The sequence below is a fragment of the Carettochelys insculpta genome, chromosome 10 (genome assembly GCF_033958435.1).
Source record: "Carettochelys insculpta isolate YL-2023 chromosome 10, ASM3395843v1, whole genome shotgun sequence".
NCBI classification, from domain to species: domain Eukaryota; kingdom Metazoa; phylum Chordata; order Testudines; family Carettochelyidae; genus Carettochelys; species Carettochelys insculpta.
Window position 1 is genome coordinate 17,068,779 of NC_134146.1, and position 144,179 is coordinate 17,212,957.

Here is a 144,179-nt window from a genome sequence, read left to right on the forward strand (position 1 = left end):
GCAGAAGTTAAAAATAAAAGCTTTCACTTTGTATTCTTCCGATTGCAACTTAGTTCTACTGATACTTATTTCCAGATTGCTCAGCATCTCTAAAGACAAAAGGACGCGCCCTCGTTTAAACACGTCACTCCTTCCTTAAGCGACACAGTTTAACTACTTGCAAAGCTTTTGAGGTTTACAACGGTTACCATAGAGGTTTACAGAGTGATCTGGAAATCGTACTATTATGTACTAAATCATGCTGCAGCAAACGAGAGAGAAATCACTGCATATTAATTATTTACGCAACGTGTATTAACATATTTGCACGAAGACAAAATTAACATTGCATAATAAACTGCTCCGTGGACACGAACGCATGAGAGCGTCGGCTGTCACCCGTAGCGCTCGGTCAGTGAAGTTGCATTTCTCGCGCTCGCAGCCCCCTCCTCGACACTGGAACTGCTCCAACGTCTCCCCCGCCCGTTGCGGAGCCTTGCGCGCGCCAGCGAATACCCGCTAGTAACCCCGTGCAGCTCGCGCGCTCCCGTTCTCTGCGTGGCAGCCGTTTATAACGTACGTAAGAGCCAGCCCCGCCCCTCGCGCGCGCCACGCCGCCGCGGCCAATCGCCGAGCGCCGCTCGTGCATCTGGAATAAGGCTGCCCAGCCGCTACGTTGGTTTGCGCGAGCTGAGAGCAGAGCGGGCTCGGCCGGGCCCGGTTTGGCTCCGTGGGGCTGGGGCTGCGGCTGCGGCTGCGGCTGCGTGGCTCGTGGGGGACGCCGGCTGGTGCCGAGGGCACAAGCCCTAGGCTGGACCCCTGCATCGCGGCCTGGACAGCGGATCCGGCAAGGCGGGGTGAGCGGCCAGCGGAGCCGGCAGCTGCTGCGGGGGGCGGACGGGACGACTGGGCGCCTGGTGGGCGGCAGGGGCCTTGTGGAGGGGGCTGAAGGGGGCGGGGGTGGAAAGTGGGCGTGGCACGTTTGGGGGGGCGGAGCCGTGTGGGGTGCCGGAGGTGAGGCTGATGGAGGGGGCGGGGGTGTCTATGGGCCCATCCCTGGGCTGGGCATGCTGGGGTTAAGGGCAGGAAGGGGAAATGGCTGGATGGGGGTGTTGTACTAGTTGAACGTGGGTAGCTGGTAAAATTGGGCTGCAGCTTTCCTGGAGGGCGAGTAAACAGGAGTTTGCTGTTGAGTTGGGAAACGGGGGTCATGAATGGCACCCTTTTGCCTTAGGAGCTGCTGGCTGGTACGAGCTCCAAATTGTCCCTTGGGGTTCCTTCGCTGATCCTGCAGTGCAAAATAATATCCCCAGGAAGTGGGGCTTCAGATGCTGCATCCTATGTGCATTTGGTCTAACGTCCCATGCAGCCAGACTGGGTCTGCACCTAAAGTTGCAAAAAGCTTTGTGCCCTATGCAACACAGTTATGTTGCTCTAACCCCCTGAAGTAAATGCAGTTATGTTAATGGACAGTGTCTTCTGTTCGCCTAGTTACTGCGTCTTAGAGAGGTGGATTATATACTTGGCCAGAAATACCCCCTGGGTCAAGTAGGAAGTATTTGCACTACTGTGGCATAGGTTCAATTATAGTGAAGAAATACCCAGTCCTAGCTATGACAGGTCTCCCATTGTTGCCTGCACCAGCGGTGCTGAAACATCGTTGCAACAGTGCAACTTGGTTTACGCTATCAGAGAGGTAACCGTGTTAGTCTGTATCTTTGAGAACAACAAGAAGTCCTGTGGCACCTTATAGACTAACAGATATTTTGGAGCATAAGCTTTTCTGGGCAAAGACCCCCTTCATCAGATGCATGAGTGACTCCTCTATCTGATGAAGCAGGTCTCTGCCCACAAAAGCTTATGTTCCAAAATATGTTAGTCTGTAAGGTGCCACAGGACTTCTTGTTGGTCTGTGCTAGTGGCTCTCAATGTTTCCCAGTCCCATCAGTTGTGTACCCACAACTTTCACCACTTAGAAGATACTTGCTTGTGAAAAATCAGACAAAAAATACAAAAGTGTCACAGTACACCATATAATTATTAACTGCATCACTTGGCGTATAAATAGTGTACTCGCATTTCAGGATATAGGGCAATATAAATAAGTCTTTGTCGGTATGACATTTTAGTTTGTACCGACTTCCTTAGTGCTTTTTATGTAACCTGTTGTGAACTAAGAAAATACCTATATAATTTGGTGTACTTTCTGAAAGACATTTGTGTACCCCCAGGGGTACATGTACCCCTGACTGAGAACCACTGATCTACAGTAGAGATGTTAATGTTTAATTGATAAGCCTCATCTATTTAGGAGCAGAGAGGAAGCTGTGCTAGTCTATACACTATCAAAACAAAAATCAGTCAAGTAGCACTTTAAAGACTAGCAAAATAGTTTATTAGGTGAGCTTTCGTGGGACAGACCCACTTCTTCAGACCATAGCCAGACCAGAACAGACTCAATATTTAAGACACAGAGAACCAAAAACAGTAAGCAAGGAGGACAAATCAGAAAAAGATAACCAAGGTGAGCAAATCAGAGAGTGGAGGGGTGGGGGGGGGGGAAGGTCAAGAATTAGATTGAGTCAAGTATGCAGACAAGCCCCTATGGTGACTCAGAAAGTTCCCATCACGACTTAAACCATGTGTTAATGTGCCGAATTTGAATATAAAAGCCAGCTAGGCTGCTTCTCTTTCCAGAACGGTGCGATAATTCCTCCTCAGTAACACACTTACCTTTAGGTCATTGGCAGAATGCCCCATTCCATTAAAATGTTGACTAACTGGTTTGTGGATCTGGAGTGTTTTGATGTCTGTTTTGGGCCCACATATCTTCTCTGGAAATACCATCACTGGACCTAACCAGGTTACTCACAGAATCATGGGCACTTTCTCATGCTCCTCTACTAACATCATATATGCCATCATGTGCCAACAATGCCCAGATGCTTTGTATATTGGACAGACTTCTAACTCTCTTAGACAAAGGGTCAATGGGCACAAAACAGACATCAAAACACTCCAGATCCACAAACCAGTTAGTCAACATTTTAATGGAATGGGGCATTCTGTCAATGACCTAAAGGTAAGTGTGTTACTGAGGAGGAATTATCGCACCGTTGTGGAAAGAGAAGCAGCCTAGCTGGCTTTTATATTCAAATTCGGCACATTAACACATGGTTTAAATCGTGATGGGAACTTTCTGAGTCGCTATAGGGGCTCGTCTGCATACTTGACTCAATCTAATTCTTGACCTTCCCCCCCCACCCCTCCACTCTCTGATTTGCTCACCTTGATTATCTTTTTCTGATTTGTCCTCCTTGCTTACTGTTTTTGGTTCTCTGTGCTTTAAATATTAAGTCTGTTCTGGTCTGGCTATGGTCTGAAGAAGTGGGTCTGTCCCACAAAAGCTCACCTAATAAACTATTTTGCTAGTCTTTAAAGCGCTACTTGACTGCTTTCTGTTTTGATCATCTATTTAGTGTGAGACTTATCTGTAACATTTAACAGATGGGGCTGGAGTTGTCCCCCCACCCCACAGGTAGGGGGTAGTTCCAGCCCCACATGGAACCCAACTGCAACACACCCAAGCTCTTAGGAAGGATAACTCCCCACCCTGGCTACTTCCTTCAGTTTCCTCTGAACAGGGGTCTTCTCCCACCATTCCTCACTGGCTAGTCTCTGCAGATCAGACCATCTGCAGCTCTTCTTCAGGAGCTCCTCCAGCGCTCCCTTCCCCAGCAGTCAGCCCAGATTGAGCTGCTACGTGGGCCTTAATAGCAGGCCTCCAGCTGGACAGGGCCTCCTCTGCCAGGTAACTAGAGTTATCCCCTGCTGACTCACACGTGGTGTTGGTACACCCCATCCCATGCAGTCGGAGAGGGAGGGCAAATGAATGGAGAAGAGAAATTCAGTGCCTTGAAAGAGACAGGATAAAATTAGTCCAGAATTTGGACTGTGTATTTAAAACAATGCTAAAAACAAACAAAGAAACAAAAATAAATTCCAAACCCCAAAGGCATGATCTCATATTCTAGTATAACTTTTTAACAAATAAATATCCCAACCAGTGGTTAATATAAACATTGCAGTGTTGTACTAATGAATTGGAAACAGGAAGTGAAACTCACTTGATGGTGTCCAAAAAGAGAAATCAGATAGTCTGTTTACATTGCATTGGAAAAAGCACAGAAAAGTAAAATCAGACGTGTAAAAATTTCAGTTTTGCTAGCTGTTTTTAATTTAGATATGGGAAAGGAATTTTGTTCAGATTTTGCTGTCTTCTTATGCCTTTCTCTGTACAACTACGTGACACCCATAAAGAGTTCTAAAAATGATCTTTAATTAGCTCTTTACGATTACAAATTACTGTAATCCTAGTGGTCATCTGTCACTTAGTTTAACACTAATTAATTAAATTCTGTGATGTTGCTCTTTCCAAAGTGAAATGAAACATTCTTGTTTCTGTTGAAACCTCTGTAAGTGATGAGGCACATGCTAGATGTAATTTCAGATAATTCCTTAAAAGTAGCAGTACATTTTCAGATTTAGAAAACAGGGAGCTTTTGTTTTGCTTTTAACTCTTTTATTGATTGGTCTGACCTTTTTGCGCTTTTTGATCATGCACTGTGTCTTTGTTGAGAGTCAAAAGTGTCTTTGTATGAATACAGGGATCCACTCACATGGTTGCTAGGATAGGACTGGGATCTTAAGATCAGTCTCTGAAGTTGCCGGGATCACTACAAAAATCTGTTGATAGTTTTGACAAACTTTTTAAGTTTCTGACATTTTCTTTAGCTCAATGGGCATGTTAGCTGAGGAAATTATAGATCTATTTTTGTTAGAACTGCCAGTTAACATGTGTTTAATGCCTGAGATTAACACAGGGCAGAATAAACGTATTAAAATATTAACATGTGAATCTCAGGCGTGAATTGACAGCCTTATACATGCTAGCCTGCAAGAGTGCAACCAGCCCCCAAACCCCGTAACCCTGCAAAGCAGTGAATGCACCCTCCAAGGCGCTGCCGGTATTAGCAGGCACAGTGCAATGCACCTCCACAGTTCCAGGTCCTGCAAAACACGTGTAACCACCTTTTGCTCCTTGGCACCCAGAAGAGGGGGCTGCCTGCTGCAGCAGGGCTTGTTGTGCCACCATTCCTCCGCTCAGAGCGTGTGTGTGTGTGTGTGTGTGTGTGTGCTGGCTGTGCTTGAGCATGCAATGCCAGTGCAAAATGGGTGCGTGCATTGCCACAGCTGGCTCATGTCCCTTCTTCCCCCACACAACTGGGACCTATGGTTTCCTCTGCACCTCCTTCAACAACTTGACCCCTCCCATACTTAGAGACTCTCTCCCCTCCCCCGGCCTATGTTCTCCCCTAGGAACCTGACCACCCCCCACCTCTGCAAGAAAGCCCAACCTTCCAGAATCTAGGGGTCTCCAGTTGCCCACCCCCATACCTGCCTAAACTCCCCCTAAGCAGTATTCTTCCTTGTGGAATTATTTTTCAAAATGCTCATGGCACATCTGCGAGTTGTTCAGGTTATGTCTACATCAGAGCATAAAGTCGATTTTAAGGCGCTTAGCTTGATTTTACAATGTGACTGTCTTCATTGCAAGTACCATTAGGTCGATTTTTAAGGGGCACAAAGGTTGACTTTCTTGCTCTGCTCTTCCCAGGTAGAGTAATGCCAAGTTCGATTTTAAAAGCTCGAATTAATGCTAGCGTGGAAACAGCGTTACTTTAAATTGATTTTATTAACCACCAGACACATCCCACAATGCCCCGAATGTGTCTGTTCTGGCCGCTTTCACCTTTGCTGCTTTCCATGTGTGCAGAAATTAGGTAACAGGAAGCCTGGCATTTTTCATTAATTTTCTTTCTGGCCAGCCTGGCGATTGCATCTAGCCATGATTTCTCAGGGTTGCAAAAGTGCCAGGCAGCCATCAGAAGAGCCAGAGTCTCACTTCTGCATGGGTGGATGAATCTGTGTTGAGTAAACACCAGGGATTCTCCATAGTGCTGAGTGAAAATCAAGCTCCCGCACACACCCACATGGCTGACAGCCTGTATGGACCATGCCTGCAAACAGCAGCATGTGGAGGATTTCAGTGCTTGAGAGGGCTTCTTCCCTGCACAGGATTTAGCAGGAGAGGCCAAGAAAGTTGTTTTCTCCACTTCACGTTTTATAGGGCTGCCCTCTTCCCCCACAAGCCACCATGCAGTGGTTACATTTTTAAGCCATCACTGCTGGGACCATGCTTCATTCTGTCACTTTTTAAAAAACAGTGACTTTTAAAAATAACCTTGTTACCAAACGTATTTCACCTCCCTAGGGCAATTCTGGAGGTACACCGCTGGTGCCATGCAGCCAGCTATATTGCCTGGCTCAAGAATCGTTGGGAAGTTAGCAGAATGTGACTGGGGGGACATATGGAGTAGGTGTGGCTCTGGGGAGGATTTCATAGGAAGGAGTGAAGCTTGCTTTTTAAAGAAGAACAATAACCTTGTTACTAAATGAGTTCTGGGAGCACCTGTGACTGAACCATTTAAATAGGTTGCTTTAACTTGTTTTCTGTGCTTCACGTTTGTAAGGGGCAGGTCCCTCCCCAGGCACCGTGTGGCTGGTGGGCGGCTAGCCTCTGCTGCATCACACCATGTGGCTAGCCTCTGTTGCACCATACCAACTGGCACCTGGGCTGTGCATACCATGCTTCCGGACAGTGGCAAGTCCTGCCCTGTGTGGGGCAGAGGATTCTTCCCTGTGCACAGTTTAGCAGGAGAGGCTGAGAAACTTTTCTCTTTTTCACAGTTTATGGGGCTGCCCCTCTCCAGGGTGCCATGAGGATGGAGGGCTAGCCCCCCGCCGCACCACACTATGTAGCAGAAGCAGCAGTGCAGATCACGCTTGAAGACAGCACCATGTCTTGTCCTGTGTGGTGCTTCACTGCTTGTGAAGGCTTACTGACATTGGAACGGAAGCAGAATGTGTCTGGGAGACATACGGGGTGCTCTCCCTTCCCAATTCGTGTGCCTCAGTGGAGGATTTCCCATGATGGAATGGAGGTTGTGGGCTCTCTCTTCCTTCCCTTTCATACACAGGCAGTTGCTAGGGCTTATTTAGCAGAAGAAGCAAGGGAAATCCCTTCATTCTTCAAGTAATGTCCCCAGGGGTGCTCCACTCTGGGTGCCAGTGCGTCCTTTCACCAGCGCTCAGAGATTCTTCTATAGCTGTGGTTTCCGATGCCACACATGTGCAGTAATGTCTCCTCATTCGGTGTAGGCTCCTCAGTTCCCTTCTCTGCCATCCTTATCTGTAGGCAGAGCTTCGCTCCCTCTCTGAAAGACAAAGAAGAGTTTAGTTAGATAGTTTAGCATATATTTGACCCTTTTCCAAGTTTTCTCCTGTTCAAAGTTCAAACAACAACAACAACAAAAAGAAGTTAGAATTAGTTGCTTCATCATCACCATGCTGGATTGCCCGGGCTTCAAGTGATGTGTGATGTGCAATGTGCGGGGAAGCCTTTGATGGCCAGGCCTCCTGCATTGAGTGTCTCAGTGAGGACCACGAACCCAATCCTATACCTATTGTTTCAAACTCCTGGCGAAGGCCAGGAGGGACCAAGCCAACAGGTTCAAGTCTCATCTGTGTGAAAAGTCCGTCCAACCACCAGTCCTGCAAGAGCCCTCCACTGAGAAACCAGGAAGAGAGACACTCCTCCACTGAGAAACCGGCAAGAGCAGGGGTACAGACTGAGTGTTCCTCTACCTTGGATGGCACCCCATCCATGAAGGCAGGCGCTTCTCTGGCATGTTCCTGGCCTCTGGTGCTGTCTTCTTGGGCTGCACTAGTTGAGAAGACTGCTGTGACATCCTTGGCACTGTAAAAGCTGGCACTGCTAAAATTGGCATACTCATAGCTGAGCCATCAGCATTCAGTGCCTCTGACACTCTTGGGACCATTGGCACCACTGGCTTCAGGTTCCTCTACCCCTGGGCATAAGAGGTCCTCAGAAACTCAGACCACGCCCTTAGTGCTGGACCGGGAGTGCAAGTGGCACCAGTCCAAGTTTCCATTCCGCTCGCATGAGGCATTGGACTTAGCACCATACAAGTCCAAGGACAAAGCACCACCCCATTCTCATGTGGTACCAGAGAAGGCACCAAAGTGGCACTGAGACACCTCTTCAACTAAACCCCTGGCACCAGAGCATGGCACGTGTCTAAATTGGTGCCGTTAAGGTTCCTCCCTTGGAGTGCATGCGACACCAGGCTTGGCATTGCCCAGCTCACCACACTGCGTACTTTTCCCTTTCCTGTGTTTGTCCGAATGCTCAAGGTTCTCACAGGGCTCGGGAGCTATACTGCCTACACCTGGCGGTTCCAGTTGGAGGAGTATCTTTTTGTTGCAGCACTCCAGTCCCGCACACTCCACCTGGGCAGCCTACCCTGGCAACTGCCCCCGTTGTGGTTAGAACCAGCTCCTCAATGGTCACCTTGGCAGGTGCAGTCACCCTGCTCCCATACTCCACAGGCACCATCCACAGTGACTAGGGTCTTCCCTGGTCACCACAGCCTACCACATCAGTGACATCTCTGCTGTCACAGCATTCTGGGATCGAGGATTCCCTTTTGGAGGGTGACAGTCGATTTTTGAAGCATCAATCCTAGCCTTCACCAGATGATGCAGTGCTCTTGGTTTCACCTCCACCCTATGGATGATTTCTGGGCTTTCTAGGAGCTATTTCAGCAAGTGGCTCAGGAGAAGGACCTGCTGGAGGTGCCAGCTGAACAGTATAAACTTCTGTGCACCCTACAGCTTCCCTCCTACTCTAGAAATGTGATGCCCATGGATGAAGCCCTAATGAACCCTACAGATGTCATCTGGCAGATGGCAGCATCCATTCCTCCTGCGAATAAGAGGGCCAGCAAATGATACTTTGTGGCATCTAAGGACAAGACAAGTAAGAAATAGGACAGCATGAGGTGCAAAGTTTATTCTTCTGGCACGTTACTCCTGCGGGTCACAAACTATGCGGACGTGCTGGCCAGCTAAGACCACCTGAATTACTCCAAGCTGTAGGAGTTGGTTCCCTGCTTATGTGAGCAGCAGCGCCCAGCCTTCATGAGTATAATGCATGAAGGACACATCCTTGCCTGTACAGCACTCCAGTCTGCGATGGATGTAGTGGACACAGCAGCTAGGATCCTGGCTTTTGCCATGATCATGAGTACACATTGTGGCTCCAGCACTCGGGGGTCCCCAGGGACCTTCAGCAGAAAGTGAAGGACCTTCTCTTCAACAAACATCAGCTAGTTGCAGAGGAAATGAATGAGGTCCTTTGCTCTATGAAGGATTTTTGCACTATACTGGGTACACTGGGGATATACAACCACCACAACCATTCAAGTGGGTCTGGTATTCTCCCTGTCTCCCTGTGGTTCCAGAAGAAACCACAATGCTTTAAAACTTGCCAGCAGCACAAATCCCAGCGGCGAAGACCTCACTGGCAGTCACACCAACAGCCTGCGGTGTCCCACCCTCCACAGCCTAAGCAGCAGTTTTGTGGGTGTGGTTGGGAGCCTGAGAGATCCTTCTGTCTCAGCTGTTGCACAGTATGGTCACCATCTATTCCACCACTGCCTCTCTTCTTTTTTTTTCCCCACTATTGGGCTGCCATTACCTTGGATAAGTGGGTCCTGGAGCTAATGGCCCAGGGGTATTCTATCCCATTTACCTCTACTCCCCTACCCGTCCCCCCACCCTGTCCCTCTTTAGGGACTCCTCTCGTGAGCATCTCCTTAAGCAAGAGGTACAGCACCTCCTCCATCTGGGTGCCATTGAGCCAGTCCCCATGGAGTTTTGGGACAGGGGGTTCTAATCCACATACTTCCTAACCCAGAAGAAAAATGGGGGAGGAGGCCCATCCTTGACCTCTATAGGCTCAACAAATCATTCTATATTGATTGGTTCAAGACGGTGACTCCCAGGACCATTATTCCAGCACTGGGCAGAAACCCCTGTCCTCAGCTCTTGACCTACAAGATGCTTATTTCCACATCACAATCCACCCGGCACACAGGTGCTTCCTTCGTTATGTGTTTTGGTCCCACCACTATCAGGACTTGGTCATCCCCTGAGGGCTTTCCACTGCACCCAGGGTGTTGTCCAAGACTCTGGCAGTTGTGGCCATCCACCTTCGTCATCATGGGGTAATGATCTTTGCCTGTCTGGATGATTGCCTTATAAAAGGGCCATTGTTCAAGGAGGCCCTTCTCATGGTGACGGTCACCACAGACTTCCTGCTCAGCGTGGGCTTCTGCATAAAGTACAAGAAGTTCACATTTCAACCCATGCAGTCCCTAGAGTTCACTGGGGCTCTGTAGTGGGGCAGAGTGGCCACCCCACTACCTGGAAGGGGAAGAACCCTCATGGGATCCATTTTGTATTGAGCCTGGCCCTTCCCAGTCACCTGACCAGAAGTCAGAAGGTGGGGCCAGGACTCTCAGTGGGGGCTGAGCCTCCAGAGGAGCAAAAGGGCAGCTCTGGGCTCCCCATCTGGGAGATTCAGGACTGGCTGAGCGGGACTGAGGCCTGGATTGGACCACCTGGGTACCTGCTGGTCCTGGTAACCTATAGACCCCCTGTTGGTTTTGTTGCTCCATCTTGCACCAGGGCTTAGGCCTTTTTTGTGGCTGTTTGCTGCCCTACCCTGAGCTAGGGCCTGAGCTTCTAAGACCATGGGCTTCTTGTCGCCTTGACCTAGAGCCAGGCCCTGGTGTGAGCTAATTTTCCCCAGGGCCCATCTGAAGCAAGGCCAGGCATTTGAACTGCCGCCCTTGCCCACCTGAGGCAAAGTGGGCAAAGAACTAGTGACTTGGGGTTTGTTGTGGTACACTGACCTGGGAGGGGGGAGACTCTTTCGGGAGCCCGAACTGGCTACAGGCTCACATAAATGCTAACACTGCCGTGGCCACTCTCCCGCTTCAAAGATTCCAGTCCCTGCGCAATCTCATCCTGGTGGTGCGACTGTCTCCTACGATCATGGTGTGCATGTGCTTCAAGCAACTGGGTCACATGGCTGCCATCATGTACATGGTCAAGCTGGCCAGATTTCTCATGCGGTGTCTTCAATCCTGGCTGGCTGTACGCCCCAGCCAGGGACCTGCTGTCCGAATGTGTGGCCATAGCGCCGCATGTTCTTGCCACCCTGCAGTGGTGGACATGTCCAGACAACATTCTCACTGGGGTGTCATTCCACCAATTACCCTTGTCTATTACCCTTATTACAGATGCCTCCCTTGTGGGATGGAGGGGCCCATTTGGGTTCTCGTACAGTCCAGAACAAATGGTCCTTCACCGAGCAAGGATTCCACATAGACCTTCTGGAACTCGGGTCAGTCTGCTACGCTTGCCAGCATTTCCAGTGACACCTCGCATGCAAATTGATGAACGTCCTCCTGGACAACACCACCTGCATGTATTGTATCAACAGTCAGGGTGGGGTTTGCTCCTCTTCCCTGTGTGCAGAAGCCATAAAACTGTGGACTTGGTGCCTTCAGTACACATTACTTCAGTGGCTGCATATCTCCCTGGAGTACGGAAGGTACTCAGCCATCACAACGAGTGGGAAATCAACATGGTGGTCTTCAACCATGTGTTCCAGCGTTGGGGCCAGAAGTGCATAGAACTGTTCACAACCTGAGTCAACAGAAAGTGTCATCTGTATTGCTCCAGAGCAGGTTTGGGGAGACACTCCCTCGGGCATGCCTTCTCCCTGAAATGGGACACACCCCTTCTTTGCATGTTACCTCCCCTTCTCTTGATTCACAGGCTTGTGGTCAGGGTCAGACTGGATCAGGTTCATCTCATCCTGATAGTCCTGGTGTGGCCGAGACAAACTTGGTATCCTTATCAGTACCAGCCGTCAGTGACAGCTCTGTATCCCTTTCCTCCTTCTGTGTCAGGACTTTGGGTGCACTTTTCACCCCAATCCACCCACGCTGCACCTCTATGCATGGCTCCTTCATGGTTCTAAAATGCCAAAATTGCATGATCTGAAGAGGTAAAGAGAGTTCTCATTAGCAGCAGATGGGAGTCCACTCACAAATCCTATCTCTACAAGTGGACACTGTTCTCTCAGTGATTGGGTGCTAAGTATTCGATGCCTCCTCAGACCATGCCCCTTCCTGTTCTCCTGGACAGCCTGCTGTACCTACGTGAGTCAGGCTTTGCTCTCAGTACCATCTGGGTGCATGCTGCGGCACTCCACTGAGCGGAAGATGGAACTTTCCTTCCTCACCCATCCCATCACCTAATGTTTTCTAACAGGTCTGCAAAACATCTTGCCATCAGTACGTCCTCCGGTCCCTATTTGGAACCTTAACCATGTTCTCAAGTGCCTCCTGAAACTGCCCTTTGAATCTGTGGCAAAGTGTTCCTGTCTCCATCTGTCGATGAAGGTCTTGTTTCAAGTCACTATCACATCAGCCAGAAGGGTTGGGGAGCTTGCTGCTCGTATGGGTGAACCTCCTTGTACAGTGTTTAGCAAGGATAGAGTCACTCTTTGCCTTCATTCTAAGTTTCTCTCTACAGTTCCTTCTCCATTTCACATCAATGAACATATTCACTTACCTGCATTCTTCCCTAAGCCTCACTCTGACCCTGCGCATGTGGCATGGTACACTCTGAAGTTCATCAGGAGTAGGTATTCTACACTGCTCACGTGAAGCCTTGGTACAGGTCTCCTAGGCTCGTCCTATTTTTCGCAGAGTTATCCTAGGTCGTTTCATCTCAATGACTGTCCAAGTGGATCTCCACCTGTATTCAGACATGCTACGTGCCTCACCAAAAAGAGGGTCTGGGTGCTGTCATCACACAGTCTACCAGAGCTGTGACTTCGATTACCACCTTTCTGAAGAACGTACCTCTTATGGACATATGGAAGGTGATGACATGGTCTTCCAGTAACACATTTGCACAGCATTGTGCCCTTTCATCTTCTGTTGCTTCCTCCATTCAAGTGGGTCAAGCAGTTCTGTCAACTCTAATTGTTACTGGCCTCCAAACCCACCTCCAAAGTGCGACTAGTGCTTTATAGTCACCCAGAGTGAAGCACCCCTGGGGACACTACTTTAAGAAGTTAAAGTTACTCACCTTGTGCAGTAATGATGGTTCTTCGAGATGTGTATTCCCATGGGTGCTGCACTTCCTTCTTTCCTTCTGCTTTGCAGCATTCTGCTCTATTTGCTAGGGTAGAGAGGAATGGAAGGGCCTATGCTGTGTGCGCCAGATAGCACAAGGAGGCGCTACTGCACATATGTGGCACAGGAAACCACAGTTACAGAAGAATCTTTGAGTACTGGTGCAAGGATGTACTGATACCCAGAGTGGAGCACCCATGGGGACACACATCACCCATAGGGGGACACATTTGATTTACCCTTCCACTTGAAGAGCGAGTGAGCACTGTTTAAATACACTGTGTGCATGCCCAGAGTCTGCACAGAGGAATTGCCATAGTAGGATGGGGATACTTTGTGGTTATTTTTTTCAGCCATCCAGGTGAAGTAACCTCTGCCACTTTTGCTCTGTGTGTGTGTTTGTGTGTGAGAGAGCAAGAGAGCGAAATAGGACTTGTTTATCTAGGGACGCTTTTGTAAAATCAAATAGAGTGAATTTAAAATGCAATCGTTATTCCACATCAACAAAGGCCATATTTATACTATGAAATTAACTTATGCTGTGATAAATTAATGCTGCTTATACCTATCTACGTTTTGTTGTTCATTTTGGCAGTGTATATCCTCATCAGCAGTGTCTGCATTGATTGTACTGTTAGTGTGGGACATTGTGGGATGGCTCCTGAAAGCTAGTAACAGTAGATGTAAGCAGAACAGTGTTTATGCCGACTACACTATGTCAATTTGACTATGTTAACCTTACCTTTATGCTGTTTGAGGACATGGTAGTATTAAGTTGGCATAGTGGTGTAGTTTCATAAGTGGAAGAAAAAATTGAGTATGGACACTATTATAGTTAGGTTGATATAAATTTCCAGGCTTCACTACTGAGTTAGGTTGTAGACCAGACCTTAAAGTACTAAGAGTGCTGTTGTATGGCTTAGTTTAATACATTTCCCAACAGGGTAGACTGATATGAATCACCATGATTTAAATCACCAAGCAGGAAACTTTACTTTGCCATCAAATTGAATTATGTTTTGAATTTGTACTACTTAGCTATTTTCCTGAAGAAAGATAGATTGATTCTTGTTGGTTGGTAACCATTAAAACATGTTGATTTGCAATAAATCAACAAATGTACCTGTAATTTGATGGGGTTTCTGGGCACAGCAAAGGAAACCAATCCATGGTATATCTGCTTAAAACAGGACCACTTACAGCCTAGGCTTGATTTCCTTCTCACTAAGGCAAATCAAACCAGCCACAAGAGTACCTCTGCCAGCCCCACTGGCCAGCCAGAATCCGGACAAGCAAACCCACAGAACTCCCAGCTATCTCAAAATGCCCAGTACAACAGCTCCCCTACTCAGGTGAGAGGTTCTTAAAACCTATTTCACCAACTCCACACAGAGTCTTCTGGGCCCCAAAGAGTCCAGCCACAGTCCCAGTTCAATATATATTTGAATCTTACCCAAATCACCAGTGTGCCAATCCTTCAGACTCTAAAGGTTTAATAACAAAGAAAAAAAGATTAGGTAAGGGAAAAATTGTTGAAGTGATACATTATGTACATTAATTACAGTTATTGATGCAGGCCACTGATGTTACATGCTAATTTCTCTCTGAAAGCATCCTTTTGAGGGATGGTACTCCCCAGTCCAAGCCGGTTTAGTTCATGAGGACTGAAAGAACAAAGATGGACCCTCCCAGGGCCCCCTTACTGTTTTCCATGTGGAAGGAAAATTCCTTTCTTCTTCTCATAAGCACTGGAGGGTCAGGGTCACCTGACCCAGGTAGGGTGCTGTGGCATTCTGCCATTGGATGCATTCCAGGTGACAGTCCCAAATTCCTGAGATGAACAGATTCGCAGACATCCAATGCACCTTTGTTCAGCCCATTACGTGGGCTGGGGAGGAGATCACACCTCCCATTGTGTACTCTTGGCTCTAAAACATTTCTGATACAGCTAGAGAGCCAATATCCATAACTTCACGTACAAACACGACACTGACATACAAATAACACAAACAGATTCAGGGCATTGTGAGCTTTCATTAGACACCTCACTTGGGCCATTTAGCACAAGAATTGGTGACACTATGTACAATGGTGACAGAAATGGCTTCCATATTCAATTTAAAAATCCAGTAGTGTGACAGTAGCCTTGACATTAAATTTGGTGTTTCCTTTTGGTAACCAGGAGGGTGCATTATTATCTTTCTGTATTTATTTAAAGCAGTCATGTAGCTTAACTTGTATATATTTAGATTTTTAACTTCCTTACATTTTCTTATTATGTTAGACAGTGGTGAATAATGCAGTTTATGCTTACTAGATTCAATATTTTTTTTTAACTTCTTTTCATGAAACAGCCTGGATGGAATTAGAAATTCAGTTAAGAATGCACAAAACCAAGCCCTTAACAACCTAAATGTATGTATGCTTAAGAAAAAGAACTTATAAAAGGTTTACCAAAACAAGTTTTGCAGTTAAACTGAACTGATAAATAAAATAAAACAAGTATGATTTGTGGTTTGTAAATTGAGGTGTTTGCTTCTAGTCACTGTATCCTTCGAAATAGTACATCATGTTGTCTCATACTATTGGAAGAAGAAAACAAATGCTCCTGCTTTTTTCAGATCACAGTTGGTTTCTTGACTGAATCAGTTATTTAAATAAACCTGTTTTATTTAAAAAAATCCTTTTAAAATAATCTGCTTTTATCCATGTGACTTCCAAAGTAGAGTAAACTAAACACGGATTTATTCTTGGTACAGAATAAGAGTAGGTGGTCCCTGACTTACGAACACATCGACGTATGACTAACCTCCTGCTTATCTCCCCCAGTGGGGGGCTCCAGCCGCATACCTGGAGCTCCTCTCCAATCCCTGCAAGACCCGGCTCCAACCCCCATGCCCCAATGCCCCTGCACACCTGGGCCTCAACCCCCCCCCCCCCCAACCTGCACGGACCCTGACCCAGCCCCCCCAACCCCCACGTGGCCGCAGATCACCTCCCCCAGCATGCACTGGCCTGTCAGCTTCCAGTGCACGCAGGGCTCCAGCTGTCAGCTGCTGCGGGCGCATGAAGCTCTACCCCTCAGCTAGCCACTTCACCTTGGTTCACCCTGTTCAACTCCTTAAATCCCACACGGCCCCAGCTCTCACTCCCCAGCATGTGGGGCTCTGGCTTCAACCTACATCTGGGGCTCCCAACCCCTGGCACTTGGGTCTCCAGCTCCAACCCCTTGGCTGGGCTCAGCCCCCGCCCCAACCCCCTGCTGCCTGGGTCCAACCCCCTGCAAGCCCCAGCTCAGCTGCACGCTCGTACCACCCCTGCCACCCTAATTCCACCCCAGGCTTAACACCCCCTGCCCTCTTGCAGGGCCCCAACCCAAGCCCTCCCCAACTTATGCGAAATTCAAGGTACACGAGGGCTGCATGTCAACAGAGTCTGCGCCCCCCCATCCCCTGAGTGTCCACACAGCTTTTTCGTTGACAGATTCTGTTGGGAAAGGCATTCTGCTTCGTGGGGGAGAAGTAGAAGGCTGCTGCCAAAGGTGCAACGTTCTGTTGATCTACTGTTGACAGAACACATTTTTAGTGTGGATGCTCTGCGAGTTTTGTTCACAAAACCGGCATCTTGTTGACAAAACTCTCTAGTGTAGATGTAGCTCTAGACCTTGCAATGCTGAGTTTAGTGACTCCTAAATACCTTTTAAAAATCCTGGACCTTATGAATTTCACGGGATTGCACATACAGAATATGCCATAACTGGGAATAGAATCCCGAGTTTGAGTCCTAATCAAGTACCATAACCAAAGGATCATCTTTCTTGTTGAATGTTCCACGATCTTGTTGTTGATTAGATGTATCACTGTTTCAGTAGGTTGGTGGTGGTGGTGTTTTTTGTTTTAGTTTAGTCAGCAGTCTGTTTCATGAAATTTGAGCTAATCATGGATTTGTGTTTTGTCTACACTTGGAAGTCAATGCTGCTCATTCAGCTGAACAAATTGATCAAATAGTGTTGTTTCTACATAAAATATATATCTTTCTCAATTATGGTATAAGCTCAGGGAAATCAACTGACGTGGAACATTATAAAGTGTATAAAATAATAATATAGGGAAAATAGATCAGGGTCTTCTGTTCCTCCTGTCTCATACCACAACGCCAATGGACCATTTAATGAAATTAAAAGGAGGCAAATTTAGAACTGGTGAAAGGAAATATTTTTTCACAAGTCATTCTGGCTGCATAAAACCACTTCAGTTTGTTATAATCAGAAAATGAAACCTTGAAGCTTAAAAATGCTGATTGAATGTTGCTGAAAACATTGTTCTATTTCCTTGGTTAGAGGATTTGCACTTTACTTTCATGTAAAAAGATATAAAAACCATCCTAAGCACTTAATGACACTGGTATTTATATTTGTTTTCTTGACAGTAAAGTTGCTATAGAAGTTGATTATGCTTTTGTTGAATTTCTTCCCCCTGGTGTAGCACATAATTAGGTTTGGCTGCATCTACTCCCAAGATCTCTGTGGTGGTGCTAGATTTTGGTATTTCCATACTGATTCCAACAATCCTACTCTTTCATGGCTTCTCTCTGTATGAGGTCTGCAGGAAAGGCTGAGTTACAAATGGCTTCATTAGCACCAGCAGCAGATTGTAAGGAGTCATGAAAGTAGAGATCATGAGATACTGGTGCTGTTTTACTGATTTCTAAACATTTAATATTAAACATATCATAGGTGAGCGATGAAATACAGATGCAGGCATAGACATTAATCTTGCACCAAAATGAGTAATTATATTTGTTCTTTAAATGTTCTTAATTACCAGAGTTTCTGTGCAAGAGTAGTTTTAATGTCTTTAGAAAAAACAAGTGTGGAGTAACTGTTGTCCTTTCCCAATGACATGAATAATTTTGCGCAGGTTGCTGGAGATGGGTGGTCGTTCTCCTTACAAAGAGAAAGCAGGGGTTAGAGCTGGCGCAGAGAAGTAGCTCCACTGTGAGGACTGCCCAGTTATTAAATTGGCAGAGATTGTGAAGACCAGGTAGCTTCCTGATAGCAACAAGAGACTCTCTCCCCTTTCTTTTGGTAAATGCTGACAACCCGTGTTGGGTTCGATGGAATTGTTTGAACATTATTGTGGATTGGAAGTGACTCGGGCTGTCTTTCTACTCCCGAAGCTTGATGGTACCTGAGGGGAGAGGACGGAGGGAGGCGATGGGGCTGAAGAGGGCTGGCTGGACTTCAGCACCAGCACAGTTTGCTGCGCCGCCTAAGAAAGACCAACTGCCTTTGGCGGGGTCACAGGTGGGGCGGGGGAGAGCGGGCGCGCTGAACGCGTCACAAAGCAGATTGCCCGTTGCTACGGAGACGCTGTCCGGCTTAGAGCCGCTTTTCACCCCGATCCCCATTAGATGAATGGCAGTCGGAGCTGCCGCCAGACGGCTTGGGGCAGTGCGGGGGAACGCCAGTGCGCTTCCCGGGAGAGGGCCGCAGGTAAGGTCAGGCGCCGGGGAAGGGTGGGCAGAAGAGAGGCCGGGGCGCAGTGCTCTCTAGCGGGGAACGACGGCGAGTTCTACTTCCGAGCTCTGAGCTGCTCCTACTTTCAACTTCCTTTCGCTTCCCGTTCACGCTTGCAGCAGAATTCCGGCCCCGGGCCCTACCCCGGTTGTTCTTTAAGGGCAGTGACGAAATACCTTCTCATTTCCTGGGTAGGGGGATGTGCCCTGTGTCTCCGGGAAATGCTTTGACCCTGTGCAGCTTCTTCCAATAGGAAAACCTTCGAAACCCGTTCGAGAAATTGAGATTTTTCTTTTTAATTACACATTTTAGTTGCGTTTCAAGGCTGGGCATCAGCCCTGAGCTGAGTATTTTCAGAAAAGTTTTTCTTTCCATAAGAGATCCATCAGCCTAGAGCTCCTTCCTGCCTCTTTTTTTGCCATGGAAACTGTTCTAAATAAAAAGTAGCTCGATAGTCACTTTTTGTATGTTTTCTACGTGTATATACTTAGAAAATATGGACCACGTGAAAAATTTACCATCAAGAAAATAAACTGGGAGCTAAGTGAGAATATATTTTAAATCCAAAACGAGGAATTTAAAACTAGGAATTTCACTAAAGCATTTTACGTTTTACTGAACTTTTTTAAGGTTAATGTATGTTGACAGAATTTGTTTGGCTTAAGAATTTCATTAGCAAATACAGTGGTGGTTACATCTTAAAACACTGGAAAAGTACAGTCAGTGCAGTTTTTTTCTGCCCCACCGCCAACAAAAAACTTAAGCAGCTTACAGTCCTTTCTCAAACTATGTTCCCATCTCAAAATGTCAAACTCAATTTTTCATCTGCCTGTCCACCTGGAAATTCTAAGTGTTAAAACATTGTGATGACACTTCTTAATGGGTTATTCATAATGTATGAATTTAATAATTAGGCTTAAGCAAAACATGTTTGAGTGAAGTACCAAAGCTATTAAATATGGCACTGCTAATATATAGTATTACTTATATAAAACAAAACAGCAATCATGTAGCACTTTAAAGACCAAAAAAATGATTTATTAGCTTTCATGGGACAGACCCACTTCTTCAGATATAAATAGATACCTTGTCTATCACTGCATCTCCTCCCTCCAATAAATTTTACTGGAAATTTGCTAAAAATGTTTTGTCTAACAATTAGAATAGAGAATTTCAACTGCAATATAGTAGAATAAAATGCTGCAATATGTCACTGCTTAAAAAACAGGGCAGTGAATGTGCAGGTGGTAGAAACTATTATAGACACTTTTTTTTACATTTAAATTTGTTTATTGCAAGCACTTATATCAATTTTATTACCTTGGTTAACTATTTAAATATAGGTCTAGGCAAATAAATTTTAAAAAGTATTCATAGTCTCTTTCAAATGAAACTGATACTCTCAACCCCTTTGCTTTGCTTTCTGTGGAAATTAATAAAAAAGCAAATTAATTTTTGTTCACAAGGTTCATTGAATTTAACATTGTTATGAAAATTAATGCAAATGTATATCAATACCAAAGTTGTGCTTATATGGCCATCTTGAAATCTTTCTTTGAGTTTGTGTTAGGTCATCTAGTAAAGCGGTGCAGAAACAAAACTCTGTGAATTAGGTAACCAGTGATTTATCTGGAACATAGAGTACTTTCACTGAACAGTAAGCCATCCATAAGCTTGAATTCTTTTGGACAAAACAGTTATTTCTATAGATATGGATAATTAGTTAATGAATAACAACAGTATTGACAGATGATTTGCAAACAAGCAAGATGTCTGAATTTGTTGACTAAATTAATTGCAAATTGTTGCCCCAGGTTTAAAGTTAAAGCAGGATCAGTATTTACCTTGAGGAATAATAAATAAATAACTTCATGTTTACTGAAACAGTGAGCAGTGACGCATATATTCTATTACAAACGATAGCTGGAAATATTTTTTAGTGGCCAGGAACTGAAATGCAAGGATACAGGTAATTCTAAAAGATGGGGTGGAATGAAAGACTTGAGGGAACAATATTAAAAAAAACAAACAAACAAATTTTGATTATCAAGTAGTCAGTGAGGCAGTGATCTGCATATGGATAACATTGTTCCAAACCATTTCAATATCATGACTTTGTAGGGGTGACCACTGACTGAGTATTTTTCTTATGTTACAACTGGTTTTGTAAAGACAGATATTGTGAGGCAGATCTATTTAATTGTGAAGTTATGTAATATGAACAAACTAAATATTTTACATTTGTGTTCAAATCATGTTAGATGCATACCCCCCCTTTTTTTTTCCCCAGGCATATCTGTGAAATAGATCTGATGTCCTGATTTTGAAAACTTGTTCTGTCAAATAATTGAATTTTAAAACGCTTATCCTGCTTAAAAGGAAGAGGGGAGAAACCCTTTTGCTTTTAATCAGTCATTCTGAAGTTGCATGATTTCTAATTGCCTATACAGAGATTACATCAACAATATTTTTGGTAATTCCAACTTTACAGTAATTACAATGTTGTCAGCCTGAGAGAATCCTTCCAGAATAGCTTATTTCAAACTAGGGCTGTTGTGTAGACATACCCCAAATGTCTAAGACCTCTGCAACGGCATGGAATTCTTAGTAAGAGAGACCTGGATTGTCCTTTCCAGCAACCTGCATGCTGTGTAACAGATGAAGGTTAAAACCCTAACATCCTTGCAACTCTGATCTTCTCATGCAAAATCCTTCCAGATGCCAGATATGGCAGTCAGTTAGTCCCTGAACAGTGGAGCAAGAACCACCAGCTTAGCACCTGAGAATGCAAGGATACTGAGAATTCTCTGAGTACTGTTCCATTTTGTCCACTGCCCTATTTCCAGCCATGGCTATCCCTGATGCTACAGATGAACGAGGAAAAACAAGGCAGAATCCATTGTGGGAGAAATCCTTTCTGATCCCTACAAGTGACCAGCTTGAGATTTTTATGAATATAACATGTAGCACCGGCAAGGTTGCCAAGCCCCTCATCATACAGTCCCATTAATAAATTTCTTAATATATCTTAAAACTAGTTAGATTGTTTTATTCCACTGATGGTTCTAAATCTTTTAATTTCCAGCCTAAATGTAATCATGGCCAGTTTACCCTATTTGTTTTTGTGTCATCCTTTTCCTTTACCTTAAATACCCTTTTTTCTTCTCTGACATATTTATAGAAAGCATTCATAGCCTTTCTCAGTTTTGTTTTTCTGTGCTAAACGAGTCAAGTTCTTTTAGTCTCCTCTGATAAGGTAGGCTCTCCATTCCTCTAACCATCCTAGAAATCTTTTTCTGGACTTTTTCCGGTTCCAGTGGGAATTCATCTTTCTTGAACAAAGGGCGCTGCACCTGTACACTATTCCAAAGGTCTTAACAGTGACTTGTAAAATGGTATTAATACTTCTGAAATGTCTAAAAAAATCACTTCCCTTCAGAAAGAAACCTCAGTTTCAAGTTTTGCCTTGGAAGGGTAATTCCACAGTTTAACTTAGGAAAAAAAATAACATTTTGTTTAAACTTCTCAAAACAAAATTGCCAAGCCTTCCCAGAGACATGGTAAATATACTTCTAGGCAGCCTGCTGCAGACCTGGAAGCTCAGAGATCCCTGGCTCCTACCAGGTTGCCCAGTTCTGCGGGACTGTGTAGCGTCTCTCTCTGTGGCAGGGAATCTAGAAGCCCTGATGGCCCTGGCTTGAGCAAGAGCTTCCAAGCTCTTGGCTTTCTGGCAGCCTGCTACCTTTATAAACTGGAGGGAAGTTAGACAGATTTTCTTGGGAAGCGAATCTGGTTTACATCTGAAGATCTGATGAGGGAATATGTTACACACACAGTATTCAAATTTTGTTGAATTGGCATTTTCTGATGGAAGAAGTTTGTTAGAAAATTTGTGACCAGCTCTACTTTAAACAAGTGGCCTGGTATCCCACTTCAGTTTGAATGATAGGAAATATGATAACTCAGTGACTCAGATTGTTGACTAATACAGTTGGTATAGCTTTATTACATCTTAGAATCAATCCCAGTGTTTGAAGAATGAGATTCAACAGACTGCTACAGCATATTCTTAAAAATGTTCAGGATGAAATACTGAAGTGGAGGCAGTACAAATTTTACTTTACTAGTTTTTGATGGGGGAAAAAAATTCCAATAACAGTCATTGGGATTTCATAGTTCTAGTTGTTTTAAACAGTAGAATGAAAGTTTATTCCATCGAAGTCTAACATTCACTCAAAATTAATTCAGAGTTGCCTCACAATTTTCTTAGTCAGTGCTCAGGTCTTTTGTTGTTATTTCTCCCAGATTTTTTCCTCCAAAAGTTATGTTTATAAAGAACCTTCTTCAGTATTTCTATGGTGATGAACCTAAGGACCTTTCTAAAGAATCAGGACCCTACTATAGTAGGCATGCTAGAAAAGTAACTTGGGGAATCCTTGAGAGTTCTCTGCCTATAATTTGCAACTCAGTGGAATAACAACAGCAAAATAAACCCAAGCAACAACAACAATAAAAACCCTTTCAGCATAATTGCCTTAAGCTATTTTAAAAAAGTAAGTTCACTGATGCATATAATTGGTTAAGCAGAAAAAAAGTGATCCTTGGTTTTGAGACTGCAGTTCATGTGACTTAGTTTGAAATTAAAAAAAAAAAAAGTACAGTTAAATCACTGTCTCCCTGGTTATAATCAATTCTTCAGACTCTTGAAGAACCTAGGATTTGCTTGCTCTCTTTTTACACATACTGCAATTGTACATTTCATTTTGTATTGCCATTATGTTATCACATCTGACAATTAGTGTACAGTCAAGCAAGCCAATAATACGGTATGTTAAATACTTTTACTTATGCTCAGGTGCAGCTTTGGATAGTAAATCTTTTTATAAAACTTTGAAAAAATGTGATTATTCAATTGCTATTGTTATGTAACATGAATAACATTGCTTGGAAAAATACAGACCTTAAACTACAAAGTTATTTGGGTGAAAGTACAACACTTACAGTATATTGTGTTTCTGTAATTGCCTCATTTAACTGGGACTTTTATTTTGTAGATTTCACCACGGCTGCCTGTGACATCGTCTGTGGGATAAGCTGAGACTGAAGCATCGGCAGTGGCTTTTACATCTTTACCTGCCAAGATGAAAAGTTGCATAAGGTTTCTTTTTCTTGACACTCTGTGTACATTTATTCTGCTGTAGTTGTTGACACAAGTTAAGCAGATCAGTTAGTGAACACATTTTTGTAAGGATTTCATTCTTTCCCCCTTCACAAAAGTTACTTTTGAAAGTAAAGCATAGAATAGTATTAGCATGGTAAGTAGATAACCAGATCAAATCACAGATTATAGCCTAAGAAGGAAGGATCAGCACTGGAAATTGCCAGTCTCATTTCCCCAAGATCCAGAATAAATATGCCTAACTTGCATTGACTTGAAGAAGTGAAGGAGAGAACAGAGAATTCTTGTTTTCTCCCTTTCTCACAGTTTTTGATAGAGCAGTACCAAAGTAACATGTACAGCTGTATGGGGATTGCATGTGTGTGAGCGTTTGTATGAGCGTGTTCATATAAACGCACTTATCTCTAGCTTGCATCTCATATTTAATAATTGGGATCTGATTCCAGAAACAGTTTGATCACTCCAGGACCATTGTGGCTTCTTCTTACTTCAAAAGCCAGATGTTTGGAGTCACGCCTACACAAACTGGGACAGTCTGACTTGCATTTGGTGGTTTTATTCAGCAACTGCTGAATATTTATTTACAGTTTTCTACTTGGAATATCTGGAATATGTAATGTTAAAGGGTCACTAGCATGTTGTTCAAATTCAAAAATGGTCTGTTTTATATAGAATAAATCAATCTACAAACATTTGTGGATTAATAAAAATTATCCTTTTATTTTTTAAAATGTTAGAGTGTTGTTGGTTAAGGGGATTTTTTTAAAAAAATTACTGGATGAGAAGTGATTTTTTTTTTCTGTAAAAACAACTGTGCATGCCTTTGTGGTTGACTGCACTGAGATAAGAATCATATACCTATAAGAACTGCTGGATCTAAATATAAAAAAGATGTTTACTTTGTAACTGCTTGTTGTAGAATCTCTCAGCTTGGCCTCTTCACCACGAAGCCAGATTCTTTCCTTCACTCATGTTGTCAGTAATAAGGGACCTACAAGCATTTGGTGTCTCCTGAAAAATGTCCTTACATGCTTGTTTGTGCACTGAGCTTCTTCCCGAGTCTTGGTATCCTGCAAACCAGTTTTGAGTCACATGAACAGCAATGCTATCACATTCTGAATCAATTATCAGGAAGGAATAGGCCTTCCTCTCCTCTGACAGTCCATCAGTTCTGAGATTTGATTGCATTATATAAGGTCTTCTTAATTGCCCTTAACCTGGCAAGAAGGAGAGCTGGCTGTATAATAGGAGTGGGCAATAATTTTTGATGAGGGAGGGCTGCTCCAAGTATTCAGAAGGTGATCAAGGGCCACACTCTTGCGTGATATTAATAGAGGAGTTGTGGGGCCTTGGATGAAGGTTTGGTGCAGATGGAAGCTTGGGGTAAGAGATTTTTGTACAAGGGGAAGTCTGGGAAGGAGTTTTGGTGAAGGAGGTGGTTGTGATCTGGGGAAGAGAACTGGGGCTTCAGGGGGTTTAGGTGGTGATCTCAGGTAGGAGGGGGGTTATGATGTGCGCTAAGGGACAGGGATTCCAGGGGTTTGGGTTGTTACCTAGGGCTGGAGGAGGTTGTGACACTGAGCAGGAGACTGAGGAGACAGGTCTGGGAGGGGGTATGGATGGAGAAGGAGGAAAGAGTTTGTTTATGTGGGGTAGGCAGACAGGAGTCGGGGGCAGAGGATTGTGGAGAGGGAAGGTCAGGGGGCAGGCTCTGGCTGGGAGATTTCCTGGGTGACTCTGTCATGCAGTCCAGCTGATTTCTCAAGCCTGGCTATGGTGGGGGCCACGTGTATCTGTGAACAACTGTGAGCCTTAGGTGAGGGAGGGATGCTTCAAACAGGAATCTCCCATTGGCCAGAAACCAGCCAATGAGTTTTTGTTGGGGGTAGTGGTGGGGCACATGTGAAGCCTCTCCTCCCCCCGTAGCTCTGCTGATGCTGCTTGTCTAAGAGGTGTTTGGGGGTGGGGCAGGCAGGGAGCCTTCTTGAGTCTCCTTGCTGCATCCGTGGTCCAAACAAGGCAGCTTGGCATGCCAAATCTGGCCCAAGGGCTGTAGTTTGCCCAGCCTTGCTCTGTAACATACCCACATGAGTGGTCTGTGGGTGGGAGATAACAGTTCAGATCTGTTTCCAGGGAAGAAAACATAATTAATCTGATCCTACGGATGAAAAGCATTTAAGTTACGAACAAAGAAATCCCAGAATTCTGAGGGTCATCAACATAACAAGTTGCTCCACTTTGCTAGAGTAGATTCTTTTGCCTGCATAATTAAATTTGTCAATCCCATAAAATAATGGATAACTTGTACTAGAAGAGCAAAATTTTTCATTAAGTTTTCAGAACATATACGAGCATAATGAGCAAAGAAGCTGGTCTGTCCTAATTTGGAGCTGCCTCTTCTGTGGCATCTTCATCATCATTTGATTTTGACTTATTACTTAGAGAGGGTGACAGAGAGATAGCTGTGTTAGTCTGTATTCTATCTAAACAAAAAAGCAGTCATGCAGCACTTTAAAGACTAACAAAATCATTTATTAGGTGATGAGCTTTCATGGGACAGACCCACTTCTTCAGATTGTAGCCATACCAGAACAGTGTCCATGAGCCTAAGCTCATCACCTAATGAATTATGTTGTTAGCCTTTGAAGGGCTACATGACTGCTTTTTTACTTTGAGATCTACACATGTTAAATAAATACATCTCTGTATACTCACACTGCTTTTTGTTTTTGTTTGTGCACAGTAAATCAGTCTTCCGAAACAATGCTCCAGAAATCTTAGGGCTAGCTCCACAAAGGGGATTTAGATTCAGGGTTGCAATGCCTATTGCTTAGGCTCCTTGCCACCTAGCGGAATCCACAGTCCTATGTTAGTTAGGTGCACAGGCTCTGTAGAGTTAAGCACTTAACGTGATGCCCAAAATTTATCAATCTGAACAGCGATCTTCCTATAACAGCCAATAGGAAATGCTAAGGGAAGGAGTGGGCGCTGAGCCATGTGCCTCAAAGAGTGAGTATTTGTCTACACAGGGCTTTAGTCTGCACTGCAAGGGACATAAATTTATTCCATGCTGGTATGTCATACGCTAAACTGGCATGGATGGATTCTACTGCTGAGCACTAAAAATAGATTAGTGTGTTAACATAGTACTGTTTGTAATAGGGCTATATTAATATGCATTACTGAACCTATAGTGCACATCAGCAGATCGAATAGGGCTAGTTAAAGTGCCACACACTAGTATGGACTAATATTTACACCCTGTTGGTGTAAACTGAAAAAATGTGGGCAATCCCAGAGGTGCCTATTTCCACTTGGGATTAACAACTCTGAACCGTTTTGTTGAGTTAGGTACATAAGCCTTTTCTTGCAAAAAACTGAGGAGGTGGTGATCTCCTTATGACTTTCAGCCCAGAAGTTAGGGCATTCATTTGGGATATGCGTTCAAATCTCCTTTCTGCCTGATGTGAGCCAGGGACTTTTACTTTGGTTAGAAGAGGTTAGATAGATGGCTTTCAGGGATGGTCTAGAAAGTGCTTGGTCCTGCCATGAGGGCAGGGGGCTGGACTCGATGGCCTCTCGAGGTCCCTTCCAGTCCTACTCTTCTATGATTCTATGATCATAGAGTGCAGGTGAGTGGTGAAACTGTTCCACTTTGTATGAATAATAAAATGGCCTTTCGACCAGATGGTGAGAGTGATCCAGTTAGGGTGATGACCTCTGGGAGGGGTGGCCAACAAGTTAGAGGCTAAGAGCCAGAGTAGCTGCGGATAGAGTGCAAAAAGCCACATATATATTTATTTTTATCTATCTATACATCTTGATCGATCAATAGATAATAGAGAGTTGAATATATAATACATGGCTCAATGCCCTCCACTTCACCCAAGCCTCCACTCTAACCCAGTGTCCCTTCTGTCCTCCAGAGCCAAGCACCCCCAGCCACCTCCCAACCCAAAAAAGCCCCGACTCTAACCCACTACTTGGGACTCACTGGAACCACCACCGCCACATACTTCTCTCTCTAAGCACTGGGGCATATGTGCAGAGTGGAGATACACACTCATGACACCTGGCTCCAAGTAGGAGCCTCATTTCATTCTATATATAGCCACAAGTGGCTCAAAAGCTGTGGATTGGCTACCTTGACGTGTGATACTCAAGTTTAAGGCCCACATCATGGAGATGCACAGGATTTGAGCCCTGTTTTTCCATGTCCTGGGTGAATGCTTTAAATAAAAATACTGTATTGAAAAATAAGATGGCATAGCAAGTTGTTTTAAATTTCGGGTATGCTTAGATTCCAGCATGATTGTCAGAGAGGTCAAAATAAATACTACAGGTTGCATATTGCAATGGATGAATTATTACTCCCCCACTTCTGGGTTGGTCTCTTTCATGATGTTTGTCTTTGTTCAAGAGACTAGGATTTTGTTCTAAACTTTTAATTGCAAAAATTGACTAATTACTTTGGTAAGTCATAATCAGAAAATGGAACATACATATTTTTGAGTCGAACTACAAACAGACTTTTTTTTTCTTTTTCCAGATTTTCACTGATCTACGTGTAATCAACAAATTTGTCAGACTCTCCCAGGAGATCTACAACCTTCGCAAGTAGGCAAAATGAAGCTAAAGCATAATATCAATCCTGTTCTTCTGCAGCTAATAAACTTTATAATACTGGTGTACACATTTATAACATACATTCCATGGTACCTGCTTTCTAACTCAAGACAGAACATAGCAAAATTAAAGCAAATTAAAGCTAAACCTGTGCAAAACAAACCTGGTAGTCCATACAGGTCTGTTAACAGTTTGCATTGCTTAGCTTCAGTTTTGTATCCTGGATGTGACACAACTGACAAAGTTTTCAAGTATGCTAAAACTAAATTTAAGGACAAAAGACTCTTGGGAACACGTGAAATCTTAAAAGAGGAAGATGAAATCCAGCCTTCTGGAAAAGTTTTTAAAAAGGTAAGTTACCTATATTGGTCTAATTTTAACTTTTTTTTTTCCTTTTTAACCAAAAAAGGCTACTTTCTTTTGCAAGAGCTCTAACTAGGCTGATAGATTGAACAATGAGGCTACTTTCTGAGATTAAGTAGCCATGGCATGAGTTATAATTCCCTCTTCTTTCATTAATCCCTGTTTTAAGATAAATCTAAAATCTCTTTTTGCATTTTTTGATGTCCTCATTTATGGCCCCAGTGAAGTGGGAAAGACTGATGGTGAAATTATGTAAGATCGTTCTCTGATGTTTGTGGAATGTACAAATTGTTGGAAATATGAAGCTGTAGGAGGAATGGATTTAAAGGTTTGTATTATGACATTTGTAGTCAGTCTGAAAAATCTTACTCATGTTTCTCTAAACTTCCCTCAACCTCATATAATATGAAAAAAACTCAACTAGTATTGTAAATGAATGATCTAGTTGTACTCCAGACATGCAGGATTTTAATGTCAGTTTTGTTTGCACAAGAACTTCATTTGGCATCACAGATCATAATTGCACAGTCTTCCGTGTTTTTTTTTCTTTATTTTATTTTGTTCTTCTTCGAGTGTTTGCTCATGTCCGTTCCTTGATAGGTGTGTGTGTTTGCCACATGCACTGGTGCCGAAAGTTCTTCCATCAGCAGTACCTGTTGGGGTGGGGCAGCCATAGCCACCCCTGGAGCGACACCTTCTTGGCACAGTATAAAGGGTGCTGCATGCTCCCTTTACCCCCTCAGTTCCTTCTTGCCACCAGCAATGGTGCATCAGAACTGCTATGCAATGGACAGCTTCTTTAATTGCTGTGAAGGCAGTTATCTTTGTATAGATAGTTCTCTCTGTAGTGTTGTTAGTTTAGTCAACCTGGTTAATGTCCTGGATGAGACTGTCTTGGGATGGCTCGCAAGTGCCACATTTGCAAGCTGTTGAAACCTCAGACACAAAAAAAAACAAACAAAAAAAAAAAAAAAAAAAAACAAGACATTTGCTTCTAAAGGAGTTGGTACAAGCCCAGCACTACAAGCCAGATTGGAGTCGACCTTGAGCACCATAGCCTCAGTGCAGGCCACTGCATCAGTACATTTCTCTGGCTTGCACTGTTCCTCCTTGCAGACCCTGGCGTGGAAAGCAAGGACAATGGTGAGATGGTGCTCCCCTACTTCTCACAAGGGGGAAGATAAGGGGAGAGCCCAGACCTCTGGTAGGCAGCTCATTCACCACCCTAGGGAGCCATGAGCTGACTCTTAGGCAGAATGACCAAGCCCTTCCTGTCCCCCTCTGGTGATGCTGAGTAACAATGAAGGTCTCTGGCATGTGGAAGAGTTAGAGGCCTTTTGGACAGCACAGGACATACTGACTTCGCTGATACCAGCCACGATGGTGTCATGGTCCAGGAACAAGCCATATTGGGCCTGATGCAGACATCTCTTTCCCAGTGGCCCTGATTCTCTCTCAGGATACCTTCCTGCCAGTGCTCCCTGATGCATAGTCTGCAAATATCAGACAAAGGGAGAAAGGCTTTGCATGCACCCTTTCACTCTCCTGATTCAGGTGGAGGAGTCAGGACTCGGGACAGCACTCATCGAACCCCCAGTGACTGTGCATGAGTTTTCCCCCCACCCCCCACCCCAAGCTTCCTATAGATAACACCAGGATCAGTCTCTGGTGATCCAGAGACCTTGGTACCACTTTTGAGACTGTTCAATGCATTGATGCCATGGGTCATTATCAAGCTGACACTGCCCCTTATGTCAATGGTCATCGTGGTCAAGAAGTTCTTCAGGCCATAGGTCCCTATCCAGCTCCCACTCTGGATCCCAGTACCAAGTGAGTATTGGGAGACATTGATCACCAGACTATGCCACTCTTGAAAGTGGCATTCCTTGTAGCAGTTACTTCAGTGAGACAGGTGTTGGAGGTCAGAACCCTGACCATGGAAGCCCTGTACATAATTTTTCACAAAACAAGGTCCAGCTGTAGCTGTACCCAGCCTTTTTACCAAAAGTCATTTCTGCCTTTCATGTTAATCAGGACACATTCCTACCAGTCTCACTCCCAAGCCTCATAAGTCAGCAGAAGAGTGGTGGGTCCATGTCATGGATGTCAGGAGGGTATTGGCGTTCTACTTGGAGTGCACCAAGCCTTTCCACAGATGATCACAGGTCTTTGTGGCTGCCGCCAATAGAATGAAGGGTCTGCCAATGTCTGCTCAGCACCTTTTTTGAGCTATATCACTTCATGCATCTGGACCTGTTTAAGCTTACGAGGGTTCCCCTGCTGCCCATCATCTGAGCTTATATGAGTCGGGCTTAAGCCTTGTCAGTGGCCTTTGGTGCATGTCAGCCTACAAAATCTGCAGGGCAATAGTGTGGTCTTCAGTCCACACATTTACTTCTCACTATGCTGTTACCCAGAAGGCCAGAGATGACTCTCAGTTCAGCAGAGCTGCATAATAGTCAACGTAGCCTTGAACTCCTACCCTTTGCAAAGGGTACTGCTTGGAGTCACCTGTTGTGGAATGGGCATGAAGAAGCACTTGAAGAAGAGAAGCCTGATCGTAAGTGGTGTGAAATGGACATGAGCAACATTTTGGCCTCTTCCCCACTGTCGGTGTTTCTGGCAAGAAGGAACTGAGGGTGGGGAAGCACGTGGCACTCATCATATCATGTTAGGGAAGTGGTCAGTCCAGCAATTGGTAAGGCTGCTCTCCTGTAGATAGTGCACATTCACACACACACACACACACACACAAACCCCTATTGTGGAAAGTACAGGAGCAACACATTTTGAAGAAAATCATGAGCAAGTAACTCTTTTTTTGGTGTAATCTCCTGAAAAGTGAACTAGAGATTTTAAAAAAAAATGTAAATCATTTCAATGTTACTTTTTGAACAATTCAAATAGGACAGTAGCCTTTTTTGTAGTTTTATAAATTCGTGCCTCTGACGATTATTGACTTGACTTTGTGTGAGGACCTAGGAAATGTGCTCATGCCAATGGGATAAGTCAAGTAATATTTCCTCTATTATTTTCCTTTATTTAAATTCCATAAGAGCTTGATTTTTGAGATGGTATTATCAGGATTTTTGAATGAAATTTGCATGTTTCACTGTAGTTCATGACAGATGCGGTATCCTTAATCAAATGTGTTCTGATTTGGAATCAATCAATGCCAGTATTGTACACTCTGGGTCCATGATGTCCAATATGGTCTCCACTCACCAGATGTAACAAACAGGAGATTGAATTGTGGTGGATGGGGCTTTTGGAGTGAGGTGCCAGGGCTGGAGTCCAAGCCCCTGCTTGCGGGGTCCCCGCTGAGTGCAGCATTGGGGTGGGAGCACAGCACTGGGGCAGGAGCCTGAGCCCCTGCCACGGGGCACATGAGAGTACGGGGCCAGAGCCCATGCCCCTGCTGCAGGGCTTCACTGGAGCACCAGGCCAGGGCCAAAATCTCTGCAGTGGATCCCCTGCCAGTAGTGGTGGATGCAGGGCAGAGGCATGGGGAGGCCTAGGCAAGGGTTTGGAGGATGAAGTCAGGGGATGGGGGTGTAGGGTGTCGGGGAACTATGCTGCCCAGCCACCCAATGCCTGGGACTCTCTGGGCACTGCTCTGCCCAGCTGCCCAAGCACTGGAGCTGGCTGTGAACCACAGATGCCCAACTCTTTGAGCCACAGGACGGGAGCCTGGATGTGCTGTGGCCATGTAGCACATGGTTTCTGGGAAGTGTCCAGAGCCCCACCCCTATCCAGCCAGTCTAATGTGAGTGCACTGCACCAGGATGCACTGGCCTTCTTTCACTTTTGGGGAAGAAGACGTGCATATAAAATCCATTAAATCCACAAGTTTTTAACAAGGCTACTTGGGCAAATTAAGCAAGCATGTCTACAGGCAGCTGTGTAGGTACTAGCCACCTGCCAACAGAGCTATACAATTTACTTCTCAAATTGTGCAAATGTGAGTGTGGCATGTGATTATTGGTACAACTGTTCCTACGACTTTCATGCACAAATCTGATCTCCACTTTGAAAATTCTGACATCCACCTGTGGTGAACCAGAAAAAATAGTATGCATTCTGGAGTCATGGCATGTTTACATGCCAAGTGGTAAAGCTCTGCATCTTTATTTATTAATGAAGCTGTTGTAAATAGGAATATTAGAGACTTCTAAAAATATCACTGGCACTCAAACAGTACATGGAGGTCAAAAGGTCAAATTTTGGCATTCTGCTTCAGAAAAGTTGCTGTCTCCTGACTTGGGGGGTGCCTGGACCTGGAGGAGGGCAGGGCATTTATTTAGAAGGGTCAAGTGTGGTGAATGTGGAAAGACAATAACCACGTGTGGCAATCTTTGAACTCCTATTGGACACCATTGTTCTAGATTTTCCAGGAAGGGTAGAAGGTACTGCCATCTTCCCAATAAAAAGATATCACCACAAAAATTTAATCTTCTTTTAGTGGTGAACCTGCTTTACCTTGACTGTTAACAGGGGCTTATTAATAACATGTGATGTTTTATTTATAAACACACACTGTCTGGTTAAAGTACCACTATAGTAATGTATGTATAGATAAACAATTGTTAGTATAGATTAATTCTCCAAGTGATGTCCCTGTAGGTGTTCCACTGTATGTGTTGGGCCTGTCATGGTGCTGCAGTTTAGAGATTTTGACAGCCATAGCCAGCCATAGTGTGCATGCATGGTTCATGTCTTATGCCATTTTCACCCTTTTGGTCACATGCATGGTCCAGCTCTAGCCAGTTCCTCTCCGCCACCACCAGCTGTAGATGGAGCTGATGGTTCTCCTCTCTTCAGAGTTTATCTTCCTCTGAAGTAATTATTATATAGTTCTCAAGTTAGTTATAGGTAGTCAATAGTTAGTTTTTAGTTACTCATTGTTCAACATTTTTTTTTTATTTAATCATTACAGTTTTAGCAGTTAGTAGTTTTTGTTGTTAAAAATGTTTTACTCAAAAGTTGAACCACGACGGTTTAAAAAAAAAAGACAGAATCAACAAAATGTCCGTTTCTCCTAGCTTCAAAAAGTGTGACTTGTGTTGTGAGGCCAGGATGGTCTCCGATGGCCACTCTTTGTGTATTTGTTGTTTGGGTGAGGCTCACATCCCTCAGAAGTGCCCTCATTGTTTGAAAGTTACAGCAAGGACTCACCAGGACAGGGAAGTGAAGCTCAGGATGATTCTTATTGATAAAGTCCTGCAGCCTGAAAAATCACAAATGGCCTCTGACAATGCCTCTGCCCAGAAAAGAAGAGCCTCATCACCTGGCTCACTTTCCTCAAAAAAGATGAGGGCATCGCCCACCAGGTTCCTGCTGTCCCTTTCATGGAGCAGGGTAAGCATGCCGGTAAACCTGAGCTTTCCGGCACTGTTCCTTCTCGACCGAAGGTGATGATGGCGCTGAAGAGCGAAAAGCTGATGCCTCCGGTGCTGGTGGCATGCGGTCGATCAGAATCAAAAGGGACCTTGGCACTGACCATGGTGGCTAAATCAGTGGTGCAGACATGGACTACAATGGCGCCAAAAATGTCCACACTGGTGTCATTTGTCCTGTCACTGAAGACCTATATGGCACTGCAGGCACTTGTGCTGTCAGATGCCCCTTTGGCACCAAAGAAATCCACCTCCAAATCCAAGAGGTGCTGCAGCCCTACCCTGGATTTGCCTTCACCAGTTTTCTCTCTGGCACCACCACCCTTGCCTCCATCTTGCCTCACAGCTGCAGAACAAACTGGTTCCCCACCCCTCCCTCCTTACCAAAGACCACCTTCTCCTTTCTTAGAGGAACCGGAACAGAGTTATCATAATTCCAGGCACACGTCTTTGTCACCTTCTTCCAGCGCATTTCTACCATCCCATATCGCCCAGAGTGTGACATTAGCATGACTACATGCATTGTTTATCAAGATGCTTGTCACCAGATAGTCAGTCACCACTATGATGACCTCTACCATTACAGATCCTCCTTCTATTATTCCCATGCCTATAGACCAGGATCTTCCCAATGGTCAGTATATTAATTCAGATCTCCACAGGATCTACCCTTTCCCTCCTCACCTCCCAGCCATCTCCCTGTATTGCTGATTCAACCTGTATCGGCTCAGTGCCAGCATTTGGAGTTTGAGGCGGCATCAGTCTCTGAGGCAGGAGATGCATAACTGAACGCTTCCCCAAAGGACGTCTCCTCTTCTTCCTCAGGGGAGGCAGTCATTCCAGGTGACATCCCCTCCTCCCTTCCCCAATGATCTCAGGCAATTTAAGGAGCTATTCAAAAAGGTTGCTTGTGAGACAAGAAGTCCAACCTGTGGAAGTCCAGGAGAAGCTGTTCCGTCTTCTCAAAAACTTATAATCCACTCAAAGCTCAAGAATAGCCATCCCCTTTGATGACACTATATTAGAAGCATCTGACTGTATTTGGCAAACACCTTCTTCAACCCCACCCATGAATAAGAGGATGGACAGGAAGTACTTTTTGTCCTGTTGAAAGGGATGGAATTCCTTTTTACACATCCCCAGCCCAGCTCCTTGATTGTGGATGTGGCACAACATAGGTCAAAGATCCCACAAGTCAGAAACACACACATGGGCAAGGACAGTAAAAGACTCGATTTATTTGGAAGGAAAATGTATGCATTCACCACACTTTTTTACTTCAAGTGATGGATTACTCAGCACACCTCTCCAATCATGGCTTTGGTAACTATATTAAGTTGATTTCCCTTGTGGACCATCTCCCAGACTCCAAAAAGTCCATACTTAAGGCTGATGTCCAGGGGGGATACTCATCCTCTAGGATGTGTCTCCAGATATCCTTGGATGTAGCAGATACTGCCACCAGGTTATGGCAACAGCAGTTGTGATGTACAGAGCCTTCTGGTTACAAATGGCAGTCATCACTAGGGGCCTGCAAAATAAAGTGGTGGACTTACCATTTGACAAATTAAACTCTTTTTGCAGAAAAGATGAAATCCTGAACTTGTGTAGAGACTCCTGTACTACCTTCTGCACCTTGGGTTTGTACTCTCCACTGTGCTAGCACTACCCACCATACCAGCAGGCAGTATGACTACCCCTTTGCTAGACAGTAACAGTATCAACAGTGGAAATTTGATCAACTCCAGTCTTGGCAGAAGACTCAGAGGCAGCAAAACCAGTCTACTCGTAACCATCTCAACCAGCTAACAAGCATCAGATTTGATTCCTTGGTCAGGAGCCACAAAACTGTTGTCTTCATCTTTAACGCCTTTCTGTCAACACCCATCTTCCATCATTGACTTAGACCCTTCCTCGACCAGTGTTCAATGATCACATCAGATCGATGGGTTTCAGAGAATTTCATCAGCTTATGCCATTCCCTTCTTTTGTCTTCCACCAACCACCCCTTTCACCTCGTCCCTCTTCAGGGACCCCTCTCACTAGAGCTTGTGGAGAAGTGAAATCAATCATTTCCTTTCTGTTGGAGCTGTGAAGATGGTACCAAGAGAGTTCAAGGAAAAAGGGTTTTATTCTCACCACTTCCTTACTAAAAAGAGAACAGGTGGATGGCCACCTGTATTAGATATTCGAAACTTAAGTACCTCTGGAAACAGCGATTTCAAAACCATAATCCCTTCTGTAGATAAAGGTGACTGGTTTGCGGCCCTCGACCTTCAGGATTCCTATTTTCACATTATTGTTCACCCTCCCCACAGGAGATTCCTGTGCTTTACAGTAGGCGGGAACCATGTTCATTACCGTGTTCTGCCTTTTGGACTTTCAACCTCCCCGAGAGTATTTTCCAAAATCCTAGTGGTAATAGCCATGCACCTATGCTGAAACGGGGTAATAATTTTCCTTCACTTAGATGGCTGTTCGCCAGCAGAAATGCTCACTAAGATAAATCTCACCAGACAAACCTTCCACTCTTTGGGGCTTCTTGTGAACGATCAAAAATCTACCCTCCAGCCCACCCAGACTTGGGAATTCATTGGTGCACAACTGGACGCCACTATAAGAGCCTATTTACCTGTCCAACGGTTTCAGGCTATTCAGGACTTAATACCATTGTACGCAGCCTGTTGGTCAAAATAGTTATATGCCTGCAATTGCTGAGGCATATGGCAGCTACGACATGTAGTTTGATGTGCCACCTTATGCTTCTGTTGTATTCAACATTGGCTTCAACATTGTATTCAACAAGCCATGGTTTATACACCCATCAAACATCAAGTGCACAGAGTGGTAACACTGCCATCCCATGTGTGAGTCCTTGCAATGGTGAACAGATCAAGGGAACCTACTATTGGGTGTGCACTTTCATCAACCACAACCTTCACATGCCATAACAATGGATGCTTCTCTATTAGGGTGGAGTGCGCATATGGATGGATGGTCAGTTCAAGGCCAGTGGTCACCTTGAGAAGTCCATACATATAAATCTTCTGGAACTCAGAGTCATTTTCAGTGCTTGCAGGCACATCTCTGCACACGTTCACAAAACAACAGTAAGAATACTCACGGACAACATCATTATGATGTGTTGCATCAATGGTAAAGCAGAGCAAGATCCGACTCCCCTTGTGCAGAAGCAGTTTGCCTTTGGAACTGGTGCATTCAAAATGACATCACGCTGGTAATGTCATACCTTCCGGTATCAGCAACGTTACAGCCAACTTTCTCAGCAGACATTTTGCACCAGATCACGAGTGGGATCTGTGCAATGATGTCCTTCACCACATCTTTTGATGATGGGGACAACCCTGCATAGACCTCTTTGCGACCTATCACAAGAAGAAATGCTGCCAGTACTGTTCCAGAGTCAGTGTGGGCCCAGGCTCTCTGGGCAGTGCATTCCTCCTCAACTGGAAGGGACCACTCCTCTATGCCTTGCCTGCAACAGTATTCGTACCCAAGGTCCTATAAAAAGATGAGGCAAAAGGGGCTATGATGATATTGGTAGTGCCTGCATGGGCTTGTCAGCCTCTGTTTCTGTTTCTTCAGAGAATGCTGCCTTACCCTCCATATCTGCTTTCCAACTGAGCCGACCTCTTAACCCAGAGTCAGGGACCCTTGCTGCATCTTCAACCTCATGCATTTCACTACAGCCTTTCAACATTCCATTGATGGAACCTCATTGTTTGCCCACCTCCTGACAAGATGTTTTCTAAAGGGGCTCATGAATCTTTATCCCCCTTGGAGGCCTATTCACCTATCATGGAGTTTGGACTTAGTACTTTCAATACTGTTTGGATTACCCTTTAAACCAATGGCCACTGTTTACCTCGAAATGTTGACTCTGAAAACTGTTTTTTTGCTCGCTATAACATCTGCTCGCAGGGTTAGCAAGATGGAAGCCCGAAGCGTGGTTCCATCATACATGGTTTTTCGCAAAGAAGGAGTAATACTACAGTCCTACCTGGCCTTCATCTCCGAAGTCTTGTCCAACTTCCATATTAATGAGCTGATTGTGTTACCTTCCTTTTATCCAAAACCACACCTGTCAACACAAGAAGCAGCGTTTTGCTCTCTTGATGTATGTAGACCATTGGCTTTCTATATAGACAGGACTAAGACATTTCACAAAACAGATCACCTGATCGGTCCAAAGGTGAAGCATTATTTTCTCAGTGAATCACAAAGCTCGTTGCCTATTGCATTACATTGTGCTATTCTGAATGGCACAAACCGCTCCCATCTCAACCAGAAGCTCATGCTACAAGAACAATGGCTATGTTAACAGCTTTCCTTAATGGTGTCTTCCTCAAGAATACTTACCAAGCATTCATGTGGTCTCCTCGTGTTACCTTCACAAAGCATGCGATCCAACATGAGTTAACTGTGGATGCCTTGCTAGCACTGGCGGTATTGTCATCATCTTCAAAGGTGTAACTCCGAGACCTTCCTTCCAATCTCCAGGGTACTGCTGTCCAGACACCTATAGTGGAGCACCCATGGGGACATCACTCGAAGAAGGAAGAAGTTACTTACCTTGGTGCAGTAATGGTGGTTCTTTAAGATGTGTGTCTCTGTGGGTACTCCACAACCCGTTCTCTTCCCCGTTTGGGAGTTTCTTTCATATCTTTCAGGTTCCAGGCCAGATTTTAGGAACTGGCTGGAGCCAGACCATACATGTGACCAAAGGGCACGAACAGAGAGAGATGTGAACTGTGCATGTGTGGTTCGGCTGACCACAACTGCCAAAATCTCTGATCTGCAGCTCTGGGACAGGCCCGACACCTACAGTGGAGCAATCACTGAGCCGCACATCTTGAAGAACAACCCTTACTACGCAAATGTGAATAACTTCTCTTTCTGTTTTAAATTGTCTTACAGAGGAGCTCTAACTGATGGGGAACCTTTTCCCCAGCTCTGGATATAATGTACTGGTAAAACAAAAATACTACCCAGAAACATTTGCTTTCATAAGGAGTGCATATATATATATATATAATCTCTCTTGATGCACAGTTCCCAACTTAGTTGGGCTGTAACATATGCACAAGAGCAAGTTAATGTTTCATGCAAACCGGGCCTGCTTTTGAGTACACATTAACATTTTGGCCACAAGGACTCTTTGTTGTTCTGTTTTCTAAGCGTAATTAATAACATGCAGCACTGGAAGCTTTAGGCTATTCTGTTATGCAAGTAAGTGTCTTTGAAGTAGTGGAAAGCTGACACGTGTAGAAATTGACCTACTTTTTCTTTGTCTCTAAATCATCAATTCGGAAATTTTAACTGAATTTGAGATAGCAGTCAGGGAGGTAGCTGCAATAGTCTGTATTTACACAAAGCGAAAAAGCAGTGCAGTAACACTTTAAAGACTAACAAAATAATTTATTAGGTGATGCACTTTCATGGGACAGACCCACTTTTGGGACAACCGTTCATTATAACAGATTTACACTTGATGCTATGCTGTTTTGTTCCATCAGGTGGCACTACTGCATAAGATTGTTTTTAGAATTTCTGAGCATTTTCATTGTGCGTTAAATGTTGTTTTTCTTTAAAATGTAATATAAAATGTTTAGTGAACAAATCAGACTGTGCAAGTTTTACAAGGTACTTTGCACATTTTTATAGTACAGATCATTTTGAAATCTATGAGTTTCAACAGTGAGCTTCATTGCTAAGGACAGCAAGAATTGGTTTATAGAGGGTTTTTTTTCCCACTCCCCCCAATGGTAGTTTGGCCTAATTGTTGTTTCTAAAGCATAAGTAAAACTTCCGTAGCTGTTAATGTAATTCCCTGCAAATCTGCAGTACATAATGTATTCTAAAATTTGAAAATTGGCACACATCTGCTAGACGTATTAAAATGCTTCAAATCTGTATGTAATGTCTTTCCAGAAGTCTTATGCTTTAAACTAATTGGTCTAAAGTCATGAAGCCTATCCTCCGAGAACAGATTAACTAATATTTAGTTAAATAACTACTAACTCTCAGTGGTCTTTTTCCTAGTTTTCCTGTTTTATATAATTCTTTATCCTCTAGTTCTCTTTGTAAAGTTAGCTTGTAACTGTTCAAAGCAAGCTTTTAAACATTTACATAATAATGTATAACTTTTATTCATATAGTTTTTTCATAGATATTAACTTACAAAAGACGGTAATTATTCCTGCCAGCTAGGAAGTTGAGAACTGGTGAAAAATGACTTAACTTGGGTCACTCAATAGGTCATTGGCAGATCTAGGCATACAATCCAGCTCTCCCAACAGCCAGTCAAGAGTTCTGTCTGCTGCACCACTCTCTTTTCCTGAAGAGGCAATTTGCTTGTGGGAATGCCACCTAGTTGAACTATAACTTTAAAATATATATATAGTGCTTCTGATTTCCAGAAACACTGAGTAGCCAGTGTTCCAGTTGAAGTCACTGGGATCTGCAAGTGCTTAACATCTCTGAAATCAGGCCTGCCATTAATTTGCTGTTTATTGTAGAGGGGGCTGAAGTTTACTGATAGCACATTAAATTACTGCTAATTATACTAATACAGTACAAGCTTTATTATCTAGCATCTGTGGAATAATAAAATGTGATGGTTACTTGAGCTGGGGCAGTCAGTCAGTCCCATTCTGCCCTACCAGCTGGGCAGCCCACTTTCTCATGGACCTTCCAGGGCCAGACAAAGATGCTGGATCATGTTCTAAGTTTGTGATGCCAGTCCATCTGGTTCATGTAATATTGAGTAGCATGCTTCAAAAGCAGCAGTAATAGACTTAATCCTCTAGTATTTACCTGCTGTTCTTAGCCTTCCAGAAGGAAAGGAAAGGAAAACATGCAGAAGAGAATTTATTTCAAGATTTGGAATAAAAATGTAGTGGTAGGAGTCTTCAGACCCACCGACAGTGGTTCTGCTGCCGTTAAAGTTAATGGCAAATATCCCTTTGACTTCAGTGAGAATAGATTTGACAAACTGAGTATTTTTTTTAATTCTTACTGTAAATTACAAAAAAATAACTAGCCATATACAATTACAGGAAACAGTATCTGTCAGTAATCCAGATGGCAGATCTGTGATTTGTGCTTTAGGTCAGTGGTGGGCAACCTGCATCCCAACATTTGCATGCAGCTCATTGGGGTTCTAATTGTCCCCCTTGTGTCTTTTGTGCACTGGTGGGTCCTGCAATTACCTACTCCTCACCTACTGTTCCAGAGCTCTGTAAATCACCAGATTTTCACCCTGTCCCTGCTCCTCTCCTTCCCTCCTAGGGCTCCAGAACACTGTGGGGAGTTGGGGGAGGAAGGCGGGCGCTGCTGCTGCCCCAGGCCAGGCTCTCCCTGTAATGGGTACAATGTGAGGGAGAGGGTGGGGTGGTGGGTACAATGTGAGGGAGAGGGCGGGGTGGTGGCAGGAAGGGGCAAGGCTTGTGGGATGGATATGGGACACCCCTGGCCCCCTAGGATTCCTGAGCCCACTTGTGAAAATGTTCCTGCAGGTTGTGAGTTTGAGATGTATTGGTTAAGAGAAGTATTTCAATATTCTGTACTAAGTTCAGAGTTATAACTAGGCTAGATGACTTATCAGTTGGGATTATGCCTGTGAGGAGTTATTTTGCTTGTTTGTTTTTTGCTTCGTACTTGTATGTGGTCCCTGACTGATTTTTCTGTAGATCAGTGGCTGCCGGCTCAAAAAGAAGTTCTCCACACCTGTTTTATTGGACCAGCTTCTGTTACCACCTGAATAAGAGCTTTTTGTAGCTTGAAAGCTTGTCTCTCTCATCAAGGGAAGTTGGTCTGTTAAGATACTACTTTACCTTGTATCTCTCTATAATATCCTGGAACCAGCCAGACGTGGACTGATATGTGAATGAGATTTGTCCAAGCACCACTAAAGGATTATTCCTCAATGGTTCAAAACATTTTCAGACAATTGATATGTGTGTATGACATTTTTAACGATGATATTAATGTGTGTTGACTTTCATAATATAATTTTAGCAATTAATTTGCTGTTTTAAATAATAAAATAATCAGGTGCACTAGATGGCAGTATTTATTTTTTGTTTACCATTCCTAAAGGTTGATTTTCTTTTCCAGGAGACATTTTAAGCAACTTTTTTTCATTGGGGGCTACATGGCAATTTTTTACGTATTCTGGGGGTCCATACACAAAATAGCCCCAAACCAGGCTTAGACCCTTCCTCAACTCCAACCCCCCAGCCTAAGACCCCTGCAGGCCCAAAGCACCTCCAGTTTTAAACCACCCACAGTCCCAAATTGTCCCCTACCCACCCCCAGGCTTAACTCCCCTTCATAGCCTTAAACCACTGCCACTGGCCCTGCACCCCAGCCAGGGCTGGCGTTGCCTTGGTTCTTCAGCTGCTGGACCTCTGCGACACTCTGCCCTGTGGGCTGGATAAATGGCTCTGTGGGCCGGATCCTGGCCCATGGTCTGCCTTTTGGACACCCCATCTTAGAGCCTATAAATACCTAGGTGAGTGCTTAACTTCATATGTTGTGGCAGACCACAGCCTGCAGGCTGCAAGAGCCAAATGCTATTGAGGACTGCGACTGTGGGCAGGCACAAGCCCACCTACAGCTACAAGATCCCCTTTAGAAGCAGGGATCCACTAAAACCAAGGGCCTAATAGAAGGCATGTACTCTGGGAACAGGGTCAATGCCTTTATATTCCCTAATGAGGCTAGCAGCTGGGGTTCTTAAGGACCAACCCGCAGTACTGGGCCAGTTCTGAACTACTGATTTCCCTGTTCCATTTAATAGAAATACTGAAGCAGTCAGTGCAAGGGAAATTCTGAAGTTATTTTTCAAAATTCTCTTTTGATATTTAAATGACTTTTATGCCTTGAGGGAAAAATCACCTTAGTATTTTAACTAACGTAGACGTGTGTGTGTGTGTGTGTGTGTGAGAGAGAGAGAGAGAGAGAGAGAGAGAGAGAGAGAGGGGTATATTGCTAAATTATAGAGAGAGATTTAAAGAGTTGTGTGTAAAGAACCTCTTATTGTAACACAAATTGACCTTCTAAATACACAGTAAGGGTGCTTGAAGACAGGGATGGCAGAACTGGAAGGGGGATTGGGATGGGACTTCTGCAGTGGGTTCTGCTCCTACATAAAGTTGTGATGATGACAGTGGAATCCAAAGGGGCTGGGTGGCTGCTGCAGCACCCAGGATTGGGTCAAGGAGCAGGTAGGAACTGCTGGGATCACCCTTCACAGCCTAGATAAAGATGCCTCTGTGCTGCTGAATCTCTCCCTCTGCTCACACCTCTTTCTGACACTCCCTCTCTCCCTCCCCCATTCACTGTTATATTCTGCTCCTCTATTTGGTGACCTGGAGGGGATGATGAAGCTTTGTTTCAAGTCCTCAAAAATGTATGCTTGGGAAAGCAGGAGGAAGTGGCATATAGATGGTGTCAAGACATTGACATGTCATGGAAAGAGGCGCAAACGAGAATTCAGGGTGGTGTGGGGTAAGGAAAATGAGTTTGGGCAATCAAGGAAGCGTGTGTATGTGTACAGAGAGATGAATGATGTACCTACACAGCAGTCAGAAGGTGTGGTAGCAGTTCATGGAAAAGTACCAGAGTTAGCTTTGATCTAACAAGCTGAGATATCATTTGTAGAGCCACAACAGCTTGTACCTTTATCCAGCATGCCAGGTGGACTTGTATAGCCTGAGCTGGAGTGCGTGTTGCTGCGTCCTCACTGCTTTAGTATCCAAGATAGCTAATGCAGAAAAATTTCTCTTGTTAATAAAACCACTTTTTAGCTCCCCGAACACATTTGTATCATTGCTGACCTCTAGTGAGGGAAGGTATTAGTTCAGTCTGGATCATAAGATCTGCTGGAGCAGGACTTTCCTGTTTCAGATGTCATATGCCAAATTAGTTTAAACTTAGAAATATCATGTAAACAAAATTTGATGCTGAAGATTTAAAGCTGAAAGTCCATTGCTTATTTAAGGGATCCCTTTCCAGACATTTCCTAGTAACTTGTTGACTTTGACATGTATTTCTGCAAATTATATTGGTAGGAAATGTTAAGTTTGAATGGATGGTGTAAATCATGTGGGGAGATAGTGATAAATGTTACGTGGCTGTTGGCCCCTGTTTGGATCTGCTCAAATGATAGGCTGAAATTAGAGTTTAACTGTGGTGATTGTAAGTGGATCCTGCTGCTCATTGCTTCAGGTAGCTCTCAAATGAAACTGATTTCCAGAACTGCAGAGCAGGGTGTTCCGAAATGAAATGAGATCCCATGGGTTCCATGGTTCCCTTTTTTTTTTTTTTTGGAAACCAGTTAGATGATCTTCTGGGAGTTTGGGAAAGAGGCTCTTTTGGCTGCCCATTTTTTGTCGAGGGTGTTCTTTTTTATGAATAACCTCGTTACCTGCCTTTGTTATGACTCACAGCTTTGTCAAAAAGCAGCAGTTAAATCATGCTAACTTGAGTTAGGTCAGGTTTACAGCTGCTATTGGTGAGGGATAGTTATGAAACTTACAATTATCACTCCCATTTCAGTCAGCTGTGAATTCACAGGTTCTGTGTTGCTGTAGTAACCTGGATTTCCTAGGCAGAGTCGGGGAAACCTAAGCTTCTTAGCCATATGACTATTATGGAACTGGGGCATCTGGATTTCCCAGCAGCCTGCATGATAGGCTGCTGAGGTACTGGGAAGGGTGTGTTGGCAGGTAGGTGAACTGGTAGGAAACCAGGGAGGCTTTCATTCAAGTAAACAAAAGGGATATTACAGAAAATATACTCCTGCTAAGTTTTTAATGTTTTCTGAACATGGAACGAAGTGGTTGTTTTTTAAATCTTAAATACTGAAGGATTAATTAGTGTGGTGTTTTAGCATGGCCTCAGAAGACCCCAAATGCTGGAGCTGAGAAGAAGAAACAAAAATTGTGGTATCCATTCGGAGATGCCTTCATCCTTGTGAATTAGAATCATAGAATCATAGAAGAGTAGGACTGGAAGGGACCTCGAGAGGCCATCGAGTCCAGCCCCCTGCCCTCATGGCAGGACCAAGCACTTTCTAGACCATCCCTGAAAGCCATCTATCTAACCTCTTCTTAAATATCTCCAGTGATGGAGATTCTATCACCTCCCTTGGCAATTCATTCCAGTGTTTGATCACCCTGACAGTTAGGAACTTTTTCCTAATGTCCAACCTGAACCTCCCCTGCTGCAATTTAAGTCCATTGCCTCTTGTTCTATCCTCAGAGGCAAGGAAGAACAAGTTCCCTCCCTCTGCCTTATGACACCCTTTTAGATACCTGAAAACTGCTGTCATGTCCCCCCTCAATCTTCTCTTTTCCAAACTAAACAAGCCCAATTCTTTCAGCCTTTCTTCATAGGTCATGTTCTCTAGACCTTTGATCGTTCTCGTTGCTCTCCTCTGGACCCTCTCCAATTTCTCCACATCCTTCCTGAACTGCGGTGCCCAGAACTGGACACAATACTCCAGCTGAGGCCTAACCAGCGCAAAGTAGAGCGGGAGAATGACTTCTCGTGTCTTGTTCACAACACACCTGTTAATGCATCCTAGAATCATGTTTGCTTTTTTTGCAACAGCATCACACTGTTGACTCATATTTAGCTTGTGGTCCACTATAACCCCTAGATCCCTTTCTGCTGTACTCATTCCTAGGCAGTCCTTTCCCATTCTGTATGTGTGACACTGATTGTTCCTTCCTAAGTGGAGCACTTTGCATTTGTCCTTATTAAACTTCATCCCGTTTACCTCAGCCCATTTCTCCAGTTTATCCAGATCCTTTTGAATTATGACCCTGTCGTCCAAAGAAATTGCAACCCCTCCCAGCTTGGTATCATCTGCAAACTTAATAAGTGTACTTTCTATTTCAATATCTAAATCGTTAATGAAGATATTGAACAGAACCGGTCCTTGAACAGACCCCTGCGGAACCCCACTAGTTATACTTTTCCAGCCGGATTGAAAGCCATTAATAACTACTCTCTGGGTACGGTTATCCAGCCAGTTGTTCACCCCCCTTATAGTAGCCCCATCTAAGTTGTATTTGCGTAGTTTATTGATAAGTATATTATGTGAGACCGTGTCAAATGCTTTACTGAAGTCTAGGTATATCACATCCACCGCTTCTCCCTTATCCACAAGGCTCATTAGTCTATCAAAGAAAGCTATTAGATTGGTTTGACATGATCTGTTTTTAACAAAACCATGCTGGCTGTTCCCTATCACCTTACCACCTTCCAATTGCTTGCAGATGATTTCTTTAATGACCTGCTCCATTATCTTTCCTGGCACAGAAATTAAGCTGACTGGCCTGTAGTTTCCCAGGTTATTCTTGTTCCCCTTTTTATAAATGGGTACTATATTTGCCCTTTTCCAGTCTTCTGGAATCTTTCCAGTCTTCTGGAATCTCTCCAGTCTCCCACGATTCTCCAAAAATGATTGCTAAAGGCTCAGATACCTCTTCTATCAGCTCCTTGAGGATTGTAGGATGCATTTCATCAGGCCCTGGTGATTTGCAGACATCTACTTTTTCTAAGTAAATTTTAATTTGTTCTTTTCTTATTTCAACTTCTAAACCTACCCCTTTTTCACTAGCATTCTCTACGTCAGGCATTCCTTCAGATTTCTCAGTGAAGACCGAAAGAAAGAAATCATTAAACATCTCTGCCATTTCCAAATTCCCTGCTACTGTTTCTCCCTCGTCACTGACCAATGGCCCTACCCTCTCCTTGGTCTTCCTCTTGTTCCCAATGTATTTGTAAAAAGCCTTCTTGTTTCCCTTTATGCTTGTAGCTAGTTTGAGCTCATTTTGTGCCTTAGCCTTTCTAATCTTGCTCCTGCATGCTCGTGTTGTTTGCCTATATTCGTCCTTTTGTAATTTGTCCTAGTTTCCATTTCTTATACGATTCCTTTTTTAGTTTGAGATCATGCAAGATCTCCTGGTTAAGCCAAGGCAATCTTTTGCCATGTTTTCTATCTTTCCTATGCAGTGGGATAGCTTGCTTTTGGGCCCTTAATAATGTCCCTTTGGAAAAACTGTGATTGTGGAACCAAACTGTGTACCAGTTCTCAGGGATGGTATAGGTAAATGTTTTTTGGAGGGACAGTAGAACAGGAGAGGATGTCCTAGCATTTGAAATGAATCTTTACTGTGCTTATTGTACTTTGGAGTTGTGGTCCATCGTACACCACACTCACTCTGCAGCCAGTTTCCATTCCCTCAACATTCACGTAGTTTCCTTGTACAGAGCCTTTTAACTTGGACTTGAAAAACAAAATGTGGAAGTTCCACAAAGCTATAATATGTTTTAATGTAAAAATGTTATCTCTTGCCAAATTTTACCAATTATACTTTTAGACTTATATTGTTCATATTTTCACGTGGCTTAAGGGCATAATAAATATCTTCACTGCAATCCTGGGGCCTACCCTTTTCTAAATTATACTTTGATATAAATTTTATTAGGTGATCCTTGGAAAATACACTTGGCTTTCATATGATGAAGTCTACATTAAAGCTACTAATTTTGGAAATGGTTTAGCAGTATTGGGGCAGCAGCCGAAGGCTAACATTGCCATCTTCTGCGACACTAGAGCAGAGTGGATGATCGCTGCACAGGCCTGCTTTATGTACAATTACCCACGTAAGTACCTCTTTTACCCTCTAATTTTAATACCTCTTCATCTCATGATGCAATCTGATAATTCAAATTTGGTCTTTAATTCACTTCATATAGTAGAAGTTTATTATTTAAAATATTTTATTTGATAGAATGTACACTATCTCATAAAAAATAAGTGTTATGCTAAGATAAGTTAGTACAGTTCTGTTCTGGTGTGTTACCTTACAAATCTCTATAGCAGGGATTCTTGCACTTCATTGCACTGTGACCTTCTGAGCAAAAAAAAAAACAAAAAAACTTCATGACCACAGGAGGGCAGTAGAAGCCAGAGACAGTCTGAATCCCATTGCCTGGAATGAGGGGGCCAAAGCCTGAGCCCTACCACTGGGCAGGGTGGTCCAAACCTGAAGGTCAAGGTCATTAGCCCCAGGCAGAGTGCCTGAAACCTGAGCCATGACAACCTTGTCCGAAATTTTGGGCTGTGGCTTCAGGCCTCTGCAGTGAGAATTTTGGCTTCAGTCCTGGGCCTTGGCAAGTCTAAGCCAGCCTGGATAACCCCATTTAGAGGGAGTCATGTGACCCACTTTGGGGTCTCAACCTGCAATTTGAGAACCACTGCTCTAGATTCCGAAACTTGTGTGTGTTCCATCAAGCCTGGATCCACAGTGGTAATAGTCTCAGTAAATATGTAAAAGTTACATAAGCTCATCTTCCTTAGGCCAATTTGTGTCCTGCTGCTCCATGAAAGATTTAATTATTTCTTACAGGATATTTATGTATTTATTTTATTGTACAGGAACTGCTTTGATTTAAAAAAAACAAATTGTTTCTCATCATTGCTCATCTAAGTGAGTCGTATGTGTATTTTTTACTTCATGTAGTTTAGATTTCAGGTTGGACATTTGCTACCTTTTACATTATAACATGACTTTTTCGTTGTTTGTACATTTGATTTGAATAAGAATTTATGTTCATTGTATTATATCAGACCAAAACTATATACAGTATATCTGAGCTTACCCATTTTTTTCAGTCTTATTTGTTATCCATCACTTCACCATCATGAATTGACCTTTCCAATTAAGTTTGCTGTTTTTAAGTAAAGGTAACTCAGTTTTAATCACGTGCACTTTTATTAGCTACATTTTTCTGTTTAGGACTAATGTTTATTCAGGAACCAATTTTGGATGGGTGTGTAGGTTTCCTAAGCCTTATTTATCTTTTGTGATTCTTCCCTGTCGTCTTCCTCCTCTTTATTCCTTCTTTCCTCTCCTGCTGTATCATGTTCATTTCTATCAACCACTTTTCTTCAGTCTCACAAAGAAATGTCTGCCCTGTATCAAGTGATTGTTATTAGTCCAGGCATTTGTTGAGATGAATTTTTCACACACGTGGGATTAGTCAGTAAAGGCAGCATCTGAAAGATCCATCTAAGTTAAAACAAAAGAAATGAAATAAATATATTCAGTTACATTTGCAGAAGGTGTGTATTTGCTCCAAAACCCAACATCAGAGACCCGGAAACAGGGACCAGCTATATTTCAGAGCCAAGGCAATGTCAGGAGTGTCATGTGTCGTTACAGCCTCATTTCATACATTTAATATGTGGCTAATGTAGGCTTTATGGTGATCTGTTTTTGTCTTCTTAATTCTTTAAGGATGTCAGTTAGTCATTTGTGTCCAGTTAATAGAAGGAAGCTTAATTGGAAGGAATGTGGTAACATTTGTTAGGATGCATGCATTTTTAAGGGTAACTGTAAGTAGACAGTTTTATTTGATATGCAGGAGGAGACTTTCAAAAGGTACTATTATGAACTGAGCACCCATGCCACCATCTTGCCTTTTCAAAATCTTCCTTCATGATGTTCTTGTTTCTGGATTGTTGGCTATTTCAGTGTTACGGTCGTGGAGATGATCCTGTTGATTGTCCCAGCCTACTTCATGAGGTGTAATCAGAAACTCAGAACCTTTCATTTTGGAGAGTTTATCCATAAGAGATCAGATTTTGGAAGTGCTCAAAAATATTTTTTTTTCATTGTGAAATCTCGGTGTTCGTGGTTTTGCCAGTTTCATTGGCCCCAGCAGGATGAAATCCCAGGCTCTATCAAATACACATCAAGGTAATACAGATTCCATTCCATGTTGGACCTTTCTGAACAGCTCTAGTCAGGGAGTACTGTTTTTTCTTTCTATCTGAGCTATATATTTAACAGATACATCCAGTCTTGGCTGGTGGCTTACCTGAATTCAGCAGTCCATTCATCAGGAAGAAACCAGACTCATTGCATTAGAATAAAGGGTAGTCAGGAGCAATACACATGTGCATCTGCCAAGCCAAAGAAAGAATCCTAGCAGATCACTGAAGCTGCAAGTTGTATACTCATCATGAGTGCTTTCTGAAAGATGCTATAATCAAGTCCATATTTGAGAAGTGTATGAGAGAGACCTTGCTGGGCGATGTGGGGAGCTGGCTCTGTCCCCAGAAGGGGCGGGGGGGGGCCTAGCTTCCCCAGCCAGCTCTTCAGCACCACATGCGTCTATGGGCTCTGAAGACAATTAAAAAGACCCAGGGCTCTGACCACTGTTGCTGGTGAGGTAGCAGCACCTGAGACCCTGGGGGCCTCGTAAGTTGCCGGACACTGGAGCAACTGCTTTATTTACTCTCTCCCCATTCTCCTCCTCTTCAGTAGCCCTTGAAAGTGGCACCCCTAGATAGATTTATTTTGCGACTGGATACAACATTCTTTTCAGTTCTATAGGCTGTTATGTCAGAATTTTCCAAGTCGTCCTTCTTGCACTTCTACTCCTGAGTATATCCAGGAAGATAAAACCAAGAAAGAATTCATGTGACTTATTCACAGCTCCACAGTTGAAATAGCAAATATAGCAAATATAATACACAGACTTGTTGTTTATGAAGACAAAATGCTCAACTTCATCTACAGCCTTTCCAATATCTTCGTCTTGGAAATGGCATCAGATCTTATGTTTGCAAGGTTGGAACATACTATCTCAGGAGGAATAGAAAGCAGTTGCTTATTGGAGATGCAGTTGCTATTAATGGAGAGTCAAAAGGCCTCAACCAAGCCCAATTGTGAAGTGGTAGAGAATTTTCAGCTTGGGTGCACAGGAAGAGAAACAAAGTGGTCCAGTGGCTAGGTCACTGCACTGGACAGTGATTTGAGAAACATAGTTGAGTGGTGCTACCATTGACCTGATTTGCTACCTCTGGATAAGTTACTTACTACTTCTACCTGTGCTGTCCCACCCTCATGCTCATATGTTTGGATTGTCATGTAATCTCATTGAGACACAGTCCCTTCATCCCTACCTAAATATCTATCCAGTGCCTAACACACAATGATGCCCTGAACTTTTGAGATCTCTATGGAGAATTATAGTACGAATTATTGTTAGCCATAATTGGGTAAGTAAATCAATTTATCTGAAATTTTTATGCAGTATTATTTTGCTTTTAAGGTTTGAATCTACTCAGTCTAGGACAGCAATCTTTAAATATTCCTATTGTTAGATAATAAATGTCTATTCTTAGGTAATCTTCCAAGCATAGGGATCTGCACAGGCAATTCTCAATGAGCCGGTTTATTTGTCTAACTGGCAACCTCAGAATTTATTAGCTGTGCAGATCCATCATCTTCTGCTTCTGTGAAATCCATTATTTTCTAAATTACTATCTAATGGAATAATATACAGCTGCCCAGTTCATTTGTTTTATCCTTGGAAATGAAATGGATTTACAAATTCTAAAATGTCTTTTAAAAACATTTTTAAAAAAGTGAAATGTCTCAATTGATGTTGTAAGGTAGCATGTGGAGTCAATTTATTTGGCTTAATATTTTAAATTCTTTCAATGAGACGTGCTTCAGCTCACTGTGACATACTTAGTGTCTAAGCATTATGTGATCTTGTGTGAACTTAGCTGACTTTTGTTGGCAGAGAATATTATCGTGCACTGTTCATGTAGTCAGAGTAGAATGAATTACACTTTAGCAGTATGGTAAATGAGTCACTTACTATGCTGTTGTTGTGCTAAATTATACATATGAGTATTAGTATTTTCCAAATTTGCAGACTGAAAAGGAGGACTTATTCGTGTTATACTGTTCCATAGTCTTGGAATGTAAGTGTTGTATTTCTCAAGGTAAAATAACAAGATGTATGTTAGTGTATACAGTCTTTTCGCTCACTGAGTGTCTGTTGATGGATATAATGCATTTAGAAGCCTGGTGTTAAAGTATTTATGTACTTCTGTATTTAGGTATACAGGTTGAACTTCTCTAATCTGGTATTCTCTCATCCAGCAACATCTGTTATCTGGCATGATTTTAGTAGGCTGCATGACCACTTATCATGGGTGTGACCAAGTTTCTCCTGGTCCCATAAAGTTTGTTTACAGCCGCCAGTCCTGACTCTCAGTGTTTATGTTCTGTAGTTTAGGTATAATATACACCTAAATGTCTTCTAAGAGCCCAAGCAGTGGAAGTGTTGATAATGCTGCTGGATAATATTGACCTCCCATGATCTGGCAAATTCTCTCATCGAGAACCAGTCAGGTCCTGAGGGTGCCAGATGAGAGAGGTTCAATCTGAATTTTATAGATTTCATGAATTACACACAAATAAGATGATTTGATAATTAGAAAAATCCTGCATTTTCAATTTTTATTTTTAGATTTTATGTCCAATTGTAAATTATCAAAGAAGTATGTTTATATGACTAGTTTTAATTGGTAATGTAGCTGCAGTTGCATAGAGTTTTTCTCTTTCAAATCTCTGCATGCACAAAATTTCTAACCAACCCACTGAGAACAACTGAAAGATCTGAGTCTGTGTTTAAATAACACCCCAAAAACATGAGGTCATGGCTTGTCTTTTCCTTAACATTCTAATACCCCCAACCTCCGATTATAAACGTATCTAGGTTTTTAATTCCAGGGTGGGTTTGGCTACCTCACAGAAGTCTTTATAGTGAAAAATATGTATTTTTAAATCTGTTTATAAATAGCAGGGAGTGAGTCTAATCTTAACGGGTGTGTCTACACTAGCCGGCTACTTTGAAGTAGCTGGCACAACGTCGAAATAGCATGCGTCATGTCTACACACGCCGTGTGCTATTTCGACGTTGAAATCGACGTTAGGCAGTGAGACATCAAAATTGCTATTCCCATCTAAAGATCGGAATAGTGCCCAATTTTGACGTTCAACGTCAAAGTAGGGCGTGTGTAGATGATCCATGTCCTGCTACTTTGAAATAGTAGGGTCCTCCATGGCATCAATCAGCTGAGGGGTTGAGAGGTGCTCTGTCCATCCCCTGTGGGGCTCTATGGTCACCACCGCGTGCAGCAGCCCTTAGCCCAGGGCTTCTGGCTGCTTCTGCTGCTGCTGCAGCTGGGGTCCATGCTGCATGCACAGGGTTTGCAACTGGTTGTCGGCTCTGTGGATCTCGTGCTGTGCAGGCGGAGTGTGTCTGGGAGGGGACCTTTAAGGGAGCGGCTTGGGGCTTTGCTGGCCCCTTATTTCGATGGGGAGCGCTTGTGTGTGTGGACGCTCCACGTTTCCTTCTGGGGCAGCTCCTTTTGACGTTCTTCATCACTACTTCGACGTTGAACGTCGATGGCACCAGTCCTGGAGGATGTGTAGACGATACGTGTCGAAGTAGCCTATTTCAACGTTCTTACGTCGAAATAGGCTACTTTGACGTAGTGTGCTAGTGTAGATGTAGCCAATATGTGTGAAATCTTGGCCATGTGGAAATCATTGTAAAAATTCCCATTGACTTCAATGGGGTGAGGATTTCACCCTATGTTTTTACTTGCTGAATTTAGTGCTTGGAAGTTTTTTTTTGATTTCTGACTTTCCTGGCTCAATACCAAAAGCAAATATACAAATAAAAGGTAATGTTTAGACTTAATCACAAGACTGTACATGTGCTAAAGTCTCAGATGTGGCTCAAGAGATTGTATAAGGTATCTGGGCCTTTACTGAGAAATGATGACTTGGAGATCATCATAATGGCTAGAAGCTGTCACAGGTCACTTTTCTTTTACTCCATGATGTCCGAATACCTTCTTGTAAACTAAATAAACCTCTCATCTCAGTCAGATTTGTCACATAACTCATTTGTTTTTCACTTGTTTGCCATGTAGGGGAAGTAATTCTATAAATTATTGTTTATTTCTCTCCAATTATTGTGGAGGTTCAGTAAGCTAACTGGCTTGGGGAAACTACATTTTTGCTAAGATGTTTGGATAACAGGGGTCACTTGCACTAAGTGGACAGAGCTCGTGGGAACTCGTAGAAGCTCTCTTCTGTACTTTTCTCCCACCAAATTAAAGAAAACAATGTGCATGTGCATTTGCCCTGCAACAGTTCTAAACTATAACAGACTGTTTGAACAAGGAGGAAGAAAAAAGAAGTTTCTTTTAATTTAAAAAACATGTCAGTTTTAGATTTTTCTTAGAATACCATAGTGAGTTGTTACTTCTAAGAATTATATATGCTAATACGCTGGGACTTTCTTTTAAAATATCTGATTATGGCACCACCTTCTATGTTTGAAGTAGCCATTGTAATAAATGACTGTGCCGAAGGTGAAAAGAATTTGTGATCTTGTAACTTGTTCAGGAGGTGAACTGTTTTTAAACTCTCTTCACCTGGAATTCCATTTTAGAAAAGTAAAGCTAGTTTTGCCTTTAGAATTATACTGTAGATTTTTTTCTCTCTAGTCCTTTCTAGCCCTTTCTTTTGTTCTCTTCCCACAAAATGTTATAATAATGAAATTTGGGTTTACAGATTTTTTTTAAACTATGAAGTAATTATTAAGATTACAGCTTTCTTAACATATGGAAGATATTTAACAGAGTAGTTCAGTTTTTCTGACCATGAAATCATGGTCTTGTTGAAGTCAGTGAGTTTTGTTTTTGACTTCAGAGGGACCAGAATTCATCCCATATATCTGTAATTCTGCCTGCCTTAAAATTTGGGCATAATACAAAAAACCAGTGGTTTGCTAATGGTACTGCGAGACTTCAGGAAAAGAGGAAATATTTTTTTCCAAGGAAAATAAGGAAGATAGAAAAAAATAACAGTGAAGAGTATCCTTTACTGCATTGTTTCAGGTAGAATACTGGTGGATGCTGGTTTCCAATGCCGAAAAATTTTATGCTTTGGTTAAAAAACTGTGTAATAGTTCCTGGACATGTACATGAAATAACTTAGTTTATATGTAAGAACACTTATTTGAGTGTTTTGGATATACAAACACCTAAAAAACACTTTTGATAATGAGGTAGATTGTTCAGTTCTTTACAAGATCTGTGTAAAAACACTTTTTAGCAAGGACAAAAATCAGTGTATGGTCTTGTTCACATACATTCAAAAAGACCCATCTTCCTGTCATTCTTTTTCCTTTTTTTTTTTTTTTCATGAATTCTTTTATTAGCATTCACAGTTTGAGCAGTTTCCCCCCCGCCTCCTCCTCCCCATCCTGATGGCACCGGTGAATGTCCCCGTGGCAGATGTCCTCATTGCGTCCTTGCACTGTCCCTGGTCAGAGTCTGGGCCTCTTCCCCTCACCCTCAGTAGCTGGGCTCCCTAGTCTGTGGACAGGGCTGGTCCAGCTGCTGGAGCTGTGGAGACAGAAGGGGAGATAGGAATGGGCCATTAGTCCTGTGCACTGGCCCCCATGTCCCTGTCCCAGGGGCCCTGCAATGGCATGTCCTGGGGTTCCCTGCATGGGTGGTGCAGGCTCCCCTGCACTCCCCCAGTCCCTTCAAGGCACATGATGCTGTCCTGGCTTCATGGTGCTGAGTACTGTGCATTGGCCACCCAGGGAGTGTAGTCGTTAGGGTTTCACATGCACTGAGGCCAGCAGCCATGTGGGTGGGCTGCACCCATTCAGGGCAGGACCGAGCACCCCATTCCTGGGCCCCGGGGTGACTGGCATTCACAACACCTACCTGTGGCTCACTCCAGGAACTCGGGCGAGGCACGGGTGGAGGGGGCCCAGCTGGATGGGCCAGATGGAAGGTCGATGACGAGGGCTCCCTTGCTCAAGCCCTCATCATTGCTGGTGGTCTGGAGCCTCCACATATGCCTGGTGCTGGCTGCTGGTGCAAGCTGGTCCTCCGCCCTCTGTCCCTGTCTCGGACTCCACTTCTATCTTGGGGTCTGCAGTGTCAAGGACCACAGCCAGGGGTTCTACCTGCTTGGGCCCCAGGAAGCAGTCTAGTCCTTTAGGGTAGGAGCAGCTGGAGGGCCTTGCAAAAGCCCTGGCAGAGTTCTTGAACTCTTGAACCCTGGACTTCACCTGGTCCAGGGTGTGTGTGGGGTTGCCCCAGTTGGTGAGGCCCTTTGTGAGCTACTCAAAAGCCATGGTGTGGTGGCGCCAGACCCCTGTTTGATGCAGGACTTCCTCATTCTCCCAGAGAGAGAGGAGGTCCTGGAGCTTGGCCACTGTCCAGGAGGAGACCTGGTGCTTTGGGGCCTGGCTCTCCTCCTGAGATGACTCCCTGGTTTCCTTGGGGGGGCCCTGGGATTGGCAGGAGTCTGGCTGGCTAGCCATGGAGCTGGGAAGTATGGTGGGCTGGCAGAGGCATCATGGCAGGGAGCGGGCTGTGCACCAGCATGAGCTTCATGCTGCCTGCATGCTCTCAGCTTCCTGCCTGGAGGTTTGTGGGAGCCTGCGTGCTTAAGCATGGCTGGATGCCAGAGCCGTAGAGCTCTGCTTGTGCTGTGAGCGGCACTGCTGCGTGCCAGCTGATCGGCACCATGGAGGACTCCCTCTTTCAAAAGAGCCGTCCATGGAGCATCTATGCTTGTTCTCTTTTGAAAGAGAGCGCTCTTCCCATTGTGGGAGCAGAGGAATGACTTCAACAGAACAGCCCCGTTCTTTCAAAGTTAATTTGAAAGATCTCAAGAGTGCTTGAAGATGCGCCGCAGGGAATTTCGAAAGGACATCTTTCTACCTTAATTTCAAATGTACTTGCCAGTGTAGAGGTGGCCCTGGTGTCTAGTATGACATGCTCTCTGGTAGAAGGAATTCTTGTCTTGGAGGAATACAAAAGTTCCCCCAAATTATTTCTATCTGTATAATATTGTGTACAGGAGAATGGGACTTTTGAACCTCATAGACAATTAATATGTACTTTTAAAGCATGAAAGTATGCTAAAGTTAAATGAAGAATGAGTAACAGTGTCAGTGTCATAAAGTGGCCAAAGATGTGTAAATTTTATTACCTCATGCATGGGGTTCCAAACCTGCATTCACAGAGTCCCAGATACATTCCCCCCGCCCCTCCAGCCAGTATCGGTCGTATGGAGAGAGAAGCTGTATATTTGACAGAAATTGTAAGTAGTTTTTCAGAATTGTTGGAAGGGAAATTCTGAGAAAAGTTCAACCTTGTATTAATTACAGTTTATGAATAGCTTCCAGTCAGTCACCAATTCAAAAAGTCTAGTAATGGAATATATGATTTTTGGAAAGAGAAATTAATCAATTAACATTAGCCTGCTTATATGAGGGAAGATTAAGTACAATTTAAAATTTTATAGTATACAAATAGATGTCTGAATTTAAAATGATGAAAGCTGAGAATATTGAGGAGCAAGTTTGAAAGGGTTATGCAGGCTGGTGTGAGTTTGGATTATTCCTTATTGCTTGCTTAACTACAGATACCCTTGTAAGCAACATTTGTTCTCAATTCCTCTCATAAATTAAACTAAAGTTTGCCTTCCCTTCTTTTAAGTGCAAATAACACATGTCACCATAGGACTGTTCATGCTGGTCCTTATTTTAATTGACAACTTGGGTTCTAATTTCCTTGACTGAGTTGGTTAATCTGAAGCCCTTTTTCTTTTCCTTTTTTGAAGACCTTTGAAATATCTTGAATATTTATGCCAAGTATTCATTACGTTTATTTTTCTCCCACAGTTGTTACGTTGTATGCTTCTTTAGGAGGCCCTGCAATAGTACATGGATTAAATGTAACTGAGGTGACAACCATCATTACTAATAAAGAACTGATGCAAACAAAGTTGAAGGTAAGACATATTTCTTTTCATTTTTGAATAAATCCATTGTATGTGATCTGATTGATGTTGGAGACTAAAGGGTGATGTATATGGCCCAGTTTGATTTTCTTACTTTTTGTAATGCATGTGTTCAATAAATTGCAGATTTTGGTTTTTTTTTCACAGAATAGAGAACAGAAACATCAAACATTTTCTAAAGCAAATATTTTACAGTCCTTAACTCTTGTGCAATTATCTATACAAATACAAAGTAAGGCCTTAATCTTTTAACACCTGTTGCCTGGGATGAATGTTCACCCAAATACTATCCCACTGAAATCAGAAGAGCTATTTACAGATAGCTTTTTTACACCTCATCCCTGCAAGGTACAATGGGGGTGGGAGGGACAGATTCTTGCTATCAGCCTTATTTAGTAGTGCTTTATGCATATTTTATAATCTCATTACCCTTTTGTAAAGCAGTGCAGTGCAGAATCTGTCGCATAACTTAGATAAGTAAGCAAGAAAACGTGTTACTATAGCCAGCTCCAAACATCAAAAGTAGCTGAACAAAACAGTGTAACTCCAGTGGCAGTGTTGAGGAGCTCAGGTGTGAAGTTGATGATTGCAGTAGAAGAATTTTGATGGAATACTACCACTACCCTGGGAAAATTGTAATAATTTTACTTGCATTGGTGCAGCTGTACTGGTCCTGCCAATTGAGGAACTTACAGTAAAAGCTTTTAATTGACAGAGGATGCTGGTAAATTAAAAATATATGTTAACTAATAGGGTAGGGTTTGGCGTGTGTGGGAGCGAGTGGGTATGTGGCAAGGATGTGGGAGGAACAGTGGGGCAAAGTTTTTGTGAGGGTGTTTGGGTCTGGGAGGGGGCAGGGAGTTGGGGTGTGGGAAGGACTTGAGGTGCTGGATTGGGTAGACTCAGCTCTGATGGCCCCTGCAAGCAGCTCCCCATGCCTGCTGCGCTTGGCGGAGCTGTGTGCTGGCTGCTTTGCTTTCTGTTGGCATGCTGCCTCCCTCAGCACAAGCCAACTTCCATTGTCTGCAGTTTCTTACCAGTAGGCTTGGGAGCTGCAAGAGTCAGTGCTCGGGGCAGGGGTGAAGGCAGCCGGCCTGTAGAGAAACAGACCCATGCATCCGCCAGCAACAGCAGGGATAGGAAGCTGCTTATGGGGGCCACCGGAGGTGCGCATCCTACCCCTGTTCCAGCACCCCGAGCCTTTTCCACTCCTCAAGCCATCTCCCAGACCCACACCCCCTCCCACCCATGCCCCAGCCCACTGCCAACTCAATACAAGCCGCACTGTAGATCAGACTTTCTGTATAGATCAGAATTACCAATTTTTGAGTTTGCCAGTTGGTTAAATGCTGAATAAAAGCTCTTTAACTGTGTTCCATAGACAAAGTGAAGGCGTTTTTAATATCTTGCTTATTCTCACTGAGATAGGTAGTTGAAATTCCTTAATACGTTATTGGAGCTGGATTCATGCAGAAAAATGCTTACATTTTGTCTCGTGAGAACAAATTTAGCAGAAAACAGGGCGGATGAGGCTGGACCTGCAAGGTTGCTTTGTGTTCTGTAAAGCATTCTAAGGTTGTGGTTCATACATATTTTCATTGTCTTGGCTAATGAGAAACGACACAAATAGGAAAGCAGCATAGTGCATTAAATACACATACAAAATTCAGCACTCCTGGTTTATTATTAATTGTTCTCCCATCAGTCAGTGAATTGTGCAGAGTGGCAGTCCTGATCTTTCTGAGTCAGTGTTATATTTAGAAATGGGAGAGCAGCTTACATATTTTTATTAAAGTAGCTTAAAGGTTGAACATGTCAACTCTAATAACATTCTTTTTAATTACAAATAATAATATGTTAGATCTAGCATTGTAGTTGGAAAAATAAATAAATTTGACTAGACAGGTTTTCATCATCTTTATAAATGGCCAACCTAAGTGTGGAATTAGTGGGTTTTTTTTGTTTTTTTTAAAGGAAAAAGTCAAGGTGCTTTGTTATAGTTCCTGGATTCAGTTTGAAATCTTAAATACTTAAGATTAAAAAAGTGCACAGGATTAACCACTCTCATCTAGCACCTTCGGGACCTGATCAGTGCCAGATGAGAAAATTTAGTTAATGACGGGAATAACACATTACCAACACTTCCACTGCTTTACTGGGCTCTGGGAATACATTTGGGGTAAATTATATCGGAATAACAGGATAGCTAAGTAACTGAGAGCTAGGACTGATGGCTGTAAACAACCTTTATGGGACCACAGGAAACTCAGCCACACCCATGATAAGTGGTCATCCAGCTAACTAAAATCATGGTGGATTATGTACATTGCTGGCCAAGAGAGTTCCAGATTAGAGAGGTTCAACCTGTAGTATAACTAATTACTGTGTTTTTGTAACTATTTCCATAAAGAGGTTTGTATAAGACTAAAAAGAGAGCATTCTCGGAAAACTATTTGTGAAATAATTAACTGCTCCCACCCAGAATGAATCTAACCCTTGATTGTGATATTAAGACTGGCTCTTAATACATACTTAAAAGTTTATTTCTTATTATGACTATTGGACTGTTCTTTAAATTACATTTTTCCCTGGAAGCTGAGTGCAGAACAGAGTGCTCTGAGACCTTACTGACTCAGAATATGTGCAGAAGAGACTTCTAATTTGCATTCCACACTTAGTAGCACATTATGCAGCCATAGGCATGACAGGTTAAAAAGGAACCCTGGCGACTTTGGTTGGCATCATTTGACAAACTGCTAAAGTCTGGGTGGTGGCACAGTGGGGACTGGGAGTTGAGGCAGATTCCCTCCTGCCCTGGCTCCACCTGACTCCTGGGAGCACCTGCCAGGTCCCTGCGACCTCTAGGCTCAGGTGCAGTCAGGGAGTCTCTGGCACCTGGGAGCTACAGGGACCTAGCAGCTGCTTTCTGGGAATTGCGGAAGGTTGTTGCTGGAACCCAGAACCCCTCCCCACAATCCCCTGCCCCAGCCTGGATGCACCTCCCACACCTAAACTGGAGCCTGCATGCCCTAGTCCCCGAGTCCTTGCCCAATCTCTGAGTCCCTTCTAGTACTCCAAACCCGTCATCCCCTGCCCTACCTCAATGCCTATATGTCTGGCCAGAGTTCTTGTCATCCTTCCACATTCCTGCTGCCTGCCTCAGCCCAGTGGAAGTGAGTGAGAGTGGAACTGGGGGAGGGGATGGAGCGAGTGGTGGGTGGTAGGGCCTAGGGGAAGTTGTGTTCAGTTTTGCGGGATTAGAAATGTGGGAGCTGTATGCAGCCATTAGACCACTGGGTTGGTGCAGCCCTTTTTTGTTTTAATAAACCAAGAATTGTGTTGCTTCGTTTAGAGTTAGGAATCCCAAAACTATATTTTTAAATTGTTTTGAATAGGTACAGAAATTTGTATTGAATAAATAAACATTAGAATGATTTGGAATCTGTATCTGTGCATGCATATTAGAATCTCTCTTGACAACTATTTTATGTTTTGCCCTTTATTCTTAGAATTGTGTGCTCTCAGTGTTTAGTTACTCCAAAATGTAGATTTTTATTTTTGGTAAGTAAATGCTATTTGACTGTTCATTTTGCCAGATTTCGTTTTGCTTCCAAGCATATTTTAAGCACCATAATAAATATTGCATTTCAAGAAATGTCAGAGAAAACAAACTTGTCATCTATTCTGAGCTGAGTGCTATCCATGAATGCACACAGTAACACCTTTCATCAATATTCAGTGGTAGTGACAGGTGGGCAGCACATTTGAAAATCTAACTGTCTAAACAAAAATGGAGGTACCCGAAATTAGTGAACCGTTGTGAAAATTTTGGCCTTAGTTTTATGTCCAAAGGAAAGGTTAGATTAAGCCTGTTGTCCCAGAAATTTTAGAGTGGGAAGTTCTGGGCTGTAACCAAGGATTGACTTTATTAGAATTTAATAATTTACCTCAATAATATTTTAAAGTGTGTGGTGGTTATATTTTGTTCCTCTATTTCCACAGGAAATTGTTTCTCAGGTTCCACTATTACGACATATTATTACTGTGGATGGCAAACCAGCAACATGGTCAGAATTCCCTAAGGGTGTCATTGTTCACACTATGGCTTCTGTGCAAGCAATGGGGGCCAAGGCAGATAATGGTACGTGCATATTAAATACTTGGTTTGGAGAAACTGTTATCCAGCTGAAGCTGAGTGAATCAGGAGAAAGTGATGAAATCTTGTGAAATCGTTTGGTAGTGTATAAATTATGTATCTAACAAATTGCTTTTTCATGCAAGTTGTTATTGAAATGTTTTAATTGGGAAAACATACAAATTCACTTCTCTGTTGGCCAAATGGCTTTTCTCTCGACATGTGGGTTTTTTGTGTTTTTCTTATTTGTATTGTTTGGTTTGGTTTGTTTTTTTTTTCAAAAAAGTGAGGTGGAAATGCTTGCATTAAAGCCGTTCTTCCTCATCCTTAAATTTCATATGCACGGAAGAATAATTTTTAGGATGGACATTTTTCCAGTCTTGATATAGAAACAGGCATTAGTTTGTAGCATTCAAGTATTTATATTTTTGTATATTGCTATATTTGGGCATTAAATGCACTCTTGAAGTAACATAAAATACATTTTAAATTATTTTTACTGTATTTTAGAAGTTATTAAACTATGTCATGCCAATTTCTTGAATTCTAATTTTAATTTCTTTAACACATTAGAACCAAAATTCTGAATGTTCCTGGCAGTAAATGTTTTAATACATCCTATTAAGTAGCAGAAAATTGTCACTTCTAGTGCTAAAATTTTGGCCAATTTTATTTCTTCAGATGTCCTTCATTGAGTTCCTCTGAACCCCTCCTCCCTGCCCTTCATTTGGGTTACAGAATCCTTTTATTCATTAGATCATGCAAATATTAAATGGAACTATGTTTTAGGAGGTGGGAGGGGTGTATGGTTATTTTATCTGCTGTTGGTTATGTGGGAATAATATTTTGGGCAGTTTTGTTTCCAATACTACAAATGCTTAATTTTTCCATTTAAAAAAATGATTCTGTTCCTTTTTTATTAGCTATCTCTACATGCTATTACAATATTAATCCTCCTCACGAGCAGAAATTATTATAGCTATACTTTATATTGAATCATTTGAATATTGTTGCAGAACCTCAGAGTTATGAACACCTCAGAAATACAGGTGGGCCGTGTCTGCACTACCCAAAAACTTCGAAATGGCCATGCAAATGGCCATTTTGAAGTTTACTAATGAAGCGCTGAAATACATATTCAGCACCTCATTAGCATGCGGGTGGCCGCGGCACTTCAAAATTGACGCGGCTCATCCAGGCGGGGCTCCTTTTTGAAAGGACCCCGGCTACTTCGCAGTCCCCTTATTCCTATGAGCAGATGGGAATAAGGGGACTTCGAAGTAGTTGGAGTCCTTTCGAAAAGGAGCCCCATCTGGACGAGCTACGCAGCGGTGAGCCGCGTCAATTTCGAAGTGCTGTGGCCGCCCTCATGCTAATGAGGTGCTGAATATGTATTTCAGCGCTTCATTAGTAAACTTTGAAATGGCCGTTTGCATGGCCATTTCGAAGTTTTTGGCTAGTGTAGATGTAGCCGTTGTTTCCAACTCTGAAATGTTTGTAGTGTTATGGTTGCTCTTTCAGAAGTTTACAATTGAACACTGATTTAATACAGTTCTGAGACTTTAGTATTGCAGAAGAAAAATGCTACTTTTAACTACCTGCATTTTAAATGAAAAAACTTACTTTTAGTCGTTAAGTACTGTATTAATTGTAGTGCCCTTGCCTGTTCTGCTGCTGCCTGATTGTGTACTTTTGGTTCCAAATAATGTGCAGGGGGTTGCCCAGTCAGTTCATGACTGCTGATCATAACTCTAAGGTTCTACTGTACTAAATAAAAGGCCTTCAGTTTGATTTTTCTGTAATCTGTTTAATAGTGCATACAGACAACTCCATTGAATGATAAAGTTGCAAAGTCAGGTTAGAAAATACAATAATTAGGGTTGCTTGTGCAATCTTAATAAAACCTCCTTGATCCTGTTCATTATGATACGCTGTTTAATTACGTGAACAAATTTTTTTTCATTGGAGCCTGTTTCACTCAATGCCTGTGATAGCAAATAATCACTAATTGGATAAGTAAGCAATATTTGTTTTTATTCTTCTCAGAGCTCCATTCCATATTTACTGCACACCCTGCAAACCCTTCTCTGAATACAGAATTATTTTCCCTATGGGCTTTTTCTGTAAAACTTAGCACTAATAATATTTATTCATTTATAAAACATTAATGACCTTTGCTTCACATCACTACTGGGTGGTATGGTGATAGTATTGTCTCCACTTCACAACTCAGACACTGAGTTTTGTAAAGGTTAAGGCCATGATTGTCAAAAGTAACAGCTAACTTTGAGTACCCAACTGGAGATGATTAGGGTCTGATCTTGGTTTTTTTTAGAGTGCTTAGTGGTTATGCAGCAGTTCAGATGCTCAGTGCACAGCCTCATGCAGACTACCGTTGCAGTTTTGAGTGATTTGTGTGTTTGCAAATCTGAAAGTACTTGTTCCAAGTAAAGCATCTATAGCAGGGGTGGGTAACCAGCCTGTGGTCTAGATCCAGATTGCAGCATGCCTGGATCCAGACACTGAGGTTCCCCTCCCCAGCATCTGATGCATGGGTATGTGTGGAGCCCCGAGCCTTGTGGGCTGAATCTAGGCAAGCCAGGGCTGGGTCTGGCTCATGGGCTCTGCCTGGTGGGGACAGGAAGCGGCTCTGCCGCTGCCACTGTTGCTGCCTATGTCTCTCCTGCTGCTGCCTCTCCTCTTTCTCCCTCCTCCAGCTAAGGGAATGGCAGCATAGGACTGCCTGGAGATAAGATTTTCCTGCTGCTCTGTGCAGAGGGGGGTGCAGTGCCTGGGAGCATGGAAGAAAAGCCTTTCTGGGGTGCTTTTCTCCCTGCTGCCATTCCCCCAGCAGGGACAGTAGCAGCGCACAAACATAAATCCCCTCCTCCCCCTCCAATCACTCAGCCTGCTCCTGCCTACTTCTCCTGTCCGGACCCCTAATCTCCAGACTGCTCCTGAACCCCCACCCCTGGCTGCGTCCTGCGCACTCCACAGCAGCCACCTCCCACACACTGAACTCTGGACCTGTGAGAGGAATAAGGTAATAAGGCGTCTCAGGGGCCACATCAGAAAGGGGTGGGGTTTTTTTTTTATTGTTTTCTCACTTTTATGTGACACCCAACTCATTTTTCTCTGGGTCAGTGGCCCCTGACCTAAAGAATAAAGTACACACATTTACAAGTCGCTTATGAAAAGTTTTGATGTAAGGTTTTGAAGGGTATATAGGTATTGCTACGCTCAGCATTGCACCCCTTAAACTGGTTTAGGAATCTAAATCTCATTTTCAGAAGGGATTTAGTCATTTTGTTTGGGATTCTGCAAATCTGAATTCTTTTTGTAAATGACCATTAGGCTCCTTAATCAGTGAGATGTTGCAATGGTGACACCTAAATATCTTTATAGCCTAAGTGACTTGCTAAATATGTAGGAATTGTGTAACAATCAGAGAGAGAATTCTGTTCTCTAAGGTGCCATTCAGCTGCACGTATCACAAGACTATATCCCTTTTCCCCCTGAAGCCCCTTGCATTGTTCACTTGGTACCTTGCAGCTTCTGCAGAAGAAAAGTCAGGATCCTGCAAAGGGCGGTCTCATTCGCTACAGAATTCTGACTCGTTCCCTGAGCATTCTGGGACTGAGTAAGACAGAAGTCCTGTAGAAAAAATATTGTGTAATCATGTAATTAAAGAGCATGTCATAATACATACGTATGAGGGGCTTTGAGGTATGGTTGCATAGGCAACCTTAATTCTGGTATTTCCTAACTTTTGAAGGTTGCAGAGTCCAACGCTAATGTTCTTTTAAATCTGGGGCTAGTTTTAATGTAATTTCTTTGCTTTTAAGAAACAGATGGAACCTCCACCTCCACTCAAAGTTCTATTCTGTTTGGAACTGTTTTAATACCCCTCATGGGTTATGAGCAGGGCCACAGTTTTTGATCCACAGGACACATGGACTTCTACCCATTTAGCTACTGGAATATTGGATAATGTGAACTAATCACTAGAGGGTGATAAGAGATGTGTTTTGCCAATGTGTTTAGTAGCAAAAGAACATAGTGACTCTGAATTCCCACATTCTGGGAGGAAGTGCTATTTCCTGATTAGGCTCTTCTTTTCCTACCTATTCTGCCTGCTTCCTCTACCCCACTTCTAGTATATACCCTTCCTTATTTTCCTTACTTATACTGTCCCTGCTTTCCTCTTTGCTTCCCCAACAATTTGTTTCTGTCACACCTGCTACCCCGCCCCCATTCCAGTCAGGCAGGTTCTTCTCTAGCATGTATGCCAGTAGTAGGTGAATTAAGAGCATGCAACCCTGCTCTGTTGTTGTGTCACACACTGGCTGCCAGGAGGAACAGTTTTAGGAATAATCCTTTTTCACATAGATGGGGCCAGATTCTAACAGCATCTTAGAAACTACAGTAGTGGTTTCATGGGGCAGAAAGAGAGACACCCCAACACTAGGGAAACCCTCTGTTATATTTCAGATTCCTGCACCAAAACATAGGCACTAAAAATGCTCTGTGAAATGGTTGTGACACTTTTTTTTAACATGAATAAAACAATATATTTTCCATTATCTCATTCAGAGAAAAAGCTGTGAGTTGGTTTTGCATAAACACTGAAAAGTGTAGTCAGCCTCCAAAAGCCTGCTGACATAGAACATACGGTAAAGTTAGAAGCAAAATAGGGTCTTATAAAGGAAACTGTTAGGTAAAGTTACAGGCTCTGTCTATAAAACAGAACTCTGTGCAAGTGCAAAGGAATAAAGAAAATGTGCATTAGTCTGCCCATCGTCAGGAAACTTTCAAATATAGCAAATGTAATTTTATATACAAATGAGAGCCCCAATTTTGCAAACACTTATGCGTGTGCTTAATGCATGTGAATAATCCCATTGAAGCTAATGGGACTACTCAAGCAAAAAATAGAAAGTAAACTGCAGGATTAAGGGTTATGTTCCTACAGTTCTGTGTAGATTACTTATTTCAAATAAATTACACCATCCTCTTCGAAATCATAGGAGTAGGTGAGCAGAATATGGCTTTCAGATTTGGCATTGGCTCAATTGTGGTTTTGCTGTGAATCCTATCTATGGTACAGTGTGTTGCTGTTACACTTCAGGAACACACTCAAGGAGATTGACTCAGTCACACTTCTGTTTCCTCACCCTGCTCTGGTGGGGATATATGCTGCCCTGTACCTAGTACAGTAGACATTTCTTGGCATGCTAGTGCAGCTGTGCTGTCTAGCCCATTGAGGCTTTTAACCAAAGCTTTGTTCTTTCCCCATTCTTCTCATCTACTTCAATTCTGGTTTATGGTTGAGATGTAGTAAATTTCCAGAGTCTGAAGTTACACAAGTGTAGCTACACAGTTTTCATAGATGTTGCAGAGAAGTTAGGAGACACTTCAAATTTTCATACTCCCTGTGCCGGGGCCTGGGATAGGCCATAGCATGTCTCTGTGAATGTAAAGTAATGTCTGTTTCCATACCAGAATGTTCATTATTACGTTTGTTAATATTTAGGATTTAAAATGTTATAGTTGCTTTCTATATATTGTGCATAATTTTTTAATAAACATTACAGTAAGCAAACAGCAGGCCAGGCCTGTACCCTCAGATATTGCAGTAATCATGTACACCAGTGGATCTACAGGACTTCCAAAAGGAGTCATGATTTCTCATTGCAACATTATTGCTGGAATAACTGGGATGGCTGAAAGAATTCCTCATCTGGGGTATGTACCAATAGCAATTTTCATTAAAGATGACTTTGTGATTACAAGCCGTTGTAGATTAACTGTTGTGGAACTACAGGTTGGATCTCCCATGCCCGGCACCCTCAGAACTTGACTGATCCTGAATGAGGGGATTTGCTGTACTAGGGGAGGTGCCCTGCCGCCTACCTCCACCCACACTCCAGCCCCCCTACATCCAGAATCAATGCTGGCTGTTGCAGCCCCCTACTGCTGGCCCTGGCTCTGGCCCACAGCCGCCAGCTGTGAGCTCTGGCCCCAGTGGTGGCTCTGCTACCAAAGGCTCTGGTCCCAACTGCTGCTGATGGCCCTGGCCCAGCTGCAGTCCCTGTGCTCCAATTGCATGCTCTAGCCCCTGCGCTAGCCCCACTGACACAGGCTCCAGCTTGGTGTTCTCTGGCCCTGCAGCATACATACATTAATAGACTGGAGAATCCTAGTTTTTTAGAGGTACAACCTGTAGTTATTCTATATACATTCTTCTATTTTGTTCATTACCACTGTAGTATTCAGAACACTTTCCAGGAGTGTATTAATACTCTACCTGTCACACTGTTGATTTTCCATTTACTGTTGTTAGGGATGGTAAATTTAAAAAAAAATGGCCTTTGACTTGGAATGAAGAGCAGTAAGATTGTGGCGGTCCTTATTTCCATTGGGCATTCATTGAACACTGTTGTCCTGACCTTGAATAAGTTGCGTGTCTGTATACCTGCAAAGTTGTCCACAAGCAGACATATAACCATTTTCTCCCATGTTTTTCAAAGGAAGTGTTAATTAATTTGTTCATTTATTATGTGATAGATCCACGGTGTTCAATACGGTCACCACTTGCCACATATGGCAAACGGGACACTGCAGTATGGCAGTTCAGCTCTGGAGCCACATGCGGCTCATGGAGCCTTTAAATATGGCTCCTCCTAGAGCTGCACAAGAGTGTTGTCTGCCCATGCATGTGCCTTACCCCTGGTGGGAGAAACACATGGCAGCCCCACAGGCATTTATTTAGAGGGAAGGGCTGGAGGAGCTTAGCTGGGATGGGGGGCTGTGGCGAATAAAGAAAGATGACAACCACAAGTATGCCGATCTTTTGGTCCTCATTGGACACCACTGCTTCAAGTTAAGAGCATGACGTCTCACTGAAAAGTAAGTTAAAGCATTTACTGAGAGTATTCTGAATGGAGTGACTTATTTTCATTTATGTGTATTTAAAAAACAATTAAAATCCACATGACTAGCAAACATCCAAAAGCAGTCTGGGGGCAGAGGGGACATATGAAGGGCTGAGTTGCCCCACATAGCGCTGCAGAGATTTTGGGCAGCACTGTGCCTCAGTGTGTGATGGCTAATTTAAGTTAGTCCTTCAAGCTGTCTAAATTGTATTTGGGAGCACCAAAGTCCCTGGAGCAGCCCAAAATCAGGAGGGCATAAAGGCAGGGTAGAGTCCCCTTCCCGCTCCCCTTACCCCCAGCTGTAAGTTCTGTGCTGAACCTTTATTTCATATAGCATAACACTCTTGCTCCTGGAGAAGTCTTTGTGGTCTCAGTTAGAAACGATCACTTTTTGAATCTTTTGTTCATTGATAAATAAATAATGTACTTTCCTCAGTGCTCCTAACATAAAACTGAACAATTCATAACTTTGGAAACCAGATGTACATACTCAAGGGTACTGAAGTTGGTTCCCAGGCGCGTGCACGCATTCTTCATTATTTCTCTGGGGTTTTTTCCTTTTTGGTGAGACTGTAAATACAGTTAGCTTTAAATGTTTGTCCTGAAGACACTAAAAAGTACAATTTCAATGCATCTTTGTAAAACTTTTCAGGGAAAAAGACGTTTATATTGGATATTTACCTCTTGCTCATGTTCTGGAGTTGTGTGCTGAACTAGTTTGTCTAGCACATGGATGCCCTATTGGCTACTCATCACCCCAGACGTTAGCTGATCAGGTATGTAACTTGCATAAGTCACATCATAAGAATAACAGATCAACTTTTGATGGATCTCATACTAGCTATTTATGGGACAGCAGTAAAATTTATGGGACAGCGGTAAAAAAATCTTTTAATACCAAACCATAAACAGTTTTTTTTTGTTAGGTATCAGTACATTAGAAAAATTTCTAAGTACTTTTTTTAAGGTTGATCTCTAGAAGCTGACATCAATAATTTTCTCATTATGCAAACTATTACCTTTTCAGTTCACATGTTTAAATCGTGCACAGATCCTCCATTCAACCTTACTTTTTTCTTCTATTTAGTCCTCTAAAATAAAGAAAGGAAGCAAAGGAGATATTACTATGCTTAGACCTACCCTAATGGCATCTGTACCAGTAAGTTTAATGTTTTCTTTTAAGTCTATTTCATCATTCAAATGTTACATGAGAAAGAGGACTATAATCTTGGTAGTTATTGTAAATTACAAGGATGAGATCTTTTGCATTAAAATAGTTTGCACAATGTACTCTGTGTTTAAAAATTATATAAATATTTACACAGTGGTGTGAACATTCTTACGTATAAGGTGACTAACACCATCTGAAAATGTGAAACCAGTTGTGGAAATTACAGTACTTGGCATTTCAACTCTTATGGTGTTGCTAATAGGAGATAGTATAAATATGATTAAAGTAAAATTAGCTAAATATGATCTGTAGAAGACATTTTGTTCCATTTGTCATGTGCTATAATATTGGCTCCTAATAAGCAGTGTTCCTGACAGAGCAATGAGTTTGCCAGGATCATATAAAAAGAATGTAGAAAATTGGCCTTACCATAAAAGTTCATTTGTTGGTTTAAAGGGAAAAATCTATAAAAGCTAGTTAGGCCTTTTGTGGGCAATGAATTTAGTAGGTATGCTAAGCACTTTGTGGTATATTATTTATGAAACATTTCAAAGGTGGTGTTCAGCAGTGCTTTTATACTTCTAAATTCAGATAACGTGCAGTGCAAACAGTCAGAAATCTCCAAATATCCGAGTAATATTGTACTTTGTACATGAAGTTTTTATAATTATTTTGTTAACCTTGATTATCCATATTTTACCATTTAATTATAAATTGAGAACAGTGTCCTTCTGTGGGCTTTGGTAGTGCTGAAGGATAGGAGAGAGATCTGGGGAGGGGCCTACACCCTTGGATAAGCAAGAGAAGAAAACTCCAAAGCATTTAAAAACATTGAGGTTGTGTCTACACTATGATATAAATTCAATATTTAATAAATTTAAGTATTTAACCTCAATATTATGAACTTGAATAGTGTCCACAAAGCTTCTTGAAATTCAACCCACCTTTTTTCCATGTTGAATCTCCGTGTTCCCATTAAGTTTGACAGTTTGAGCGCTGCATTGTGGGTACTTATTCCACAGTGCCTTAGCCCCGGTTGCTTGTGGGTGTTTCGTGTTGGAATTTCAAGCACCAACCCAGAATTCACTGCATCACTAACCACGTGAAAAAAGGAACTGGCGATCGTGCCATTTCCTGTTGCAGCATTCCAGCGCAATCATGGATCCATGAACGCTCCAGCTCATTTCGGCAACCACAGCGGCTGTTGCGCAATTTGTCCTTCAATTCCAAAGCTCATTGATGCGTGGCTATCCTTCTAGTGCTGCTGCTGCTGATGATGATGACAAAGATGGTTTGGAAAAGCAAATCTCCCATCTGTGGTCCAAGAACTCAGAGCTGCTAGCTGCCATGACTGCATTGCTGACAGTGGAGCAGCGGTTTTGGACTCGAGAGACCAGCACACCCTGGTGGGACCACGTCATTTTGGAGTTCTGGGATGACCAGCAGTGGGTGCAGAACTTTTGCGTGTGCAAGTCCACCTTTATGGAACTTTGTGATGTGCTGGCACCCTCACTGAAGTGCAATAACACAAAAATGAGGCAGGCTTTAATGGTTCAGAAGCGAATGGCAATCACACTGTTGAAGTTTGCAACCCCTGACAGTTACTGGTCAGTGGCCAATCAGTTTGGGGTACACAAGTCTACAGTGGGGTCTGTGATGATGGAGGTGGCCCATGCATTCTGTCGGTATCTGCTCCTGAATACTGTGACCCTTGGAAATATACAGGCCATAATGGATGGCTTTGCTGTTCAGGGCTTTCCTAACTGTGGTGGGGCAATAGATGGCACATACATCCCTCTCATGACCCTGGCCCACCTGGCCTCAGAATGTGTAAATTGAAAGTGGTACTTCTCCATGGTGATGGAGGGGTTGGTAGATCTAAAAGATCGTTTTACTGAAATATAATGTTGGCTGATCAGGGAGGGTTCACGACGTGTACATATTCTGAAATTCCGGACTGCAGCGAAAGCTCCTGGATGCGAGTTTTTTCCCTGATCAGAAAATCAAGATTGGTGACATGGAGATGCCTTTGTAATATTGGGCAACGCTGCTTGCCTTCTGCTTCCAAGCCTGATGAAACCCTGCCCAGGAGACCTGGACCCCAGCAAGGAAAAGTTTAATCGCAGACTGAGCAGGTACATAATGGTGGTGGAATGCACCTTTAGATGTTTAAAAGTGAGGTTCAGATGTTTATTGACCTGCTTGGACATTTCTGAAGCTAGTGTCAACACTGTTATTACAGCATGTGCTATTTTGCCCAAACATGCGAAACCAGGTGGGAGACTTTCCCACCTATCTGGAATTCTGAAGTGTAGGCCATAAGCAGGGCTTACTCGCAGCCACTTACACTTCCATCCACCCACAGCCACTTTGAGGCAGCAGCAATAAGGGATGCTTTAAAAAACCACTTCATGACTGGTCTGTAACCCACATGTACCTATATATTTCTCTGCCATAATGTCAATAAATCATACCGTGCTGGAATGAATGAATCCTGGTGGAGTAAAGACAATCAGTGGGACGCTATCATACCAGGATATAAAATATATTGGAAGGACAGAATGGGTTGAGCGGGTGGCGGAGTGGTACTGTATGTGAAAGATAATATAGAATCAAATGACATAAAAATCCTAGATGAATCAAAATGTTCCATAGAATCACTATGGATAGCAATTCCTTCCTCTGATGGGAATATAGCACGAGGGATGTATTATTGACCACCTGACCAGGACAGTGATAGTGATGCTGAAATGCTAAGGGAGATTAGAGAGGCTATCAAAATAAAAAACTCACTAATAATGGGGGATTTCAGTTATCCCCATATTGACTGGGTACATGTTACCTCAGGAAGGGATTCAGAGAGAAAATTTCCTGATGCCTTAAATGACTGCTTCTTGGAGCAGCTGGTACAGGAACCCACAAGGGGGAGAGGCAGTTCTTGATTTAGTACTGAATGGAACACAGGATCTGGTCCAAGAGGTAACTATTACAGGACTGCTTGGAAATAGTGACCATAACATAATAACATTTAATATTCCTGTGTTGGGAAGAGCACTGCAACAGTCCAACACTCTGGTATTTAATTTCAAAAAGGGGAATTACACAAAAAATGAGGAGGTTAGTTAAACAGAAATTAAAAGGTAGAGTAACTAGAGTGAAATCCTTGCAAGCTGTGTGGAAACTTTTCAAAGACACCATATTAGAGGCCCAACTTAAATGTATACCCCAAATTAAGAAACACAGTGAGAGACCTAAAAAAGAGCCACCATGGCTTAACAACCATGTGAAAGAGACAGTGAGAGATAAAAAGGCATCTTTTAAAAAGTGAAAGTCAAATCCTAGTGATCAAAGTAGAAAGGAACATAAACACTGCCAAATTAAATGTAAAAATGTAATAAGAAAAGCCAAAAAAGATTTGAGGAACAGTTAGCCATAAATTAAAAAAACAATAATAAAATGTTTTTGAAGTACATTAGAAGCAGGAAGCCTGCTAAAAAAGCAGTGGGGCCCCTGGACGATAGAGACATAAAAGGAGCAATCAAGGAAGAAAACGCCATTGCGGAAAAACTAAGTGATTTCTTTGCTTCAGTCTTCACGGCTGAGGATGTTAGAGAGATTCCCAAATCTGAGCTGTCCTTTATGGGTGACAAATCTGAGGAACTGTCTCAGATTGAAGTATCATTAGAGGAGGTTTTGGAACTAATTGATAGGCTAAACAGTCACAAGTCTCTGGGACCGGATGGTTTTCACCCAAGGGTTCTGAAAGAACTCAAATGTGAAATTGCGGAGCTATTAACGGTGGTTTGTAACCTATCCTTTAAATCAGCTTCAGTACCCAGTGATTGGAAGACAGCTAATATAACACCAATATTTAAAAAGGGCTCTAAAGGAAACCCTAGTAGTTGTAGACCGGTAAGTCTAACGTCAGTACCGGGCAAATTAGTAGAAACAATCATAAAGAATAAAATTGTCAGACACATAGAGGAACATGATTTGTTGAGCAAAAGTCAACATGGTTTCTGTAAAGGGAAGTCGTGTCTTACTAATCTATTAGAGTTCTTTGAAGGGGTTAACAAGCATGCGGATGGGGGGATCCAGTAGACATAGTATACTTAGATTTCCAGAAAGCCTTTGACACGGTCCCTCACCAAAGGCTCTTATGTAAATTAGGTGGTCAGGAGGAAATTAGGTGGATAGGAGGAAAGATCCTTTCATGGATTGGGAACTGGTTAAAAGACAGGAAACAAAGGGTAGGAATAAATGGTAAATTTTCACAATGGAAGGGGGTAACTAGTGGCGTTCCCAAAGGGTCAGTCCTGGGACCAATCTTGTTCAACGTATTCGTCATTGATCTAGAGAAAGGGGTAAGCAGTGACGTGGCAAAGTTTGCAGATGACACCAAACTGTTCAGGATAGTCAAAACCAAAGCAGACTGTGAAGAACTTCAAAAAGATCTCAGCAAACTGAGTGACTGGGCAGCAAAATGGCAAATGAAATTTAATGTGGGTAAGTGTAAGGTAATGCACATTGGGAAGAATAACCCTAATTATACATACAATATGATGGGGGCAAATTTAGCTACAACAGATCAGGAAAGGAATCTTGGAATTATAGTGGATTGTTCTCTGAAAACATCTACGCAGTGTGCGGCGGCAGTCAGTAAAGCAAATAGGATGTTAGGAATAATTAGAAAAGGGATAGAGAATAAGACAAAGAATATCTTACTTCCTCTATGTAAAACTATGGTACTCCCACATCTTGAGTACTGCGTGCAGATGTGGTCTCCTTACCTCAAAAAAGATATATTGACATTCGAAAAGGTTCAGAAAAGGGCAACTAAAATGATTAAGGGTTTGAAATGGGTCCCATATGAGGAGAGGCTAGAAAGACTGGGACTTTTCAGTCGAGAAAAGAGGAGACTGAGGGGTGATATGATAGAGGTATATAAAATCATGAATGGTGTGGAGAAAGTGAATAGAGAAAAGTTATTGACTTGTTCCCGTAATATAAGAACGAGAGGACACCAAATGAAATTAATGGGTAGCAGGTTCAAAACTAATAAAAGAAAGTTTTTCTTCACACAGCACACAGTCAACCTGTGGAACTCCTTACCAAAGGACGCTGTGAAGGCCAGGACTCTAACAGAGTTTCAAAAAGAGCTCAATAAATATTTGGAGGTTAGGTCCATAGATGGCTATTAGCAAGGGGAAAGGTATGGTGCCTAGCCTTTTGTCGAAGGAGGGAGATGGATGGTAGGAGACAAATCGCTTGATCATTGTCTTCGGTTCACCTCTTCTGGGGCACCAGGCATTGGCTACTGTCAGCAGACAGGCTACTGGGCTAGATGGACCTTTGGTCTGACCCAGTATGGCCGTTCTTATGTAATGCTTTTACTTGGCGGGAGGGGGTTAAGTTGCAGTAAGTAGAATGCATGTACTTTCAGCGTCATCCCCCACCTCCCTCCACCCACCTGATTCTCTCAGCCGCACATCTGCTGTGGACCAGGGAGTATCACTGGGCAGCTGTGCCTTCAGCAGCATCTCCCTTCCCTTAATCTGCCCATTTTGATTTGTGGTGTCTCTCTCTCCCCACCCCCGGCCACCGCTGGTACACTCCTGTAGGACAAGAAATCACACTGAATTCAAAGAAATTATTTAATTTTGTGGGGAGGAGAGGGTCAAGTGGCTGGGGAAAAGAAGTGTTTTCAAGCGTGCTTGAATAGCCTTTTGCAGAGGCCCTTGGGGCTGGAGCAGCAACTTAGCCTTGCCCTCTCTCCCCATGTACAGGGACCATGACGACAGGGGGTGGGTGACCTCTCGTCAGGGGACTCTGAACAGTGGGTATCAGCTGCTTCCCTGCTAGGTTGGGAGTCCTTCTGCAGCTGAAGCAGGGAGCACAGAACCTCTGTCTGCTCAGTAATGGCCATTTTGAGCTTTGCTGCAACCTCAGTCTGCCTTGCTGTGAACTCAGTGTGCTTTGCTGCGGCCTCACTCATCTTTGACAGTTGCTGCTGCTGGAGGTCAAGCATTCTCTTGTTAAACTGTACTAGACTTTGACACCACTCAGCTGTACTGTGACGCCACTGAGCCAGCGTCCTTTGTAAGCTTCGTGTGCTCTGTCTCAGTCTTCTCCGTATACTGGAGGATCAGATCTTGTTTGCATTTCTTGTGTCTTCTGGTTTTCTCTGGAAAGTTGGTCACTGGATGTGGAAAATGAAGGTCAAAATTAAGATACAATTGACAATGTGTTTTGAAGTGCAATGAATGGGTCTTCCTGTGTGCTATCAGTGAACGTATACTTTTGAAGGTCACATGGGTTATTAAGGATGCGGCAGTAAGCATGCATTTCACAAAACCACACTTGACATCCCTTATCCAGCACATTGCTTTGTGGACATGGTAAGCTCTAAGTAATTGTCTTCTTTTGGGGAGAATGGGAAGTTCTGCAAAGCAGGGGAAGCTGCCAGGTGTCCTGGGGCAGTGAAAAATGGATGATTGTGTGTGGAGGTTTGATGTACAATTAAAGATAATGTAAAGAAAAAAAACTAATCCAAAGAAAGGTTGGATATAAAGGGACATTGGAGGGGAAATGGACATAAGAGCCAGGCAGCCATGTGGCAGAGGGCGGAGTCCTTAAAAATGAAAAGAAATGCTGATTGGAAAGGGACATATGGGGGGAACCCCTGCAGAGCTCTGTAAACTGCATTGTGGGGTGGAGCACAGAGCACCTGCTGGCTCCCGCAGGCAGATGTAAAGGTGTGCTACCATGGAAGCTGCAACAAGTCAGGCTTGCCCAAGAGCTTTGTGAAAAAAATATAAGAGTGCCTGGATGAGGCCTCTGAGGAGATCTCAAAAGGGAGAAACGCTCCATTCCCGGAAACACTAAGACGCTGTTCTGAGGGGCACAGAACCACAGCTAGCAAATGGGTATCTATACACAACCCTATAGCTGTACCAACCCCCAACCTGCTTCTAGCATGCAGAATAAATACTCACCTGAACCACTTGCTCCAATGGTCTTGGTGACCAGTATGGAGGGGACTGCCTTGGAGGGTCCTGGCATGAAGGGGAACACTGTGGAGGGGCCTGCCATGAAGGGGACCAGTTCCAGGTCTATGGTGAAGAGCTACAGCCTGTCTGGAACAACTTACTCTTTCCCCTGCTCATTGCTCCCTTCCTTCTCTCCTCTGGGCCACTCTGTTTCTCCGGGCTTACCCCAAACTCTGAACCAGGGTCTCCACAAGTGTCGTAATTCAGTCTGGGCTCCATGGTGCAGTTGCTCTCCATAAGTATGTGGAGCTGTTGATAATAGCGTCAGGTCCGTGGAGCCACCTCAACCACTGGTTGGCTTCCCGAAGTTTTTGATCGGCCTGACAGAGTTTTTTAATCTTCACCTGGCACTGCGCAGAGTCCCGGGAGTAACCTTGGGCAGCCATCTCACATGCCATTTGATCATAGTTTGCCACATTTCTCTTGGTCACCTGGAGTCTCTTCGCTCCCGATTGGTCTCCCCAAATGGGAATGAGATCAAGAATCTCCTGGTGGGTCCAAGCTGGAGCTCTCTTGCAAGCCTGACGAGTGCTAGTCAGATCACTGCCCTGAGTGCTCATGATTGCAGTACGGGGCTACTGAAATTTGCTACCGATGCAGTGCAGTGGCTGCCGATGGTGGTGCAATGTGATGGGCAAAGGGATTTTTTCATAATGGACGCCCTTTATATTTGCAGGCCTGGGCTGCTAAATTCAAAATCAAATTTTAAATCAAATTCAAATTAAATCCAAACTTTGTGGGCTTACTTTGACCTTGTTCCTGCACTCCTGAGATTAGCACACAGTGAAGCGGCCATATTTGGAGGGTCACCGCGTAGCTTTGTGGGATACATATGGGACACTTCTGGAGGCTAATAAATTCAAATTAAGGACATGGCGCTTCCACACTAGTCTTGATTCAAGATTTTAAATTCGAATTTGACTCTATACCCGTCCTGTAATATCAATATATTGTAATCAGTATTATGGCTCAATAAATCGAGTTAACAGTATTAAGTGTGAAGACAGTCACATTTTAATATCATGATAATGCCTTGAAATTTGAATTTATCTCGTAGTGTAGATGCAGCCTGAGAGTTAGCAAACATACCAGCATGCACAACATAGCCAGTGCACCATAATGTGCTGATTAGATGTGTAGATCCCCCACTATAGAACACTTATGTTGCAAGCAGCTGGTAAATTAGGATTGCACCTTGCATTTCCTCAGACTGTGAATGTGTTTTACTGCTGCTCTCTCTCCCTGGTCTGTGCTGGAGACTCTGCCCCAGCTACAGGTATCCTGTAGAGGTAGGAGCAACAGGCAAAGGTGTGTCCGTGGAAATCTGTGAGCATTTCTACATCTCTTGTTTGACTTTTAGTGCACTAAATTTAGTATTGCTACTTTATTAACTTGCTTAGCTGGTTTAATCCTTTAATGTAACTAGGAAATCATGGATCGGATCTACAAAAATGTCATGAATAAAGTGAATGAAATGACCAGTTTCCAAAGGAATCTCTTTATATTGGCCTACAATTATAAAATGGAACAGATTTCAAAAGGCTACACCACACCACTTTGTGACAGGTAGATTTTCAATTTTTTTTTAATGGGGATCTTTTTTAATGCTTATCAAAATGTTGTGATATGTACAATACCTGGTTTTCAGTGAAGCCCTGCTTTTTTTTAAATTTTAAAGCCCACTGTTGTAGGCACAAATTAAATCCATTGATTTGTCTAAAGTCTCACAGTAAGTCAATAGTTCAGCTGGAATTACTTCAGGTTTATTAATATAAATATCATAGAAGTGTTCATTATTATTTTCAGTTATTTGAAAGCTTTGATATTTTCCTATTCAAGTTACTCATTATGTTGCTCCTGTTAGCTTTTAATAGGCACTTTGTACATACCTGGAGGGAAAAATATGTTTCTGTAACTTAGCAAGGGATATCATATTTTGTTTTTAACATAATGTGAACTTTATTATCATAAAACTGGGCTGTAATATCTTGGAAGACAGTCTAAGGTAAAAAGAAGTTGAGGAGGGCTGGCAGTTTCTCAGCAAGGTGGCTTATGCCTAGCAAGCCAGTAAAAATAGATTCTTTAAAACACTGGAAATAAGAGAAAGATGAGGGAAAGTGTAAGTTCTCTTCGTGGAGAAAGAGAGCTAATAACTGATATAATAAAAGCAAAGTTATATAATGCCTATTTTGCCTGAGTTTTCATTAAAAGTGTTTTATGATGATCAGATAATCAGTGCTATTCATATTAACAACGGGGGAGGCGGGGAATATGAGTTAGAATAAGGCAAGAACAGGTTAAAGAATACTGAGATTAAGTTACATGTATCCAAGTTGGCAAAACTTGATGAAAGTCATTTTTAGGGTACTTAAGGAAGTAGCTGAAGCAAATTTTAAACTGTTCGCCATTATTTTTGAGAACCCCTGAAGGATGGGGGAGGTTCCAGCAGAGTGGAGAAAAAGAAACATATTACCTGTTAAACAGAGAGGACTCATTATAGAATTGGAATTACAGAGCAGGCAACCTAACTTTGGTAGCTAGGAAGATACTGGCACCTGTTAAACAGTCAGCTTGTAAGCACTTAATACCCAACAGAAATTTGTCAAGAACAAATCTTATCAGACTTGTTTAATTTCCCACTGAGACAGGGTTATTGGGATAGTGGATATTGGAGATGCATTAGATTTGGTTTATAGGGATTTTTAATAAGGTGTCTCACACAATCCCACATGACAACATTCTTATAAGCAAAGTAGGGAATTGTGGTCTAAGTGACTATAACGCAGGTGTAGAACTTGTTGAAGGACCACACACAGCATAGTTATAAATGGCTCATTATCAAACTTGTAGAACGTACCTAGTGGGTTTTTGCAGGGGTCAGTCCATTCAATTTATTAGTAGTCAGTATTTTTCATTAATGACTTAGATTAATGGAGTGGAGAATGTGCTTATAAAATGTAAAGATGACACCAAGATGGGAAGGGTTGCTGGCACTTGGAGGACAGCATTCTATTTAAAAATGGTTCACAAATAACAAACACATGTCAGGGATGATTGAGATTGAATTGCTCCTTAATTTAATGAAGTGCAGGGGACTAGACTTATGGACTTGTTGAGGTCCATTCCAGTCCTATATTTCTTTGGGAAGTTCTATGAGAAGTCATTCAAAAACGCAGACAAAAAGGTGGTAATTTCAAATCATTTTATAATCCTTATTTAAAATTAACAGTATGTAACTGACTACTGTTTATAGGCTGCTGCTAATGTTTTCTGAGCTTTCTACGTACATAGAAATGTCAGATTTAACTCTGCAAGTGTACTTAAATCCTGCTATTTCTCTCCAAGCTCAAGTCACTTGTATGATTTAAGTGATTTCAGACCTTACTAAGACTAAAACATATTGTATAGTTTAAACAGATTTCTGCAGATTGTTTTTCTTTTCAGAAATGTGGGCAAATAGATATTAGAACTGTACTGTCTCATTAAAGTCTATTCAAGGTACTTAGACTTAGTCTGCAGATTAAAATGCAAAAATTAAAACCTGAACATCTTCTTTCTAAACATTATTTTGCAAAACTTTGAATTTTAAGTGTACTCTTTGGGGAGCTAATTGGCTACGTCTACAGAGATCTTTCAAAAGAAGCTGTTTTGGAAGATCTCTTCAGGAAGATCTTCTTTCGAAAGAGTGTGTCCACGCACCAAAAAGCAGATCAAAAGAGTGACCTGCTCTTTTGAAAGAGAGTATCCACACAACCCCCGCTCTTTTGAAAGAACAGGCCAGACAAGGAAAATTAAGACTGTTCTTTCGAAAGAAGGGCCCTATGGAGCAACTACCCACATTTTTTTTTCTAAAGAAGCTTTTGAAAGCGGGTGCTCTTCCTGAAATGGGAAAGGAAGAGTGATTTCAAAAGGAGAACCACATTCTTTAGATTTACTTTCGAAAGAACACCTTTTGTGTGTAGATGCTCCCTGGGATCTTTCTAAAGAGCCCACTTCTTTCTAAAAATCTTTCGGGAGAACTTGCTAGTGTAAATGCAGCCATTGTGAATTTCTTGCACATCTAAAAACATATTTGAGGTTCCACGAACTTTTTGATGTCCTTACAAACAGGATAGTTCTCTTGGTCTTTTATTTTTAAACAACAAAAACATTCTCCTTTCTTAACTTGGCATTTTTAGCCTAATTTTCCGGAAAGTACGACTGCTGCTAGGGGGTAAAATTCGTGTCCTATTATGTGGAGGAGCTCCACTGTCTCCTGCAACTCAGAGATTTATGAACATCTGTTTCTGCTGCCCTGTGGGACAGGGATATGGACTAACTGAGTCAGCTGGGGCTGGAACCATCACTGAAGGTTAGTTTTGGCAAATTGAAATGGATGCCATGATCTGTTTGTATAATCTTCACCTTCAACTATTTGCAATTTTTAATTGATTTTTTTTTAATTATTTTAGTTTGGGACTACACTACGGGGAGAGTAGGCGCGCCTTTGGTTTGCTGTGAAATCAAATTATTGAACTGGGAAGAAGGTAAGAAAATGTTTGTGTAATGAAACTCAAATGCATGTAAGAACCTTATGTCAGTATTTATTTTGTTGCATTATGCCCAGTGTTCTACAGTTAAGTAAAGCTGTTCCCTGGATTGCACAGGGCTTGTGAGCTTGCAACCACGTTCCTTTACAGAGCTTGCTCAAGCTGGATTGAGTTAAATCTACTCCCAAGTGGTACAGTGCATGTGTTGCTTACTGAAGAGGAAGTGAATAGAATGTTTAGATAATTTCAGTGTAGACAATAGAAAACAATTGATAATTGTCTAGCGAGATAATATTTAGTATAATAAAGCCATGCAATTAGTTTCTGCTGTTGTTTCAGAATGAATGAAAACCTACTGTTTCAGTAATATTAGTTTGTTAGATGAGTGTTTGTTTTTCCTAATTGTTGCACACAAGTTTGATTTTATTTTTTTAAGAAATCTTCTCCAAAGCTGCTGTAAAGTTTATGAATATGAATATTTTATAGATTTGGTTATCAGCAAAGCTATGATATTTTTAAACAAGTTCAGATTTACAGCTTGTGTTTGTCCATGGTGCTGGTCCATAAATGGAACTCCTAGGCATTAGAAATGATCTACTAAAATATTTCTTTCTTCGTTCACATTATATACGAACATGTGACTTTGTGTGTGTGCTTGATAAAAAGAGCTCGATAAATATTCAGAGGTTAGGTCCATAGATGGCCATTAGCAAGGGGTAAGGTATGGTGACTAGCCTTTTGTTGAAGGCGGGAGATAGATGGCAGGAGAAAAATCGCTTGATCATTGTCTTTGGTTCATCTCCTCTGGGGCACCTGGCATTGGCTACTGGATACTGGGCTAGATGGACCTTTGGTCTGACCCAGTATGGCCGTTCTTATGTTCTCCTATCTGGAAAATTATTTAATGGTAACAGACTGAAATGTGACACAAAGCTCTGTATGTACCACATCAAGGGTGATTCACTAGTGGCCAAGTTAAAGTACAAGTACACGTTTTCTCTTCCCTTTGTTTTTAGGTGGATATTATAATACTGATAAGCCATATCCTAGAGGTGAGATTCTTATTGGAGGCCAAAATGTGACCATGGGCTACTACAAAGATGAAGAACGAACCAAAAAAGATTTCACTGTGGATGAGAATGGACAGAGGTGGCTCCATACTGGAGACATTGGAGAGTTCCATGCAGATGGTTGTCTAAAAATAATTGGTGAGTTATCAAAGCAATTTGATTAATTTACTTCTCTCAATTGAAACAGTTCAGGTAAATGACATCTATGAGTATGTTTACTTAAACTTCCTTATAGTGTTGTTGTTACTTACAGTTCTTAAGTGTTAGACGACTTAGCATTTGGGTTCATGCTGTTCCATGTGTCTAAGCTCCAGTTAATATTTTAAACTACAAATGTTGCACCTAATAGCATAGCTAAATCTATATTAATATTCTAAGAAGAGGAAGAACAAAGGACTCTATTTTCCTAGAGGATGGTTTATGACTTATTTAAACTGTTATATTAAGTTTTAGAGAGATTTTTTGTGTTTTGTTGGGTTTTGATAGTGTGTGTGGCAGGGGGCGAAGGAGGGAGGGAGGGAGGTTAGGTTCACAAGACCTATGATGATAGGCTGAGGGATTTGGGCTTGGTTAGTTTACAGAAGAGAAGACTCAGGGGCGATTTAATAGCAGCCTTCAACTTCTGAAGGGGAGCACTAAAGACGAGGGTCAGAAACTGTTCTCAGTGGTGTCAGAAAGCAGAACAAGGAGCAATGGTCTGAAGCTGAAGAGGGAGAGGTGTAGGGTTAGATATTAGGAAAAACAACTTCACAGGAGGGTGGTGAAGCATTGGAATGCATTGCCTAGAGAGGTGGTAGATTCTCCATCCCTCAAGGCTTGACAAGGTCCTGGCTGGGATGACTTAGTGGGGTTGATCCTGCTTGAAGTGGGGGGCTGGACTAGATGACCTCCTGAGGGCGCTTCCAGCCCTATGATTAAGTTGGTACTATACTCTCAAATATTATTAGGGGTGTTTTCTTTGTCTTGGTATTAAATGCAGTACTCTACAGACAATGGAAGAGGAATACATGCAAGTCAGCGCTTTTTTTAAAACGAGTGTCTAAAGGTAAATTCCTAACGTTGTATTTAGGCACACAAATAAGTGGCATGACTGGGTTATTTATAAGTGGCCCTGCAGATTTCCATGATCAGCATCTGATGAAGTGAGTCTTTGCTCACGAAAGCTCATGGTCAAAACTTTTCTGTTAGTTCTGTAAGGTGCCACAGGGACCCTTCATTGCTGTTACAGATCCAGACTAACACAGCTACTCCTCTGATACTTGACACTGAAATTAGTGAGAGCTTCTGGGTGCTTAGTAATCTTGAAAATCGGGGCACTGATTTAAGAGTAAAACAAAGACTGTTGCTATTGACTTTATTTGTACTGTGGTATCAGTCCAGTCCTACATCCCTATGTGTTGGTCTTTCCAGACAATATAGTTGCAAAAGTAGTTTACTTGGCTGCCCCAGGGAGTATGTTAGGGTATGACCAGGGAAGGGGGTGGGTTGGTCAGAGTGCCCTTGCACTTGGCAATTCCTAGCTGAAGCAGCAGCTCTTTGGGAGCCATTCCATCCAAAGAGAACAGCCTTCAAGTTGTCCTCACATATACCAAGGTCTGATTCAACCCCTTACTGTACATCCAGGATTGAGTGGGGTGAGGGGCACTTTAATGCAGTACCCAAATGAGAAGGTCAGCAATGAGACCTCAGCCGGACCTGAGAAATGAGCCCTGTAATCTCTAATTATTGTACAAGAATAAATATAGCTGTTCAATTCCTTGCACATGTTATGGTCGTAGGTGTAGGAGCCAAGCAGCTTGAATCTGTAGTTCCTGTGCAGTAATGGGTTCTTTGAAAAGTGTTCTTGTGGGTGAGCCACTTCAGTAGATTTGTACTTATAGTCAGAGATTTTTTCAGTAGCAGTGCCTGGTTGGGTAGCGTGTGTGCTGTCCATGTCCTGCACGACTCCTGGCAGTTACTTAGTGCTCTGCTGCTTGGCTCCTACAACCTGGGCATCTATGACCACCTTCTCTCCCTTCTTTACCTTGAAACCAAGCATTTGCAGTGCCTCTGAGATTTATCTTTACCCATCTTAACTTTAGACTGCTAATTAATTGTTTATTACCCTTTTTATCTCTTAACTTACTAATTTAAATTTTAGTTATTGGGCTACTCATTAGTATAATACAGTTTACCCTCCCTTGTGGGAGAGACCCTATTCTAAGGGACATGGCAGGCTTCCTAGGTTTCAAATGTTATTTCACGTGCCAGTCCTCAATCCTGGTTTTTATGAGGGAGAAGTCTCTGTGCCCAGCATCTAATCAGAGAACGTAGACCTCCTGGGCATTGGTCCCAGTGGTGACATCTGACAAAGGTTCCTTGCTACCCTCTCAAAGGGTGGAGCAATCCATCAAAAAGTTGACGGAGAAATAGACTTCACCCTCCCCTCCTCAGAAATCTACCAAAACAAACAAACAAACAAAAAAAAAGAAAACACGCGTCCTGACCCATGAGACCACATTGATGCCAAGTTCACTGAGACAGTCCCACTCTGAAGTATTGGGATTCCATTATCCTTTGTCTCACCTCTCTGCTTTATAGTTTTCACACAAAAGACTCTGCAGTAGAGAAGGAACCAAGGAGGAATGAGTTACAGAGAGGTGGCATAAGACTGGGACAGCACATGTGACCCACTCAGGTTTTTAGCAGGATCTGATGACAAGGGCACAGATTAATCTAAAATGGAGTGCCTGCAGGAACAGCCATTTCACAAAACCCTCTCTTTTAGCCAAACACTGCTTTTCACATAATTCTAATTATGAGCTATATTATGTTCACTTACAATGCTGATAGATCATTGTTATATCTGATAAAGTACCATTTCAATGGGGGAAGGTTTTTGTGTATCTTAAAATGTGACTCTCAGTTGGTTGTGACTCTCAGTAGAAGAACATATCTTATAGGCTAGGCAGATTGTTTTTGTAAATCTATGCAGTACCAAAAACTGGAACTTGGTCCTAAATTTATCCAGTTTAAAAATACAGAAATATGCTTATGTTGCATTTATATGTTTAGATTTCAGAAATGAGAAGAAGCAAGGCTACAATGTTTTCATTTTGCAAATAATATTTATTTAATTGTTTCCTTCATAAATAGATCGTAAAAAAGACCTTGTAAAACTTCAAGCTGGAGAATACGTCTCTCTTGGCAAAGTTGAAGCCGTTTTGAAGAATATTCCGTTAGTAGATAATATTTGTGCATATGCATGCAGGTAAGAGTGCTGATGTTTCCAAGACTTTGGGGTCTGTATTTTCTAATATATTTATTTTAGGGGTCTTTTTTGGGGTGGGGGGAAGTTTTGTGCTCTGCTTAGGTATTCACTTACAAATATAACCATATCAAAAACTAAAAAATGTTAAGCAGTAGTTCTCTTTTGTTGATGAATAAATACTTGTACACAATCAAATTAATACATTTGTAGCCAAATCTGATTTCATATATCTGCCGCAAATTACTGAATATGTTGAGGAAATCTGCAAGAGTGAAAGGAGAACCCTCCTGACTCATTGACCATTAGGCATTGGTGCAGCAATGGAAAACCGCTCTTCAGCTACTGGTGTTGTTGAAACTCATAGAGGGCTTGTCTACTCAGGGGTTTTAAGATTTATCAAATCCAGCTGATGTTGTTTGAATACGCTTGCATATGCCTAATGTATATCATCACTGTATTCTGGAACACTCTGGCAAGTGGATTAGATTTGCTCCTGAATAAATTAGTTTGGTGTTTTGTGTGCTAACTGCTGCTGTCCACCTTTTTCCGTGCTTTCAATGGCTATCTCATAGTCCTTTTTTGGTCAGCCATTTATGACTTGTGGATTTACTCCTGTGCCCTCCTTACCATCATGTCAAGTTTCCAGAATGATCCTTTCCCTCCCTGTTAAAATGTGGCAGTGAGCCAGATTTTGGGTTTTTGCTCCTAGATTCCAGAGTATCATTATTCTGATGATAAAAATGTGTTAACACATGAGAAGTCCCACAACGTGACTTGTACAGCTGTTTGGAGCCAAGCTGAGACCCCAGATCTCGAGGAGAAGTGTCAGTTTGGGAAACTCTTTGTGGCCAGCTGTAGGCATAAGGACTTTTTTGGTGGACATTTCAGGCCAGGTGTGTCTGAGGGTTAGTGACCAGGACATTTCCAGATGCCAGATAGAAAATAAAAAGCTTGGGAGAAATATTGTGATAGAGGGATAAAAGAAGACAATGTGGTAGGGGGCGTATGACCTGTCCATTTTTGATTGATTAAGTGGGCTTCTACTAACCCAGTTAAAATACAATCCAGGGCACAAACAAAATTGCAAAACGGTAGCTCCAACCATGTGACTTCTAACAGCATGAAAACATATAGTAGATCCCTCTGCACATGTAGCACACTTACCATCTCTGAGGTTCCCCCAAGAATGGCAAGAGTCTCCAGGAGATGAAGTCACATGTACATACCAAAAACAGCTATCATGATTTGTGTGGGATATGAATAATAAGCAACTGGTCTCTTTGTACTACAAAGCCACAGCATCTTCAATAGTCAGATCATCAAGCACAGGGTCTGTACTGCTGGCCAACCTGGAGGGGGGAAAAAGGAAGACTAAAGGTGTTTGCAGAAGAGACTGTATATGAAGGAGGGAGGAAGAAAGAAGAGCAGTTGTCCCAGGAGATCATGGCAATGGGCAATAATGGTGTTGCAGAGGCCAGTAAAAGTGTGGCTGTGACCTAGGATGGAATCATCATGGTGAAGGAGATCATGGAAAAAGGAAGAGAGATTCAGAAGCAACTCCTGGGTGGTATCCTGAGACAGAACATCCTCTTGCAAAGTATATGCCTTTTAGGTCAGCAGACCCTGCAGTCCCATGATTTGGGACCCAGCCATGTTCTTCAGATCCTGGACAGTGCTAGCTAGTGGGACCAGAGCTATTCCTAATTCTCTGCATTCCTGCAGCAGTGGTTCCAGAAGTTCCTGTTTAGCTCTCAAATCCAGCCTCTTTGCAATGAGAACACTTGCACCTCAAAAGACAGTTCTTCTGAGCTCTGAGAATTTTGAGCCAAGGCACTTAACCTGAGAACCTGTGTGGAGAGCCAGGGCCAAGGTGTATACGTGCCTTTATCTTTTTACATCCTTCTTTCAAATTGTTGTACTTGAAATGTTTTTACCATTGCTCCAAGCAGATGGAACGCTGGGTGGAACACTACTCAGAGTTGTACGCCAGAGAGACCGTAGTTACAGAGAGCCCTGAATGCCATCGAACCCCTGCCCACCATGACTGAACTCGATGCTGAGCCCACCTTGGAGGAACTCAGCGACGCGCTAAAAGCACTCTCTTCTGGAAAAGCCCCAGGGAAAGATGGTATTCCCTCAGAAATCCTCAAATGCACCAGTAGTACCCTAGTTTCAGAGCTGCATGGAATAGTTTGCCAATGCTGGAGAGAAGGCAGCATACCGCAAGATATGAGGGATGCTAACATCGTTACTGTCTACAAGAACAAGGGTGACAAAAGCGATTGTAACAACTATCATGGCATCTCCCTTCTCAGTACCATGGGGAAGCTATTTGCATGTGTTGTTCTGAAGAGGCTCAGTGTTCCTGCAGAGAGAGTCTACCCTGGGTCTCAGTGTGGGTTCAGAGCTGAACGGTCCACCATAGACATGGTTTTCTCTGTTAGGCAACTACAAGACAAGTGCAGGGAGCAGAACAAACCTCTGTATGTTGCCTTCATCGACGTGACCAAGGCATTTGACCTCATTAACAGAAAAGGTCTGTTCCCGATTCTGGCTAAGATCGGCTGTCCCCCAACTCTGCTCAGCATTATTAGGTCCTTCCATGAAGGCATGAAGGGGACCGTCATATACGACGGATCCACATCTGAACCCTTTGAGATTCTCAGTGGAGTGAAGCAGGGGTGTGTGCTGGCTCCAACACTGTTCGGCGGCATCTTTGCAGTTTTGCTCAAATATGCCTTTGGAACTGCTACAGAGGGCATCTCTCTCCGCACGAGAATGGATGGCAACCTCTTCAAACTGTCGAGGCTTAGAGCAAGGACCAGGGTGCTTACGAAGCATCTAAGAGAGTTCCTTTTTGCTGATGATGCAGCTATTGCCGCTCACACTCATCAGGAACTGCAGTCACTCATAACTCGCTTTGCGGATTCATGTATGGAATTTGGCCTCACAATCAGCTTAAAGAAAACCCAGGTGATGGGCCAAAACGTGGGTAACGAGCCATCTATCAACGTGTTAGACTATGAACTGGAAGTTGTCCATGAATTCGTGTACCTAGGCTCGACAATCTCGGACAACTTGTCACTTGATAGCGAGATCAACAAGCACATTGGAAAAGCCGCCACAACATTCTCCAGGCTGACGAAGACAGTATGGGCTAACAGTAAGCTCACTGTACACACCAAGGTGCAGGTCTACACAGCCTGTGTTTTGAGCACACTGCTGTACACTAGTGAAACATGGACTTTGCGCTCAAAACAAGAGTAGCGGCTCAACACATTCCACATGCGCTGCCTTAGGCGCATACTCGGTATCTCATGGCAGGACAAGATCCCCAATAGCGCAGTGCTTGAGAGGGCAGGCACCGCCTCCATGTTCACCCTTCTCAAACAGAGGCGTATGCACTGGCTGGACCATGTCTCACGCATGATGGATGGCCAAATACTGAAGGACCTCCTCTTCGGCAAACTGGCGTCTGGAAAGAGGCCAAAAGGGAGACCTAAATTGCGCTACAAGGACACGTGCAAGCGTGACCTCAGCGCTCTCTGTATCAGTGTGAACACCTGGCATTCACTTGCCTCAGACAGGCATGCCTGGAAACAGGGAGTGAAGTAAGCTCTTGTTGTGTGTGTGAAACTACCTTGGTGAAGGAAGCGGAAGATAGGAGAGCCCTCAGGAAGATCCGTGCCCATGATACCAGAGCGACATCTGCCTTCTGCTGCTCACAGTGGGGAAAGGACTGCCACTCCCAGATTGGATTGCACAGCCACAGAAGATGCTGCTCGAATCAGTCCAACTGGGGCATAAACGCACGATCCCTCAGGATCGAAGGATGCCTACTACTACTATTAAAGGTTTCGTTTGCAGTTGATTACTTATTAAGATTGATTAAATGTGTTTCCAAGTACAGTCTTCCCCACCTTGCAAGGGTAATTCGTTCCTGAAAAACCACTCTTAGGGCAAATTCTTGTAAGTTGAAAATTGTAATTACCATTAATTTCAACGGGAAAAAATTTTGTGTGTTCCTGAGCCCCAAAATTTACACCCATTTATGCTAAAACAACTCCAAATCCCATTAAATCCGATGCAAGGGAGCGGGCAGGGCAGAGCAGGGCACGGGGAGGCAGCCCGGCCTGAGCACAGATTAGGTTAAGCAGGGAGTGGGCACTGCCAGGGGCTGGCCATGTGGGGAGCTAAGCAGGCACAGGGGACCCCTGGCTAGCAAAGGGCGATGCCTCGCTTGTGCGTGGTTGCGTGGCAGAGGCCCCACTGGCGGCAGCAGCGGGCAAACCAGGCGCTAAATGGGAGGGAGCGCCACAGACAGCAAGCAGTGCCTGAGGCAAAGCTGCGCAGGGCGGGCGGCAGTGGCAGACCCTGACCACCCGGGGGGTGAGCAGCAGCAGTGGGGCTGGGATGGGCTGCGTGCCCAGCATCCACGTCTCGCAGAGCAGCGTGATCTACTGCCAGGACTCGGAAAAGTCTACCTCCCTGCACCAGACTGCCGCCCTCTTGCAGGGCGCCGCTGCCCCCCTGCACGGCCTCTTCATCAAGACCAACGTGTCTGACTCCATCCCCTCGGTGCTTGCCTACCAGAGTTGCCAGCCTCCAAACCGGTCCTCGTAAATGTGAAGAAATGCCTCGTAAGCTGAAGTAGGGGTATTAAATGAAACTCAGTCGAATTCTCATAACTCGAATGGGCGTATCTCGGGGTATAACTGTATAGTTTTCCCCCATTTGTTCCATTAAAACTTTGTATTTGGTATTTTATTGTATTTTCATAATAAAACTTTTTATATATAATACATCATTATGACTCATAAATGCATTTTATACAGAAAATAATAATAAATAATGACATAATAAATTGGCTTTTCCAAAATCATATAGAGACCATTCAACTTCAGCCTCCCAAACACAATATACCAGTGCTCATGCTCACCAGAACACCCTCCACAGTCCATCATGTTCTCACATATGACTCAAAATACAAATGTTAGGCATCCCTGACAGCATCCTCCTGGTGTTTTGTGTTCTACGTAAGATGCTCTGCTGGTTGCACGAACCTCTAAGCAGGTCTCTGCTGGTTGCACGAACCTCTAAGCAAGTCTAACCTTAGTTTCCTACCCACCTGTAAGATTTGCCTTCTTGCTGTCACAAATATTATGCAAAACACAACATGCAATTTAATGGAACGTTTTTCCCCGGCTGCTTCCAGTCTGTTCCGTCTGCCTTTTAAATGAGCAAATGCACCAATAACCACTATTGTGCAATTACTTGGGCAATAATTAAAATGTTCCTTCCTTCCATCCATGTGGCCTATATATAGTTTCATTAGCCAGGGCACCGATAGATAAGTTGGGTCTCCCAGAAAAACTGCACAAAACACCATGTCATTAATGTTCACTGTGCGCCTGCGGGCAAGTGGCCATTTCCCCATTAATTTTAAATTATACTGAAATCCAGAAGATCTTGGCATCATGGATACTCATTGACCAGTGGGCATTTATATTTGTTAACCTGAGAGAATGGTCCACTAGTCCTTGCAGCATTTAGGAAAACTACCGCCTAGTCAATTGTGTCTTCTCTGTCTCATGCTACCTCCCAGGGAGAAAAATGGTCTTTGTATAAATCCATGGTATGCCCACATCTTGAATATTTCATACAGATGTGGTCACCTCTTCTCAAAAAAAGATATATTAGCATTGGAAAAGGGAAACAAAATGATTATAGGTTTGGAATGGGTGCCATATGAAGAGAATAAAAAGGCTGGTACTTTTCAGTTTAGGAAAAAGGCGATTAAGAGGGATATGACAGAAGTCTGTACGGAGAAAGTGAATAAGGAAAAGTCATTTACTTGTTCCCATAACATAAGAACATAGGGCTCACTGAATTAAAGTAATCATTGGCGGGTGTAAAACAAGCAAAAGCAAGTATTTCTTCACTTAGCACATCATCAACCTGTGGAACTCCTTTCCAGAGCATGTTGTGAAGATCAGGACTTCAACAGGGCTCAAAGAAGAGCTAGATAAATTCATGAAGGGTAGGTCCTGCAGTGGCTATTTGACTGGATGAGCAGGAATAGTGTCCCTAGCCACTGTTTGTTGAGGTTGGAAGTAATTGACGGGAGAGAAGTCACTTGACACATACCTGTTCTGGTCGATCGCTTAGGGGCATCTGGCATTGGCTAGTGTTGGAAGACAGAATACTGGGCTAGATGGACCTTGGGTCAGATTCAGTATGGGCGTTCTTATGAGGGGACAATGAGTGGTGCATCTAGGGAGGGAATATGCCCCAGGATGACAGGTATAATCAAGACGTACCAGAACTGATATCCTTTTCAACATGGTGAGCACATCCTGCATAAGTTGAAACTGTGTTCCTCTCATCTTATTATAGCCAAACTGAATTATTTTCTTTGCAGGGGGACTTTCTGTGTCTGTAGAGGACAGATTAAGATCTGCTCCCCAATAAATTATTTGCCCCAACATGCTTTATTTTTATTCTTTATGTAAACTGGCAATCCACATTATCTCATAAGGAAATTGTATTTAAAAATTGCTAATCTGATTTTATAATTATAAATTTAAATTAAAACTTGCTTAATGAACTCCAAGTTGTTATTTTCTACCCATATCTTATTTCCCTGTAATACTAACATGGGTCTCTAATGGCCTAAGTAACTTTATTTGGTAATACAAACTTCCGGTTATGTAGGAAAGGGCAGAAGTACAATTCTGTGTTCTTATTCTGTGAGATTCTAGATAGACAAATGTTTAAAATCAACATATTAGCTAGAAAATTTGAACTTTATTAATTTTTAAATGACTTGTTAACGCCACAAAATCCATACTAAAGTCCACGTTATTCTTCTCAGTTTCCAGTCATATGTCATTGCATTTGTTGTGCCAAATCAGAAGGAGCTTACAGAATTAGCTCGAAAGAGAGGATTTAAAGGAACATGGGAAGAGATCTGTACAAGTGCTGAAATAGAAAAAGAGGTGCTGAAGGTACTAGCTGAAGCTGCTCATGCAGGTGAGTGGTCCATGAAATTTGTATTTGCTTTGTGGAGCTTAAGGTATTCTAAAAGTATAAAATGAAGAAACAATGCATCTCAATTTACAAAAGACATTTTGTAATGTATAATTTGTGTCTGCAATACAATCTACCTATAATATGTGATTTTTTTGCAAAACTTGACTTTACCTGGAGAAGGATACTTTTTGAGTGTGGGAGAGATGGGGGGGATATAATTTACATAATCATTCTTAAAGAGCTGGGCTCCATGATTTCTACACATGGATATATAAGTGCTCCATGTGGCTGATATTGGATATTCCTAGCAAGTAATGCCTCTTAGTCTGCACCTGTACAGCTGTTCCCCCCTTGCTCTAGTCTGATGATATAAGGAGCAGTGAGGAGGATGTTTTTCTAGTTCCTTCTTACCTCCATATGGCCTCAGTCAGACTCTTCTTTGTCTGACACTATCTTCACCTTTCACAACCTGTGTATAAAATTGTAGAATTTTATAGCCTACTGTAGTTCAATTTGTCCCCACCTCAGGAACCAGGACTATTCACAGAGTTCTAGGACTTAACTGTGTTTCTTGTCCTCACCTTGCCCCCCATCACCAGTATTGCCTTTACTGTCTTGTGGAGTCTTCAGTCTCCACTAAGTGCAGTATCTGCTGCTCCTTCCCTCCCTGAACTTGTAATGGATGAAGGCTCCAACTGAAGAAGGACTTCATTAAGAAGGCTATGAGGCTGATCCAAGACAGAGGGAACCCCATGTATCTTGGCCTCAATTTGTGAATAGTACCTCTCCAATAGCTATAATCAGAGGCCATTTAGACTAATCTCAATTACAGCAGAAAAGACTCCACCAGAAAATCTTATTTAGGGAAATGAAGATGTTCTTCAAGTGGTTTCTCATGTCCATTCTACATAAGTGTGTGTGCTTGCCACATGCACATGTGCCAGAAGATTTTTCCCTTAGTAATACCCATAGGGTAGCTGACTCACGTGCCCCCCTGGAGTGGCACATGCAGTTTACACGATATAGGATGCCTCAGGATCCCGCCAACCTCAGTTCCTTCTTGCTGCCAGTGATGGTGCTTGGGATTGTCTTGTAACAAAAAGGAGAGATACAGTCATCTTAAGGTTCTCCTAATGGAATCCCTTTTAGCTCCGGTACGCAAACAATGGACGTCAGCTGCTGTTGCTGTCAGCCTTTTGGCACCATTCTCTAGCTCTATGCAAGCCTAGGCAAGGCAAGGGCAAATCTTAAGGGTCTAAGGAGGATAGGCTTAAGGTGTCAACATCGGTAGACTCTTCTGCTGTACTACAGCAAATATCTCCTGCCTCTTCAGAGCATAGCTCCCTCTCTAGCTCTCTGGCTTCTTCTCAGAATGGCATTGAACAGCTCCAGTGCTACCAGTGCTGGTGGTCTTGCAGGCAGCCCAGGACATCCTGTCGATACTGGTGCTGCCCCCACTCCTTTAGTTGTGGAGCTGTGTTTATAAAGAAAAATCGGGCATGATGCCAGGCTGGCCTTCACAAAGGGGTTCTTCTCTCTTGGGTGGACTGTGTAAGGCCTTACTGCTTTATGGCAACAGTTGCAGAACCCATAGCCTGGCACGGTCCACAGCAGGGCTAAGGCTGCAGAGGATATCAGGCAGGCTCCTCAGGACTTTGGCATAGCTCTCCTGAGGCACCCACCTCTCAATATGGACAATATGCTCAGGAACAGTACTCTCTGCAGTCCAAACATCAATCTACAAGCAGGTGCCCAGTGCAGCATTGTTCACTTTACCAGTATCATTCCCTCATGCCTCACTGCAGCGAGTCCATGAGGAGCACAGAGGTTGGCAGTCCCACACTCTGCTTCAAGGCACTGCTCTTCAGGTGCTCAACACTGATCCTATAGCCCGGGGTGGCTGACCACTTAGGGATTAAGAGCCACATGGATAGAGTGCAAAGAGCTATGTATATTATATTATATTTATTACGTGGTTCAGTGCCCTCCCCCTCCCAGCTCCCCAGAGCCAGTCACCCCCAGCCCCCCTGCTCTAACTTGATGCCCATGAGTTACCAGAGCCACTGGTGCTGCCATCAAGCGCTGGGGCATGTGCACAGAGTGGTGGACAGCACTCCCGGTGTTCGGCTCTGAGGAGGAGCTACTTTTAATGGCTCAAAGATCAGCATTCAGCTCGAGAGCCAAGGGTTGGCCCCTTCTGCCTTAGCCGCTCTCAATCATGGTATGAGTCAGCCAGCCAACAATGCCCACACTGCAGATTCCCTAGTGGCAAACACTCTCCAGAGGACTGCTGTCAATGTTCCTTCGCATCCTGGGTGTCGATATCGGTGGCCAGTGTGAGGTACCACACCAATAACTGGCTCCAGTGCCTCGTCTTCTGGTTTTGAACACTCCATCAGCATGGCCTCAGACCAAGTCTTGGAGCCTTTTGTGTCAAGCATCTTGTCCAACGTGTCCGGTACTGAAGATAGGCTCCCAGACTGCTCAGTGGCCAAAGGCTTGGCCATCCAGTGGTACCGCTGAAATCCATGGGGTGTGCCATACCAGATACCTTGTTCAATAGCCATTATGTGAACAGCATCATTGGCTGTCTTCACCAAATGCCCTCCAGCACACATGGCTTGAAAGGCTCAAGCCCCACAGGTGGAACAGGAAGTAAAGGCACACTCTTCAGCCTCCTCTAGTCATGAGATAGTTCCCCTGTCATGCAGGCCTCTTTCTCCTCCTCTCCTGATGAGGCCATAACAGGGCTCCCCCAGTGGCCCCTCTGGTTGATACCCAGGCCCACCAGGAATTCCTTAAGAGGCTGGCCACCAACCAAAACTTCCAGGATGAGGAGCCTGAGGATTCGGATACCCTCTTTGGAGTGCTCGGACAGGTAGGCCCAGCTAGGGTGGCCTTATCTCTCCATGCTGCAGTGACCAAGTCGTTATGGCCCTGTGGAAAAGCTCTCCTCCATTTTTTCCATCTCTGAGTGGGTGAAGTGCAAAATACTTTGTACCAGCAAAAGGGAACAAGTACTTTTTGTTCCCTTTAAGCCCTCAATTCCATGGTGGTAGAAGCCCTTAACCACCAGGAGAGGCCAGCCCATGGCATCTATAAAAAATATACACTCAAAAGGAGTTGATTTATTCTGGCATAAAATTTAGTCATCCTCCAGTTTTCAACTCGGGTGGTGAATAACCAAGCCCTTTTAGCCTGCCACATGTTTATCTCACAGTGGGCTATCGCTAAATGTGAGTCTTCTCTCCCAGAGGACTTCAAGGAATTTCATGCCCCAGCAGAGGAGGGGGTGATGGCCATTTGAACTGTGCTCCAAGCTTTCTTGGACATGGTAGCTCATTCTATGGCTTCAGCTGTCTCCATGCAGAGGACCTTCCCAACCCTGTCAGGACTTGAGACAGACCAAGTATAAGGAGTTCAGGAAGAGACAGTCTAAGGGTCAGTCTTCTGCACAACCCAGCTCCTCATCCTAAAGTCACCTCCAGGCGCTCCTTTTTGAGTGTACAGTTGAGGATGACATACCTCTCACACCTGCCGGATCCTTCCCATGTGATCTTCTTCAACCTTTCCTTCTTTTCTCTCTTCCTGGCACTCTATAAGCACACACTGCTGGGTCCTCAACATGATGGGATAGAGCTATACACTCCAGCTCTCCTCCTCCTCCTCTCCAGTCCCTCTTTCAGGACCCTTCTCACAAGACATTTCTGTGAGAAGACAAGGCTTGCTCTCAATTGAGGCAGTGGAGAAGATTCCACATTACTACCAGAACCAAGAGTTTCAGTCACATTACTTTTTGATCCCCAAAGCCAAAGTGAAGGCTCTGACCTATTGTGGACCTGCACAGCCTAAACCGATACCTGGTGAGCCTCATGTTTGCATGGTATTCCTGGCCTCTGTCGTCCCCTCCCTGGATCTGGGAGATTGGTATGCCATCCTCAAAGACACATATTTCCATATTACAGTGTTCGAGGGTTGCAGATGTTTCCCGTGGTTCATGATGTAAACTGACCGCTATTAGTTCACAATTTCTCCCATTCCCCATAGCCACAGTCCTTCGGGTGTTTATCAAGTGTATGTTGGTGGTGGCTGCCCACCTTAGATGACAAGCATAGCAGATTTACCCTTGCATATTGTTGTCTCCTCAAAGGTGACTCTTGCTCCAAGATCCACAGAAATATGGATCTTCTGCTTTACCTGTGTCAGTGTCTTGGCCTGTTGGTAAACACAGAAAAGTCACTGCTCCAATGTGTAGAGTTTATAGGTGCAGTACTTGGCTCAGCCCTCCCTCTGGACACGTACCATGCCCTAACACACATCAGAATTAAACTGAGCACTTCTCTGACCACTATGGCTAGGATATCCCTTCAGCTGCTCAGACATATGGCAGCATCCACATACATGGTCAAATACACTAGGTTTTTGATGCAACCCCTCTAGCAATGGCTGATGTCAGTGTATATACCCTCCAGACACTCTGTGGAAAGATTGGTGGTAATCCTGGTCCTCGCCTGGTGGCCAAGTCCTGAGAACGTTCTGGTTGGCATACCGTTTCAGGCCCCTCCCCAGTCCCTTGAACTGGTATTGGATGTGTTGGATCTGGTCTGAGGCACCTATCTTGGTGAACTTGGTCTGTGCAGGGGGTGCCTCTCCACATAAATGTGAAGGAGGTGTGAGTAGTTTGCAGGGTATGTGAGGTCTGCCAGGTGAGGGAGGATCTTCACAGACAATACAGCCATAATGTGCTGTGTCAGCTACGAGGGGGGCTGAAAGTGGTATGTTGTGTCAGGAGGCTGTCCACCTTGCAGAATTTTTGCATCCCGCACTGCATTCACATGAAAGCTTGCCATCTCCCATGTGCAGGTAATCTCTTAGTTGACCAGTGAGCAGGCAGTTCTCCTCTCGCCATGAGTGGACTCTCTCTCCTCAAGTTTCCACCATGCTCTTCGAGAAGTGGGGCACTCTTCAGGTGGACCTCTTCACCACAGCTCCTTGTAATCAGTTGTTTCATCTCCCACAGACAGGATTAGGACCCCCCTCCAAGAGAGCACAGGAGACATATGCAGCATGTCTGAGAAGTTCCATCATATCATCACAAAGATTTTATCTTAGTCCAGTCATCTTTTGCAGATGTTGCAGTTTTGCAGTGTTACAGATATGTATATTGACTTTGTCCTTGAATATTCCTTTTTGAATACTGCTTACAAGTCATCCACATATGCAGTACACACAGGGTCCAAGACTTGCTAGAAATCTCTGGTTTCAAACACATGAGCTGCTTCTACATGACCCCTCCCTTTTGGAAGGGGCATGCAAATATGGCTGATCGAAAATGCAAATGAAGCACAGATTTACAAATCTCTTGCCTCATTTGAATACTCTTATGTGATCCCGTTTCTGGAAGTGCTGTTCTGGGGGCAAAAACAGCCGTATACATGGGGTTCATTCAAAAGCAAACTTTTCAAAAGTTCCCTTCTTCCTGAAACAAAATAGGAAGAAAGGAACTTTCAAAACCGGGTTTGTTTTTGAAGCAACCCTTCCTACATGACTTCCCCCGCCCTGTAAACAGCACTTCTGGAACAGTGGGTGGCTGCTGTTACGCAAATGAGGCACACAGTATGCTAATTAGCACCTTATTTGCATTTTGATTGGTGATATTTGCATGCCCCTTCTGAAAGGGAGGTGCCTTGTAGACGCACCTATGGAGAATATAGATGAGGACAATGCATCTTGAAGAGTCTCCAGTTAGACAAGTAATTCACATTTTTGCCTTGCCTTTCTCAAAACCTTAAATATTTAACTTGCTATATGATCTATTGTGTAAGCTAATGAGCATATAATATGCAATACACTGATACGTATTTTTATTAAGTGAGTGTTCCATTGACTTTACTTTTACATTGCTTCATTACTTTAGTTTCTATGCTAAAAAGTAATAGTCAAACACTCCTCTCCAATGTATTTCACAGAAAACCAAAAGGGTGGGAATAGTGAAAGGGGGAAAATAAAACGTAAATGTTGTTCTCCCTCTCTGCAATTTCCGTCTCTGGTGAGTTCACTGATCTTCACAACCAGGATATAAGTGGGGCTGTGCAGGTTTGGTAAATTGTATTATAGTAAGGAAAGTGGCTTTTCTGTCCAACATTTTCTCCCATCAACTTGCTAGGAAAACCAGCAGGAAGTAATGTTATTTTGATCCTAAATGAATTCACTTCCATGCCTTCTACCACTTATAGAATCAGGGTCAGAAAACAAGCCTGGCAGCATAGATCTTGAGTGAGACATTCAGGTATGTGTATGTGCGTGCATTTGCAAAGCCTGCGAGCCACACAAAGGCCCAAGCACATAAGGAATACTCCATGGTAATGGGAATATAGTTGCCCAGAGATCCTGTGCTTTGAAGACCTCTCTCTCTGGCTGCAAGATGAAATTTGAGGAGTACTTTTATCTCCATAGCATTGGCTTTTTTGGGTGAGAGCATAATTTAGCCCCTTGATCTGTGTTTTAACTAGGGAGGGGTGAAAAACAAGAAAAACTCACAAACATTCTTTCTCTTACTTGAAAATTGCATTTTTATTTTTTTATTGCAGCTCATCTGGAGAAATTTGAAATACCAATAAAAATTCGTTTGAGTCCTGATCCTTGGCTCCCTGACAGTGGTCTGGTGACAGATTCCTTTAAATTGAAGCGCAGAGAGCTTGCATCCTACTACCAAGCGGACATTGATCGAATGTATGGAAAAACTAAATAATTCTTTTCCTGTGCTGGTTTGCTCCAGTGAGCTCAGATCAAATAGGAAATACTTGAATCTCATGTCTTCAGTACTCAAGAGCAACACACAAAAACACCATTCCTCATTTTCAACTTAAATTGTTACTTCTGATAACATCAACATCTTTGTCAGGATTAGTAAAATATTATGGCAGCAAACTTTTGTCAGTCTCTTTCTTTCCAGTTGTGTCTGGTATCCTGTCAGTATCTGGATTTTTCTGAGTCCTTTTGGGAAACTGTGATTTTTTTTGGAGTCTCAAGTTTTTAAATATGGTTTATAAATCCTGTATAATGTTCAGTTTGAAACTTTTTAAAGTTTGGCTGTATAAAGGGATAATTTGGCTACGTAAGAAATGGCTATTCTGGGAGCCTTTTGTATAAATATTTAAATATAAAAAAGTTATTGATGTGAAATTATGTAATCTGAAAATGTTTATAAATCAAATCACTGTTGGGCATAAGATCGTATTGTTTGTTGCTGTTGAATTGTTCTTTGTAAATTTGAGGGGAAAAAAGCCTGACATTGTGGCTTGTGAAATACACCTAAAATATGTGCCTGACGGTTGATCCTTAAATATTTTATTTTTTTTCCTAAAAATGAAAGCTGGGCACAGCACAACACTGTATATAAGCAGACATCCCTGGAGAAAATGTTGTTTGAGTCTTTGTTAATATAAAAAGATTCTATTTAACACAATATAAGTTACATCTGTGAATAATCTGTCTAATATGGAAATTCACTTTTAAAATATATTGAGGTCATTTTGTATAGAACTTTAAAACATTATTTAAAATGTGTACTTTAAAGTGTTAAGTAAAATGAATTCTGAAAGTTTGGTGGGACTTTAACTAAATCATCTCTTTCCTCATCAGCCTTACATGCACTATTCAGGTGTTCTGTTTTGTTACTTGTAAATCATTAATAACAGCAATGTTCAAACCTAGTTGCAACCTAAATCTTTTAGAGGGAACTTTTTAAAGATTAGATACCAGGTGGAGTTGGGCGCCTGACTGCTATTTGTGCCATTTGAAAATCCCCCCCATTAATCATTTCATGCTTTTTGTTGATATAATCTCTTATACTCTGAAGGCAACTGTCTGAAGTATTGTTTGTAAGAATCATATCTGTTTACCTGCTTGGCTGTTTAATTGTTGCACCCTAATTCTTGATTTTTTTTTTTTTTTTTTTCAAAAAGGAGTCCCAGTTTTTAATTATAAATAGTCCTCTGAAGCTTTCATCTCAAGAGTTCTGAGTGCTAGCTAGGTCTAAAGTGAGAGTCTGTAGATTGGTTTCAGATGTGTACTTTATTGTTAGTTTGTCCCTATATTAATTTATAGACTATATTCTGATCAAGAATCACATCAGAATGTGGAAAGGCATACACATCAGTAAAATTTGTGATGAAACAGTTTTTAAAAACAGCTTAAATTTGCAGATTTTTTTCTTTCCTCTTTGGTATATATAATTACACTGTAAAAAGTCAGGTCTTTGCTTGATGCTATAGGCTGTACAGAAGAAGTGAAACTATCTTTTTCTGCTGTTAGCACTGGTAATGCTTTATCTTAGAAGTTTTAGGAAATGGTTTCACACAAGCTCTTATGAAAAAATGAATTCTGAAATACATGAAAACTGAAGCTCTTTATGTAGTGCAGTTGTATAGGAGACCTAAGTCAAGTAAGTTTCTTGTGCTGGTGAAAGCTGAATGTATAATACCTGGTTTCAGTCTCTTAAATAATGGAAGTGTGTGCTATATTTTAAATACCTCTTGCTAGATTGCCATGGATTTGCATTGTTGATGGTGCTGGCTAAGTCTCTGAACTTGTTGATGAGGTTTAGTGTATTTAGTCAAATGGAATTTTCAGAATTAAAAAGGAGTTTAAAATCGGATGTATGTGAAAACAGAGATAACGAGTCTGTTGTAGTTCAGTCTATACTTGTTGATCTGAATCTGAGGCTATGCCTAGATTGAAGAGATCTGTTGGCAAAAGATATGCAAATTGTGCTACACATTTGCATATCTCCTGCTGACAGTTCTGTCAGGAGAGACTTTCCCATCATTTGGCCCATCTACACAGGGCCAAATGTTAGGAAACCCTCCTCTACCAACACATCCCTTCTTCCTCGTGGCATGAGGGCGACCAAGATGTTGGCAGAAGGCTCCCAGAGTGGCAGACTTCTGTCGAGAGACCTCCAGGCCTACAATCTAGAAATAGCTTTTAGAATGTTACAAACGTGCTAGATATGTAAATATGACCAAATATAGGAAGGTGGTTCAACAAATGGGAGCAAATAAACTGCCAAATTCAAAGGAAATGTGTCACTATTTTAGGTATAGAAAAAATATTTCATAAAACATGGATTTGCACTGTCAAATGACATCAAGAAGCAATAAGGTCCATAAATAGAGCCTGCACTTTGAAGCAGCTGATACGCTTTGCTCAAGGTTGCAATTGGCTTTTTTGTGATTCTAGAAGAACTAAAGCAATCCAAAAATGGGTAACAACCACTTGTTGTACTTTGCAGTATATTTAAAAAAATAAGTTTGATTAATCCAGAAGAAGAATGCTGAAGGGAATAGTATTTTAAAGTAGACTGTTAAATTCTTAAATGCACTTTGGATAAATCACAGAAATCAACACATATATTAATATCATCATAGTTGGGAAAATGTCTTCACTTTCCTTCCTTCTCTGCCAGAAAATTGGGCTGTAATCTAACTCTGCATCTGTTATTCGATCCAATTTTCTTTTCTGATGTCCTTTTAAGCTGATATAGACAAATTGTTTTTGTTAGAGATAAACCTTATGTTTCTTATACAGAATGGGGAAGATGAACCAGGGGAACACTTATATACATTTTCTGCTTGGAGATAAAGGCCTCTGAATTTTTGTGGGCCTAAAAGTCGTTTTTGGTAAGTATATAATTCTCTTTCCAAGATGAGGAAACAAATGGACTGATCCTGGGGGGTTCTGAACATCTGCAATTCCTGTTTGTCACTTGTGGGTACTCAGAGCTTCTCAGGACCAGTCTCTAAGGCAGGAAGTTTGTATCAAATGATCAGGGCTACAAAACTCATGAGCCCTTGTCATATCTGAAATTTAAAATGCACATGCCTCATGTGACTGTAGTCGTTTGAGCTATGATGCATCTTGAGTGTTAGAGTTCCAATCATCCTTTCATCTTGTGATCATAGACTGTGCTAGCTAGTTAGCAGAGGAACAATTCACTTGTGAAGCAATTTACAATGAAAAGTTCTGTGGCACCTTATAGGCTGACATATTTTGGAGCATAAGCTTTCATGGGCAAAGACCCACTTTGTCAGATGCAGTGTACTGGAGATTCCAGAGGTCTAATTATACTGGCTCATGAAAAGGAGGGGTCCCAGTCAAGAGGAAGGCCAGAGTTGATGAGATCAATTCAGTCAAGGCAGATGTGGCCCACTTCCAGCAGCTAATGTGGAGGTGTGAACACCGAGAGGAGAAACTGCTTTTGTAGTTGGCTAGCCACTCCCAGTCTTTGTTCAGTCCTTCACTGATGGTGTCAAATTTGCAACTGAATTGTAGATCTGAGGTTTCCCTTTGCTGTCTGTTTCTGAAGTTTTTTTTGTTGCAGGATGGTTACTTTTAAACCTATTACTGAGTGTCCTGGGAGACTGAAGTGTTCTACAGGTTTTTATATGTTACTGTTCCTGCCATCTGATTTGTGTCCATTTATTCTTCTACATAGAAACTGTCCAGTTTGGTCAATGTATATGGCAGAGGGGCATTGCTGGCACATGATGACATATGTTACACTAATAGGTGTGCAGGTCGACTAATGTAATATATGCCATCATGTGCCAGCAGTGTCCACCTGCCATATACATTGGCCAAACTGGACAGGAATGATAACATAAAATTCATTTGCAAAGTTGACACCATCAATAAAGGATTGGAAAGAGACTGGGAGTGGCTGGCCAACTACAAAAGCAGTTTCTCCTCTCGGTGTTCACACCTTCACTTTGGTTACTGGAAGAGGGCCACACCCTACCTGACTGAATTGACTTCATCAACTCTGGCCTTCCTCTTGATTGGGACTCCCTCCTTTTCATGAACCTGTATAGTTAGACCTATGGAATCTCCACTATGTTGCAACTGATGAAGCGGGTCTTTGCCCACAAAAGCTTATGCTCCAAAATAGCTATTTTTTTAAGGTAACACAGGACTTCTGGTTTTGGCAGGTACAGGCTAACACAGCTGCCCCTCTGATAGAGCAGACCTAATGGTAGCAGTCTACATGACACCAGATCCCAATCATGAACTGCTCTTAATGGCCACCAAATTTAAAACAAACAAAAACACTAGCAGCCTGATGAAATGGAGTTCACGTGTCCTGATGGCCAGAGTGATCTCTGAAGAACTTATTATATTAGTCATAGACATTCAGCAATAATATTTGTGTTCAATTTCAAGCTAATTTTGCAATGAAAAAGGCTATGAACTTACTTTTTTTTAAAAAAAAGCACGGAATTTAACCTCCATATTTCAAGGTTCTCATAATAAGAATACAAGGGGGGCAGACTTTATTTTGGCCATAAAGGTGGCTCTTGAAAAGAAGCATCTTGATAAAAAATCAATTTAAAATTCCTACAGCTGTTAATCAGAGGGATAATAGTTACCATTAGCTACTTATTCCGATGTGAAAATGTACATAGCTATGAATTTTGAGTTGCATTTTAAGAGAGGACTAATTCACCTAATAAGAACCAGGCCTGGAAGAAAAATAGTTGGCACAAATCTTCTGGTGTTTTGATTTTTAGTGTTATTTTTTCAAATGCTTTAAGACTTTTAGACTGACACTGTAGTCCAAATGTAACTAGTTTTCTTTACACAGAATAAAGAGAGCTTTTCTGGATGTGGTTAGGAAATTAAAAGTTAGATGTCAGAAAAACTTGGTAAGCTTACTGGTGCATTTACTTCTGCAGTTTACAGAAACATTGACTGTACCTCAAGGGGAAACCGTGTTTTCTCAGCAGTAAAATATTTTGTTGAAGCTAGTTAAAAGCTGTGTGCAATTGAAACTAAAAATATGGCACATAAGATAAGTGCCATCAATTTTATAAATAGGATGAAGAGAAGTGTAAGGCATTGAATCCCCACATAAAAATGTCTAACAATGCTTGTAAATTTAAGCAGAAACTGCTGCAGGGCATAAGAGTCCATGGCAGTAAACTTATTTATTTATGCTGCTGAAATTAACAAACTTTTCTGCTGTTTTAGAACTCTACTTAGACCTTGTGTTGCTGCATTTTTTAAATAAATGTAGTGTGTTCATTTGTTTGTGTTTATAAGAAATTTGAATACATCTGTCTTCTATACAGATAAGAGGAGAGGTCTCTCTTTAAGTTTGTACATATTAGACGAGGCTGAAAATGTAATTGAATGACCAGTTGTGTATTACTGTAATTGGTTATTTAATGCAAACCCATTTTCAATGTAATCTTGGTTTGGTTGTTAATATGAACTGCCCCCAACGTGTATATCGTAGCCAAGTTATTGTATGAATAATTTATTTGGAATTGGACTTTGTTTCAAAAATAAAGGTAAAATTGAGTTTCCACAAATTAAGCCTTGCACTTACAGTTCTTCACCTTTTCAAGATGTTGATTTTTTTTTTCCCCCCCTCCAGCAGAAAATCACTCCAGGCCAGAACCACAGCAAGTATATCGAGGGTCATGCCACTGATTTGGTGGAACGGGATACCTGTCCATCGTTTGAGGACATATCTAACCCTGCACGTTTAAACTATGTTCTTACCACTTCTAAAAATGGAGATGAATTAAGTCCATTCAGAATGTTGCTATTTTCAAGGGAAGATATTTTGAATTATTCTGCTTTGTTGCAAACAAGTGCATGACAGACTAACATTCTTGTCATCCTCTAATACTTCTTCCTATTCTCTCTCTGTGTTAATGTCCATTACATTCAGTCCATGAAAACTTTTGTTCTTCTGTGCTGCTAGTATTTAGTGTTCTACCACCACTGTTTGGAAATTTCTAAACAATATATACACGTTGTTCTATATCCTGTATTACAACCATAGTTGCAATTGTTTGTGTGTTTCAGGCCATATTATGGTACTCTGTGTGGGAGGGCTGGAATATAAGAATGAATGTTAGTAATCTGGAAATTACAGGTTCACAAATTTCAACGCTCAGATACTGTCACATTTATATTGATTGTATAGCAAAGGTTCAGGCTGAGCGCTGATGTGTTGAGCATGTGATCAGTCTAGTTTTAAACTTGGGGGTGCGTTGATCAGTCCTATATTTCTGCATCAATCAAAGTAATACCTTATTTCTGTAAAACATGAGTTCTGTTTCTCTTCATAATGAAATTCACCCATTCTCAAAATAGGTCTCCGTGGGCAGTTTGGAGCAGAATAATCTCTGGCTGAATGCTAAGCCTGCTTGTTTTGCTCTCATCCATTTTGAGGGTCCACCCCACTTGTCCAAAGATAGTTTCTAAAGCTGGATTTTATTATTGTTAGTAGTAGTAGTATTTATTATTTGTTTAAACTGATTCTAGATAACTTGACATCACTTGCTGCAAGGCCTTAAGAAAATCAATTAAACTCTCTGCAGGAAGCTTTTTGTGTAATGAATTCCATAAATAGAAGTAAAAGACTAAATATTATGGAAGTACTATTTCTGAGTACTAAGAAAGGATAAAATATTCAGCAACCGTATGTAAAGCTTAGTATTCATAAGAGTATTATATTAAAGAAATGGCCAGAATATGACAAAACATGATTAGAAAGAATGGATGAATCAAGCACATAAAATTGGAATTCTGCGTTACAGTGTTCTATGTTAACCAAAGATGTAGGGAGGAAAACCCAAATGGCTTAAATATAGTAAACTAGAAAGTCAATAGAATTTTGAAAAAAATAAAAATATTGCAGATATATTAGAATAAGGACTTCTGACAACCAGTGGTTGCGTGTTGACATACACAATGCAGAATGCATACAATTACAAGAACTATGGTTAGCCTGCAAATAATAGTAAGGGTACAGCCATTTAACTGTGAACATCTTAGGACATGTCTACATGCTTTGAAAAACCTACAGCAGTAATTCTTGGAGCTTAGTTTTGCAGACTTGGGCTTGTGCAACAGTGCTAAAAATAGCTCTGTAGCTCTTTGGTCTCAGGTTGGCTCTTGGGCTGTGAAACTCCACAGTGGAGGATGGGCTTCAGAACTTGAGCTGCAACTCAAACTGCAGTGTTTACACAGCTGTTTTTAGCACTGTAGTCTGAATGTGTAGACCTGGGCTCACCATTGCTACTGGCTTGAAAACTCGGGGTGGACATGTCTTTAGAGTACATCTACAAAGCCGCTGGAGGCTGTGTCCACACCGCATCTGGGAAGGTGCTTGCAAGCCCAAAGTCACTAAAACCAACATTGAAGCTAGGTGTAGCACAGTGACAGGTGGCAGCTTGGCGTAGTTGCCTGATAATATTCATAAGGGGTCTAGGTGGGGTTGTGCTCAGGCAGCTCACCCAAGCTGCTATAGTACTACCTCCAGTTACTCTGCAATTTCTGAGCATGTAACATGAGCAGAATCAGTGTCTCCTTACCTGAGCTGCAAAGCACATTTGCATATGCTAACATTAATTCAGGCTTAATAAAGTTAATCAGTAGTTTTGGAACCATGGAACACCTTTCATGTGTCACTGGTTGTAATGTCACATACTGGCCCTCTCAGGCTAGAGCGTGATGTCTAGACAGCACTTAAAAATCTGTGGTTGGCCTATGATGACTGGCTTGAGCTAGGGGACTGTTTAATTGCAGTGTAGATATATTTGGGCTTGGACTGGAGCCAGGGCTCTAAGGCCTCACATGGTGGGAAGAGGAAGTGTCTCAGTCAACCATGTCAAGTTCTGGGAAAGGAAGGACGGTATATTGTGCTCTATTCTTCTGTAATGGGCAAGTCCCGAACAGGAGAAGGACTGCTTGCCTGCCTGCCTTATAAGGCTGACTTTTGCACTTTCCCCTTGAGGTATCTCCTGAGTTGTCAAAAGACTGCAAACTGCATCCCAGCAGACACTCCTCAATGAAAAGAATTTTGTGGAAGTTTTTCTTTAAGGATTACTGATTTGAAAGTCTTTGCTGCCTGTCTGAATAGACCCTGTGAGTGTGATTTAAAAGGCCAGCTGGGAGAAGCCAGCTCAGGGCGACAGGCTGCTATGCTACTTTGTGTACTGTAAACCACTGAGATGAAAATCAGTCTAATTATGTCATGTACATATTACTGCATATTGATTCTGTGCAATGGTTTTGCAGATTTTTCTGCTTTATAATTAACATTGTGACTCATCCTTTACATTTATATGAGTCTAGAAAACCTAACTCTTAATCCCAACTGTTGAATCTAAGCTTATGTTTACATTACAAAGTTATTATGGAATATCTTATTCCAGAGTTACTGTTTGGCTACATCTGCAATAGAAGCATCTCTCTACAGAAGTTAGTGTCAGAAGAGATGTTCTGACAAAACTTCTGTCAACAGATTGTGTCTACTTTAAAAGCCAATAACTTTTTGCCCCACTCTGTTGACAAAAGGGAACCTCGGAGCACCTACATGGCTTTTTTTTTTTTTTTTGACAGTTACTGTTGATAAAACACATTTTGTGTGTAGACTCTCCATGAGTTTTGTTGACAAAAGCTCAATTTTGTCAATAAAACTCTCTAATGTAGATGTAGCCTTCCAGAATAACATATCTATACTACAGGAAAGTCCCAAAATAAACAAAACTTACTCTGAAATAGTATCCACACATGGTAGAGCCCCTGGAAGCACTGTACATCTCTACGTGTTTTCTATTCTGGAATAGCTTATTTTGAAATAACCTCTATTCCATGTCTGCACAGCCCCTATTCTGAAATATCCAGGGCGTTTTTTTGGTGACTGTACCAGTAGCGGCACCTTCACCACAATAAATCAACGTTGCCACAGACAGGGTCCCCACAGCTTGGGCTGCAGGCGGGGCTCAACACCCCAGCCTGCTCCCAGCCACAGGGCTGCCAGAGCCCCTGCCAGCCCCGCAACAGCACAGTGCAGGGAGCTAGTGCCCCTGCTTACCCCACAGCAGCATGGGCCAAAGACCCCCACCCCTCTGCCAGCAGCCCCAGGTGTAGAATCCCTAGGCAGTATCCCCAGCAGCAGGAACCTGGTGGCGGAGTGTGGGGGAGAGTTCGGCGGGGGGTGGAGCTGGCTGAGTACTGGCTCCTTTTTTTAAAACAATGCAAGCACTGGAAATATTTCTTTCAGAATAGGCACTGTTCCTCATAGGATGAGGTTTACCAAATTCGAAGTAAGCCATCTGCTATTTCAAAATTATTTAGAAATGGCGGTTTTGCAGATGCTCACAACGTCATTTCAAATTAGTGGCCATTATTTCAAAATTATTTCAAAGTAACTTTGTTGTGTAGACATAACCTTCGGGTTCTGTCATGCACAACAGAAGATACTTATTTTATGGGCTAACCAACAATTAGTAAGGCTATTTTTCTTTAAACCAACAAAATAGTTAAAATGAAATACAAGCTTCAGCACCATTATGTGTTCTTAAATGAATCTTAAAAGGAAGAGCTCAAAGAGTAGTAAGAATAGCTTTCTTGTCATTAAAAAATATCAATGCTGTGCAGATACTGTGATGCAGATATGTTTTAGGTCAGTGCTGATGTATGAGGATTCAGCAAACACGTGATCATATGTGCGAGAAAACAAAAGAGCAGAAGTGTAGCACTTTAAAGACTAACAATGATTTATTCGGTGATGAGCTTTCATGGGACAGACCCATTTGTCCCATGAAAGCTCATCACCCAATAAATCATTTTGTTAGTCTTTCAAGTGCTACTTTTCTGCTGTTTTTGTTTTGTTGAAGTACAGACTAAAACGGATAGCTCTCTGATACATGTATGCAAGGTCAGACTAACAACTGCAAACATGATTACATGTGGGACAGACAGGACTCTCCATGACCATTGCAGGCTGTTGTATCTTTGATTCAAGGTGTTCTTGTTTTTTCAAACAAGGATATAATGTGCCTTGCTGCAAAGCAGGTAATGGCAACCTAAAAAATCTGTCCCCACCCCACTCTGATATTCTTTCCCAGATGTTGGAGTTAGCCTGATGCTTTCAAGTTTGACTGCAGTGTGTCTTTGTGGTGTTTGTACTTGCCAGTATGAGAACAGATGCTTTGCTTTATGGGTTTGGATATTTTTTACTCAGCCATACAAACGAGGTCTACATCAATGGCACTGAGTTTTTATGAGCCTGCTTTGAATTGCACGTATCTGACAACCTACTCATGGCCAGCTGTGCATGTGGAATGATAAGAGCATCAAATGAGCATTTTCAAAATAAACTGATAATGTACTTTCAGTATCTGTAATTTACATGGTCCATATGAAAGACATTTAGGATGCAGAGCATTAAAATAAATACGGAAACTTCCCGGAGCACACAAATAAGGACAACCCAGAAAACTATAGACCAGTCAGCTGGACTTCTGTGCCAGGAAAGACAATACAGATAAGCTGTTCAAGTGTCTTTTTTCTGACAAAGATCCCAGGCTGCTTTGGAGACAGAGCACTCCAGTGTACCTCACCGATGCACATCCAGCTTTTGGAAGGGAACAAGAAGTGAGGGAAAGAGCAGGAAAAGATTATCCTTAGGTAACACTGGATTTTCAGAGTTCCTCTCCAAGGCCTGAGGAAGTGTGAGGGGATTTACCAGACCTTTCAAGCCTGCTGCTGGAAGCCTTGCAGTCTAGCCAACCCTGCCCCAAGAAAAGGTGCAGTGGAGATGGCTCCTCCAGGCTTGCCTACAGAGACTGCAGGAAAGCAGCCAATCAGATCAGCATGCAGTTAAAAGGAGCAACAGGATGTGAGCAGGTCAGTTGCTGGCTGTGACGGGCAGGGTGAAAATGGACTGTATGACCATGAAATAACCCAGGTAAAGGGGTGAGAAAGACATGCTCAAGCAGGGATACGCCTGCGCAGCTATCCAGGTGAAGAAGCCTGAGAAAGTGTCTTCCATAAGCAGAAGAACAGTGAACCAAAGAAGGTGGTGGGACTGAGTAAGAAGCAGCCCAGAGAATTCAGCAGCAGATGCTCTGAAGATAAGCAGGACGTGACTGTTGTTTATGGATTCATAGGGCTTGAAGGGACCTCAGGAGGTCATCAGGTCCAGCCCCCCCTTCAAGCAGAATCAACCTAACTAAATCATCCCAGCCAGGATTTTGTCAAACTGGGACTTAAAAACCTCTAGGGATGGAGATTCCACCACCTCTCTAGGTAACGCATTCCAGTGCTTCACCACCTTCCTAGTGAAGTAGTTTTTTTTCCTAATATCTAATCTACACTTCCCATTGTATCACAGAGGTAGCCATGTTAGTCTGTATCAACGAGAACAACAAGAAGTCCTGTTGCACTTTATAGATTAACAGATATTTTGGAGCATAAGCTTTTGTGGGCAAAGACCCCCTTCATCAGCTGCAACTTCCCACTGTGTAACTTGAAACCATTGCTCCTTGTTCTGCTATCCATCACTACTGACTTATAGGGTCCCTGTGTGGAACCTGGAGTTCAGTTAAAAGAAGCAACAGGATGTGAGCAGGTCAGTTGCTGGCTATGACAGTCAGGGTGAAAAAAATGGACTGCATGACCATGAAACAACCCAGGTAAGGGGGTGAGAGAGACCATGGGCCCAGACCCCCCACTTTCCACTGAGGAAGTGGCCTATTCCTCCCAGTAGGAATAAAGCTTAATACGAAGAACAAGACTAGAATTTAAAACACCAGGCAGCCCCCAAGCCAGCCACACAGTGCCCAAGCTCCCAAGCCACCTTCATCACATGGCACCAGACGCCGACTCACATTCATCACAATATGCTTCTCCATTCACTATGTGTGGTGAATGGAGAGCTTATTGAACACTGTGGATGTAGCTAGAATAGACATATCATAATTGACTTCCTTCTCTAACGAAGACTGAGCCTCTACAGGCTCACATCAACATCCCTTATTCCATGCAATAATGTGGAATACAAGGGTTGACGGCTGATCCCATAGAGGTCAATTTTGCCACTTCTTCACCAGATGCACAAAATCAAACTCCAGAAGGTGGACTGCCAGCGCGTTGATCTTCCAGTAAGTACAGACAAGACCTGAGATGAGGAGGAAATTTTTGGAGCTGGTAGCTTGGTTTATAAAGTAGCTTCAAGAACACGTCCATTTGTGCCTCTTCTGATTATGACCAAAGGAAGAAACTCGCCCTTAGTAAAGAGCATGAAAAGCAGGCCCAGTGCTGGATATTGAAGGAATCTCAGATTCCTCTCTGGGGAGCTATAATTCATCAACTGGGATATTCTTTTCTGACAAACCAAAAGCTATTTGGCAGAACAAGAATGTTAGCAAGGGGAAACATGTTCCCACACGTAAGGAGAAGGATTGTTCATCCTTCTCTCTACCCCCACCAGGCCTGCCTTATATCTGTTCTGATGCATCCCTATGATTTTTGGCCTTAGAACCCTATAAGTCAGCAGCTCCATCAGCTCTGCTCATTTTCTCTCTTCTGCCATCAAGACAGATTTTGTCTTATTCTGTAAAGTTCTTTTGGCTTACTGGGGCTTTGCACTAAACCTGGCTGGTGAGTTGGAGAGAGAGGGTCAGAAACAGGAAGTGAATGATTGAGAAGAACTCAATTGTTAGCTCTTGGCAGAGAGCTCTTAATGTTCTGATGAATAGGGGAATAGCTTTGATGATGTTGCAGTAAGATAATTTGCACCAGCATTTCATTACCTAAGTGTTCTCTATGTTTGTGTATCCAATGGCTTCTAGATGCTGCAGTTCTTTAGCTAAAGATATCTGAAAAAACTTTGGGATACCAGGACTCAAACTTCCAGAAAAGCATCTTTAAATCCTTCCTCAAGCAAAGTTGCAAAAATTCTGTCTGGCTATCCTACACATGCACAAAACTTCTGTGTAAAAGCTGAAGCTTAAATTCACTCATCTGTTTGTTTAAATGGGGCATTTGTTCCTACTTTCCATGGAAAGCTCAGCCTTAACTATGGAAGCACTAGGATGTCTCCATAATATATAGCTACTTTTAAGTGACCAGAGGTTATGGATGTAACATGGAGTCAGTCTTCAACTGAAAGCAAAGTGGTCAAGGGAAATGGTTTTAGGGAGGTGAGCCAAGAAGGTCCTGAGTGTTCATCCTTGTTCTCTCACAGACCCTCTTATGACCTTGGAAAGTTGTTTCACTTTTCAACCTTGGATTCCTGTGCTATGAAAGGAGTATGCTATCTTACATACTCCATTGAGCATTGTGAGGCTTGCTCTGTTGTTTCTTCAACACTTTGAAGATGTAAACTGCTTTATAAATGCTAAGTGTTAGGGTTCTCTTATGATTATGGCATTGCATTGAGATTCAGAAGATCTGAGTTACGTTCCAACTCTTCCCAGTGTCCCTGTACACCATTGGAGAAGTCACCTGATTGCTCGGTAAAATGGAGATAATGCTTGCTTTCTTTGTCTTATCTGTTTAGATTGTCTGTCTGCTTTTTGGGGCAGAAGCACACCAAGCACAAGAGAGTTCTGATCTTACCCGTGATGTCTCAGTGCTACTGTGTTACAAAGTTATGAACACCTCACTAATGGAGCTTGTGCATAACTCTGAAATCTGGATAACTCTGATCAAACGATTTTGGTTGTTTGAAATAAAAAAAGCAGTCATGTAGCACTTCAAAGATGAACAAAATAATTTATTAGGTGATGAGCTTTCATAGGACAGACCCACTTCTTCAGATCAGTAGCCTTACCGGAACAGAGTCCTGTTTTGGTTGTTCTTTCAGAAGTTTACAGCTGAACATTGACTTAATGAAACTTTGAAACTTTACTGTGCAGAAGAAAAATGTTGCTTGTAACTATCTGAATATAAATGAAATATGCACAGAAAGAGTTTCCTTACCTCATCAATTTTTTTTTTTTTACATTTCCTTTATATATTAGTAGGTGACATTTACCACAGAATTGCGCTGTACTTGCATTTGGGGTTTTTTTTGTGGTTTTTTTTTGGGTGGGGGGCAGGGGTCGGGCATCTTTGCTGCTTCCCAGTTGCTTACTTTCAGTTCCAAATAAGCTGTGTAGATAAATGTCTATATAATTTTCTTGTAACCTTGTATTTTTAATGTAGAAACTTTGTAATCTCTATCATTTTCTTCAGAGGAAACTTTGTGTTAAGTCTTCTAGAAATACATAGAATTCTGTATTAAGTCTTTTGTAATACATCTCTCCCCTTTTACATAATTGCTTGCTTGTCAAATGAATGAGATGCAAATGAGAGGTGTGGAAGACAAGCACCTCCAAATAGCTCTAACAGTTGGAGAGGGGAATAGGACCAGATCCAAGGACAGTAAAGACTTTTCAAGTGTGAAAATTAGACATATAAAAGACCTTGAGAGTCAAAAGCAACCACCTCTTTGTGAAAGCAAATTCAGAAAGCCCTCCGAAGATACATGTGGCATGGCAGTGTTGAGGCAGCACCTGAAGAAGGCTTGACACAGCCAAGAATGCATAGGTGTTTCATAAGGTTGACATGACAAACTGGTGTAGACTAGAGAGGTAGCCGTGTTAGTCTGTATGTTCACAAACCAAAAAAGCAGTCCTGTAGTACCTTTAAAGCCTAACAGTATATTTATTAGGCGATGAGTTTTTGTGGGACAGGCCAACTTCTTCAGATCAGTATTCTCCCAATCTGAAGAGGGTCTGTCCCATGAAAGCTCATCACCTAATAATTAATGTTGTTAGTCTTCAAGGTGCTACAGGACTGCTTTCTTGGCTTATGGTGTAGATTTTCATGAGAGAGGCTGCTATAAATCTAAGGTGTCTTGCAGGGGGACCCAGAGTCTCATCAAATCACATGGGCGCATCAGTTTGGATCATCGGAAGCCGGGCTCCGCCCCTCTCCCTTCTAACTCACATGAGCAGTGAAGTTAGGGAGGAGCATGGAGAGAGGGAGGGAGCCAGCACATAGGGTGGGGGAAGAGAGAGCTCAGTTGTTAGAGCACTGGCCTTGTAAACCCAGGGTTGTGAATTCAAGCCTTGAGGGGACCTTTCGAGGGTCTGGGGCAAGGTAGATTAAAAAAAAAATCTGTCAGCAATGTGGTAGGTCCTGCTGTGTGGGTACAGGAGACTGGACTCAATGATGTCTTGGGGTCCCTTCCAGCTCTATGAGATATGTGTTTGATACAGTAGTGATTGATATATGAGCAAAGTAGTGTATTACCAGTAAATGTGACACTTTTGCCTTACCCCACTACAAAAGATCCTGCATAATTCTTTCTAGTCTTTCTTCTGGTCAGTTCATAACTCTAGTGATCAGAATAAAACAAAAGAAGTCCTTTGGCACCATATAAACTAACAGATTTTTTGGCACATAAGCTTCCATGGGCGAAGACGTACTTCACCAGGTACATGTAGTGGAGATTCCAGAGGCAGGTCTAAATACAGAGGCTCTTGAACACAAGGGAGTACCAATCAAAAGGAAGGCCAGAGTTGACGAGGTTGATTCAGTTCGGGAGGGTGTGGCCCGCTAACGTGGAAGTGTGAGCACCCAGAGAAGAGAAACTGCTTTTGTAGTTGGCCAGCCACTCTGTTAAATCCTCCATTGATGGTGTCAAGCGTACAAATGAACTGCAGCTCTGCAGTTTCTCTCTAGCGTCTGTTTTTGAAGTGTTTTTATTACAGGATGGCTACTTTTAAATCTGCTACTGATTGATTGTTCAGGGAGATTGAAGTGTTCTCCTACAGGTTTTTGTATGTTACTTTTCCTGATATCTGATTTGTGTCCGATGTTCAGCATGCTGAAATAGCACTGTAATAATTTGTGCATACACTTAGCAGCCTACTACCATCAAGCTCAGAAGGTGAGATTTATGCTGTAGAGCTGAACAGAAAGCATCACATTTACCTCCAAGACTGATAAAGTATCTGCATCACAAATACCCAACAGCAATGCAACTACAGACAGTGGAAGATCTTTGTGTGCATTGCAAAGAGAGGTAAAAAAGACTATTCCAGCCTGCAAGACCGTGAATTGCTGCCAAGAACAACAGTAAGAAAAATACCATATGCCACACTTCTGTCTCTAGTCCCTAAAAATAATTCCCAAATATAAATTGTTCAAGCCAAGTGAGTGAATTGAGATAAGAGGACTAATAATATTTCCTGAATTATTATGAGAAACAGGGTGAAAAGTGTGGGTAGAAATTCAGGGGAGAGAAAGGACAGCTGCAGGGAACAGAAACTATTCGAACTGACCAAAAATTACCCCTTCTCCAGTGAAAAAACCTTGTATGAAATAGGTTTATTTTTAATCTCAGAATTTTTGTTCAAAACCTTTTACACAATAATTCTGATTTTTGAGGAAAACAGATCTTTTTATGGCTGACATTTTCATCTAAGGAATGAAACTATTTTCTGTCTCTAAGCATTTTGATGGAAATTTTTGAGTTGCGTTAATTTTGTATAAAAAACAATATTTACAAAATTTTAGTAGCTAACTTTGGAAAAGGCCTGTTAGTCATGTCCACTCTCCTGAAAGTAAAGGGTAAGTAAAACAGCATGTTGCCCTGTTAGTTAATTGCTATTGTTATTTCAGAGTAACTTTGCTAGCATCTACACTAGGCACATGTTATTTCAAAGTAAATTCAAAATAGTGGGTGCATTACTTTGAAATTGGTAAACTTCATTGCAGGAGGAATAGTCTATTTTGAAACAGCCATTTCAAAATAGGCGATAAGACACAGCGCTATTTCAAAATGAGCCATAATGGCTTCCAATGGCACTATTTTGAAATAGCTCTGGGCATCCAAAAATGCTAGTTCAAAATAGCTGGGTGGTATTTTGAAATACATTTTGGCCCTAGCTATATTACCCCTCCCTTTCGGAAGGGGCATGTAAAATATGGCTATTTGAAAATGCAAATGAGGTGCTGATATGATTATTCAGTGCCTAATTTGCATAATGGCAGCCACCCGGTACATCGAAAGTGTTGATTTTGAATTAAAAATAGCCGTGTAGCCAGGGTTTCTTTGACAGGGTGCCTTGATTTTGAAAGCACCCTTCTTCCCCCCTCTCAAAATTGCTGAAAGTTGAAAAAGTTGACAGCTGAAAGTTGGTAGCACTTATTGCCCCTGTGTGTGTCTATGAAAAGAGACAGACACAAACTGGAGGTAAGTGCATGGTTAGCGTCACAAGGTGGCTCCAGTTTCTTTAACCATAAAATGCTTTTTAAGAAGAAGGCCTATGGGCAGAGATGGGGTCCACCCATTCAAGGAGAGTAACTTTGGATCCAGTCTAGTTAACATCATGGACTTCAAATTAGGTTTGACAGAGTCAGGAGATGAAAGCCAGCTGATAAGTCCAAAACATGGAAACCAGGTAAAGGGTAGGAATCCAGGTATGAAATGGGCAAGCAAAGCAGGGACAAAGGAGATCTCAGAGGGACTATATAGGAGAAAGCTAATGAACAAGAAGTATGAAGCACCAACTGGAAGAGGACAAACTAGAAATACTAGCCAAATAATCACAATTATAATGTTACTGGCCTTGCAGAAACTTGGTAGATAATTTCGTATGCTGGAATACTGGTAAGGAAGGGTACAGCTTGTTCAGGAACTAGAGGCAGGGAAACAAGGAGGGAGATGTTACCTTGTCTAACAAAGATCTGTTCAGTTGCACTAGGTGGAGACAGAAGAGGGAGGCAGAATTGTTGAAAGTCTCTGGTTAAGGATAAAAGGTGTAAAAAAAATCCCAAGAATTATCGCAGTGATGTCATGGTAGAGGTCTACTACATACTACCTAACTAGGAAGAAAAAGTGGAGGAAGTTGTTTTTTAAAAAGCTAACACAGTTGTCCAAAGCACGGGACTTGGTAATGGTGGGGGACTTCAGTTACCCAGACATTACTATCCCCAGTAGATAGCAGGACATAGATAAAACAACAAGTTCTCAGAATGTATTGGAGATAACTCTTTACTGGAGAAGGTGAAGTAGCTAAGGGAGAAGCTAGCCTTGCCTTGATTCTGACAAACAGGGCAGAACTGTTTGAATTTTTCAAAGTGTAAGGGAGGTTGGGTGACTAACCATGACATAAGATTCATGTTTCCAGGTATGGCAAGAGGGAAACTAGTGGAATAAAATCTTGCTTTAAGAAGTCAAACTTTAGTAAACTCCAGGAATTGGTAGATAACAGCTGAGTGAAAAATGAAATCAAGAGGGTCGACAGTTTTTAAAAGAGATGTGAGTAAGAGTGCAAGAGCAAACTACCTCAATGTGTAAGAAAGATAGGAAGTATAGGAAGAGACCAACCTAGCTTAACCAGGAGATCTTCAATGACCTGAAACTCAAGAGTCCAACAAAGAGTAAAACAAGGTCAAATTTATAATAGATGAATTTAAAAAAAAAAACACCCTACAAAAGTTTGCAGGAACAAAATGAGATTAAATAGTAAGGGTAACTAGGAAACAGTTCACAAATACTTCAGAAACAATGACATGACAGTGTAGTGCCATTCATCAGCTAGGAGGGCAAGGCAATTAATGACAGGGAATGTGGAGATGGAAGAAGGATTAAATGCCTTTTTTGTTTGTTTTCACCAGAAAAGTTAGCAGTAATTGGACAACTAGCAATGTTCACTCTAGGGTATGATGCTAAAATAGGAAAAGAACAAGTTAAAAAATTACTTAAACAAGTTGGGTGTCCTCAAGTGGGCAGGTTGTGGTGACACACACTAGGATACTAAAGGAAGTGGCTGAATATATTTTGGATCCATCAGCCACCCCAGGCAAATATAAAATGCTCCAGAGGCCCCCGCTGTCACCACCACAGCATAGTGGAACTAGAGCAGGGAAGTGCAGGCAGTACTGGGGTGAGCAGCAGGAAGCCACCTTAGCCCTGTTTCACTGCTGCTGGTGGCATCTTAGGAAAGAATACTACAGGTGAAGCTCTGGGAGTCATCAGGGATCACAAACAAAATGAATTAGCCATAGAATAATGTAACCAAAGAAAAAAACTGCAAATCATTCTGGGATGTAGTAGCAAAATGTTGCAATCAAGACATGAGAGAAATAATTCTTCCACTCTACTCAGTGCTGCTAAGACCTTAACTGCTGCTCTCCTTATCCAGTTTTGGGCACCACACTTCTGGTTCAGTTGGAGACAACCCAGATAACAGAAATCATTAAAAGTTCTAGACAACATGAGCTACAAGGAAAGACTTTAAAAACTGGGTTGTTTAGCCTGGAGAAGAGAAGGCTGAGGGAGGGCATAACAATGGTCTCTGAATACACCAAAGGTTGTTAAGAAGAGGAGGGTGAGGACTCTTTTTCTCCTTACTCACTGAGAACAGAACAAGAATTAATGAACTTAAACTGCAACAAGGGAGAGTTAGGTTAGACGTGAGAAAAAACTTCTGAACTGCACGGGGTAAGTTAAACACAGGAACAAATTACCAAGGGAGGTTGTGAAGTTTCCATCATTGGAGGTTTTTCTGAACGGATCAGACAAATGTCTGTTCGGGATGAGCTAGGTGCCAATTGTGTGAAGGTGGCAGGGCCGGAGCACCCCTAGCAAAAATTAGTGGGTGCTCCGCGCTCACTGACAGCCAGATCTCTCCTTCCTCCCAGTGCCTCTGTCTGCTGGCAGCCCTGCCAATCTACCCCTCCCAGTGCCTCCCACCTGCCTTGATCAGCTGCTCCTTGGTGTGCAGGAGATGCTGATGGCAAGAAGGAGGGGGCAGAACTGAGTGGGAAAGGACAGGGAGGGGGCTTGAGGAAAGGGATCAGGTGGGGTTGGAGACCAGGGCAGAGTGGAGGATTGAGCACTCCTGGAGCCCAAAGGAAGCCAGGGTTCAGATACCTCAGTGCAGAGGACTGGACAACATGACCTTCTGAGGTCCCTTCCATTCCAGCATGCCCAGAGAGGGACAAGGACAACCTAACCTGTTCACTCTTTATAGCTGAAATCCTTTAGACTGTATCCACATTAACTTTTATCCTCACAGTGTTCTATAATATATTCATCCAAGTTGTCTTCCACAGGCCACTTCTGATAGCCCTGTTTTTTAGCTAAGGTCATTCTACTTTATCCAAAGCCTTCTTGGTCAGCCTTAGGCTACACCAGATCTAAGACAGGGGTGAGAGTCCCACCTGTTTCTGAGGCCCTGGTAATACAAGCAGTGGCAGTGCAGACGAGCTGCCTCAATGACAAATCCACCTGAGGTCAGGGGATAAATGCTTGGGGTGACAAGCTCATGGTGCCACTGCCCACGCTAGGTGCACAAATACTTTTAACATGTTAGCACAGAAGAGAGCCTTAGCAAGGATGTGTGTGTGCAAGTTGGGAATCACACCCTCACTTGGAGCGTAGCTCTGTGCTGAGATACTGGTGATTCTCTTTCTGCCTTTTTAGTCTGTCTGCAGGGGAAGGCCTTGCCTGTCGACTGGGTGGTGTCTTTGTTTTAGGGGGAAAAGAGCTTTATGTTGGAAGATTTTCTTCCTTTCCCAGGTATCCAGCTTGTGTTTTGGTTTGTCTTTAAACCCGGAATGCTGTGCGGTCACTTCCTCCTTGCTTATAGCTCTCCCTTCCCTCCTCACATATGGCCTCCATCCCACTTCCTCCCTGCTTCTCTGGACTCTGTTAAGATGGATGCCACTCAATTTCCTCTTCATGCACCTTCCAGATACCTGCCACAACCCTTCTTTGCTTGGCTGCAATAACAGTGTGAAGGGGTTTTGCATCTCGTGGCCCTCCCCCACTGACCGGTCAGACTAGACTGAGGAGTCAGTCATTTGTCTGCAGGCTTGCAAAGCCACTATTTGCTTGTTGGGCAGACCATGTAGATTTTGTTGTTAGAGTTTCTCACCCTGAGGGTGGCTGCTCTGTGGGCCCTGGGATGTGTCAGCTCTTCAGTTGCCTCCTTTTTCTTGTGTTCTTCACTTATACCCAGCCCTTCCGCTCCCTCACTTCTTTTGCCCAGAGTAAGATTAAGCCACTTTTTTGCTGGCTGAGCCATGCCCCTGGACTGAGGATTTTCAGTGCTGAGTTGTTAAAAAAAATTTGGATGCTCAAGTCCAGTTATGGGAAAGGAGCAGCCAAATTGCAGAGTGTAAATAATCTCCATCATAACCTTCAGATCATCTTTTACAGTTGATTATAGTATTTTGCTTTGTCAAACAGCTGAGTGTCCAGCCACTAGAAATCAGTCTATCACTCTAACTCCTTCCATTGAACTCTGACTTTCAGCACAGTCAGTAGTATTTGCTGTACTGAGTGTAAGAAAGAAAAGCATGGTTTGAATATATCGAAGATCTCTGCAGTGCATTTCCCTTAGAAACCACGTTTGCAGCATGCGGTGCCAGTTTAGTGATCTCCATTAGCTGGCTTCCTATTATGTACTTCTTACCTGCATTGATTACAATGCAAAACCTCTCACAAAGTAAGAACAATACTAATCAAGAATCTGTTTGCAGACTAACCTTCAAATGTACTACAGGAGAATTTTAATGATCTTTATATTAAGCAAATGTGCCCACTCTATCTTTCCTCTGTGTATCCTTTAGCTACACGCCCACGTAGGTTCCTGTTCGATGATGTACAATGTGTACGAAGGATCATTTGACTTCCAGTCCACTTCCCACACAAACCTGCCTTTCTCTTTATACAATTTCTTGTTCTTGCTTCCATCAGTAGCACTTTTAGTAAGTAGGTCAGAAAGAATGTGGTTATCTGATGCGAGAGAAAGTGAGAGTCAAACAACTGCACATACTCTTACACGAATCATGTCTTGAGAAGCTTGCAGAAACGGACACTGATATATACCAGATGATTTCACAGTACGATTAATTTGTAGTGTTTTTTCTTTTTTACACACAGCAAGCTCATCTACTCTGGTTATTCTGTTCTGGTGGAACTGAGTGGACGTATTTTGTAGACGTAAATTCCTGATTAGTGTGTATGTATAGCTTGACGGACTTGTATGAAAGAACCCAGTCAAAAGAGTGTTCTCCACACAATAACTAGTCAGGTGGCAATGTCATAATGAGGATCCACGGTATTCAGGAGGAGAAGCATTCCTTGTTGGTTGGTTCGCAGCTTTTCCCATCCAGACCCCCAAACTAGCCACAGTCTATAGTTTTTACCTCTGATTGATAGACACAACAGCTGGCTTTGGTTGTTGTGTGGGAATTGCTGTGTGCTGAATGAGAGGTGGTAAGGAGAGGAGAGATGCCAAAGACGTGGCTACTGAAGAAAGTTGTGGTGGGGAAAGGTCTTCCACCCTCCTGCCCCACATGCACAGTGTTCAGCTGAGGGGCAAGTGGTTCTTGAAGATGCTATGGTGCCCGTGTCTCCTGCTATGTAGGTGGGAACAGGTGAAGAAGGGCGGGGGTAAAGAGTTGCATGTGGCTGGATTGCAGCTTGAGCAGAGGTGGTGCATTGACAGCAGGAGAAGAAAAGGAGAGAGTAGAACATCCTCACTTGCTCTTATCTAGGTCTAAATGCCCAGGTGATTTTGCTGCCATTTTGTGGGCAAGAAGTGAATCCGTGGTGGGGTTTGCTCTCTGAAGCGAGAACCACAGCTGTCTCCAATGTTACATTGAATGAATGTTGGTTATCAGGATAGCAGATGGCTCTGCTGTTCATGTTTCTTGCCCTTCCTTTAAGGGTGCTGAAATACTTTGAGGCACTGAGTACCTCCCCCTTCCTCTCCATTCAAAATGAGCAGAGCACAGTCAGCTTGTTACAGGATCAGGCTGATTTCCTTAGCAGTTTTCATCCATAGTCAGTCTGAAAAGGCAATATTTTGGTCTTTCAAAATAAGGACAATACTTGCCATTCACTCCTGTTTTCCATCACCTGTGCCTGGGAATGGTGGGGCTCACAACCTGCAATTCCTAATTGGTGACGTTCAGGTTGTTAGAGATTCCAGCCTTCATCATGTATGCATCACACCAGGTTTCTCGTGCATTAATATACAAAGAGAAGCTGTTTGTTACAAAAAGAATGACTGTGGGTTTGAGCCAAAGCCCGCTGGGGGGGGAAGACTTTCCAGTGTCTCCACTGGCCTTTGGATCAGCCTCCAGACATGTCATGGGGGTGACATGCACAATGGAAATAATTGTTTTCGGTGAGATTATTTTAACATCAAAGTTGTTCTCAGCTTACTTTGCAGAGGCTGACGAAAGGAAAAAGCCTCAGCAGTGCCAAGGGGAATGATGTGAAATATGCAAAGATCTATACCCATTGCCAGAGGAATTCCTTTTTGGTATAGTTTGAAGAAATGGATATGGTAACTATCACACAGTTCTCTGGTCCAGTACATCAGGTCAGCAGCTGCTGAGTGAGAGAGAGAGACAGAGAGAGAGAGAACAACTTCCTTGGATACTACAGCTAGTTTCTATGTTTGCCTGAGTCCAGAGGACAATGTATGTCACAGCTGCTGCAGAAGATTGGTTTATGTCTGTGCTGTGTAATTCTCGAGAGAGATGACTTGATTTGCCATGCTCACGCACACTCAAACACTGGGGATGTTGTGTGCGCTGTAGAGTCAGGCAAATCTATGTAATTCTACATTTCTCTCCAGCTGTGAGTGTGTGTGTGTGTGTGTGTGTTTATCGTCAAAGCTCTCACAAAAGCCACGCTTCAGGTCATGACAGATGTTGGAGCCAATCACATGCTTTGGATCAAATTCACAGCTAGCGTACATGTGACGTCAGCTGCGCCTCCTTACACCAGCAATGTCTTTTTTTTTTTTTTCTTTTATCTGGATATTGGATCATGCTTAAAGTCCCAAACGAATTTGAGATAACTGAGAACTGCCACTCCCATGTTTGTCATCCTGATTTTAATTATTTTAATCTCATTCACCCTTCATGTGCTTTTCCAGAAAAGCTCCAGGAATTCTTAGCAAAGCCTTATTATTTATGAAATGTCATATGCTTGTACTATTCCAGCCAGCTGTGGTTTTCAGGTTCCTCTTGTGATTACATACACCATGGCCTGAAAAATCTGTTAAAGCTCACAAAGTGGGAGATTTTAAAGTTTTGCATTACAGTTTTAAACAGGAAAACAAAGCATTTTTATCCTTTTTGAATGGCTATTTAATCACAGGAAAAGGCAACAGCCTCAATCACCTCACCAGATTTGAAGAAAACCTTTCAACATTCAAATAAATTTGATTATTTCTTCTTCCTCTATTTTTTTTCATTTTTGCACATTCTGTAGTTTCATATTTTATCAGAGACTGGAATTGTGAATGACTTGCCAATTAAAATACCATAAGAAATGCTGGTGTTAAAAATATCATTAGTCTACTAAGCAGAAACTATTGAAAATCTCATAAGAGTTTCTGTTCATGTGAGATTTTTCAGGTCAATGTCACCTGTCCAAGAAATTTGTACTGAGACTTTTTAATGAGTCTACATAATGTGGAGGATCAACCTGATCAGGGTTGATCTTCCGAGGTCCAATGTCACACGCCTGGAAGGGAAGTGCAAAATCAAACTATCTGGGGTTGGCAGTCCACGCCTGTACTCCTCAATATCATGAGGAATAAGGGAGGTCGATGGGAGAGTTTTTCTCCTATTCACCTCTGACTATGAGGATGACCAGGTAAATCGATAGTAGATAAGTCAATTGTAGCTAGGCAATTCCAGCTACAGCAATTGTGTATCTACAGTTGACTTTAATGTCTAGTGAAGACCTGGCCTAAGACTAGGTTCCCAAGTCCCACACAGTCAACCCCCATTCTGCCTTGACTTTTGTCATAATGCCTCACAACAAATAAATAAATGTTCATCACTGTATTGATGATATGGCATTATCCATTTTTTTCAGCTATTTTTTTTGCCATTGTGTGCGATGTCAACCAGCCTTAACCATAACAATCTGACCGAATGCCTTTGACCATCTGATATTTCTCAGCATCTGCATGATTTATAAACTGTGTTTAGTTAATCTCTCTAACTTTGGAAGAATGGTACTCAAGGCACATAGTACATTAAGTTCCATCTATAAATACATTGTAATCTTTTTAATAATTTTCCATTACAATTACTTCCCGGTTTAGTTAGTATCTGATTCTGCCACACACAATCATGCTTATTGGTGAGCTACTATGGTCTTATTTCAGTAATACTAGCTGCATAGGAAGATCCTACTTGACCATTTTTTTAATGACTTAAGGGAAACTTAAGTGGTGTATGGATTTTGTACAGTCTTTGTGCGCAAGGTGAATTTCGTCCATAGTTCTATCCAACATTCTATGTACTATGTAAATATTAAAAATTAGCAGCAAATACAAAATTGAAATCATTAGTCAATGCAATTTGTTTATTAAAACAAACTAGACAAAATCCAGATTAAATTAATCTAGTTCTGGTGGATACCATTTTCAAAAATGGAATTAATAGTTCAAAATCTTCAAAGGGATGTCTATTGAGAATGTTTCGTGAAATCTATAAAGTGCAATACATTTTATCCAGTTAGTATAGTTTTCTGTGTTGTTGCATGGGTCTCATTCACTGTGCAGGCAAATCCATGAGATGGACGGTGTGCTTGAAGTCCAGGATATCCACCATTGGCTTCATGGGTATGATCATAAGAATAAAGGAGTGGACAGAAACTCAGTTATCACAGTTAATCCTCTCACATTATCCTTTTTCAAGAATTTATCCAACGCCATTTTAAATCTGCCTTTGCACTACCCAGGTGGCTCCATGATCAGCGGGATTCTTTTCTCTTCTTATTCTGCAGCATTATAGTCTGTTCTCTCTCATCACAGTCAGCCTCATCCCATGTTAGCTTTACACTCTGTCCATAGCCATGCACCCATGATGGCCACTGAAGTCAACATTACTTGAGCGTACTTGTCCTAGTGTATGTGTTTGCCACTTGTTTGTATGATTATGAGCTAGTGATTAGTTTTTCTAAGCCACCCACAGCCTCTGTTCTCTTCTGCATCAATTTACTTTGCAGCCAGTTGGCCAAACTTGTTGCTGATGAATGTGGGTACAACTTTTATTGTCATCGGTGGGTTTGTGCCTTTTGAGCCCAGTGATGACTTCAGTTTCAGGGTCTAGCTATTACCTCTTTTCTTTTAACTACATATGTAGACCTAGTACTGAAAAAAACTTACTGTTTACTTACATCATTATTTGCTAAATAAAAACACAGCTGTCCACAATGGCTTTGCATACAAACGTAAAAATATGATCCACTCAGAAACATAATTTTGTCCCCAGTTTTCTTAGAAATGAGGTAAGGGAGGAGAATAAATGTGTCTTCAGGAAATATAGAGAAAAATAATATTGAAGACAGTAATTCAAGGATCAGCAAGGTCCAATTACACCCAACCATCCCTTGCAAATCTCCTCTCCACTGGAATTCTTTTCAAATTCCCCTTTTAATCTGTTGGCCCTTCTCATTCTTTAATTCATACTTGTTGACATAAAAATTCTCCCAAAAGTTTTCCATGATGATGCTGAATATCATTTCTGACACTTTGAGCTGGCTGTAGTTCCGAGCACTAACAAGCCAGCTCCTTCACAATAATAAATCCCAGCTGTCTGAGTAAGTAATGTTCCCAGTAAATATTTGATATTGGGAAGTTCAGAAAAATTAATGTCATGAAGGCTGTTGTAAAGTCAATTCCTCAGGGAGTTGAACAATGATTTATTAAGGAGGAAATCAATAACTAAAGCTTTCTGAGGTTAACGTGATCAAGTTGATTTGTGTTCCCCAGGGTAATGATCTTGAGCCATGGTGGTTTAGAAGCATGTCACCGCTACTGAATTTCTGTAGTGGTGCATGTGACCATCTCCCATGGAAATTGTCTGAAAAGCTTAGGTCACAATCTGAGCATCAGCTTCAGTGGGTTTTTTTTTAAAAGGTGTTTCCTCTCCCTGACCTTCTCTACAGTAAATTTCTTGCTCTAGGCGGACATCCGGAGGTACTCCTTATTTATATTGAATTTAAATGTTGGATTTTTGTCTTATCAGAAACATTTTTAAGGCCGAACACTTGGGACTACAGTTGCAAATCCCCTCCATGTGGCCTGCTGTGTTCATGTGATTTTAATTGCACTTAAAATGTTATTTGAAGGGGTCATGCACCTTTCTCCTTTTTTTTATTTTGGTCTTGATTTTTATTGTTATCTACTTGAGTACATACCACAGCGTATCCAGTAAAGATCAGCTACCCAATGTGGAGTTACAGTCTCTAAGGAGCAATACGTTGTGATGCATGGGATTTGATTACATGATTCAATTCACTTCCATGCATCATGGTTAAATATTTATCCTTTAATCTGTTCCGATTGTTTTACTTCAAAGAATATCAGCAATGTACAGCATGTATACACATTGCAGGTCGTCCACGAGTTTGTTTACCTCAGGTCCACCATCACTGACACCCTGTCCTTGGAGACTGAGCTAAATAGGAGGATCGGTAAAGCAGCCACAACTCTGTCCAGACTCAACGAGAGAGTGTGGAATAACAACAAGCTGTACACTCACACCAAAATGCAAGTCTACAGAGCCTGCATCCTCAGCACCCTCCTTTACAGCAGCGAGACTTGGACCCTGTACGCCCATCAGGAAAAGAGGCTGAACATCTTCCACTTATGCTGCCTCAGGCGCATCCTTGGAATATCGTGGAAGGACAGAGTGACCAACACTACCATCCTTGAGCAAGCTGGAATCCCAACTATACACACCCTCCTCAGGCAGCGTCGGCTCCGCTGGCTTGGCCACGTCCACAGGATGAATGATGGAAGGATCCCAAAAGACATCCTGTATGGCGAGCTAGCCTCTGGCAAAAGACCTCCCGGATGCCCCCAGTTCCACTACAAAGATGTTTACAAGAGGGACCTCAGGGAAGTAGACATCAAGCCAGACAGCTGGGAGGAGCTGGCAGATGATCACAGCAGATGGAGGCAGGAACTATACAAGGGCCTTCAGAAGGGTGAGTTGAGGATCAGACAGCTAGCAAGGGAGAAGCGAGCCCACAGAAAGTACAGCAAGGATCTGCCAGACACCCATTACATATGCAACAGATGCAGCAAGGACTGTCACTCTCGTGTGGGTCTTCACAGTCACAGCCAACGCTGCAAATGGGGATGCCAAACGGAACTACGAAGGGTGCGATCCATAGTCTACGTAGGCTGAAGGATGCTACTGTACTGTACTGTATGTCTAACAGCAGCGTTATTTCCAAATAAACTATCCCAGAAGAGATTTTCCAGAATAGCTTATTTTGAAATAACACTGCTGTTCGAAATAGCCCTCAGCTTGTTTGAAATAGTGTCTACGCACAGTAAAACCTATTTTGAACAGAACCATTGGATGCACTATGGCTTATTTCAAAATAGGCTCTGTTCCCTCTCTACACAGCCCTGATTTCAAAATAGGCACTATTCCTCAAGGGATGAGGTTTACCTATTTCAAAATAAGCCAACCACTATCTTGAAATTATTTCAAAATAGCGGTTGTGTTGTTCAGGTGCTAGCAAAGTTATTTGGAAATAGCTGTTATTTTGAAATCACTTTGCTGTGTAGACATACCCTGCCTGTCCTACTTTTGCCTTCTATGACTTGGTTTCTGGATGGTTGCACATGCACGTCCAAATAGTCACATCAGAACGGGATCACAAAGCTGTAGTATTATTCCCTTTAGGATTTTCACCTTTCACTACAGCAGTTTTATCATCTGTCCTAGGTGTTGTTATAGCCCACCAACCCCACGTTATCAAAGTATCTAAGCACCTCATAATCTTTAATGTATGTATTCTGACAAGTCCTGTGAGAAAGTAAGTAGAAGTACCCCTTCTGTTAAAGATAGGGAACTGAGGCACACAGAGAAGATGGAGCAGGTCCTTCACTGGTGCAAATTTAGCATAGCTCCATCGAAGTCAAGTCCTCAGTGAAATCGCCAAAGTTTCAAGGTGGAAGTCTGTGGTGAAAACAGTGTTTTGAACCCAGGTCCCTGGCTGCTTCCCTAACCACTAGACCATCCTTCTCTTTACTGGTACCTTTGCTTAAAAAAGTGTGGTGTTTTCCTAAGCCAGAGGATGAATAATTGTTTGTTTCTCAAATTTGCAATTTGAAGCTTTATCTTATGGTTGATTGGGGATAGCTGAGCTGGGTGATCAGTGGAACTCTTACTCAGGAATATGCTGCCAAAGGTTGCCTTGTGCCTGAACCTTTTTTATGTTGGTTTTTCAGGAATATTGTTGACTGTTTGTGGAAATCAAATTTAAAGTTTGCAATCAGAAGTGTTCATACCAGAAATATCATGCTAAAAGTTATGCTCATTAATCTGGCAAATGATCCACCTCAGGGGTCAGCAACCCCGGCACGGGTGCCAAGAGTGGCACATGGGATGATCTTCATTGGCCCGTGAGGTGGGAGCTCAGCCCTGCCTGTCCTCCCCCACGCAGCTGGGAGCTTGCTCAAAGCCGCTCCTCCAGTGAGTTAACAAAAGACCAGCTAATGCTGCCAACCACCACCTGAGTGGTAAAGCTCTGCATCTTCAGTTATTAATTAAGCTGTCGTAAGTAGAACAGTTATTAACTTTAAAAAGTATAACTGGCACTTGGATGGTACATAGAGATGCAAAAGTCAAATTTCGGTATGCTGCCTTGGAAAGACTGCTGACCCCGGTCTATCTATTCACTTTGGCAGAAGTTTCTTTAAAAAATGTCACATTTGCATTTTTGGAAATCTTGTGAATTGAAAAGGGCCATTTCATGTCTGTTCCAAACATATTTAGGCTCCTTTCTTTGTTCTTTTGGGAATCTCTAGGTCTATATACCTGGGTGTCATCTGGGGGCAATATTTTATAATTAACTGCTCATTCATTAGTGTCTGTGCAGTGACGTGCGCTTGGACATTTGCAACATTTTGGGTGCATCTATGCTAGGAACTAACTTCAAAGTTAAGCACTACTTCGAAGTAGCCAGCAGAGAGTCTACGCACATTTTTCCCTTACTTCCCAACTTCAAAGTCCTTACTCTATTTCCGGGACTGGAGTCATGCCCTACTTCCAAGTTAAACTTCAAAGTAGGGTGTGTGTAGACATTCAGCTTCAAAGTTACTTTTTGTAGTGTAGACCGGGCCTTTGCTTTGTAAACAGTTTAGTGTGCATGTTTTATATTTATGCTTTATATTTGTATTTAGATTGTATTCATCTTTATTTTAAAATCTGCACACCAACTACTGTCAGGAACCCAGGCAGTCAATTAAATGAGGCCTTCAGGCAGTCTCCAGTTTTAACAAAACTCGCTGGAGGACATGTAAGAACATCTCAACATAGCATAGAGTGTGGGCTTTTAACTAGGGCTGTACATTGGCTTTTTTGCAAAAGCTGTTAGGCCCTTTTTGTCTGCCAGGCTATATATGCCATAAGCAGCTAGGTGGCTCATAAAATTCAGCCTTTCTGCGGGGAAAGGGAGTCTGTGTGGTACCACGACCCAGACTGCCAACTCCACAGCTACTTTGGCTGGGAACTGAGCCTCTTGCAAGAGCCAGCACTCTGCACCATTTCCTGTGCCCCAGCCCTGAGCCCCCTCCCGGAGCCTACACCTCTTCCCTCCCCCTTCGCCTCTGCCAGTACCCAGACTCCACCCCAGCCCGACGCTGTACCCTGCCTCTATGCCCTAGCCCTGCGCCGCCTTCTGAGAACCTACACCTCCTCCTGCCCCAGACTTGGGCCCCCTCCAAGAGCCAGTGTAACTGCCCATAGGCAGACTCAGACCTGGCACCTCTGGAGCTTATTGCAGGCACCTCTACAGCTGGAGCTAAAGGCCAGCTGGCTCTCAGCTTGGGCCATAGAGGGCACTTAGTCTTCCTCTGTGAAGTGGTCTAGCTAGCACTACACGGGACAGTTAATCTCACCTAGGTGTGTCGGTTACACCAGCACCCTGCATCCCCTCCTGAATCCCTACCCCCTGCCCCAGCCCTGAGCCCCTCCCAGAGCCAGTACCCCACACTCCCTCTCCCCTTCACCCTGCCCCAGCCTTGAGACCCCTCCAGTGCACAAACACCTTCCCACCCAATCCCACACCCCAACCTCCTCCCCCAGTCTGGAGGTTTCTCCTGCACCCAAACTGTCTCCCAGACCCTGCACCCTAGCCCCCTGTCCCAGTCTGGTGAGGCAAGTGGGGCGGGAGGGAAGAGGAGAGGGAGTGAGGGGGTGCAGTGAGTGGGGCAGGACGTCAGAGAAGAAGAAGGTCTGGGGCAGGGTGGGGGTGTGGCAAGGATGTATGTGCTTGTGAGCTGAAGTTGTTTTTTTTTTTTTTACAAATATTTTCTGACTGGCAGGTACAAATTTTAGCCAGTAAGTTGTTTGCATGTGGTGTCACTTCCAATATATCACAGAGTTGCCGACTTTGCTGACTAGATATACTGGACTCCATTGCTGCAAATCGTGTCTGATTGGGCAAGTTGGCAATCCATTTGCCATTCAGAGAGTTTGATTTGACTTCTTGTTTGTGTGACAATATTTTGGCTCCTGATTTTCATGAGGTGCTCTGTTAAAACCGAAGACTAACACATTTCTCACTAGAATTGTCAGAGAAGTCACCAGCTGTGCTAAGTGGCCATGATTCGTGGTTGTTTTCATGAATCAATCAATGATCATACAAAATTTCGTAAGCAACAGATGTGGTTCTCAGAATAATTTCTCCAGTATTTTGTATTGTTTAGTGAGCTCAGACTAAGAGCAAAGAAGCTGAATGATCTGATGATATGAACAACAGTTCTCACCTCTTTCATTTTCCTTTTGGACCCATGGAGGAAGAATCTTCCAGATAAAAAAAACAAACTAGGTCAAAATCTTATTTAAAATGATCCAGATGTCTAACCTTATTACAGCCTTAGTTTGGAGGGAGGACAGACAGTCCCGCTCGTCAATTACAGAATTCAATTGGGATATTGCCTTAAATGCTCCAGGAGCCTGACTTCTTTTAAAGCTTTTTTCATTTATTTTCTCATCTTTGTTCTCCCTTGGTCCCAAGCTGCCCCCTGGGATGAAGAACTGATGCAGAACCCTACAGCAAAACATCTAAATATTTTCATCCCACCCTGTTTTAATTATTTTAAATGGTGTGTTTGTGAGTGTGTGCACGTCTTTATATTGGCCAAAAAGAAATTCCTCTTTTGCCCCATTTCTGATGTAGGCAAGAACTTAATCACCAGCAGCGGTCAGAGATATAGTGGGTAAATGTGACTCTGCCTTTTATATAGCACCTTTTCTCCGGGTGTAACTCGGAGGCACTGGCACCACGGATGAGAGTGAAGTCTCTTCAGCTTTAGCTGACAGCCAGCTGACTTTTTCGCTCATTCAGTAGAGCACAGCGCTTTAGCCCCTGAGGTCACTGGTTCAGTCGGTCCTTCCTAGGTCCATTAGCCTTACATGGGGATCACAGAGTTCTGTATAACCCTTCTTTAGTGACTCTCACAATGCTACTGCACAGCAGGTGGGTGGGAAAGCTAAGAAACAAAGAAAATAAAGCCAAACTCTGACATGTGGCCTGTGATTCCGGGTGCTTCTGTTCGGGGGTCCCAGATTGAAGCAGGCTGGAGATTATATAAAGCTCTGTGATTCCTGATGATGACGCTATGCAAAGGGCGAATAGTATTTATTCACAGTGGCCCCAAAACTATTCCTAATGCTACCAAGAGGAGTCTTTCAAAAGGCACTGCTGGAACCAGCTCTCAGTCTCTACCTGCTGCTGGTATTTCAGGGCAGCTGAACTCAGAGGCTATGCAGAAAAATGTGGAACCAAGCGATTTGCCCAAATTTGCACAGCATGCCACTGCTTGAGGGAGCGATTAAATCAGTAGTCTAGACGCCCCAGAATGAGGAGGCAGGTCTCCAGAACCTGGATTCATGGGGCACTGTGGTAGCCCCAACTACCCACTGGCTCTTCCAGTCACTGGAGATTTGGGAGCCTTCAGGCATTAAGCACCACCAAAATGCCACCCACAGAGACTTGATCAGAGGCGCTCTAGAGCCTCTGATTAGGCTGGGTACACTATTCAAGCCTGAGAAAGATACAGGAAGTTTTCTGTGAAGCAATGTGGATCCTGGTTTGTGGCTCCCACCGACTGTACTGCTTGTTACCAAATACATGATCTGATTCCTGGCTCCTTTCCTGAGCCCTGCACCAGTGACAGAATCCTCTTGCCCTGCTTTCTGACTGCTCTGGCTTCAAGTCTTTTTGGCTTCCAGCTCAGCACTAAACACTCATCCTTGACACTTGACTCTAACTTTCAGCTTTGACTCCTGGCTCCTGACTGTAGTTTTGCCTCATTTGCCTCTGGTTTCTGAATGCTGCACTGACCAGCAGGCCAAACTGTCCATCTCCTGGTCACTGGTACTGTGCTTCCACAGACCCTGACGCTCGGTCCCCTGTGTTAGTCGCTACGTCACATTGACCCTGAGTTCAAAATATGGTGGTGATACATCCAGTCACTAGACCCCATAATTTGTTTCCACATCCATAGCCAGAAAAATGAGTCGTGGAATATAAAGGGATATCCTTGTAAGTTTCGCAGAGCTTTGCTGGTCTCTTGGTTTCTTCCTATTTCCAACGTGTTTTTCCCAATTTTTTTTCTGTACTTTGACTTATTACTTTCTCTAACTGTGTTCCATGCTGACATCTGATTATAGGGAAATAAAAGCAGAGGTAATTCTTAACCAAGAAGGTGGATGACCTTGTTGTTATAAGGCACGAGACTGGGAATCTGGAGACCTAGTCTCTCTTCTGCCACTGACTTCCTGTTGCCCTTCAATATAACCTCTCCAGGCCACAATTATCTTCTGTATAGAATGTTATTAATAACAATTGCACTTTGAGTGCCTTTAATAGAAGTTCTGTGTAAGTGTAAGTTATTTGAATGCTAATTGTGTCTGCTAATTGTCCTGATTTTGGGCTCACACTTTAGGATCAGTGCTGATGATCACTACCAAAGAGGGTTAACTGTATAGCAAGCAGCAGCATAACTTGCATTTTCACAGCTCTGTTTATGAAACAGAGAGAGAAGATAAGTGTGACCATTCCGGTCCTGGCAAAGTAATGAAGTGGTATCTGGCTGTAATTTCCAACTTTCTCGAGTCTGTTTAATGTAACTGTTTTGTTTTGCAGCACAGCCAGCTGCACTGTACCTCTGCTTATGCCATCATACGCATTAGCCACAGCTCTGGTAAACTTTTCCCAGTCAGCTAAAGAAAACCTCTGCCCCACACTTTTACTAGAATGACTGACTGATTCTCTCATCCTTGTCCGAAGTCTTCCGTCATTTCCTGAAACACAAGGCGACCGTGGCTGAGAAATGTAAATGCTCCGTGACAATTTTCAGAGCGATTCGAATGAAAAATAAACCTGACTGAATACTCAGGGGAGAGGAAAGGGAGTATGAGCGGGAGCCGTCTGCTTCTTTTTAAGATGGTTTAGCCTTATTGCTAACCCCAAGGTTTTGAAAATCATGAGTCAGGGCTCCAAAAAGCTGAGATTTAAAATTGAATGTTGTTGTGGGGAGAGGGTCTTTTTATTTGATGCCATGTGTTGGAGCACTTTTGGGTCATGTTTTCAACTTTTTCCCACATGCATGAGGCTAGAAACTAAGGCTGTGGCCACACTTGGCCAAAACTTCGAAATGGCCGTGCTAATGGCCCAATTGAAGGATACTAATGAGGCGCTGAAGTGAATATTCAGCACCTCATTAGCATGCTGCCCGCCATGGTGCTTTGAAAGTGCTGCTTTTCAACGCGCGCAGCTCGGCTACACAGGGGTCCTTTTCAAAAGGAACCCGCACATATCCTCAGCTGAGAGGAAGAAGGGGATTTTGAAATGTGCGGTAGCTGAGCTGTACACGTTCGAAAGTGGCACTTTTGAAGAGTCACGGCCGGCAGCATGCTAATGAGGTGCTGAATATTCATTTCAGTGCCTCATTAGCATCCTTCGATTTAGCCATTAGCACTGGCATTTCTCAGTTTTCGCCAAGTGTGGCCACAGCCCAAGTGTTCTTTTTTAAAAGGAGAACGAAAAGCCGAGATTTTTGTGGCATGAGGGATGCCAGCAACTGGGTCTTTAAGGCTGCACCTACACTGCCCCTCCCTTTTGGAAGAAGGAAGAAGGGTGCTTTTGAAAACAGGGCTTCCTTTCGAAGGAGCCCCATCTACATGGCTATTTTACGTTTCGAAAGCATATTTTTGACACGGCGAGTGGCCGCCATTCTGCAAATGAGGTACTGGATATTCATATCAGCACCTCGTTAGCATTTGTGATCCACTGCATTTAAATACCCCTTCCAAAAGGGAGGGGTAGTGGAGATGCAGCCTCAGGGTATGTCTACACAGCAGTCTGATTTCGAAATAAGATAGTCCAGAATAGCTTAGTTTGAAATAACGCTGCTACATACAAAAGTGCATTCAAATAGCACTTAGCTATTTCAAACTACAGCATCTGCACACACACAAGCTGTGTCTACGCTTGCATTCCTCTTTTGAAAGAGGCCATGCAAATGAAGGAAACTGAAAATGTAAATGAGGCACTGATTTGCATATCTGGTGCTTCATTTGCATATTCTCCTTTGGAAAGAAAAAAAGCAGTGTAGAGGGGGCTTTTTTGAAAATAAACCCTGTCTTCAAAAGAACCTTTCTTCCTGAAGCAAAATAGGAAGAAGGGTTCTTTCAAGGATGAGGCTTATTTTTGAAAGACCCTGTCTATACCACTTTTTTTCTTTCAAAAGAGCCTCATTGGAAAAGAATATGCAAATGAGGGGGCAGATATGTAAATCAACACCTCATTTGCATTTTTGATTTCCTTCATTTGCATGCCTCTTTCGAAGGAGGAATGCATATGAAGCCACAGCTCTAGAGCCAATTTCAAAATAGACCCATTGAATGCACCATGGTTTATTTGGAAATAGGCTCTGTTCCCTGCCTACGCAGCCCCTATTTTCAAATAGCTATTTTGAAATAGGTGCTGCTCCTCATAGAATGAGGTTTACCAATTACAAAACAAGGCAACCGCTATTTTGAAATTATATTGAAGTAGCAGTTGTGTTGTGTAGAAGCTAGGATACTTATTTCAAAATAACTGCTGTTATTTCAAAATAACTTTGCTGTGTAGACCTACTATATAAGGGGAAAAACAGCAAGGGGCTGATGCTCTGCTAGTGTAGATTGTCAGAGGTGCATGTTGATTTCCACCAGCTAAAGTTCAGCTCGTACAACTCCCTATTAAATCACAAGAGTGAGCAATCCTGAGGCGTATAGAGAGTATTTGTGAATTACTCCTGTACTCCATAGGCAGGCAAAACCCCCACCCATTTCAGTGGCTATCTGCTTCTCTGCCAGGCACCTTGCTGCTTTCAGAAATAGATGACTGAGCATTAGTCAGCTGATCTTTGAACCTTATTTCCCACTGCCTCATCTGAAGTTTGTCGAAAGCATTGGGAATTCCAGGACAATTTCACTGCTTCATCCTTGTGGCTCCTCAAGCAGTGTAATTTTCTCCTATACAGCTTCCTGTCTCTCTCTTTGGGACTGTCATACTTTATGTTCTCAACATGTGGGACCTGATTCTTCTTTTCATTTACACTACTAGTTTTTCACTTTGTATTATGTGTTGTTTATATATAAATCCTATCTAAACTTCTTGTTTACGTTTTTTTTAAAGAATTAGTCTCTGTAATTCATATTTGTTTAACAACATCCTCTGCCTTTTTTGGACCATCCTCTATCTTAATTTCATGCTGATTCTTTCAAAGCCATACTAGATGAAGGGGATTTCAGTATACTTCATTAATTAGAATGTCATCCAGCACTCTGAATGTGGCGTCTTTATGCACTAACATCCAGATGTCCTCAGTTTCATGGCAATTTAGTGTTGGTAGCAGCATTTGTTTCCATGCATTGCAGGTAACTATGACAACAAGCAATCAGGAAGGTCTAAATTGGCCATCATTAGGGACATGGCAACCTAGTTCCAGTATAACTGTTGTTTTCCAAGGACTCAAGTGCAGTCTCTTCTAAAGGAATGACAAACCTATTTGGTTTTCAAAATCTTTTACTTCTTAAATGCAGAGGAGAAGCAGGTGAAAAGAGTAACTATTCATGACCAAACTCTGCTTCCCTTAATCAGGAGACTTTAGTGGACTGTTCTGGTGAGTAAGTTTAGCAGAAGTCATTATCGTACAGTATTATAGAGAAAAATTGGACGTATGGATGAAGAATGATGCAGTCTTCAGGTAAATTCTTTTCGTAACTTGGATGAACCAAAGGCTGCTTCTACACTCTTACTGTCCTGTTGGAGGTGGTATTGAAATGAGGCAATTCAAAACAGGCTAATGAGTTGCTGACATGCATATTCAGTGCCTCATTAGCATAATAGCAGCCACACAAGTTTTGAAGTTCAGATATCGAATTGCAGGTTGACAGTGGAGATGGAGGCAGCTTCAAAATAAGCGCCCCACTTCAACATTCCCTCTGGCAGCCTTTTGTTGACAGACAGGGCTTCTGGTTCACAGAACAGATCTGTTTGCAGAGCTTCCGGTCAGCCATTCTGTTCAGAGAGGGCTGGGCAGTTGGGCTGCTCTCTGTTGACAGAGTAGATTGCTCTTTCACTTTGCTTTTATGTGTAGATGTGATCTGTCAACAGAAGTTTTGCTGGGAAATCCCTTCCAACAGTCACTTCTACACAAGAAGCCTCTGTTGATGGATGTAGCTATTGTGTGAAATTTTTCAGGCTGTTTGGGCTTGGGAAGGCAAATTGGCTTGCGGGCTCATTAACATAGGGAAATGTTATATGGTTATACCAGTTATACCAATCCGGTTACAGTGATATAGTTAAATCAGTATAGCTATGCTTGTGCTATAGATTTCCTTATGGAAACAATAAGTCAACCTGGCAATCAAACCCCTAACGGGTAGCACAGATGTAGCATTATTCCAGTATAAAAGAACCATTTTTCAGTGATCTTTATGTCATTTGGCAATGGGGTTTAAATTACACCAAAAAAGCCATTGATCCAGTGTGTCTTTATGGGTCGGTGGGCATGTGCGTGGGATGGGGTGAGATTTATACTGGTACAATATTCATTTACATTTCCTTATCTTATACCAGTATATCTTTCCCATGTCTATAACACTCGGGAGTTCAGTTCTACATTTAAAAAAAAAAAACCTAGGTAAAAATTATGCTTATTTTGAAATCAAAAGATCTGCTTCCTGGGTATTCAGTGTCTAATCTGTTACTCACCACCCCTGTATTCCCCCGCGCACACTGCAGGATTAACACACATCCTCTGCTGTGTGTGAGTCTGTGAAGGGGTGGTGCAGTTTGAGAGGTCCCACCGCAGTGCAGACAAGGAGACAGAGAAGAAAGGAGCTTCAAATACTGCCCCACACCCCTCTGAGAGCTACCAGCACCTGCCCCTTCTGTGATAGAACCTGTGGCTCCAGAATTAGGCTGGTCAGCCATCAACGGATTCACAAATAGGAGGATGACAGGAAGACGACCTACTTGCTATCTAGTGACCATGAAGAGAGAAACCATGCATGCACAGTAGTTATGTGGAACTAAAATGGGTAGCTAGCTGACAAAAGGGCTGATCCTTGTGTAACTCAAAGGACCTCTTACTGCTGACTTCAGTGGATGTTGGATCAACCATAGTCTGTTGTTTGCAAGTACAAATTTGGTTATGTTATGAATTGGTAGTTTGCATACACTCATCCTCTGTTTGCTCACAGTTACCTTATCTGAATAAATATGACTAAGTATCTATATTAATTGCATATTTTGATACACACCCAAAATGTGATTTACGTGCTTGACTTCTCAGGTTTGCTTGTTAACCTACCAAAGGTGGGTTAGGAGATCGCCTATTTAAACACCCTCATTTGCCGGGGAGGAAACCTCTATTTGGCCAATGATTTCGAGGTATTCAGGCTGAATTCTTCTAATCATGCAAATGAAGGAGCAGCCGTGCAAGATGGGCTTGTCCCTCTTTCATAGGTCCAGATGGGTGCTCTAGCCAGTTGGGAGAAACTAGGTGGAGGCACCAAGAGACTTCACACCTGGGCACATGCAAACAATGAAATTGATTGACCCATATAGTAATGGACTCCACCTGGAATGAAAGGGTGTGTCTCTCTTCTACTGTAGTGCACATTCCCTCTTACAAAGAGGGGTGAGCCTAGAAGAAAATCAGGACCTGCTGTTCATTCCAGCCTGGTTGGGTCACCTGAGGATCTTGCTTTCTTGAAGTTTGTGAGGTGGTGCATTTTTGCCCCGTAAGAGGAAAACCTACTTGACATGCCTTGTAGTGAAGCATAAGGTCAGATTGGACTAAATAGACCTATATTTAATTGCTTTTAAAATCCTTTAATTGCTAATAATTTGTTACAACTGCTAAATAAAAATACTTTCTCATGTCACATTAAGTTTAGAGTCTAACAGCTGATACAGTCTGTTTTCCAGTTTTATAGTGGCTGCCTGCATACTATATGCTTTTTAATTCATCTTCATGTTTAAAAAGACTGCCTTAAATCAACGTTGGTTCAAAATGCTGGGAGCTTTCCTAGTTCAACTTAAGACACATTATTCTGTTCAGTGTCTTCCTAGGGTTTAATTGCAAAGACTTTGTAATCAAAGAGAACCACTCTTTTTTGCATATACCTGTAGCAACTGGTAAAGCTAAGATGATTCTGTCTGGAGCAATAATGACTGTTAAATAGTAATTAGGTTTGCATACAGGTTTCCGTTCTAATCTCCTGTTTTTAAGATGGTCACAATGTTCTCAAATGGTGATTCTTTTGGATGGAAATTTTCCAGGCTGGGCTCTGGTCCTGGAAGATGGACCAGTCAATTTCACGCCACAAGGATGCACAAATTTACTGGTACCGAGAACCTTTTTGAATAGGTGTCTTGGTCTCAGCATGAAAATGAATATTTATGAAAAGTTTGATCAAGGTAACTGTTTGCAAATTCAGTAAGAATTATGACAAGATGGCTTTGGCATGGAGAGTGAGCGAGACTGTCACAAGGGCACAATACATTACTACTGAGTGCCCAAAAATATGGTACAGCTTCCACTTCCCAAAACTGGGATTCTATGGTACAGCAACATCTGTGGTCCAGTAGAGCCATGGATGTTACTGGACCAGAAAGCCCTGGGCCATGAGGCTGTTGGGAGTCTGGCAAGGATTCTTTACTGTGGCTGGGGCCAGGGCTGTGGCCACCAGCCCTGCTGGAGCTGAATCCAGTGCCCCTGGGGTCAGGGCCACACCGGCAGCCCAGTTGTGGCTAGATCTGATATCCCCAGGACCAGTGGAGCTGGCAGCCCAGCGGTGGCTGGCCAAACTCGAGATAAGTGGTCTGCAAAGGGCTCGAGATGTGGGGGCAGAGGCAGGGGGCCAGTTGAGCATGGAGCCAGCAGCTGCCTTCATCTGGGAAATTCCCTCACTCAGGTCCACTCAGCTCCTGAGGGTGCTGGATGAGGCAGATGCAACCTGTAGCTGTCTCACCAGAGACATGGCCTCTACCCAGAACAACACATCACCTTAATTTGATAGGCCATAATGAATGGGGCTCAGAACCAGAAATGTGTGAAAGGAGCTAAAAAAGATAAGGGCAAAGAATAAAACCATGTGGTTGCTTGGGGTATTTCTGTATTTACTGTGCATTCAACGTGCAGCAATCAACCCTCTGGAGTTCAATTTTGCTGTGTCTGTGAAGATGCAGCAAAATTGATCCCTCTGAGCTCAGTTGTTGACCTGGGTATTCCATGCTATCACATGGAATAAGAGACTGCTCTGTGACCCTAAAGAGCCCGAGTCTTCACTAGGAAACAAAGTCGATCCTGATAAATCAATTCTAGCTATGCTAATGGTGTAGCAAGAATTGTGTATGTGGTATCGACTTTGTTCCCTAGCGTAGACCAGGCCTCAGTGAGATGTATATTGCGACCTTCATTTAAAAAAAAAAAAAAAAGCACTGCCCTTTCCTTTTATTAGAAGAAACTTGAAGGGTATAAAGACAGTGCTTTAGAAACCAACTTTGTGAGGAGCATTGCAAACATAAGAGGTAACCTGGAAAAAAACAGATTTATGATGGGAGAGATGAACAGGCTATTGAGACCTTGAACGAGGTAATGGACACATGGAAGGTGACATGAGGTGGAAGCAAGGAGAGCATGATGTAAAGTCTTAAAAGCACAGCCATAAGACTTGTTTTTTAAACACCACAAGTGGTGGACTTAGTACAATTAGTAGCAGAAGAGGGTGTATGTTCTGTGTTGGAGGTAGGAGAAGATGAAGCTGATGATCTCTTGTGCCTTTAAAATCTATTAATGAGAGAGACAGCCCAACAGGGAGCCACTGAAATGACTCAGAAGGAGGATGAAATGATGAAAGTGATAAGTAGGAAAAGGTTTTGGCTTTTGGGGAGTGTGAGGTTAATTATCACAAAAGCATACAAGGAAGAGAGAAAGACATGGATGAGTAATTTGGAAAGACTGGAAAACAGCAAATAGTTTGGAAGGAACAGCAAATGAATGCATTTAGTATGTCACTGCACTTCAAGGAGGCTGAGACAATCTCTGGGCTCCTGGGCAAGGTGTGGGGGGTGGCTCTCTGCTCCTAGAAGGGGCAGGGCCTCTGGTGGAAGGGGTGGGGCCAGGGACAGCCAGACCTCAGCATTCCCTAGACCATGCCATGTGGGCTCCTGCTAGCCCTTATCGCTGCCTGGGGCTCTGGAGTACGCTGTGTGGGGCTCTAATGATGATTTAAAGGGCCCCGGGCTCTGGCTGCTTCTGCCAATGTAACAGCAGCAGTGGCAGCCAGGACCCCCGAGCTCTTTTGAATCACCAGGACCCAGGGCAATGGCCTCTATTGCCCCACCTCCTGGGTAGGCAGGTCTGCTGCACTTTCTCATGGTTTTCATCCCTACAGGCACATGTAGTATGTATTGGGCCTGAATTAATAATGTGCAATTAATAAAAAAAAGTCTAACTCTGACCTTTTCTTCTGTTCATCTGTTGCCTGAAAGGCAATAGCCCCACATTTGAAAGTATTCTTTTTTTTTCAGAATTACTGCTGAAGAAATGAGCAAATTGATTCCCAATCAGTAGCACACTAACCCAGGCTTTGTTGTGCTGAGTTGGACAGTTACTATTGGTTGTTCCCTGATTGGATGATTTATGTAAGTATCCAACATACTGGAACTGTTGATTACTACCATTGAACACATAGTTCAAAATGTTGTCAAGAAATACCAATACTTATATTTAATATTTTCTAATCACTCGCACTTCACTGAAGTTTGAGCATTCAAATGTTCATGAAATTGGACATGGTAATATTCATGGACACTGGGCAAACATAAAAATTCTCTTTATAATTTTATTTATAATTTTATAATTCTTTATAATTCTTTTTATATTAATAGAGTTTCTTAGTAATCTAACCCATCTCTGGGATATTATTCTTGAGTATTTCCAATCAAGAATACAAATCTTTTCCCCAAATGAAACTCTTGTGCAACTGTAAAATCCCCTGTGCTTGTACCACTTCCTTACACTAATTCTCTTTTTCTTTGGCTGTTGTGAAATAACCCATTTCTATCATGTACAGCAAAAAAAGACCACACACATTTCTGTGTATTAGCTGTGGCGTGTTTACATTGGTGGCTAATTGCACGTCGTTAACCAGCAGATACAACTTAAGAACGAAATGGAGAAAACAATTCCATTGGATTAGCAACATTCTTATTACAATACACAAGAAGTAATGATTTCTCACCAAATGCTTCAGTGTGACTATGTGAGCCTGAGAAAAAAAAAGACTCTCTCTCTCTCTCAGACTGAGGTTTATTGTCTCTTGCAGCATTAAGAAATAATAAGTTTTACAGGCCGTAGTTCATTTTCTTTCCACAGACCTGGTCTACATTAGACAATGATATCAGTGGCATTCTTTTTTTGAGGGGGTTGGAGGGAACAGGTGGTATGCCAATACGCATGGTGACAGTTTCCATGATGGAGGGCATTAGAGGGCAATGCAATGTCCTTTTGGCCTTATGACTTGAATTGCCCTTGCGGGTACTACAATGCACTAGGGCAAATAATCAAGAGTGAACTCACTCTGTCAAAATTGTTGTCAGTGGCACTTTGCTTGTAGCACCCATGCCTTTACCTTGAAATTCTGTTTCCAGTGTCAGCTTCCCAGAGGGGAAGGTTCACTCACTTGACCTGAAGGTTATGTTTGCATTGCCACCCCTGTCCAGCAAGTCTCATGGAGGTGAATAAGCTTGACTAGATCCTGGAGCTCCAATGGACTTCCACCGATGAAGGCTTCCCAAAGCTGTGCTGATTCAGAGTATCGGTGAAAGAGCCTGTCTGTCACTTGGGGTGGGAATGCTTTCTTTGGTCCTGTATTATGCAGGTAGTGGCAAACTCTCTGCCTACTTACATCACTGCAATCTGTCACCATTCCAGGCTGACCCCACATGCCCCTTTGCAGCAGACATAGTGTTGCAGATGATTCATTACTTGATTTGTTTTTCACCCTTGGCATAGGGTATCAATCCTAGCAGAGGGTCTCTTATTAATGGAAAAGCCAACACAGAACAAAAGACTTTTCATCCCAACAGCCCACTGGGGGACTAGGTCTTTCTCAGTCCACACCCTCAGCCTGAGTCAGCGTTCCTCTCTACTCAGGCTCTCTCTCTAGGGTTCTCATCTCTGCCTCTGGCTCCTCACCTCTTGCCCCTACCAGAATGAGGTCCTTTCTCTGGAAGTTCACTTCTGCAACTCTTCTCCAGGGACAGTAGGTGGCCCTTGCCAGGCCAGGCTTTTGGCCCGTGTCTGGTGCCCTTCTGAGTGAAAGAAACTAGTAGCTTATAAATGCCTGCTGGCTGCAGTCCTCCATCTAGGAGGCCCTCTTCTCCAGGGGTGCATCTAACAAGTTCCCAAGAGAACTCACATTCTAGACTTCATGCTCAGGCTTCTCTCAGGAACTTCCTTCCTCTGAAACCTCCTATCTTCTTTCAGAGACCTCTGCACTTGGTGAAACTTTATTTGGTGCTGGTGCTTGTTTATGAAACAAGACA

At 42.7% G+C, this 144,179-nt stretch overlaps 2 protein-coding genes across 3 annotated transcripts in view; both read left to right on the top strand.

Annotated features, from left to right (window-relative positions):
- The first annotated feature begins 649 nt into the window (after nt 1–649).
- ACSL3 (acyl-CoA synthetase long chain family member 3) lies at nt 650–103,291 on the top strand. Of its 2 annotated transcripts, none has more exons than XM_075004572.1 (16): nt 650–836; nt 23,754–23,857; nt 28,428–28,855; nt 47,790–47,967; nt 57,898–58,007; nt 62,019–62,157; nt 67,746–67,896; nt 69,739–69,862; nt 70,174–70,245; nt 78,733–78,872; nt 81,485–81,657; nt 81,758–81,832; nt 82,852–83,043; nt 86,041–86,155; nt 93,030–93,187; nt 99,778–103,291. In XM_075004572.1, the coding sequence occupies exons 3-16, from the start codon at nt 28,505–28,507 to the stop codon at nt 99,936–99,938; spliced, it is 2,139 nt and encodes a 712-aa protein (XP_074860673.1). In that variant the 5' UTR covers nt 650–836; nt 23,754–23,857; nt 28,428–28,504; the 3' UTR covers nt 99,939–103,291. The 2 variants fall into 2 exon arrangements, with proteins under 2 accessions (XP_074860673.1, XP_074860675.1); XM_075004574.1 differs by lacking the exon at nt 650–836 and adding an exon at nt 18,581–18,675.
- Nucleotides 103,292–142,244: 38,953 nt separating this feature from the next.
- The window catches only part of KCNE4 (potassium voltage-gated channel subfamily E regulatory subunit 4), a 16,035-nt gene continuing 14,100 nt past the window's right edge, over nt 142,245–144,179 (top strand). Inside the window, exon 1 of the mRNA XM_075004171.1 lies at nt 142,245–142,274. The gene's annotated coding sequence lies outside the window, so the exon portion shown is untranslated. The remainder of the gene's footprint in view (nt 142,275–144,179) is intronic.

Bases quoted from the DNA above. Each gene is read 5' to 3' on its own strand.
- ACSL3 (XM_075004572.1), top strand. From the start codon at position 28,505: ATGAAGCTAAAGCATAATATCAATCCTGTTCTTCTGCAGCTAATAAAC. The intron at 58,008-62,018 runs GTAAGACATATT...CTATTTCCACAG, and splicing joins TGATGCAAACAAAGTTGAAG to GAAATTGTTTCTCAGGTTCC. The intron at 70,246-78,732 runs GTAAGTTTAATG...TAATGTAACTAG, and splicing joins CCCTAATGGCATCTGTACCA to GAAATCATGGATCGGATCTA.